This window comes from Dermacentor andersoni, chromosome 1, assembly GCF_023375885.2.
Source record: "Dermacentor andersoni chromosome 1, qqDerAnde1_hic_scaffold, whole genome shotgun sequence".
Taxonomy (NCBI): Eukaryota; Metazoa; Arthropoda; class Arachnida; order Ixodida; family Ixodidae; genus Dermacentor; species Dermacentor andersoni.
The window spans coordinates 126,541,433-126,663,328 of NC_092814.1; the positions used below are offsets into that span (position 1 = coordinate 126,541,433).

Sequence of the window (121,896 nt, forward strand, 5' to 3'; positions counted from 1 at the left end):
CGACCACCTGGGGTTCTTTAACGTGCACCTAAATCTAAGTACACGGGTGTTTTCGCATTTCGCCCCCATCGAAATGCGGCTGCCGTGGCCGGGATTCAATCCCGCGACCTTGTGCTCAGCAGCCTAACACCATAGCCACTGAGCAACCACGGCGGGTGGGGTAAACAACTACCTAAACCAATTTACAACAGCGGGTATCAGTTCGCGTGTTTTTATGCAGTTGTCACTTTATTGTGCGTTTTCACAGATGCCGCTGCTGGCTCTTTTTTTTTCTTTTTGCATTTACGTCTTAGCTTGTTTAACAGAAATTCGCAAGAGCGACACAAACCGCGACGATCCACTTCAGCAGCCGGGTTGCTTCCCACGGTTTTGAAGGGAAGCGGTACAATTTGATGCCGACATCCCCTTCGCGGTTGTGAAAAATCCTTAACGCAGCAGTACCTGCACTTGTTCTTTTTGTTCAAGCTTCTCACGGAGGAGCTGCCGAGAGGCCGCGGTGAATCCATTGCAAAAAAGTAAAAGGAGGAAAAGGAGCACAGTACGGACAATGGCGAAATGGCGGTGAGGGCCTACTCGCGAGTGCTCACCGCCGCAGCTAGGTGGCGCGACATGTACAACCAAACTTCATTGCAGGGTGCCTATGCATTGCGCCCGCAATTTTTTTTCACGCGATAATAACAGCACAAACCAGAGAACACATCTAGAAACGATCTCGGGCTGACCTCCGAGATGCACATACGACAGCGAAACCACGCCTATGTAGCGCGCCGACCGCGCAGAACGCGTTTCCACGGCCACTCATGAAAGCACACAGCTTGTGCGTTTTTAACGGGACAGGGTTAGGTGCCCTGTGTCGCAGAAAATCCGGCGCCGGACGTCGTTTCGCCAAAAAAGATTTTCGAACCACCCATACCCAGGTGACGCAAGGAAGCTACCGAACTAATTGAATTTCTCAAGCTAAAATACGTAGAAAAATCGTAAAGTGCGACTTACACACAACCTACAAACATGATAGCGTCGGATTGTAATTTGACTATCCGCCATGCGCAGCGCCTGCAGAGGCGCCACTGAAAGCCGCGTAGCGGTGGCCGTTGGAAGCGCAGGCGGGCCTCGTGCCGGAGACAAGCCGGAGACGCCTGCTTCCACTGCAGGCATGACTGTAGTGTGTGCGTGCGATTTGCCGCTTGTGCGCGTCCCAGATAGTTACTTCTGCGGTGTCAGTGTGAGCAAGGAAATCGCACTGTACGATAGTGGACATGTGTCCGACTTTACGGCTGTCTGGGACGACATTGTCTCCTTACGCGCCAAGTGTTTGCCGCAAATGGAGCTCATATCGCCGGTATGCCGTTTTCAGCACAACGCCTCAGCCGCTAATGACTTCATTTGTTGGCCCGTTAATCAACCTTCTTTATGCACACTTGCTTCGTTTATTTGTCATGTTTATATATATATATATATATATATATATATATATATATATATATATATATATATATATATATATATATATATATATATTAGGTTGAAGGAGCGACGCGTAGTGCCTGCGAATGGTTCGTACAGGTGCGGCCACGTGAAAAGCCAGCGACGCTAAAGCTTGCAAACCAGCACGATGAGCTAGAGAAAAATAGCACATATAGTACTCCGGAAATAATTAAGGGTTGATCCTTTTTATGCTTGCGTCTTAACACTGTCTGCACAGCGTGGATGTCAAATGTTCCATATCGTTAAACAAGCAGAGCGTTTCAATGGTTTCAGGGAGCATGCAAGTGACATAGCGGAAGACGCCATAGCTGAAAATTTACCTCCCTGGTAAGTTAAGACCATATTGCTTTTATATCTTACGTTATTTTTTAGCGTCACCACCATTTTTACTAGTATCACCCTCACACCCAAAAGTAGAATTAAACCGCATGTTGTATCGCCTGTTGTAGTGCCCCTAGTCTGAATAGCCAATGCAGCGCTCTTTAATTAGTTGAAAGAGTACGTTGACACAACATTAACACTTTGAAAGCGAGTACAAAGCATGGCTATAAATCACTCTTGTAAAGCACGTGCTACATTGAAATCATCTTCAAAATAGAGACAGCTTCAGTGAAGCAAGATGAACATATATTGGCCCATTTCATGCAAAAGAAGAAAAAGAAAAAAAAGCACTCGCTCCGACCACTAGCAAGAAAGAAAAAAAAAGAATAAGTTTCAGAATTGACCACAACGCATGGGGTAAAGTGAATATGCTTCAGTTGCAGACATCAGGACTTCGAAGTTCAGGCGTTTCTCATTACCACGAAGTGATATTAAGAGCATTCAAAACGAGGCTCAATGCCCTGTAAAAAGCCTGTAATGCTCACAGACGCCACGTTGTACAGTCAACATGCAGATAGCTGAGGCGAGCGCACACTGACCGTTATAAGCCACAGGTCGCATTTCAGTGCCATCAATAGGTAGAGCAACAGCCGATTCCGTGCAACGCATAGGTGATTGTGACGTTTTTTTGAAGGCGCCGTCGCCTGCTTTTTAACACGGAGCACTTTGTTCAAAGCGCCTAAACACAACGAGCGCTTCACAGCTTCGCTCCGCATTCTCTGGCTTAGCTTTTCGCATCTTTATATTATTTTTTATTTTCAAAAGGGGACATTGCGTCTCATGAGTAACAGCAACCTAATGTTTATCGTTACTGGGCTGTAGACGAGGCGACCAACTTTAAACGACCCGCCGTGGTTGCTTAGTGCCTAAGGTGTAGGGCTGCTAAGCACGAGGTCGCGGGATCAAATCCTGGCCACGGCGGGCGCATTTCGATGGGGGCGAAATGCGAAAACACAGGTGTCAGATTGAGGTGCCCGTTAAATAACCCCAAGTGGTCCAAATTTCCGGAGTAACCCCACTACGGCGTGCCTAATAATCAGATCGCGGTTTTGGCACGTGAAACACCATAATCTAATAATCTAAGTTAAACGTCGAAGTGCTCACTAAAGGCGCTGCTACATCAAGCAAAAAATAAAAACAGTGATAGCTGTAAAACTGCAGTAAACAAAGCGTGATTGCTTATCTCCAACGTCGAACAGCCGCGATCCACCGCCGCCTTCACTGATGCTCGCGAAGCATCACAGGAAACTAAGCGTGTGCCTGACGAGTTGCCGTACGTGTTAAATCGCCCACCTACGCAACAGTTGCTTCAAGACATCGCTGAAGGCTGTCCGAAGCGTTAAATTACGATCAAGAACGCAAACATTGCAGCACGCGCATAGGCGCTGATGGGAACAGTGCTCGCCCGAGCCCGCCTACGCTTCGCAGCTTTGGCGATAGGCGGTGTTGTCGGCGTTTTGCGCATGGCGTATACTAGAAAACAGAATTATGTTACGCTAAAACTCAAAGAAACCCCTTTTCCAGCGTTTCTACCATTCATTGGCCAGCCACGGCGTCTGCCATTTGCACGCGCCGGCGCGTATCTTGGAGGCCACGGAGCGGCGCGCCCGTTTCCTTGCATGCAATACTTCCAGATGGCGGTCGCCACTGCCGCATCGCGGGAAGACTACAAATGAAGCTGTGCAGGGTGATATGGGCTGGACTAGTTTTGAAGTGAGGGAAGCTCGCAGTAAAATTGAGTATGAAGAATGACTGAAGAATATGGAAGAAAGTAAATGGGCTGGCAGAGTGTTGAGGTATCTGTACAGTGGAGGAAAAGGACTAGGAAGCTTACCAGCAAGTATGTGGCCTGTAGGGGGGGGGGGGGGGCAACACAGCAACAAAGAACGTCAAGCGGAAAGTCAGAGAGGCCGAAATAATCTCATGGGTGGCGGCAATGGAAAAGAAACCTGCTATGAGTTACTACTTAAGAGGAAAAAACGAAATTAGGAAAGAAACAATTTATGATAACTCAAAGGGAAGCTTATTACTTTTCGAAGCGAGATCGGGATGCCTTAGAACGCGCACCTATAAAGCGAGATATAAGAAGGACGAAGAAGCATGTGCTTGCTCCGGTAAAGATAGGGAAACGATGGAGCATGTTTTATTAGAATGTGAAGACGTCTACCCAGCGGTCGGTTTAGGCACCACTGGCCTCCTTGAAGCCCTTGGGGATTAGTAAGAGGCGATTGGAGGATTGGTGGAATAAAAGTAGGGAAACGACAAAAAACGGAGACGTACACAAACACAGTTCGCAAGAGGGGAACAGAAAATTTGGTTGCGGGAGTTCATAGCGTTTCTTTTTTTCTTTTTTATTGTTTAACATAGGTAGGACATTAGGCAGTATAATAGCAAGGGCTTGGTGGCGCAACCCATCGCCCCGTTCCAAAGGGGACGCTCATAACATCCATCCATCCATCCATCCATCCATCCATCGCGGCCCATGCAGGAGGACGCGTTTCTACTATAGTGCTTGCAAATATCTGTCAAATTAATAATTACTTATGGGGTTTTACTTGCCAAAACCCCTTTCTGATTATGAGGCACGCCGTACACTCTTAGGCAAAGTTACACCCTTTGGGGTGTATCTCTGTCACACAACAGACTCTAAAAAGTTTACGCCCTTTGTGGTGTATATCTGCCACACAATGATAATCGTCATCTGCCTTGCTTGCGTTTCCTTTCTTGAAAACGCCGCGCCCGCTACTTTCCTGTCGGGAATGCTATGTCATGCTGATAACGCGCATGCCGTTCGTTACTTGGAAGTACCGGGCTCGCAGCGTTAAAGAAAGGAAATGCGGACAAGACACATGACGTTTATTGTTCTGTGGCAAAATACAACTCAAAGGGTGTAAACGTTTCTTAGAGTGCAATAATCGTAATTAACCTTGCTTGCGTTTCCTTTCTTGAAAACGCCACGCCCGCTACTTTCCTGTCGGGAATGCTATGTCATGCTGATAACGCGCATGCCGTTCGTTACTGGGAAGTACCGGGCTCGCCGCGTTAAGGAGGTATGGTAAGATTAAAAAAAATTAATTAAATTATGGGGTTTTACGTGCCAAAACCACTTTCTGATTATGAGGCACGCCGTAGTGGAGGACTCCGGAAATTTTGACCACCTCGGGTTCTTTAACGTGCACCTAAATCTAAGCACACGGGTGTTTTCGCATTTCGCCCCCATCGAAATGCGGCCGCCGTGGCCGGGATTCAATCCCGCGACCTCGTGCTCAGCAGCCCAACACCATAGCCACTGAGCAACCACGGCGGGTGGTATGGTGGGATAAATGGTAAATTTTAGTTTTAACGTAATATTTTAGAAACGGCTGCAGATATTTGCATCAAATTTCTCGCGCTTACAAAAGATGCCCTTGGATACAACCTGAGGCACCTTGTTTGTGTCTAGACGGTTTTCCTTTCCTGTAGCCCACTCCCAAAATTTTAGGTGTGTTTAATTATTTGATGTACCTTTTCTCTGCAATCACGCAGAGGAATGTGTTGATATTGCACAGTGTTATTCTAAATGCCCATAGGTTACATCTGAACTAAAGAGATATCATATGCACTTTGGAGTTCGCACCCAAAAAAAAATATATATATATATATATCTCCTTGCACAAAACCACAAGGGGGGTTTGTTGCAGTGTAAATTTTTCCAGAGTTATCATTCACATCATCACAGATTTTTTTTAGTTCAGAATATTTATGACTGGTTGTAGTACATGTGTACAAAGTTTCACTGGAATGGGATGAATACTTTCCGAGAAAAGCTACATTGAATTTCACAAATTCATAAAAAATGCAATTTGAGAAAAATGAAGTTTTATGTTCCTATACTGCTTGTGGATGTTCAACATGCCCCAGGAGAATATATTTCACTGCTGACTTTCTTGCAGGTGTCTCCAAAACCCTTTTTAGTGATCCTTTCTATCCGTCGTCCTTCCTTGCTCTCGACAGAGTCATACAATTCTGCCCTGTCAACACGCTCTTTGTCCATCCTGTCGAGGGCAATATTACAAAACAGACCTGGAACAATTCCAAGGGCCTCCAGAACAGTTTTTCGTGCAGAATTACCGTAATTTTTGTAGGCTATAGCATTGTTAGTTGCTGTTTTCAATGTGTAAGCACTGACATTTTCTTAGGGCAGCGGCACCAGATGAGTTGGTTGAGCGACTCATTGGTGTTGTGTGTTCGTCCATGAATATATTTGCTCAGAAAAACCTTTGAAAGTTCTCTTTCTGCTCCATTTGCTGGACCATCGTGCCATCTACTGGGCAAGCAATACGTTTGAAAATCGAAAGGGAGGCGACCACAACCACGTAAGCAAAAGCAAGAGTTTGACGTAATATAGTTATTTTCTACAAATGACTATTACGTCAAACACTTGCTTCGAGTTGTTAACAAGTTCGACTTCGCCCGGCCATCTGCTAGCCACCTGGTTAGCTCAGATGGTAGAGCGGCTGCCTCAGAAAAGCGGTGGTCCCGTGTTCGAGCCCCGGACCAGAACGAATTTTTCATCAGCTGCGATGCTTTCCTTACGAGGAACCCGTATGGGATTCCTTTGCGACAATTGCTGCGATTTTGTGGATGTCTCCTTTTAATATATGATTTTTCAGTACAAATCCTTTACTTACCACACACACACAAGCAAAAAAACACGCCATAACGAAGAAAACCGCGAGCGACAACGATAAGCAAACTGGCCTCCGCCCGCCATTTTTAAACGCCAGTGCGCACGGCACACTTCGGCGCGACATTTGAACCGCTTTCAGCGGGCGCTCGAGGTCGCGCTTCCGCAGCTTTATTCCTCATAGTGCAGTCGATTTTTCTGTGCGAAAATTGCAATTTCGATGTTTTTTTTTTTTTTTTTTTTTGGGGGGGGGGGGGAGGGGGTTTACCCTACCATACCCCCTTAAAGAAAGGAAATGCGGACAAGACAGATGACGATTATTGTTGTGTGGCAGAAGGGTGTATATTTTTAAGAGTGTAGTGGAGGAGACCGTAAATTTTGACCACCTGGGGTTCTTTAACGTGCCCCTAAATCTAAGTACACGGGTGTTTTCGCATTTCGCCTCCAGCGAAATGTGGCCGCCGTGGTCGCGATTCGATCCCGCGACCTCGTGCTCAGCAGCCCAACACCATAGCCACTGAGCAACCACGGCGGGTTATCCGTCAAACCGGATGTGTCGTAGCCGGTTTAACCGGGGGGAACTGAATCCGGTCTCGAAATACGGTTATCCGGATTTTACTAAACGAATATTGAGGATATCCGGTTTAAATAACCGGTTAGCTGGGTATTCGAATATTCCAATCTACTAGGTTTTCCGCTCAAATTAATCCAAGCGCCACATATTTAAATCCTAACGCCAGTGAATTTAATAAAGGGTAAAGATGCATTCGCGGAGGTGTTCCAGGATGTTCAAAATAATCACGAAATGTTACAATTTCGCTCCGACCAAACATAACTGAAGAGCTTTCTTGAAGAGCGTTGTCATGCGACTACAAAAATGCCTTTCCTGCGCGATATATGATCTAAATATTATACTGCTATGAAGATTACTGCCGTGAACAGGTCACGTAAAACGTAGCTATTTGATGGCTTTAGCTTACATGCATTGAAACAAAGGAGCATCCGGCAACAAACCGTTGATTTCTAAAGCTGATAAAAACAGGCTGAAAAGAGCGCCACGTGACCTCTCATCATCTTGTTTTCTACAAGGCCCGTTGACATGTATATCAAATGAACGAGCTTCGAACAATCTCTGCGATTATAACCACGAAGCGCATCTGCGATCACGTGGAAAAGGATGTCACGGGATCTCACGTAACATTCGCCAGCATATTCCTGATTTCCAACCATATTGACATGGATATCAAACGATCGGGCTTCGAAGGAGCTGTGACAGTACCCACAGGAGAGTATAGGCTTGGGCTGGTTGATAATACATAGTTATACTGGAAGCATAGCGCGGGAAGGACAATAGCGCTTTTCCTGTGTAGTCTTTGTCTATCGTCCTTCACGGGCTATGCTTCCATAGTACCCACGAAGGGTACGCTAGACCACGTGGTAAAGAATGTCACGTGACCTTGCGTAACTTTCGGAAGTCCACATGTGGTTCTCAAACAGACAGATGGGTGTTAAACAAACGGGAATCGCAAGAGCTATGCGATGGTACACATGTAGCGAACGTCAAAATACGTGGGAGACGCTGTCACCTGACCTCACGTATCCTTCGCTGGCCCAGGCATGATTCCCAATCATACTGACGTGGATATCAAACGACCGGGCTTCGAACAAGGTCTGCGATGGTACGCACTGCTCGTTCTTCATACCTCGTGAAAGAGTTACGTGACATCACGTAACTTTAGCCCGACCATGGGTAAATAGCAACCATGCCGACATGAATGTCAAACGAACGGGAAACTCAAAAAGTTATGCGATGGTGCACACGTAATTAAAGTCAAACCACGTGGGAAACGCTGTCACGTGGCCTCACCTATTTTTCGCTAGCCCATGCGTGATTCCCAACCATACTGACATGGATATCAAACAATCGGGCTTCAAACAAGGTCTGCGATGGTATCGACGTTGCGCACGTCAAACAACGATGAAAACGGTGTCACGTGACTTCGTGTAGCTTTCGCCAGGCTCATGGGTTATTCCCAACCATACTGACATGTATATCAAACGAATAGGAATCGCAAAAGCTGTGCGATGATACCCACGTAGCAAACGTCAAATCCTGTGGGAAAGGGCATCCCGTGACCTCACGTATCTTTCTCTAGCCCATGCGGGTTTACTAACCATGCTTAAATGGATATCACACCAACGGGCTTCGAGTTCTGTAATGGTACGTACGTAGGGCCCGTCAGACTACGTGGTAAAGGGTCTTACGTGACATTACGTAACTTTCGCCAGGCTCATGGGTTATTCCCAGCCCTACTGACATGAATATCAAACAAACAGTCTTCAAAGACGCTCTGTGACGACAACTACGCAAGACACAACAGGTGGTAAAGGTTGTCACGTGACCTTACGTATCTTTCTCTAGGCTCATGGGTCCAACATTCTCCAACCATACTGACATGGATATCAAACCAACGGGCTTTAAAGAAGCTCTGTGATGGTATGCACGTCGCGTACTTCAGACCACGTGAAAAACAGTCACGTAACATAGCGCAACTTTCGCAAGCCCATGGGTAATTTCCAACCATTCCGACATGGATATCAAACGAACTGGAATCGAGAAAGCTATGCGGTGGTACCCACGTAGCGAACCTCAGACCAGGTGGCGAAGGGTATCAAGTGACCTCACATAACTTTCGCAGGCCCATAGATGCTTCCCAACCATATTGACATGGATAGCATACGAACTGGCTTCCAAGAGGCTCTGCGATGGTACCCAGGAATAGCACGTCAGACTACGTGAGAAGGAGTGTTACGTGAGCTCACGGGACTTTACGTAAATCTGCGTTGAACATGATTGACTGATGAACCGATTGCCGTGAATATCATGGCGAGCGGAATTTACCTTGAAAGTGATGTGGTACCATAATTTACCTTGAATTAATGCTTGCCATAATTTCTTTTCTTTACTCGCACACGCACAAGACGACTGAAATACTTGCAAATTCTGGTTTGGTAGCATGCTGTTCACACATTAGCGATGCTATCGAATTGTTGTAATGGTCTCGTTCATCGGGATGATGTGCTACATTGTGCGTAATTACTGCACACTGAGTCAGGATCTTCAAGGGAGATGTTTGCAACCATCGCGGAAGCATTGCGTGCGAATAAAATTTATTAATTTTTTTCTTCCATTTCCATTCGGGAACGTCACCTTTACCCCAGAAATAGGTTTTCGTTGTTGGGAAACGAAGCTGTTAGGAAGCTCAGGCAGTCGTGGTAAGTGATAATAATTTGATATAGACACGTTAGGTAAACATGTTCGCTAAAGTTTGACGGTGCCTGCCAGGTTGATCGTTGCATAAACGGTACTCTCTATTTTTCTTGCGCGCACGTTGGTTAACTGGGCAAGTTGCCCCAAATGAGCCGCATGTGCTGTAGAGAAATCTCGAAAATTTTGTCACGAGAAAGCGCAGCGATGCAGATGAGAATATTCTGACTTGTATCCTTTTGATGTGCATAGTGTGCTATGATACGATTATAAATGGTACCGAACTAACGGGGAAACCACTTGCAGATGCGTTTAATAAATATTTTGTTAATCTTAAGGTACAAGATACCGTTCACAACAGTCTGGAAAACCTTCGATGGAATGGAAAAACAATTTTTCTCAACCCGACAAGCGAGGCTGAAGTATTTACAATAGCTAGCCTAGATAACAGTAATAGCAAAGATGTCGATGGTTTTAAAACTAAACCTCTTAAGTATATCGCTGATCTCCTTGCACCAGTTATAAAACATATTTTTAATCTTGGTCTTAGTCAAGGTGTCTTTCCGCATAACATGCAGCTTGCACGGGTAACTGTTGTTTTAAAAAGGAAAATAAAAATGGCATGAACAATTACAGGCCTATCTCTATTCTACCTATTCTATCTAAAGCATTCGAGAAAGTTATATTAAGCTGATTTCACAAACTTGAAGCGAAACACAAAATAATAACTAACTCTCAGTATGGCTTTCGGCGAGGGCCAGGTACAGAATTTGCCCTTCTAACACTAAAGGAACATATGTTAACGCATTTCGAGCAAGGTAATTTCGTACTTGGATTATTTCTGGACTTTTCCAAAGCGTTTGACCTCATTAGTCATGAAATATTGTTTCGAAAATTTGAGCGGTATTGTTATCGTGGCAAAGCCTTAACTTTAATAAAGTCTTACTTGGAACATCGGAAACGAATTGTTAAAATAGCTGACTATATCTCCGAACAACTGCGGGTTTCTAGCGGCGTACCTCAGGGCAGTATTTTAGGCCCATTTCTGTTCAATATGCATATAAATGATATTACAAACATTTCTCCTATAGCACAATTTATTATATACGCCGACGACACGAGCATTTTCCTAACAGGAAAAGATATTGAAGAATTATTTAACTCCGCAAAATCCACACTGCTTGCTTTAGAAGAATGGACTGAAAAAAACCCGCCTGACGATCAATGTGTCCAAGACGAAATGCATATTATTCAGGTCAAAAGGAAGAAATATAATTGTAAATAGAAATTTGACCTTACACTCTACTCCGATCGAGATTGTTTCTACATTTAAAACATTAGGAGTAATTTTGCATCAAACTTTATCATGGAATCATCATATTAACCATCTAGCAACAAAACTATCTCAAGTTATAGGCCTCACATACCGCAACCGTAGTATTCTGACGCGGAAGATTATGCTGGTCATCTATAACACCCTGTTTTGCTCAAGATTAAACTACTGTCAATTAGTGTGGGCGTCTACAACGACGAGAAATATACAAAAGCTCCATATATTTCAAAAAAGGTTTCTTCGTACAGTAGAAAATGTGCACAGTCGTTTTCACACACACGAAATATTTCCAAACTACAACGTTCTGTCTATTATGAAGATATACGATTACCGACTAAGTAAGCTTTATAAACAGGAAATAAAAAAATGGCGGCACATTCTTAAAACAGTTAGCGAACCTACATAGTGAAGTTCCTAGCCATGTCACCCATTACAACGAATACTGGAATGTAAAAACATACCGCACGACATATGGTCTTCAAACACTGAAAAATCAGTTACCGAGATTATTAAATAAACTGAATAGAGAAAATATACAGCTGGAAATATGTACATTTAAAGAACTCCGGAAATATTATATGTCCGAATGATCATATCTTTGACTGTCACTCAAAATCTGCAATTACGCTACTCTCTTTTCATCCTTATTCCGTTATCCTTGTTCTCAACATACTTATGTTTTAATTAAGTCCTTTCTCCTTATTCTAAGTGACCATGTTTTCATTACCCACTTTTATTGTATATGTGTCGATGTTATTTCCACCTGATGAGTGAATTGTATTTATGACTTGTATATTTTAATTGTATTTTGAATTGTAATTTTAATTTTAATTTGAATTGTACTGAATTGTGTTTTTCTTACCTTAGTAAGCGATACCTTCATATGAATGTTTTTTTTTTCATTTTTAATTGCTTCAAGGCATTTGTTCAGTCATTACTTTCTGCCTTATATCACGATCATTTTTATTTCTATTTCCGGAGAATGGAATTAATTTATCAGGGTGTATTGTGTACTGTGCTGTGTATTGTGTTTTTTCCCCAGTTCTTTCTGATGTAAGCAATGCCGCTATACCGCTGTCATGTGCATGGGGGCCTGCAGCTTTGTCAAGCTGTCATTTACGACAGCTTTTACTGCTGGCCTCCAGTGTCGTGTACCCTACATGTGACCCAAATAAAGGCATTATTAGATATGACACATTCTTGCTATTTGCACACCTCAGTGATCGCGAAGCGCAATATGTATAAAAAATGGCGAATTGAAATATTAGAAAAAGTTAGGAAAGAGATAGCACAACGCTACAAGAGTTCAAGCATTGCGGTGTTTGAAGTAGAGAAATAATACGAGGATAATTCGCGCCGACTTCATTCTGTTCACATATTCCGTTCCATCGAATGGCGAATTCCGGTGAAAACTGGCACTCAACTTGTTCGAGCTAAAGTAACATGGCGAATATTTAAAAAGAAAATAGAACTTACCGCTATTATTTATTACGCCTATAGTCATGCTTCTGCTCACCCATGGAAAGGCGCGTACCTCTTTTCACATAGTAAGGAATTGTGTGCAGTGATAACGCTCAAAGCAGCCCAACGTTCCCAGCAACGAGACCATAACAATAAATCGATAGCATCGTTAATGTGTTAAAAGCAACTACCGAAGCAAGAATTGCAAGTATTTCAGGCTTCCTTTGTGTGTGCGAGGAAAGAAAAAAAAAAGAATGGCAAGCTTTATCAAGTCATTTCTTCTATCAGTACCACATGGCTTTCATGGTAAATTCCTCTCGCCGTGAAATCTACGTCAATGGGTTATGCAGTCAGTCATGTTCAATGCAGAGTCACGTGACGCGCTTTTAACTTGTTTCCGTGGTGTTACGTGGCAGAAGTCGCACTGGCTGTTTGATTTCCGTGTAGTTAGTATGCGTGTTGTTATGGTTCACTCTGTGCGGCGATGAATGGAACGGATGCCAAGCGCCTGAGACGACGTGCCTAATCGCCACGCTCCTCAACATGACAAGACTTGTCCGTTGGGGGTATGCGACGGGATTATGCACCAGTGCAAATATCATTTTCCTTTGTCTTACTTTCTCCACCTCTAAGCCAGGGAGTGGTTTCGCTACGAATTCCTCTGTGTGGGTTGGCCAGTGGGTTGACCAGTGAGTTGACGCGACGTGACCTACGCTCCCCACCACATCAGGGAGTGATATTTCTCCCTATTCCTCGGTGTGGATTGCCAGTGAGTGGTTTTTCTCCGTATTTCTCTGCGTGGGCTGACCAGTGCGCTGACAAGGCCCTCTACCAGGTAGCAAGAAAGAATGAGGTTGCGCGGATGGTGTAGCGTATAAGAAGGTAAGCGAGACGCCACGAACACATCTTCTCTGCCCATGCGTGCAGGAGCACGCGCGCTGAACGTTCGCTCACCCTTAATGATGCATGAAACTTATGTTATTTGCTTTTACATCATATCGTCTTTCCTGCCGGACCCTCAACGATGCTTAATCTGGGGCGAACTCCAAGCAGATGCTGTTGAAGGCCGCCAAAACCCTGTCCCCGAGACGTCTTTATGCTTGTAATTAAATCACTGAATGACTGGAGAAAGTCCCGTGAGGGCACCTGACACACTTTATCACGTGGTCTGACGTGCTTTTCATGGGTACCATTGCAGAGTGTCTTCGAAGCCAGTTCGTATATTATCCATATCCAAGGTGGTGAAAATAAATGAAAAATATGACTGGGAAGCACCCGTGCGCCTGCGAAAGTTATGTGGGGTCACGTGATACTTTGCCACCTGGTCTGAGGTTCGCTACGTGGTTATACCACCGCACAACTATTTTCGATTCCCGATCGTTTGATATTGATGTCAGAATGGTTGCAAACTGACCATAGGCTTGCAAAGGTAACGTGATGTTACGCGACTCTTCTTCACATGGTCTGAAGTACGCGACATGCGTACCGTCGCATAGCTTCTTCGAAACGAGTTGGTTTGATATCCATGTCAGTATGTGTGGGAATCGCGCATGGGCTAGCGAAAAATGGGCGAGGTCACGTGACAGCGTTTCCCACGTGGTTTGACGTTAGCTACGACAGCCTACGAGTACACCATCGCATAACTTTTGAGTTCCCCGTTCGTTTGATATCCATGTTGGCATGTTGCTAATTACCCATGGTCTGGCCAAAGTTACGTGATGTCATGCGACTTTTACACATGGTCTGAAGTACGCGAAGTGCGTATCATCGCTGACCTTGTTCGAAGCCCGATCGTTTGACGTCGATGTCAGTATCGTTGCAAATCGCGCATGGGCTAGTGAAAGATATGCAATGCCACATAACAGCATCTCCCATGTGATTCGACGTTCGCTACGTGTGCACGATCAAGAAACGCCAATGTACGAAAGCCTCTAACCCTACAGCTAGAATAAACTGGCAGAACTTTCGAAGTTAATCAACAAGCGTAAGACAGCTGACATAAGGAACTACAATATGCATAAAATTGAACATGCTTTCAGGAACGGAGGAAGCCTAAAAGCGGTGAAGAAGAAACTAGGTAGGAATAGGCAAGAATCAGATGTATGCGTTAAGAGACAAAGCCGGCAATATCGTTACTAATATGGATGAGATAGTTCAAGTGGCTGAGGAGTTCTATAGAGATTTATACAGTACCAGTAATACCCACGACGATAATGTGAGAGAATAGTCTAGAGGAACTTGAAATCCCACAAGTAATGCCGGAAGAAGTAAAGAACGCCTTGGGAGCTATGCAAAGGGGGAAGGCAGCTGGGGAGGATCAGGTAACAGCAGATTTGTTGAAGGATGGTGGGAATATTGTCCTAGAAAGACTGGCCACCCTATATACACAATGCCTCATGACCTCGAACGTACCGGAATCTTGGAAGAACGCTAACATAATCCTAATCCTTAAGAAAGTGGACGCCAAAGACTTGAAAAACTATAGACCGATCAGCTTACTGTCCGTTGCCTACAAAGTGTTTACTAAGGTAATCGCAAATAGAATCAGGAACACCTTAGACTTCTGCCAACCAAAGGACCAGGCAGGATTCCGTAAAGGCTACTCAACAATAGACCATATTCACACTATCAATCAGGTGATAGAGAAATGTGCAGAATATAACTAACCCTTATATATAGCCTTCATTGATTACGAAAAAGCGTTTGATTCAGTCGAAACCTCAGCAGTCATGGAGGCATTACGGAATCAGGGTGTAGATGAGCCATATGTAAAAATACTGGAAGATATCTATAGCGGCTCCACAGTCACCGTAGTCCTCCATAAAGAAAGCAACAAAATCCCAATAAAGAAAGGCGTCAGACAGGGAGATACGATCTCTCCAATGCTATTCACAGCATGTTTACAGGAGGTATTCAGAGACCTGGAGTGGGAAGAAGTGGGGATAAAAGTTGATGGAGAATATCTTAGCAACTTGAGATTCACTGATGATATTGCGTTGCTTAGCAACTCAGGAGACCAATTGCAATGCATGCTCACTGACCTGGAGAGACAAAGCAGAAGGGTGGGTCTGAAAATTAATCTGCAGAAAACTAAAGTAATGTTTAACAGTCTCGGAAGAGAACAGCAGTTTACGATAGGTAGCGAGGCACTGGAAGTGGTAAGGGAATACATCTACTTAGGGCAGGTAGTGACCACGGATCCGGATCATGAGACTGAAATAACCAGAAGAATAAGAATGGGCTGGGGGGCGTTTGGCAGGCATTCTCAAATCATGAACAGCAGGTTGCCACTATCCCTCAAGAGAAAAGCGTATAACATCTGTGTCTTACCAGTACTCACGTATGGGGCAGAAACCTGGAGGCTTACGAAAAAGGGTTCTGCTGAAATTGAGGACGACGCAACGAGCTATGGAAAGAAGAATGATGGGTGTAACTTTAAGGGATAAGAGCAGATTGGGTGAGGGAACAAACGCGGGTAAATGACATCTTAGTTGAAATCAAGAAAAAGAAATGGGCATGGGCCGGACATGTAATGAGGAGGGGAGATAACCGATGGTCATTAAGGGTTACGGACTGGATTCCAAGGGAAGGGAAGCATAGCAGGGGCGGCAGAAAGTTAGGTGGGCGGATGAGATTAAGAAGTTTGCAGGGACAACATGGCCACAATTAGTACATGACCGGGGTAGTTGGAGAAGTATGGGAGAGGCCTTTGCCCTGCAGTGGGCGTAACCAGACTGATGATGATGATGATGATGACGTGTGCACGATAGCATAGCTTTTGCGATTCATGTTCATTTGACACCCATCTCCCTGTGTTTGTGAATCAAACGTGGGCTTCCGAAAGTTATACGCAAGGTCACATGACATCATTTACCACTTGGTGGTGTACCCGTCGTCGGTACTATCACAGAGCTCCTTCGAAGCCTAATCGTTTGATGTCCATGTCAATATGGTTGGGAATCGGGAATATGCTGGCGAATGTTACGCGAGATCCCGTGACACCCTCTTCCACGTGATCTCAGACGCACTACATGGTTATAATCGCAAAGATTGTTCGAAGCTCGTTCATTTGATATCCATGTGAACGGGCCTTGTATAAAACAAAATGATGAGAGGCCACGTGACACTCTTTTCGGCCTGTTTTTATCAGCTTTAGAAATCAACCGTTTGTTGCTGGATGCCCCTTTGTTTCAATGCATGTCAGCAAAGCCATCAAATAGCTACATTTTGCATGACCTGTTCATGGCAGTAATATAATGTCCATAACTATGTATTATTTCGATGTATCGCGCGGAAAAGGTATTTTTGTAGTCACATGACAATGCTCATCAAGAAAGCTCTTCTGTTATGTTTGGTCGGTGCAACATAATATTTCATCAATATTTTGAACATCCTAGAACACCTCCGCAAATGCATTATTGGATTAAATTCACTGGCGTTAGGATTAAAATATGTGGTGCATAGAATGAATTATTTGGCACTTCGACTAAAATAGCTGGCGCTTGAAATAACTGCAGGGGGAAAGCCTGTAGTACTATTTTAGAGAGCACAGCAATTCAGAAAGATAAATTTAAAAAACGAAAGGTAAGTAGGTTAACCAGACAGGATATCGGGTTTGCACGAGCGGTCACAAGAATAACTACAAATCTAATACAAGAGAGAAAGATGTATAATTTGGCCACAAGTACAGATGAACAAATACCAACTAGGGTATCCGAATATCTGGCTATCCGAATATCCGGATACTAATAACCGAATAACCCATCACTCCGGTTATCCGGTTTTAAAATTTGAATAACCGACAAATCGAACAACCGTATAACTGGTTTTTTCCGCAAAACCAGTTCGATGTTGCTACACTAGTTTCTACCAGAAAGCCCGCCTTCGTGCATAGCGTTCGCGACCGGCATTTCTTAGTAAACATTACGGTTACATACGCTCTAGTTGCCGGGAAGTGCGAGAAGCAGTCGGGGATCTTTGAATGCTATCGCATTCCACTCTTGAAGGCGAAGCTTAAGCATCCTCGACCTTTTCAGTCGGGGACGAACGACGAGAGACGCTCTGCGCGGGCCAAGGCACTGGCTCGCTGGAAGAGGACCCCGAGGCACAGCTGGAAGAGGACCCCGAGGTTCTCTACGCGGACGCCTCGCTTCCCAAGCACGGAACCAGAGCAACGGCGGTCGTCACCAGCATTGATAAACTGGTCACAGGCGCGTCGATACGGACAACGAATACAGCCGAAGCAGAAGAAGTGGCCGTGGCCCTCGCACTCGCACAACCGGGAGTGAGGACCGTGGTCACAGACTCACAGACCGCCTACGCAAGCTACCGCAAGGGGAGAGAGAGAGAGAGAGAGAAACTTTATTGATGCTATCAAGGGGTTTAGCGGTGAGCCGTCTTGCGCTTGCTGCCTGGCTCTTCAGCACGGATGTGCCCCTATTCCAGGGCTCCACTGAGCCTGGCCACTTCTCTCCCGCGGCACTAGCGATCCTCACCAAATTCAAATCACCGGGACGGGCCGTTGAGCTCGTGTGGGTCCCGGCTCACTCGCAAGTGGAAGGCAACGCACTCGCCGACCACTATGCCCGAGAACTGTCAATCCTGGCCGAGGACGAGCCAGAGCTACCGCACCCCGTGACAAGTTAAAGAAATCACACAAATGTACAGAAGCGGCAGATGTAGGCTTCCCCGTCCGCATCCGCAACTCAGCCGAACGCAGGAAACGATCGTGCGACGTACGCAAGCGGGGTCGCTAGCGCATCCCGTGCTCTTGCACAAGATGTTCCCAACAGAGCACGACACTTCATGCCCGTTTTGCAGACGATCAAAAGGCACTCTAGCACACATCCTTGCAGAGTGCACTAAGCTTAAGAACCCCCCCCCCCCCCTAGCGATGGGAGACCTTGTTGTCCAGCCCCGACCTACCGACACAGCTCGCGCTGGTGGCTAGGGGCCAGGAACTGCTGGACACATATGGGACCTGAGAAAAAGGTTCCACCCCATCTGGTGCCAGCGCGCACCAACCGTTACTAAGGGCTCAGTATAAAAGTTTATTCTCTCTCTCTCGACCCTTTCATAGAGTGGCTGCAACACTTCATCACCCATCAGTGTTGCCAGATAACTGTATGGTTCAACTGCAATATAGAAAAATTGTGCAGATCCTACGCACTGTGGGAATCGACGCAAGCGAAACTTTGTGCTGGTTGCTTTCATTTGAAGCTTCGTTTCTTCAATGTTTAGTCTAACATGCGAGCGCAGAGTTGATGTTAAACGTTACCACGCGTGCGCCACTGCCGTTTGTCTGCGTAGTACACAGAACACACAGCGAGACATGTTTGCTTGAGAGTCTTTGTGCGCCATATTTCATAAGCTCGGAGAGGGTTGATCATTGTCATTGCTTCACATAGCACATCGCGTCCTGGCAGAAGTATTAAACTTGAATTGGATTAAGGGGCTGCACGTGCCAAAACCACAATCGGACTACGAGGCACGCCAGAGTGGCAGACTCCGGATTAATTTTGAGACCGTGATGTTCTTTAACGTTTCCCAAAATCTAAGTGCATGCGAGTTTTCTATTTTGCCCCCGTCAAAATGCAGATGCCGCGGCCGGGATAAAATCCGCAACCTGAAGCCATGCCATAGCCCCAAAGCTAACTGCGGTGGGCACAGAAGTGTTGATTTGACGGTAGACGGCTTCCATATTGTCACCTGGGCCCTGCGGTGTGCTTTAATTAATGCGACTCTGTTTCTGCACGCCCTGCGTAATTTGCCTGCTTCACAAATTTGCATGGCGTTTATTTTTCAGAAATAGCAGCAACTTATTGTACTGTATCTTGAACTTTAGCTTATCCAGTTTCCCCGCAACCGCTGTTTCCTTGCCTTCTCATGTCACCTACCCCCCTCTTCTTGTACGGGAACTGCCTCTTCTCCTCCCTCCTCTACAGTTCTATCTACGCACCCTCTGGACTCCCACATTAGTAGAAAGGGAAGCGCTGCAGTTTCTACAATGCGTTTGAGAGGGGTCACCGATAATTACAGCTGTCAAGAGGCCAATGTGGTGACGCCGAGGAAGCTCCAGAGGGCATTCTGCACATTTGACACGGAAATGCGGCCATAATGAAACACTGAGTGCCATGGGGATACAATTGGTACAAGGTGCTCCGGAGTATGTGGAAAGGTGCAATGGTTCCAGGACTTGCATTTGGAAATGCGGTTGTTTACTTGAAATCAGCGGTGGGGTCCAAACAAGCTTTTCGTGTCGCCTTTCCTCTCCGACTCGCTCCTGTCATGTATAGATGCGCTCTGAACAACCCCCCTGACGCTGTGTGCCAGACAGTACCAGTAGCAGCAGTGGGAAAGTCGCAGGGAAGAAGCAAAGATGGTGAAGTAAAAAGATCAAATGTACCTTGCACTCAATTTTAGCCAGCTTCCTGTAGAAGGTGTATGGTTAACATGCAATTAACATCAATGTGGAGAATTTGGTGTCATGGCCCCTTTAAAAAAATACACGAGAGCGCACTTAAAAAGAAAGATCACTTTATTGTTTTCAGCAACCTCCATTGGAAGGCTCTGCCTGCTACAAAATCCACTGTATACCGAACAACCACAGGACAACAGCCAGCAGCAGATCATTTACAAACCCCTGGCTCTAATAACACATCAGGAAGAATAAGAAAGTTATGCACACCAGGACCTACACAGGAGCTGTGATGGTGGTGGTTCAAAGTTTTCATGAGAAATCCGTGTAACACGCGGTAAGAAATTGTAAGGAGAAGAAACTACAGGGAAGGTCTTGACGGACAAAACCGTGTGTACAGATGCGTCCAGTGACTGACCCACATGCCTTGATGCAATGGTGAATTGTGGCCACTGTAGCTGAACACCCAACGGATCATTATGTCATCTGTGGTTTCTGGCCACTCTGCGACACTCACAGAAAATCTGAAGGCATAATAATGAAGAAAATGCAAAGAATATTGAGCTGTTTCTGTCTCAGAGTTTCTCTCGCATTGAAATTCTGCACTGCAAGGCAACAGGAATTGCAGGTTTTACTGAGACTACACCTGGACCCTAGTATGTAGCTACAACAGTTCACGCCAATTGCAAAGTGTATGAGCTTGCACATACACTTGCTAACTTTCCTCCCTCATCAGTTCACTCGCAATGAGGGCAATAAATAGATGGGCTGACAACTTTGAAATGTAGGGACGGTCTTATCAAAGATTAGCATTTATCATTAGTTGTTTCATTATGTCAGGCAAGTGTGTTGTACTTTCAATGTCCCGTGTCATTAAAAAGAATAATAAAATCAGATGACAATAGTAATTGTTTTCTTTCTCATTCGTAGCTACGCTGAAGCCTTTAAGTGACTCGCACCAATAGGCATTTTGTTAATGCACGCATGCAGGCTCATCAGGCTTACAGGGTCAGCCAGCAAAGTGGGCACAATCAACAAAGCATGGCACTTATTCAATACAAGTCTGGCCAGTTTAGCCCTCTGCATGGCACAGGATGCATCATGTCCAAGCAAGGCCCACATGTTCGCACTGTTCAGACAGCAGTTATAAATAAGTAGTGCAGGTTTCTTGAGAGCACTGTTTGCATCCCCAGCCTACATGACGAGTCAGTGTGACAATGCCAAAATGTACAAAAAGAAGCTCTATTCGCACAGTCACATCACGTAAAATAAACTCTCTGCTACAGACAACACACAAACACATAATTAAAGCATCTTGTGCAAACAATGAAACATACTCTGGGGGAAAGAAATGTGTCTATGCATATCCACTTCTTGGCTTGCTCTGACCAAAGAACCTGTAAACTATTAAGTGAGGCGACTACTGGTACCTTATGCAGGACCCAATGCCAGACACAGCTCTGTTAAGCCTCACTCAGGCACACCTGGACAGTGCTCGACGCTAGCAGCCATAAGAGAAAAGCACCACAGCTAGTGCCTCGGCCACTATTATGTTGTACCCAACGAACACATTCATGCTATGCAACAGCATCAGGCAGATGCAATGAGCTGAAGAAGTTAAACTACTTTTTGTTGAGAGCAATGAGCAAAACAACCGTTTGCCTGTTATCAGCTGTCAGCTCCTCTACTTCTGTAAAGGGGCACATGCATGAAGTTGCCTAAGCCAAGAACGTCCATTTGCAGTCACTTCAATTGCTTGTCGGAATGCTACATGTGCAGCAGCAAAGACAATTTAAAATTTTCAATTACAAATGGCACAATAATAGAAGGAATGAAGAGCGATTGTCCCTAAACCAGTGTGCAGGTTGCCTAGGTAAGTCTAGATATGCAAGACAGGGAGAGGGGAATGGGAAGAAATAATAAATATGTGTAGGAACTCGAAGAACTAGCCAACACTAACACTTGCCATCTCTTATATGCCTCATAACAGAAACCACATTGCAGCAGTTCCCTATGTGGCTTCTGAAGTCAGAAATGTAGCACATACATAGCAGGCATATACAGCAGGTTATAGTCGAATTACCTATACCAGTACTCTAATAGATGCAGAATTACTTTCATACTTTTGCCTTGATGCGCAGCACCAAAACTACAATGTGACTAAAATAGTGACTGGCCTACAGATGACAATACTTCCTGGTGCTCAATTAAGCTTGAATGCACACTATGGTCAGTGAATTCGCTCGTGGAAAACAGATACACAATCATTCATTTGGAAAACGGAAGTAAATCAGATGGTTTTGCTGCAAAAAAATGACAGGTAAACTACAACGCAAGCTTTATCACCTTGGAAGGAAGCAGAAGAGGCATCAGAGGTAACACCAGCTTTGATCAAGGCAAGTACTGCCTAAGCAGCACTGCAGCTATCTGGGTTGCTCTCGCAGACAAATATCATCCTTACACTTTCACAAGGTGTGCACCAGTACAAGTCCTTTACCATACTATGCTCCATGTCTCGAAAGAAGCACTACCTCATGAAAATCACACAGGTTTATGCGACTAATGGTTTCAGTCTCAAAACAGCATCTTTTTAGCAGCAGTTCAATGATGCCTTCTGTACATGCCCGTCATCGCATGAATAGGTGATGTGTAGAAAGATGCACGTATGCAGTCTACCCTAGCAAGAGACCCCACAAAGTACTCAGTGTTACAAAGCAAGGCCTCAGGCATTTGCACCTGTGGTTAGCATAAAGGCATAACTGCAGCAAGCAGAGGAAGACTGCTCGTCACACACCTGCTAGTGTCCCATACAAGATAAAGCCACCATGTTGACGCTCTGGCTGCCTCGGAAGTCCTGGCAAGAGGAGCCAAAGGCGTGCAGAGATCGTTGTGTCGCTCACATGTCAAACTTCATCAAGAACCTCTAAATTGGAACCATTCACCACTTCTTATGTAACAGACACAAGCTGACCCAACAGAAGAATGCAAACCAATTCCTCAAACCTGTACCATTGAGAGAACAGAATTGAGTTACTTAGGCTAGTGCACATGGTCATAAAGAAGCTATATGCACGTACCTATGAAAAAAAACGCATTGTAAATAGGAAACAGTTTAACCTCCTAGCTGCTTTTGCCCGTGATGTACAACATTTGTTACCATTCTAGCTTTCAAGAACATGTTTTTCTGAATATACTTTTGGGAGCAACAATGTGAAAATGACAGTATGTTGCAATCTGACAGTAATGTGCAATATCATATTCAACGGTATGCTGCATGCAAGCGACTGAAATTTCTGCCAAAGCGTTCACTCACACAAAATGAAATTACTGTTCATGACAATACCTAAAGCAGACAAAGAATGGCCTCAGATACCAAATATGAATGTGACAAACAATGTGCCACTCCTTTTGTTCAATTCACTTACACAACCAAGTCTGCAAGGCTCAGGCTAAACACCAAACACAACTAGTATATGTGTATGGTGCTTAGAGGGATAAACTTAAGTTTTCAGAGCTTTAACTTGCCCTTTGCCCAACTTAAGTTCTTAAAATGAATTCATAAAGAGGTATGCATGTCTACAGGACTGTAACACTTGTCTAAATATAAGGGCTTACATAGTTTATATTTTAAGCTTTTGTGAATGCTCAAAGTCAAAATAATATTTCCTTTTCAGTACACAGCAGAATTATTTCACATAGCACTTTAATTTTCCCCCTTTCACATTGTGAGTAGTATTTAAAGAACCATTCCTTTATGTGGTTACATATGTACAAAAATAAACAATGGCAGAGTTCCAGATGACTGCTACTCATTTTAAATTTCATGCTGCAAAACCAAAGTGGACATGCTTGTACCTGTGAACTTGCTTCCCAATCGATAATTGCTCCAACATATTAAGCTTTCAAAGAGAAAAATGTGAACTCAAATGTCAAGGCAATACAAGTGAGCTGCTTCTAATTTGCCTACAGACAGTGTCCTGCTCCATCTGGATAAGCAAACCAATAGCAACAATTTACACCATATATATATATATATGAGAAGCAGCATGTTTATAACTATAAGGATACAAACAAACCATACTCTCAAATGCAGTCACTCTGCACAATTTTTTCTCAGACTATTCGAGCACACAGGACAATGACTAGCACAGGCACACTCTCACATGTGACGCCAAATTATTAAAGAATATTAAGGAACATCTCTATTTTTAAATGTTATCTATGCATCAAAGGAGCCCTAGTGGGCTTTAATATTTAAAAGGAAGTGCCCATTTGTGAATAAACATCTGTAGGCATGAAGACATGCTCACTTGTGCCATATATGGAGTGCGAAACCAAACACACTCATTAGCGAATACTGGTGATACATTGCTTTGCACCTGCTCACCAATATCTGTTCCGAGAGGTGGCTCTATGTTTTCCTTTTTACAAACACGATGTGTTTTATGCATGAAGACTTATTGGTGCACAGATGTGACAATTTAAATATCCTGGTCAACACTGAAAATGTTCTCAATCTGCCCATGCCTGCAGCTACCAGCTTCACAAGCCAAACAAAAGTTGATGAAACCTGTAATCACAAGGAACACAGTGGCCCAGTGCCATCACATAAACATAAGATTAAAGGCTGTTTTAGGAGCCTGTAAAAGCAATCCCTCATGATGTAAGGTATAGTACAGTGTCAAGCTGGTAACAAATATGTCCAAGTGCATGATCAGGCAAGACAGACAACCACAATAGGAATGCCTAAAGGACACCAATGCTTCAAGAGTAGTTAAAGATGACCAGGCAGTGCAATATTGTAAGAGTAGCCAGCTAGAAATGGCACATGAACTGAAGATATGTGTTTCATGCTTGGCAAACAACACACAAGCTGGACGGTTACACTTCAGCAACTGGACAGAAAAAGAGCGCAGCCTCCTTTACAGCACTTAGTTAAATCTGACAAAGGTGCATATCCGCTGCTGTTTGGTGCCCTCCATTCAACACAACAGGGATCAACCGGGGTGAAACAGGTACACATGCAGAGGGTTAATGGCTGGGTAGAACACGGGGAGCTATGACAAAGTGGTTTTCACATGACACACACAATGAAAGGGAATCACTACGAGCGACAGTAGGGTGATGGGTGGTTGGGAAGTATTCCTTTTCATAATCACGCATTAGCTTTAAATAACAAGCCATGAAATGCCTTCAATACAATTTACTCAAAATAAGGTAGCACTTTGTATTAACTAATTGCATTTTCAAAATTCAGCAAAAAGAAAACACTTCCAGGAATAAAAAAAAATTATCAGCAATAACGCTGTAATGCACTTATTACCATCACCGAGAAAGAAACCACACATGTGCAGCAAAATGTAATGCCTAGGGCCAGTTTTGCATGAATTGAAGTTAAAATGGCACAGCACACCAATTATTGGCTTGTCTTGTCCCAAAAAACAAGAATAGTAGTAAACTATTTATTACTACAAACCACATGTGAAGGCAAATGAAAGTGTTGGCAAACATATATGGCTTAAGTATACCACTTCACTATGTGGATACTATGGCGAAATTGAAAAAGTTAATGAAAGCCTCACCTAAGCTAGCACACATTGGAAAAGCAGCAACTATACAAAAATGACTAAGTGCTAAACAAAGTAATGAAAAAAGAATGAAGTGAATAGACAAAACAAGTTAAAGAGCCACAGATCGTAGTCACATACATCCACTGGGTACATTAAATTTAATTTTTACAAGCCCCCATAGCCCAGCTTCTAATATCTTTCTTCCACATAACCTACTTGAAGCAAGTTTCAAAACTGTGAAGATTGCCTCAAAAATTAAAGAACAAGCAGAGGAAAAGGTTTAGATTTATTCATGAGCCTATTCCTACTTTGATAATGCAGGCATGCATATTTGAATTAAATATGCTGGTGCATTGCCAATGTAAGTCATTGAACTTAATAGAAGCCCCCACGTACAATCCTGAATAGAGTAAGATTAAAGCAGGTGGTTTGTGAAGTCGGAAGGTGATGTTTTGGTATACTTATGTTGATTTCACGCTGTGGCCACAGCTTTCCTAAAGTAGTAATAACTTATTCGGTATCTATGCACAATGCTCAGAGTCCTGACTGCAAGCTACATGCCACTGGAATTTACAAAAGTTCCCTGCTCAAAAACTTTCTAAATTTCCAGCACTTGTTGAAATAAGTTTGTCTGCAACAATGAGAAAAAAGAAAAAATGAAACTACATCCACAAAGCTCTAATTAAGGTTTGCTTGTCTGTTTGCAATACTTTGCAAGTAACATACCAAAGCAACCAAGAACAGTGATCACTTTATGGATGTGAATATGGCTGATTTACAATAAACAAACAAAAAACTCTCTACACACATAAAAAGAAAAGCAGAGAACAACACTGCCTCGGACAAACACTGAACACAAGTCAAATGTGATACATGAATGTAACTGTCATTTGAAAACAATTTAGGAGGCTTGCCTTTTCACTTCTGTATAATGAAAAGCTGAAATAATAAAAAATGCAAGAGTCAGGCAATAAAAATCAGCAGGCTTTGCCACAATTAAAAAGTAAACAGACACTAGAGAAAACCAAACTTAGTATTATTACTTAAACACAAAGGTCCCCACAGTACATATCAAATGTTAAACTAAGTATGTCGTCCTCGTACGCGTTGTCCTCTTCAGCCCAGTAAAGCATTAATTTTCATCTGGAGAGCTGGTATATGCTTTACTGACTGCCATTCAGATAAGGTCTAAGGCAGCTTTCTTTGGTTAGCTATAAGAAACTCACTCCATCTCTATCACTTTTAATAAAGCAAAACAACTCCATATCCTTTTTCTAAATAATATATACCACACCTCTAATACAATAAGTGTGCACTTGTTTAATAAACACACATGCCTGGCAGTGCACGAAACCTGTCAGAGCTCTTTCTGGTGAAGGAAGAAAGCTTTAGCGCTTTGCTATTGCAAACACCTGCACGCACTCATGCAGTACCTCTCATGTAAACAAAGTGAAACAAGGGCACAGAATTTTGTGTTCCTTGGAGGAGGAACTCCAAGCAAAAAGTAATTCAGCATGCTTGATTCCATGCATTGACATGAGAAGACTATTGTGGTTTAGCTATGGTAAGGTCATCACCCCTGTCCTCTTCAATGACAGTGAAAAAAGAATGTCAACATTAGCTCCGATTTTAAAAACTGGGTCCACCAACATATCTTTAAATATGCACCGTTTTTTCCGCATCGTACTTATTAAAGTGTAGCAGCTGTGATGGGCTCCAACATTTGAAGATGTGTTAATTATGAAAGGTCAATTCCTACATGCCTACTTAATGGCTGCAACTAAATGTTAAGATGTTTCCAGCAAGAGTTTTGCAATCAGAAATGCACACATATAATATGTTCAGCTGCATAAGCGCTCAGCAAAGTGTGCTTTGGCATACCTGCTATTCATTGCAGTAATACAGATACCCACTGTTCTTTTAAATAGGAGTAGCCAGCAACATGTTCCAAATTACAATGGACATGTGGTACAATGCTTAAATTTTCATGCCCTAACTGCCTTCCACTTCCCACTTTCAGAAACTAAGGTACAATTACTCCCATGCCTGAAAACACTTAGACCTTCCTTTTTCAATGGATAAGAACCAAATGAATGCAAAATCCAATAACCTAAACTAATAGTGTTTTTTAGTGATACCAACAGCACGTTGTTTACGAAATTTTTTTTAAGGTGAACAAGCTGTTTACATGTTGGTTCAAGACATTAGGGAATCTTTTTATGACACAGCTTGAGAAAATTCAACACATTAAAATGCATTTCCCAGCTACAGAACATTCTAACGTAACTGGCACTTAGAAAAAACTTGGTTGTTAAAAATAGTTTAAATATTGTCAGGTCAGGGTGTGGGGAGCAATCTTATTTTTATTTTTGGTGCACTAAGGTTTTGCAGTCAAAGAACTATTAACCCATGTATTCTAAGGAAGGAATGTGCCCCGTGATTCTTAAATACGGATGAATAATAGTTGGAAATAGCTAAAGCTCTCTTCAACACAAGAGAAGCATGACATTGGTGGTAAAAGCAACAAGTCCAAAAAATTATTCATAGTAGTGAGAGATGCAAGATATCCCTGCCACAGTAACAGAAAATTTAGTGATATGAACTCTCCCATTGCACTTAGTAATGTGTGCTCTACACTGAAATGCAAGAAAATAAACCATGCAACACAACATACCAAGATATGTGAAAGATTTACAATGACCTAGATGTAAAAAAATATATATGACAATGACATTTGGGTTAACGGCTACTAAGCGGGTAGCCCTTAGAATTATTTATGCAAGCTAAGTGGCACATGTCACATTCTGACCATCAAAGAAAAATAACTCTTTTCAGGCAAATAAATAATATTCAACACACTCAGCACTGTGGTAAAGCATACTTAAATATGCCAACAACTAAGTTTTAAAGCAAGGAATGAAACATGCAGAGAGCACAGTAGCTACAGCAGCACAGAAGGCACCCCAAGCGCTCCACCCTGCTTCAATTTTTCTCGATGTCATTGCCACAAAGTCGCAGTGTCCTCTCCATCATATGTGCCAGATGAAAACCACAAGGTAACGTCACAGCAAAAATGGTGTTGAGCGATCACTCTGTGATGCAACTCGTTTCAGCACTGTGCCCTGCCGAATCTGATCCATTAGTGACTCTCGGCATGCAGTCAGGTCAACAGAACCACGAGCTGCTAGCCAGCTCTGAACTCGAGCAGCTCGCCCACCATTTTGTCTTGAACCAAACTCAACGTCTGGCTGCAGGGAGCCACGGCGTGTTGTGACAACCGATGTCTGGGGAAGTATTCCAGCAGTAGACTGAACTGCTTGCAAGTTATGCATTTGGGCAGGTGTCGCTGTATGCACATACTGTACTGGTGCTGGAACTGTTGTCTGCCCTGTAGAGAAGGTTGTCATTTGCTGCGTGTACTGCGACACCTGCTTTGCAGATGGAGCTTGTAGTTGAACTGGCTGCAGTGACACTCTTCGCTGTTCTGCGAGACGAGCATTCAGGTTGCTAAGAAACTGTCGTCGCTCTGCTGAGTTGTTTTTCTTCTCACCAGATGGCACTGGGCCCACAGACCTGCTCCGGCGGTTTTCTCCTGAGGAATCCGCTGTTCCACCAGCAACACTGTTTCGTGGGTCTCTCCTGAGCTCTCGCTTGAGAAGTGTCTGCTCCAAGTTGGCTCGAAAGAAATCCATCTCGGGAGGCACCTTTCCAGTTTTTATTGCAGCATCTGCACCAAGCCGAGTGCAGGTTGCAGACGATGATTCACAAAATGAACTTTTACGGACAGCTGTCTTCGTTTCACAAATGGCTGTTGCTTCAGATGTTGAGAATTTGGCATTAAGGCTTTGAATAAGAGCATCACGTTCACTGTGTCCAATTGTGTGAGCACGCAGAAGCTTTTTCTCATGTTGTGCTTGCTTTCTGAAAGTACATGCAGCTTCACTTTCTGTATCGAGTGATAGTTCATTTTCTAGTGATTCAAGGAATGGCGGTGGAGCCGGAAAAGGCTTTGAATCACTTTCTGGATCAAAATAGGACATATCTGGTGGATCTGGTAGTGGAAGGCCACAACCATCTTCGGTGTGACTTGATGGAAGTGAGAATCGAAGACCGGCCTGTTCTAGCGGACTTGGTTTCGAGAAACGGGCATTAAGTGCTTGTATCAACTTGGCCCTGCTTGTAGAGCCGTCGTCATCACCAACGAACTGGCCTCCACGATCCACAGTGGCTTGCTCTTGAAGGTGTTGTGAGCTTGGAGATGAAGGTGAACAACCACGAGCACTTGAAATTGAAGGGGTCCGTCGCACAGGGGGAGGTGGTGGTGGCTGTGAGCCTCGTCGAAAGCTTGACTTGGCAGGGAGTGTTGAAGACTTGGACAGCCCTGCAAATTTAACGATTAGCTCTTTTAAATACTTAGTCATAGGAGACATAAGACCTAAGTTTTAAACAATGCAAATTTCAGTTGCAACAAAGTTGTCCGTTTTTTTTTTACTGCAAGATTTATTATTGAAAAGAACTATATTACTACCAAGTTACACATATATTTTCAACATACCCGAATTCGTATTTGGATTACATTTTCTGGCCCTGCAAGAAATTAAAACTAGTATTTTACCATGGCCACTATATTAACTAAGTGGCCATTAATGCCGGTGAATCGCCGGGCCCAACAACAAGGGCTATATTTTTAAAGTCAGCGATTCACCGGGTTGGAGGCTGGACGTATACAATATGCTCGATAAAAGATGTCAACAGATGGCACTGCTTGCCCATGACAGTGGAGGTTAGATTGTTCTAATTTTTATTATTTAGTATTTAGCAGAAGTTTACACAGCGCACTTCAGTGGCAAAAGTATAATTGGTATGGAGAACCCCATTGGGTGCGCAACATATGGTAGCCAATGTAACAATGAAGGCATAAATAAACTAAAGATCAAATCTACATGTACTCAGACGCCATGCAAGCCTACAAGGAACACATAGTGCTAACTGCACAGTGGGCTCCTTATTTTAAATTTATCATCTGCTATTCTATTTGTAAATTTATTATGGCTACTCATACATAACTTGAGCTAGTAATAAAGGAAACTGCTTGCTTTTCACAACTGTTGCAATAATCAGTACTATTGCCAATATCAACAAAGCACAGGAGAGCTATGTCTAACCACTCCTTTATGTAACGTACGTGGGCCAGAATGCTATAAATCCAGATAATGAAAAAATTGTGCGGAAACCAGCAACAATGACTGTCATTGTGAGCACACAGCTGAACACATTTAGAAAGTTATTCACTTCATTAAAGGAATAGTGCACTTGAAAGTGCATAGTATTTGCTGTATTGAGGATACTTAGGTAGTGTTCGTAGTTTCATGGCACAATGCCGTAGAGAACTGAGCTTTAGCCAACACAGCTGTAATGGTAGTATAGGAGGCTATAAATATAAGCAAATTTGTTATGTGTGTGTTGTCTCCAGCATCACGAGTGCCAGCACAATAGACGGCTGCCATCCTCCTTTCCCATAGCAGCCGCAGAGGGAGAGGGCTGTCCTTCCCGAGTGCTCCACCACAGCCATCTAAACCTTCTAGTTTCCCAAAGCTCTTGCACAACAGCATGTGCATCTCAAACAGCTATAATAATCAGTGTCAGGCAACGAACATGCCTCGCAACTTGGTCGCGCAAGGACACACGCCATTTGCATTGGTGCCTTTGTATCAGCAGTGAAAGTCCAACCACCAATGACCACCAATTACAAAAATAGGCAAAAGAACCAAAGAAAGCTATTCACTTAATAGTTTTACCTAACATAAAGCCAACTTGGGCAAGAAAATGTGATTATATTTATTCTGCATTTAAGCTCCCAAGCAAGCAGGCAGAAGCTGACTTTCAAAGTATAGAGCCTCCTGGAGATTTTGATGGCCCATGGGTGACTAGAGGCAGAGAAACATGAATTAATTTCACAGACGCACTTCACATTTGACGCTAATGTGCAATCATGCAATGGGTGTGATCACAAGAGATTGGTATGCTGGCTTGACAGTTGCAGTCCAACCACGCCAAGTCATTGGCAAAGACACACGTGCGTCCCGAATGTGTCGTTTCAAGTTGCTCTTGCCAAGTAACTGTATTTACTCAAATATAGGCTAATATTTTTTGGAAGAAATGAAGTACGAAAGCAGGGGGTCAGCTTAGATTAGAGTATGTAGTTTGGCCGCAACCTTCACATGCGTAAAGCCAACTCGCAGTCACAGACTTGCAGTGGCATATGCGTGCACCATTTTGTTTTCTGGAAGTGATCATTCAGAGCAGTTTTCTCAATTTTTTGCAAGTGTCGCGCTGTAGCCTCGTGCCAGCCAATGAAATGGCACCCACCAAGCGGTGCCACTACACCGCTTGGGAAAGGTCATTTCACACATTGAGAAAATGTCCAACCTCAAAAATGTCCAACACATGCACGAGACCCAAACTACGTTTGGGTTTTGCTTCGCGCATGCTATATCACTGATTTAGCAGCAGCCCCAAACAGTGCTCCAAAAGCTTTGCGGCAACAAACATGGCGGCACCCATTTAAGCGACGGCTCTAACCTAGCAGCAAACTGGGCTCGATTTGTGGTAATGCGTGAAGTTCGCAAGCTAGGCAAAGTGTCTGCAATTGTTGCTGTCTCAACTAGCATGTGTTATAAAGACTGATCCATTTTTCCAAATTCATTTGTTGATTTCGTGGCTTGTAGGACTAACACGGCTTAACTTGGCTGGTGAAGGCACTTAAAATTGGTTACTCAAAACGAAGTGCAACTAATTGCTTGCTCCTAATAGAATAACATCTAAATCCTAATTAAACGCAGAAACACGAATGTCAAAATTGCTCTTCTTATCATAAAATGATATATCTTATTTTAATATTTATAATAGCTTTTCTTTGGTGCCGTAGTGATGCTGCAAGTACAAGACGCTATCCACAAATGCAAAGCCCTGTACTAAATCTCTTCACGCCTGCGAACACCCACAGAAGGATCTCCCTCTGTATGTATGTATAATCCCCATTTGTAATCTTATTATGCACAATAAAGAACTCTCGTAAAGCTCTTTGGGGATCCCAAAAGCTTCTAAAACTCTCTATTGTGGTGCTTTGCCAATGGATGGAAGCTGCCGCCATACATTACCTTCTAACGCAAGACACTACCAGCCGAAGAAAAGTTCCCCAGGAATGGAGGACTGGGTGAAGACGATTTGGGAACGCCATGCAGGAGCCGCATTATGCAAGGAATCACTCCTGTTGCTCGATTCTTACAATGGACACCTGACACATGCCATGAAGACCACGCCCTCTCGAGGTGGTAGACATCACCATAATTCCTGGCGGCATGACAAGCCAACTCCAACCGCTTGACGTCTCCATTAACAAGCCTTTCAAGTATAGGCTTCGCAAGCATTACACCGACTGGCTTACATTGGAAGAGCATCAGCTCACTCCAACCAGGCGCATAGAGCATGCTTTGCTCAGCCAGCTGGCAAACTGGATTGTGGTGGCATGGGATGAAATTCCAGCTGAAATTATCATCAAAGCGTTCCAAAAATGAAGCATTTCTAATGCACTGGATGGAAGTGGGGACGATGCCCTTTGGGAAGAAGTGAGCGAAAAAGAGGACAGTGATGTCGTGGATGACGACGATGAGTGAACTTTGGACATGCCTATGATATGCTCACCTGTGTAATAAAATGCATGCTTTTCTCTCAATCAAAAGGCCTTTTTTTTCATTCAGCTTGCATTCAAGGTTTTTTTTCTTTTCCTCGCAAATTTTGGCCATTGGCTGCAATCGAGGCTGGCCTAGATTCAAGTAAATACAGTAATTCAACTGATTTTTCAAACATGCAGAAGACCGCATGCAGACCTGAATTTGGCTAATATGGACATCCGTCTAGCTGGTGTGTCCTACGTCACTTAATTGCAAATGAGATCTAAATTTAGGAACATATTCATGGCGAGCTTTCCAAGATGGTTTGTCTGCCAAATTTTCATCACAGCTGTACTGCCTAGGCCAAACCAATTTTATTTCATTTTTTTGTGGCCTTGACGCAAGCAGAAAACTTTCTTTTTTCTATGGGGAGCAAGAAGACTGACTCTCCCAAGACTGACACTAGTGCTATACTGCCTATATTATATGTTGTAGAAGTAGAACAAGTTCAGCAGGAACACTGCAATGCTACCATTACCTACAACATCAACATAAATACCGCCGCATTTTGGGGGATGATATACAGAAAAAGAAGAGACGGAGAAATAGAACATTATGTCAGAACTTATTCTGGCACATAGACTTGTAACACAAGTGGCCACTGCAGTTCCTAGAATATTGTGACGTGGCAGAAGTCACATATAAAGATGTATTTACAATATTTACAAGAGAGACAATGATGCATAAACAAGATGGCTGTTGAGACCGATTCCACAGTCAAATTGACTTCTGACTGGCACCACTCTTGGTTGCGACGTAACATAACCCCCACCTATAAAGGCATCGTCTCGGCGCTAGCTATAAGGGAGATGAACTCGCGGCAAAGTAAGGCTTCAGCCGGGACACATGCACAACGTCCGTGGGGACACACGAGTCCAACGGAGCGATCTCGTAGTTGACATCGCCAAGCTGACGCAATATTGTGTAGGGCCCTGTGTAGCACAGCAGCAGCTTTTCAGACAAGCCAACGCGGTGACATGGCATCCATAGGAGGACAACGGATCCAGGAGGAAATCGAACGTCCTGATGTCGGCTGTCGTACCGGATCTTCTGCCTGAAACTCAGTGAGCCAGGTGCCGGCAATCTGGCGTGCCGCATGAGCCAAGACAAAGACGTCTTAAGTGTATTCAGTGGCCGTGTTCGTTGAGGAAGGAAACAGCGTGTCAAAGGGCAAAGAAGGGTGGCGGCCGAACAGAAGGTAAAAGGGTGAAAAGCCAGCGGTCTCGTGGCAGGACAAATTATAGGCGAAGGTCACGAAGAGTAACGTGCTGTCCCAATCACTGTGGTCGTCAGAAATGCACAGCGACAGCATTTCTGTCAACGTGCCACTGAACCACTCTGTCAGTCCATTTGTCTACGAATGGTAGGCGGTGGAAAGCTTGTGCTCGCCAGAAGAGGAGCAAAGTAGGTCTTCAACTACTCGGGACAAGAAGGTGTGGCCGCGATCAGTGAAGAGCTGCCGGGGTGTGCTGTGATGGAGCATGACGTCATGTAAAAGGAAATATGCCACTTCAGTCACACAGGTTGTGCGCAAAGCTCGCGTGATCGCATACCTGGTTGCGTAACCAGTGGTGACAACAACCCACTTATTGCCAGATTTCGACATCGGAAAAGGGCCGAGAAGATCAAGACCGACACGAAGAAATGGTTTTGAGGGCACAACGATGGGGTGAAGGCATCTAGTGGGTAGCACAGCAGGTTATTTGCGGCACTGACACAGTGCACAGGCTGCAATGTAGCGGCTCACAGAGCGTACAGGCCTGGCCAGTAGAAGTAGCCTTGTACGTGGTCGCAAGTATGCGAAACACCGAGGTGGCCTGCAGTAGAGGCATCATGCAACTTCTCAAGAACTGATGTCCGGAGATGACATGGTACAACGAGTAAAAATTTTGATCCTTCCGGGCGTAAGCTGCGACAGTAGAGAATGTCGTCGCGGAGCACAAACATGCGCAGCATGGGCTCCAAATATCCAGAATTGAGACGATCGATGAGAACTACGTAAGCAGTCATCACGCCATTGTTCAGTGCAGATGTCGTGCAGATCAGAAATGGCCAAGACGCAAGAGTCGTCATACGCATCATATTCAGGGCGGTCGACAGGATGATGGGAGAGACAGTTGGCATCCTTGAGCAAAAGGCCTGACTTGAATAAAACAGCAAATGAATATTCTTGGAGCAGTAGCACCCATCTACCCAATCGTCTAGTGGGGTCTTTAAGTCAGGAAAGCCAGCACAAGGCGTGATCGATAACCACGGAAAATGTGCGGCCGTACAAGTGGGAGCGGAATTTGACAACTGCCCCAACCAACGCCAGACACTCCCGTTCGATAATAGACAAATTTCTCTCGGCAAGTGACAGGAGGCGGCTGGCGTATGCAATTACGCGCTCTGCGTTACGCTGCCTTTGAATAAGTACAGGCTCAATTCCATGGCCACTGGCATCCGTGTGAAGTTCAGTGGCGGCAGATGGATCATAAGCCAGCAATGCGAGAGCAGTTTCGGCAAAATTCTTGATAAAACAATGGAAATAAGAGCATAGCCCAACAAAGCTTCTTATGTCTGTGGCGGAAAACAGAACAGGAAAGTTCTGGACAGCAAAAATCTTGTCAGGGTTGGGTTGAACGCCAGCGGCACTGACGAGATGAACAAAAACGATAATTTTATGACGTCCAAAATGTCAATGAGTTGCTGGGACACTGACGCCATCGACTAAAACATCCGTCAAGTTCTGTTTGGTCGGCAAAGTGATCAGCGGGTTTAGCGGTCGAGTCGTAAATGCAGCATCACCTCCGTGAGCTGCATCGCTTAGTTTTCCAGAGACGGGGGTCGGGGCTGCATCGGGGACAGTGAGCAACTAGCCTGCGGCGATAGCAACGATGGTCGACGAGCTGGTGGCCAACGGGACTGGTGGCGTCAGAATGATGACGAGGGACTGTTCCAAGGAGCATGAGCGTCATTGTTTGGCTGTTGCAGAGCCAATAGAGGCTGGTAACGATGTTCGCTCTGTTCAGGACGATAATAACTGGTGAACAGTGGTCACAGAGGGTAGGAGATAGTACGGTTGTTACAATGGCGAGCAACGTGACCAATATGTCGGCAGGCAAAACAGATTGGCCTATCATCTGCAGTTCGCCACTCGGCTGGATTTTACTAGCATGCAGGATACCGCGGACCAGTCGATGGACCTGGAGCATGAGACAGCTGTGAAGCAGCAATGGCACATAGAGAATGAACTCCAAGATTAGCGAGTTCTTTGTGGACTTATTGCGTGCATAAATGGTGCTGTAGGCAAGTTGTTCGGTTCACTGGAACGGGAAAAAAAGGCTGCAGGAGCCATGGCTTTGAGTTCTCACCACACTATCAGCGTCAGCTCATCTGATGATGATGGTCACTGCACTCCTCGCCTGTTGTCACAACAGAATGTCGCAGCTGTGTTCAGCAGACGTGCGAATCTCATTGCAATGTGGCAGCTCTTGGCCTGCTGAAAGCATTGACACTCTTTTATGGTGACCTGTACTGTTTCACAATTTTTACACATGAGTTAGTTGAAAGCATCGTCAGCGATCCCCTTCAGTACATGCCCAACCTTGTCTGACTCGGCCATATCACTGTCGGCCTTACGGCGCAGAGCCAGCATGTCCTGGATGTAAGAGACGTACGATTCTGTGGAAGTCTAGGCGCAGGTCGCTAGTTCTTTCTTAGCGGTGCTCTTCCACCCAGCAGGACGGCCGAATAAGTCCTCAGCGTCTGTTTGCATGTGTCCAAGTCGTTAAGCTCTTCCTCGTGGTTGTCATACCACAGCTTCGCCGTGCCTTGTAGGTAGAAGACCAAGTTAGCGAACATAATTGACGGATCCCATTTGTTGTGGGCAGTTATACGCTCATACGTGGCGATCCGATCTTCCACATCGAGGTGGTCGGTGCCGCAGAACGTTCCTGGATCCCGCAGCTGAGCCAGCAAAACCGTCGGGGTTGTAAGCGTGGATGTGGGCCACACCATGTTGGGTCCTGTTTCATCCGTTATGTCCAGTCCAAGGTGACGACCACTGCAGAGTTCCGTTGCTGTTTCTCGTGGGTACCCCGCACCTCTCACCAATTTGTTACGTTGAAGAAGTCACATATAAAGATGTATTTACAATATTTAAAAGAGAAACAAAGATGCATAAACAAGATGGCTGTCGAGACTGATTCCACTTTCAGACGTCAAATAGTCTTCTTCTAACTGGCGCCACTCTTGGCTGTGCCGTAACAATATCAATAGTGTGTGCTACCTAGAGGTTATTCTTACCTTCATATCGCATTGAGGCATTACTTGGTGAATATGTCTTGTAGGCTTCATGTGCCTGTAATGCAGATCCTCTCCTCACAGGCATCGTGTTATCGGGTTCCTAAAAGATTAAAGACAGACAGTTTATGTTTTAAAAAAAGACAGTTTATATTCTTTGTAATACACTAGTGCGGCAAAAGCTTGTATGAGGCATATGTGGCCTCATTGCAAGCATATCCCAAGTGCCATTTCGCAATCACGATGACCTTGAAAACGTGTATTAACAGGGAAAATTTCTAACTAAGGCAAAAATAAGACAATGCAAAGAAAACTTCATGCTGACTGGTGGTAGCAGGCAGTCTTTAGAACCTTTTATTGTTTACACACAGAGGTCTCACGAACATCTGGTTTCATCCTCCAAAAGAGCCCACTAATAGAATGAAGAGAGTAGCTGGTTGCAGTAGCCTGCAAGTATGTAGGACCTTATAGCTGGCACAAGCATTGATACGCAGTTAAAATGCAGATTGGTAAAGAAATTTAGTCCAAAATGCACAGGAAAAGCTACATATGGTTTTGGTGCATGAGGTGCATTTCTAATAACTGAACACATCAAGAGCATGTGCCCTTAGTCAACTAGTATGGGATAAATAGTTTTGTTTTCTTGGCAAACTTGGATAATGATAGTGTGCGACCGTAAGTTTTATGGGGTAATACACCGCTGCCACAGTGCAGAGAAAGGATGTGTTGAAATCACACAAGCTGGCTTCTGGCTCAGCCAGCAAAACATAAGCCTTACAGTGAAGTCTTCCTTGCAATCCAAGAAAACTATGTTGAATACAGTAAACCCTTTTCAAAAATATTAAATTAGCTTTCCCAGATAGTTCCATGCCTAAAATACAACAGCAAACCTCATCACTAAAACAAAGCAAGAACTAACCGGTTAGTTTCTAAACAAGGAATTTTGTAAACTCCAATGAACTGGCAGCATACACATTTGACAGTAAAACAGTATGCCGACCATCATGGTATCAATACAGGCTTGAGGCACAGCAGCAAAGCTACCTTGCTGTCTATGAAAAGGTTATATTGCACAACATGGAGAACAAGTAGAAAGCTAAGCTTTAGTTTAAATGAAGTCAAGTTGTGTTTACTGCGAGGTATACTGTAAGGTGACACACAAGGAAGAGTTACAAATCTTGATTCTCTTCAAAAGAGCCGAATGATGGGCTAGTTGGTATTGCATTATGCAAGGTATAGCATAAACAAGGCAGGCAAGACAACAGAGAACACGAACACACAGCGCTCCTTTAAAATTTTGCACACCCATCTTCCGTGAACAAATGAAGGCACGAACGCATCAACCAGCAGTACCACATCACGCGGGAGCAGTCTGTTTCAGACACAGGAGGATAGTGAACAGGAGCTGCAGATAGCAATGTCGGCAAGTGAAATGAGAATGATTGGATCAAAATAAACACAGTTCATAAAGTTAATGTTGATTCGAGCATTCTAACTTGGTGTCACCAGCAGTCAGTCACCATTGTGAAATTTGGTCTGTTGCATTCATTGGTGACTTCACAAGTGACTCAAGTAAACATTTGAGTGAATCTGTATGTAGTAATGCTAAGTTGACACATGACTTATTTTCAGTGAAGCATTCATTGAGCTTCATGCCAGACAACCGCTAATCGGTGGTAAAAAATTGTCAGTAGCTGCTACAGCTGCAGTGGCAACAAGTGAATAGGTTGAGGTTTACATGACATTAGCAGCTATGAAATTGCTGCCACACTACCAAGACATTATGTTCACATGGAAGCTTAACAAAGGAAGGAATTCACAAGTAGTAAATGAATTCATTAAATATATCTAGATCATTAAACAGGCCCGTATTTCAGATTGGTCATTTCACATACAAAGAACACATTGTAAGATAAAGAGTTGTGTGGAAATATAATGTGTGGTTCCTTTAAAGCCTTCTGCTGCCATTTCACCTCGTTGAAAACGACACAAATGGAGCATTCGTTTCCTCCTAGCAGTGGCCACTGCGCCACCTCTAGTTATCCTTATCCCATGATGAGCAAACACAGCAATATGCCTCATATGACAAACAATTCAGCGCACATGATAAAGTCTTCAAGACTTGTTGAACCTAAGTAGAAATGCAAACGGGCTCTTGGAACTGCTCTCACAGATCAGCCAATGCTTACTCTAATCACTAAAACACTGTAAAGTTGCACTAAAGACATAACGCTACTAAGACTGCACATAACCCATCATATACTTGTAGTGTATGGCCGTATGACAGTTGCTTAATGGCCTTTTCCTGTTATGCTAATTACACAAAGACACCAAAAAGGAAGCACTACACTTTCAACTCTGATGTTTGCACATGCAATGACTAGCTTCATGCCAGTGTAACGGTGATGCCGAAACAATCGCACCACTCGTACGTTCGCTAGGGACATGGCAGTGGCGCTCTTTGGTGTAGCAGTTTGTTTTCTTGCTCTCACTGGAATTTATTACTACACAGAAACAAGATGCCAGGCTTCTGCAAGCATTGAAGCAGTTATGAACACTTTCGACAATGGGCTTCAACATCGTCTACTTAAAAATGTATGCCCCTGTGATAAAAGCAATACACATAAAATTGCTTAATTATGTCATCTTCTTTAAATAAATTTTGAATGCACATATTGCAACAACATGTATACAAAATGAGACACATTCAAGGGACTGAAAACTGCCTAGAACGTATCATGAGATGTTGGAGGAAATGAAAAGAGCATAATTTCCAGCGATAGAATCGAGCATACGGTTTGCAATGTAGGAATTATAATCTTAAGTTGTCACAGAAGGTCACTAAAGACAGTAAGTGGCACAAACTGGAGGTGAAGCCTTGGTACTTGAGATATAGTAAAGGACATAACTGTAGGCAAGTCTGCTGTTATGAAGTGCCACATACTTATTGTTTAAAATCAAAGTGTTTAGTGCAAATCGGTTGTGCAGAATCCCGCAAAGTGGAGGAAGTGTCATGAAAGGGAAAATTGTCATCCACCCAAAAGTAGCATGAAGCTACAAAGGAAAGCCACATGGGTTTCACAGAAAGAAAGCTTTGGATTTGAACCATTCATCCTCGTCCGGGATTTGTAGCTTCATGCTATATTCAGGTGGATGACAATTTTCCCTTTCATCACAGTCTCTATATATTACATATGCATTTGCACTTTATTTATGGGTACTAACAAGTATAAAAAATCCAAACTAATGAGCGGCACTGCCATCACGGTAACAAGCAGAGCAGCAGAGCTGTGGCATCCCTCATTGTATGGTAGCACACACGAATGCTTTTGTATGAGCACAAGTTTGCGAGTGATTACGCCGAGTGCTATGGTCTGCCATGAGAAACAATAAGCCATTGATTAATTGTGCTGTAGATAGGTGCCAGCACTAGAATACATTTGCTCAATTCAGAAAAGGTGCAGGCAGTGCTGGTTGTGGTGTACCAAGCTGCACCCATTCGCTGCAAGGTTCAAGACAGCACTGCACCGTGGCAGCACCTTGCCTTTCACAACATGCAAACGAGGTAGGGATGCAGGGTGAGCCGCTGTACCTCAGATAATCGAAGGCCTAGGTTCAGGAGATGCAAAGAAACGTGGTTGAATCGAACTGACCTTTAAACTAGCGCTACTGGCCTACCCAACCACTTAGCTTGGCTTTGCTGAAAAAAAAGAAGCGTTCACTCGTACAGTAAAACCTCGTTAAACCGTACCCGCTTAAACAGTAGTTTCGGTTTAAAAGTAGTAAAGTCAATTCCCCGACTCAGCGGCCATTGAACATAATGTATTTAGTATCCGCATAAACCGTACCAGCTTATTGCGTACGCATCGGTTAAAACGTAGCCTTTCCACTTTTCGTCGCGCAAACACGGCGGTGCGTCGTCGCCACCGGGCGGTCCGGCAGAACAACAAGCCTCAGAGATCGGTACAACGGCCTCCAAGCGCCCTGTGCGTTTGCACGTGAAGCCGCATCAACATCAACATCATTTCGACGCCGTTCCAGAGAGCGTCATGGCGTCGCGCAAGCGAGGACTCGCGTCATGCCGAAGCTCGGATAAAAAAGACGCCGGGTGCTCAGCATAGAAGAAAAATTAGACATCGTCTGTGCTATCGAACGTGACATGAAGTCGGCGCTGGCCCGCGACATGGATCTGCTGTTGACTACAGTGTGTGGCATTTGGAATGCGAAGTTGCTCGGCAGCGCTGCTGCGACCGCAAAGAGATGTCGGCTACGAGGTTCGACTTTTCGCCATCGTTGCCTCTGTTGTTGCCGAAGTGTCGACTAGCGACAGTGATGAGGACGACACGGAAAGCGACAGCACGGGCGACTCAGGCCCGACAGTGGCAGAAGCTGCGCGTTACGTCAGCCTCGTGAATGCAATCGTCGCAACGAGAACAGGGGCGCGATAACGTAACTATTCCAAACCAAAAGTTTTCCGAACTCCGGCACCCGGCAATGAAAAAGGCGCCCCGGAACTTATGCAGCACTAGTGCGCGCGTACACGGAGAATACGTAACGCCAACGAGGAATCTGCCGTGCGAGTGTTTGCCGAGAGGAGGGGGGCTGGCTGAGAAGCTGGCACGCAGCTTGAGTAAGTTTGAGGCTGCTGTCGTCGTGCTAGGCCGCCGCGGCATCAAACGAAAATAACACTTATGTCGCGCGAAGTGAATAAATACTGCATGTTTTTTCCCCTTTCATCGCACTCTCTCCGAGTTCCGTTTTCTACAGGTAAGTGGGCGATCTCATGCTATTTCGGTTAAACAGTACTACCGTTTAGTACGTACTTTTTCCGAGCTCCGGCCAACTACGGTTTAACGAGGTTTCACTGTATATGACCAAAGCAGATGGACAGGAAACGACGAAAGCATGCAGCTATTACTGTAGAAAGAATTCAACACTCTAAAAAACACTGACCGCAGGAATATCAGCTTGATAAACAAAGTATTACTTTCTTACAGCTAGGGCCACACTTATCTGCTTCCGACCAATGCCAGCATATAATCAATATCGCGCTTGCCTATGAGTGCTTCTAGCATGTTTCCAGCTTGCAACTACGTCCTCAATGCCAATCCAAAAATTCAGATAAATATGTTTCACAGTGTTTTCCACATTACCGTCCTCAATGCCAATCCAAAAATTCAGATAAATATGTTTCACAGTGTTTTCCACATTACAACTGTATAATGCATACACTAATAAGCAGACAGATACACAGACAGACATCGGTGCAGGCCTCGACAAGAAAATAAAGCGTAAAAAGACACCACCTGATGATGTTTCGCCCAGAAGGTCTGCCCGAACCAAGCAGAAATGACTCCCACGCGCTACGGACAGCACGCGCAACAACAAATCTCGCCCTTTCCTACAATCCCGCAATCTCGCCACCAAACAAACAAATTACGGATTTCACCAAAAACTTACACTAGCTGCAATAAACAGAGGAAAATCCCAAAAGGTCTCAGAATTAAGGTGAGATATGCCCTTCGCTCCTTACCCTCCAGGTTATTATTGAAGTGGAATGCTGTCCTAGAAAATGCATCGCTCTCTTTAATTGATATTCTCGAAGAACACTGCAAGGAACAACTTACAATAATTACTAATCAACTCGACAGCATAAATTTATCTGAACCGAAAAAAAGAGAACTTGAACAATATGTCCAACCCAGGGAGGAAAAATTACTAGATAAATACCAGCACAAAGGTATTAGAGCTGCAGATCCACCCAACTAATGTAACCCCTACAGCACATAGTTCCACCAATAGTCCTACAGGCAAGTATCCAGAGCACTGCAGCAACGTAGTAGACATATCCCAGAGTCTAAGCCCCGAGGAAGTTGATCTCCTGAAACGTGGTCTAACGTTTTGTCCAACAAAGAACGCAGTAAAAGAATACGAGCTCCACAAAGATATAACAGTTTTCCAGACGCATGCACATCAAGGAGTTCTTTTTCTATAGGCCAGACGTATGAAAACAAGATAGAGACTCTCTTAAACCACCTAGTATGTGGACACTGGAAACTGAACAGTGCCCTGACTTGGATTTATACATACTGATCTCGAAGGAAATTCTAGAGTCAGTACGGCACTGCTGGAAACGCAAAAATTTTTCCCCCACTCAGCACCAAATCCTTAAAGAAATCGTGGAAAGGAATGATATTGTAATAAAGCCAGCAGACAAAGGCGGCACTATCGTAATCTGGCTTATAGAAAAGTACAAGAATGAGGCCTCCAAACAACTGAGCAAGCACACCCATTACAGAAAACTCGACTCTAACCCAACTTCAGACTACAGCAATACTGTGCAAAGTGCAATAGCGGAGCTCCTGCCCAGGGAACTAATCATGCAATCTGAATATCGCTTCATGATGCCCAAGAACAAAGAAAAAAGGCACCTTTATCTTCTTCCTAAAATACATAAGGTTCCCATAGAAGAAATATTTACAGCAGAAATACCAGGTCGGCCCATAGTGTCTAATAACAACACACCTACAGAGTCACTATCTAAATTCTTAAATCACCACCTGTCATACATCCCCACCCCCCTCCCATCTTTTGTTCAAGACATGCCGCACTTCCTTCGAATTATCGACGGCATCAACACCAACCAAATCCTTTCCGACCGCACTATTGTAGTCACTTGGGATGTTTCTGCCCTTTACACTAACATACCCATGAGTGAAGGAATTGAAATTGTGTCGAAATCTCTCACTGTCAATCCCCAAGTGCACGCTCCTGAAGTGTACCTGCCACTCCTTAGGTTAGTTCTCACGCTCAACTATTTCGAATTCGATTCTATTCACTACCTGCAAACTTTGGGCACTAGCATGGGAACACCATTCGCTCCCACGTATGCAAACATTTTCATGGGACAGCTTGAAGCAGACCTGTTAAAATCCTACCCTTTAAAACCCTACACTATCTTCGTTACATTGACGACATATTTATGATACGGGAACATGGCACAAGTGCGTTAACAGACTTAATTTAGCCCTTTCAATCGCTTTTACCAGAATATTAGATTTAATTGCTCACCACTCTCCTAGTCAGATGAACTTCCCTGACACGACAATCTACATAGAAAATGGAAAACTGAGAAGGATACTTTACCAGAAGCCTACGAATAGCCAGCAATATTTAGATAACAACAGTCATCACCCGCAACACTGCAAGCGAGGAATTTTTGTCAGACAAGTGAAACGAATAAAAAGAATCTGCAGTGAAGACCACGATTATATCCATCACCTAAATGACCTTAAAACAACGCTAGCAGAAAGAAACTATCCACAAGTTGCTCTCGATAGCACTCATGATGTCGCGTCAAGATTGGAGAGACAGTCGGAATTAGCAAAGAAACAGCTTACACCAGAATCTGGCAGACCACCAGCCTTTACAACAAAATATTCTAATGCACTCCCAAACATAAACAACATCCTACGAAAGTACCACCCAATATTATCAAGTAACGAGCATCTGAGAAAAGCGTTCCCGAATGTACCACGGGTTACCTATAGCCGCAACAGGAACTTTAAAGAAACGTTAGTGCCCGCAAAAGTCGGCCAACATCATTCCCCCGTAATAAAAGCATGTTGTCACCCCAGGTGCAAAATCTGCAGGCACCTTCAAAGTGAAATTAAAATGAAAAGCACCGCAAATAGCTATACACACAAAGTCAAATTCAGCTTTACTTGTACAAGTTCGGATGTGATTTATATGCCTGAATGTTCCTTCTGTAAGAAACAATATATCGGTCAAATGGGACACTCAATGAACGTCAGAATAAATGGACAAATGGTCCGTCAGATTAAATGGCCGCAAATTTGACCTTCATTTGACCGCAGCTGCGCCATAGCCTTGGCAACGCATCAAGTGACTCGCCACATCGAGCTCTGGTGCCGCTGCATGTGCTAGCCGCCGCCTGACCACGTGACTCACTGTGCGCCTGGCTAAGAGGAGCGCTGCGCTCGCCTAGTCAGTGCGAGCTTGGCCATGGATGAGAGCGAGGCTGGGCCGTCTTCTCTAAGCGTTGCGCAAGAGTGGGAGGCTTCAAGCCATCGTCGCCAAGCAGCATCTGACCACCCCGCAGATATCACCTGGTGAGCTGTTTCAACGGAGAGGGCCCAGAATGCAACAGGCGTCGCACTGTCGAGATCAATGTAGCGACCGCGTTCGCGCCCTGTCCGTTTGTGCTTCGACACTGCATGTTCGTGGCATCTCTTTGCATGTCTAGCACTTCGGCTTTCCCTGTGGCACAAAAGGCGTCGCGCCATCGAACGATGCGTGCCTACCCAAGCCTAATCACAGTCATGTCTAGCCACCGACCTAGGCACCGCCACCATACCAGGCTTAACGATGATTGTATACCTAAGTACAATAATTACAGCTAAACCAAAGGTTCACCAAGTGAGACCAAGACTTAACCAGACTAAACCAAGCTTTCGCTTTCCATATCCAGGGTTAGCTGAGCTGGGCTGCAGCCAGTTTTTTTCAAATTGGTTCGTTAATAGCAGAGATAGAAATATTTCAGTGCCGCGAACCCATGATTCCAGGAGGCGAGAGCCACTGATAAGAGAGACACTCTCTGCACTTGCCTTGTCTAGCTTCCGCAAGTGGAATTCCTTCCCTGCATTCTCCCATACCGAAGCTCAAGGATCGTGTGCTGCATATATCACGGGCCCTGCCTTTATTATTTTTTCCCTCCATTTTCTGCTCTGCTGCGCACGAGAACACCCAACTAGCGGTGTAAGCCAGTGCTACACGAATACCGAGGCAGACACAAGTGGTTCAAAGAGCATGATCGCCTGTTGGAACGCGGTAGAAAATGACATACTTTCGTTGTGTGCGCATGCGACTGCACGACATGGGAACAAGCAGACGAAACGGAAGTACATCTCTCTTGCTGCAGTGCGAAGTAAAACAAGAACATGCTGACATTCGGTTCGTGTTTTATTATTTCTCTAAACTTTAATTCATCTATTGAAGCAACAAATTACACAAACAGCTAATGTTGCCTTGAATAATTCTCGAAGTCACGTGTCACTACGGGCAACGATGTTATACTTAGCAGACATGATTGTCAACGCGCATAGTATGCACGGCGCTTGTCAGCTCAAAATGGCCAGACCTGGTGAGTGGCCCTTTAAGGGCTCAAATCGCCACAAGCACATCAAAAGCCGCCAACTAGATCAGTCATGATCATCTGGGCACCAGCTCATCACGGCATTCCTGGCAACGAGGTCACCAACCACGTGAATCGAGATTTGACCCACCGAGTCGACGCCGAGAAATCTGAACCCGAGCGCATGCACCCTCTAGTCTCGTACCAAGACATCCCACAACACTACAAGCTCACCCGCAGAATTTATGCACCCCCACACAAGTCACTACCTAGAGAGCAGGAGCGATTCCTCCAAGCTCTACCGGTCAATACATTCCCCCACCCAACCAGAAATCTCATAGCCCCTACACAATTCTCTCCACAATGCCGCTTCTGTGCAGAACCCGGATCCCTCAGGCACATAGTAGGGGGATGCAGAGCGGCACCATTAAATCCTCCGAACCCTTACCACACCAACGAGCTTTGGGAGAGGGCCTTGGCCAGCTCCGACCTCGAGAATCGGCAACAGCTGATTGCAAGGGCCCAGGACACGGCCCGAGCTCAAGGCATTGTGGAATGAGGACGCCTCTTCAAAGCTGCATTTACCTAATAAAAATGTTAACTCTCTCTCTCTCTCAGGCGGACTCTGCAGGGTTCTGCCTAACACACGGGCAGCGCACTCTACAGCCAACACTCTTTTGAAGATACAGTCTGCAGTACACCTTTCTCAATATTGATACAAGGCAAAAACATATTTAAACAATGTGCACAGGTTCGTGCGCCCCCTCAAGTGGTCAACGACGTATCGGAGGAAAAGACAACGAAATAATGGCACAGCCCCGCCTTACTTCTATTAAGTTTCATATTTATATGAACAATAGTTTTAAAATAATGCACTGCTGAATACACTATAGAACTCCAAAGCACAATTAACAAAACTTTGGTGCCTTCCCACCATCTGCCCAATTACCCCACACGGTCCTAATCTTTGCCCAGACATTGCCCTTGATACACCAAATATACATTAATTTTAATTCTGGGGTTTTTGCCGCAAAACCAGGATATGATTATGAGGAACACTGTAGTGGGGGACTCCAGCTTAACTTTGAACACCTGAGGTTCTTTAATGTGCACATGTTGCACCGTACATGGGAGTTCTTGCGTTTTGCCCTCATCGAAATTCGGCCACCACTGCTGCCAGGGTTTGATCCTGCGACCTCAGGATTAGCTTTTCAACACCAAAGCCACTATACTCCACCACAGCGGGTCAAACATATTTTCCAAATTTGACCACACTAGCTCCAGTGGTCCTCTTAATACGTTTCTTGATATTTCAAGCAGACGTTCGGAGCAGGCATTCAACACTACGTCTAGTCACAATTGCAACTTTGCTGCAAAGAACACTAACCTCAAAGCTTACAGTGTAGGATTGTCAGTCGACTCGAGTGTAAGTTGACACCCCGCATATCACAGGTCAGGAAAAAAAATGAAGAGCGTACCCATGGGCACATTCCACAATGAAAATTTATTAGTTGCTGGACTACTCGTTGTCACTAGTGCTGCTGTTGTCTCACTGCTGCGGTCCCGCAGCATGTCGTCCTCCAGTGCAATCCCACACTTGCCAACGACTGCACCATGACATCATGTGGGACAGCTGCCTAGCCTATGCCGAAAGCCTCCAACTGCATGAGCATGTCTGTATGCTCTTTCTAAGCTCCACTTTGACCTTGGCTGTGAGGTGGCCTCGAAAGGAGTCCAACACGAGGAGGTTGGAGATGTCATTATTGAGAGACGCCCAAAGCCTTAGAAGCCACACCAGGCAGTACCATTTGATCACCCTGTCACCCGTCGTGTAGCCCTTCTTGTTGACTCGCACAACGCCACCTTTGGGGAATGTTTCTAATGGCATTGCTTTCTGCTTGAAGACAATGTATGGGCATAGTTTCCTACCATCCACCAAGCATGACAGCATGACTAAACTAAAGCACTTCATTTCCCGTTGTTAGGAGCTTCACCTCATGGGCTTCTTTCATGCTCAGTGTCGTGTTGCTTGTCATTGCTGATCTGGCCAAGCAAGTACTGCCAGGAGCTGTGTCTATAGAAAATGAGGACTTCCTCCTCATGCATGGCATGCAGCTTCTGGCACACACTGGTATGCCTATGCAGAGAGAAACCAGCCATCTTCATAAACTTCCGACATCCAAGGCTTTGCAGTTTGTCGAAATGCAAAAACACCTGTGTACTTAGATTGAGGTGCATGTTAAAAAACCCCAGGTTGTCCAAATTTCCGGAGCCCCTCACTATGGCGTGCCTCATAATCAGATTGTTGTTTTGGCACGTAAAACCCTATAATTTAATTTGATTTTGCAGTTTGTCCTGGGTATCCACACTTCCAAAGAAAAGACTAGGGCTTGTTGTGTGACCATGCCACTTGTCACTGGCAGGGCCCGATTATGTATTTCAGTGACACACATTGCAAGCTTGGCCTACAGTTCTGGAAAGCTCCCCGATTCCGGCTCGTGGAAACCTATACACCTGGCGTCAAGGCTAATTGCCTCACTGCAGCCACCATTACCGCACCACCCGTTCCAAAACATCAAACTTGCGACCCACCGCACAATTGTTTGTTTCTTCAGCATACAGAACGGCAGCCCCCATAAACGTTGCTGTGAACGAGCACCAAATACTTATTGGACCCGGAACAGTCATGACAATTGATGAAGCACAACAGTAAAATCTGACAGGCAGTCAAGTCAAACAGGTGAAACAAAGAGCCGAAGAGAAACGAGTAAGGGGTGTCGGCTCTACCATCAACTATCGATACTCCTCGAAAGCGGCACCATTACGAGTGGTAGGAGTGTTATATGTTCAAATAGCGACCATTTAAAAAATTTCAAGGAAGTTGTGAAATGTCTTAACAAGCATTCAATCATATCAGTTGGTGTTACATACCCATGCTGTAATTGCCTGCAACGACTCCTGGACAGGAGGTGGTGGTAATGGAGGAGAATCTGTGCCAGCAAGTGTTGAAGACGGCAGTGCCAAGTCGTCTGCATTTGCGTATATCGGCTGAGGAGTCACTGCAAGAAGACAAAAAAAAATTCTCTGTGAATAGAAAATAAAATGTCATCTGTTACGAAGGCGGCCAGAAATGTCAGTGCTACACATCGACAGTTGCAGAACTATTAAACTAGACATAAAAGCAATGTCAATGTACATACTCAGGTCAAAAAGTAATCTATTTAGGTTGCTATACAGGATGTTTCACGTAACTTATGCCAAGGATTTAAAAGAAGTGGTTAGCCGCAGCTGAACGAAACTAATGGCATATGGTTTGCCGTCATGTGGTGCTCCTTAGATAATTTTTTACATTCCGCTTAATTAGTTAAGAACTACTATGAATTATGCAAAACTTTTAATATTCACTTTAGGGCCAAGTGCGTTTCATTGTGTTGTAGAGGGGGTTCAGAAACAAACGATCCAATTTTTTGTGGCAACGTACATGCTATGCGGCAATATTTTTCGACGATTAAAGGAAGCCCGCGAAGTTATCACACACATCGTTACGAACCATGGTCATCTGGAAAACCAATTTCTAGCTTATTTCTTAGAACTCAAAGCATTACTGCGAAATGCTCACCCACATGGCTCTCCCACAGGTGTGTGATTACTTTGTTTACAGGAGGGCGCTCACCAAACAGGTGATACTGCCATGCAAAACGTCTCTTTTTTTTTCAAGACGCATGGGAACTGATACAATCAATTCTAGCAATCAAACAATTGATTACTGCAAGTTTCTCACTCGCCTTGTTTTTCCCACAGCTGTGCAGAACTGAGCTTGCATGCAAGTGCTCACAAGGCATGTTTCATTTTTGCTATGGCTGTGCGTCCCTCAGGCCATATTCTCTAAATATCCTTTTCATTTACCATTTCTTTGGCCCTCTGTCATTGGTTTGGACGTGGCTCAAAGGCTGCCGCTCCACCATCTCTGGTGGAATTGGCCCCTCAGCATGACTCTTAAGAATAGCGTAGGTCATTTCTCGTCTTGTCCACCTTCCGCCACTCGTTCGCCCCAAGGACCATTTGGAGCATCTTGGTCAGTTGCGCAGTCCACGACCGATTTTTCGAACTCCCTAGGGGCCGCGAAAACGTCCGAAAAATCGGCCAGTTGGAAAAAAATAAATCCGTGTCATTTACTGCTCTTAGGGGCTCAAACCGCCACAGGCACGTTCGAAAATGCTCTGAAGGCCTGTCGGTACACATATTAGGCATATCGGTGCTCCTACTGGGACAGGAAATACCGGGTGCCTGCGTGTATAATTAAGGAAAACGTACTGTGTTCCGTGGCCCCTTCTCATGTTTGTTATGCTTCACTGCAATATGTTTCCGTAAGCTTTACCAAGCAACATTTCTGTAGAGAGGCAAAGCTGACTTTCAGGACCCAGCATTATGCAACGCACCGTGTTTTCCAAGTTTCTAAGCCAATCGCGAGGACCACAAATGTGGAGTCCGTGCCATTGCTGACAGCAGCTAATTCTTTCAATAAAAAACTCGGCACCCAACGGCAAGAAGCTTCATAGCAAACGTCGAAGCAGCTAGGCCTAGCGTTGCCGCAGTGGTGGCAACGGCTGCCAGCGGATCTGCGTGCGAGAATGCCGGTTCGAGGTGGCGAAGTAATCAAAACGGCAGTGTTGGTGCCTTTGATTACTGCCGCTTCGGACCTGCGGTCACGGCAAAACGTCCGGAAATTCGGACGGCGAAGAGTTCTTGCGTCGGAAATTTCACACGTTTCTATACGTTGACTCTATGGGGTACGTGGCGGGGCCGCGAAGCCGTCCAAATTATCGGGAATACGGAAAGTCGCTCGTCGACTGTACACTGGCAACTACTCCTGCCGGCGACAGGGCATCAAAGACGATTCCATTACGATTCCTATCTTTTACTCGATCCAGCATTACCGCGACTTTAGACCCTTTCAATAATATTGCCGCTAATTTTCCCTGATAGAGGCCAAAATTCCCTGAGTTTTCCCTGACTTTTTCCAGACTACTCAAAATCCCTGAGAATTCCCGGTTTTCCCGGTTTTCCCGGTTGGTAGACACCCTGTGCATCCGCAGAGGGGCCGTAAAGGTCCAAATTCCCCCCATCAGCTAAACCCCTAGGGTCCCCTTTTCCCCAGACACAGCTAAGCCATGCACAGTTAAGCACGGGAATTCATGCTTGGGTCTGTGGTGTCGCCACACACCAAACACCTGCTGACACAGACGGCCCTGCGGGGCCCACAAGATGAAACAAAACTGCCGCGCACTTTCACATGCGCAGATCTGCAAGCAGTTGCTGAAACGCCAGCATAAAGAAGTGGTGGAATGAAAACCAATAGATTATGAACGAGAAAAGAAAATTACTTGTATCCCCAAGGGATGGCAGTACTTGCTGGGCAACAAAGAGTTGAAAAATTGGTGCGTTTTCAAACATACAGACGGTGCCGTAAATGTATGGCATTGACCATCTGGGAATTGTTCGCAGGGTCGTATATTTATTGTATTGACCCCCAAAGGGTTAAACAGGCCTTGAAACATCTTTCTAACTAATCATGGGATGGCCTCACTAACACAGGATGTTGCCTCAAGAATCTCATGCCGCAAAAATTTTTCAGATGCTTCACTATAAGTGGAGTTATCACACCAATACCCACCTTTCTCTCTCCTTTTGCCTCCGTTAGCGCACTGGAAGCTACACAGAGGAGAAGTCACGAGAGCAAAGCCCCCTCCGAAAGTTGAGTGCTGTGGCGGTGAAAGGGCTCACTGTGACACCCTGTACAACATCATGCCACCCTGCACAGCAAGCTGCCACTATTTTGGAGGCCAAGCACAGCAGACGCAGCTATGCATAAGTGTTATTTGTAGACCGGCAGTGTGAAGATCAAATTATTTTTCTGTTTTTTTGAAACTGGAGACATTTGTTTCATTTACTTAACTCAAAATTAGCAATTATGGATTACATAGAATGCTCTTGTGAACACGAAATCGGCCAACAGCGTTGGTGGGTACAGCTGCTTGCGATGACGCTGCACGACAAAAATTGGAGGACGCTTAAGCTTCGCCTTCAAGAGTGGAACGCGATAGCGTTATCGTACCCCGTTCGCACCGCCTACTCAAATGCGCTACGCCAGCCAAACGTCGCGATCGGCACAGATAGCCGGGCCCCGACGCGCCATGAAGGCGGACGCGATCATGGGGCGAGTGGCGCGCCACGTGTCGGGGCAGCGCCGTACATTCTACGGCACGTTTCTAAGGCACCACCGCATTCAGTAGAGCCGATTTTGTCCCGTTTTTAAGGACCAAACTCGTGGCTGAGTGGTAGCATCTCCATCTCACACTCCGGAGACCCTGGTTCGATTCCCACCAGCCCATCTTGCAAGATGTTTTTTTATTTATGAAGTGCCTTCTGGGATTTATGGCTCACGGCCAACGCCACTGACGCCGACGACACCGGCTTTTCTGCGACACAAGCTCCTTAACGCTATCGCGTTAACATTGCGAAAGCGAGAGCAAGTAATTTATAGGTGCCAGCTGCAGGCAATAAGCACAGTCAGTCACAGTGTCCAAGATTTACGGAGCCACGTGACATAGCACATGCAAATCTCATGTGACACCATGAGATTTGCGTTATCTAATGAAGAGGAGGCATGGCTTCATTCTACTGAAGATGAAACCATGCCTCTTATATTGGTTGGTTTCTTATTCTTCACAGTGCACCAATCATTTGATAACTGAAACAGTTTTTTTTCTGAATCATGGTTAAACAATATTGCTGCAAAGGCTCCCTTGACTTCAATAAACCAAATAATCAATCAGTAGTTTCACAACCTTGATAGGAGCAAAGTACTGATTATCATCGACTAAAACAACTTCAAACAAGTGGGGAATTGTGGCACTCTTCAGTCAGCAAACAAAAGCATTCATAACTGCTAAAAAGGTGCTCTTGTGAAGGCCCCCCTATTACTATCTCACCTAAGGTATCGCTTTATTAACCTACCTTGATTTAGTAGTTGTGCATCTGATGACGTAGCCACAGCCCCAGCTGAAGCTGCTTGCCTCAATACAGCTGGCTTCTCAGGCAAAGATGGTGCTGTACTGGTGTTTGATGTGGTCCTGCATGGTGATAAAATCACGAGTCAGGTTCAAGGACAGTATGCCTTTTTTATAGAGTGAATGGCAGCCTAGACATGCCTAATTGGTACTGGTGGCCGAGGACCTCTGGTGGGTGTCTGGGGAGACTTTGGCCTTGCACCACCTACAAGTGCAGACTGTGCTGCCAACTCCAGGCCATCTGAGCTGTCCCCTGATGTTGATGTCAGTGTGTCAGCACTTCCACTGTGATTGGAGCCACTCAGTAAGTCTCCTTCAAGGGGTTGAAATGTCTCCGCTGTAATTAGAGGTCTTGCCTGGTGGCCCGATCGCTCATATGCTAAAGAAAAGAGAAGAAATGACATGGAATATACAGTGCGCAACAAACTAGCTACATAATCATAATTTATGATACTCTAGTATGGCACTAAAATGCAAATAAGAAAAGGCCATAGCAGCACAATATCTATATTACAGGCTCTAACACCTAAATGGGTAATACTGAGGCTATATGTTCCAGGTGTGTCGCTTACAGGAATACTTTACTTTTGCATGACGTAGTATACGACATGACACCTAGCTGGAGCAACGGGCATTCTGCCTGTCCATTGGCTAAGCCAATCAGTGTACGGTGGAAGCAATACTCCCGAATGTGATCAATTCAGAATACAGCACCTACCCATGTTTCACACATGCATAGGCACAGCAGCATCACAACAATTTTATCTGTCCTTGATAGATATGACACCAAGCACAATATAGCAAAGCGAAACCACACAAACTACATAGAGAGTGTTATAGAAATTGGCTTGCTGCTGACACATGCATACACGCACGCATACACACACACACATACACACACACACACACACACACACACACACACACACACAAAAGGTGGGACAAAGGTGAACATGTTTTCTGCGCTCTTGTGCTGACAAACAGCAGAATGCAAGTCACTATACAGTGAAATCTCAATATAGTACCGAATGTCACGGAACTGACAAAAAAAATTTATATTTAAATATTATATTCAAAACAAGTAAATTGGCATTAAAAATTGAATTCAACAAGAGGAATCCCCTACATTTAAAAGCAGTACATAGTACATCCACACGTTTGTTTATGCCAATGAAGAAGACTCAAAAGATAGGAGTGAACTCGCACAAGTGAAGTCATCTCTGCCTGGTGCACACATAGCTTGCACAGACTTCACTTCAGCTAACACTATGCGAGTGTGCCTAGCCGTATGTTTGCACACTGTACCGACAGTTTCCGACGGTGACATTACGTGATACCGTTCCGTGTATGTTTCATCTGCAGCAGAATGAAACGTGATGCTGTAGAGCAGCAGCGGTAACAACACATTGATTCTTGAGTGTGATTCTTGAGTCCCACAACCTTCACATGGGATCATTCCCCACCTGCAGCAAGTTGTTCTTCCATCCACTTTGATTTCCATTAATTTATTGTTTCTTTATTTCATTTATTAAGCACAAGTAATTTTCCCTATGTTCTTGTCCTTGGTGTCAGTGTTTGCTGGCTTCTTATGATATGAATAATAACAATCGGGCCCCTCGGTTATGTAATGCATTGTGCATTATATGAAATACTGCAGAAATAAAATTAGATTTTATGCGAAAATATTTTAATACAGCTTTGTTTACTGTGCCGCAAGCAAACGCCACTAGCCTAAAGACCGAAGTCAATCCAAAGCCTGTACTTCCCATCATTCCCATGTAGGTTGAGGCAATGCTCAGGAGAACCCCCATAGACACTAGCACCACATTTCCCTCTGGGGTATTTATTTAGAAACTCTATGGTTGCCAGCAACTATGCCAGCCATCAGTGAATTTCCATCACAGTCTTATGAGTAGATCGTTAGGCCTAACCAGCGTCCCTTCATCAGGATTGGCTATTTTTTTCAAAGCTGCCATTTCAACAGCATCATGCAGGTGGACCATGTCTGAAAAATCAAGCAGTACATCGCAAGGCATCCAAAATTTTGGTTGTCATTATACGAAGAATGTTCCGAAAGCAAGTCTTGTCATATTTTTTAAAGATGGTACACCAGGTGAAACAAACAATTGCCATAAGAATCCAAGCGTGTTGCTGGTTCCACGGCAGAAGGAATGTCAGGGGAGGAGAAATGACGCATGCAGAGAGCGCCAATGAAGAGAGAGTAGCAAAAGACCGGCGTGCGCCACGTTATTCGAGTACAAATCACAATGGCAGACAGATGTGTGCTGACAACATGGTCGCCAATGGAAGAATGTGCTGTAATCCGGTATGAATGGGCACCTGTTCCCTGCATTGAAAGCCGCACTCTCGGGATGTCACTTGAAAAATAATGATAAGGTGGAGCAGGCTGTGCAACAATTCCTTGCATCGCAAGGGACCGAGTTTTACCAGAGTGGTTGACCCTAGTTGTGCAACATGCCATTGTATGAGTGTGCAAAGTTTTACAGGATCAGGACGACAGTCGCAGCTTATACAGAAACAAACACAAGAACTACACCTGTTGCCACTCAGCCAGCAATAAACAATGAACTATGTGTGTCCAAAACCACCATACTGCTAGATTGATGAGCTTTGCTAATGAAAAACAAAGGCTAGCGCTAACAAACACACTCTTGAATTTTCAGGTGCAAATATGTTTCCATTATACCGAACATTTAAATATTATTGAAAGCATGGTTTTCAAGTAAGTAAAACCTCGTTAAACCATACCCGCTTAAACAGTAGTTTCGTCTTAAAAGTAGTAAAGTCAAATCCCTGACTAAGCAGCCATTGAACATAATGCGCTTTGTATCTGCATAAATCGTACCAGCTTATTTTCGTACGTATCGGTTAACAAGTAGAGTTTCCACTTTTCAACGCGCAACCATGGCAATGCATCGCTCCCATCAGGTGGCATGTCAGAACAACAAGCCTCAGAGATCGAACAACGGCTTCCAAGTGCCCTGTGCGTTTGCACATGAAGCCACATCAACATCATTTCGGTGTTGTGCCGAAGCTCGGATAAAAAACACCAGATGCTCAGCATAGAAGAAAAACTGAACATCTTTCGTGCTATCGAATGTGGCACGAAGAAGTCGGCGATGGCATGCGACAGGGATCTACTGTTGACTCCGGTGTGTCGCATTTCAAATGCGAATAAGTTGCTCGGCAGCGCTGCTGTGACTGCGAGAAGATATCGGCTACAAGGTTAGACTTTTCGTCATCATTGCTTCTGTTGCCGAAGTGCCGCCTAACGACAGTAATGAGGACGACACGGAAAGCGACAGCACGGACGATTTAGGATCGACAGTGGCAGAAGCTGCACGTTATGAGGGTCTCATGAATGCAATTGTCAAGATGAGAACAGCACCCCGCAATGAAAAAGGTGCCCAGCGACTTCTGCAGCGCTACCACGCCCGTGCACGGAGAATATGCAACGCAAACGAGGAATCTGCCATGCAAGTGTGTGTCGAGAAGAGAGGGCTGGCTGAAAAGCTGGCTCGCAGCTTCAGCAAGTTTGAGGCCGCTGTCACTGCTGCTAGGCCACCGCAGCATCAAACGAAAAGAACAGACTTTTGTCGCATGAAGCGAATAAATAGTGCATGTTCTTACCCTTTCATCGCACTCTCTCTGAGTTTCGTTTTTGACAGGTAAGTGGGCAATCTTGCGCTATTTCGGTTAAGCAGTACTACCGTTTAGTACGTACTTTTTCAGAGCTCCGGCCAACTACAGTTTAACGAGGTTTCACTGTACAAATGTTTAAATTTAATTTCACTTTGTGTTCAAAATTATGAACACTTGCAAACCCCTAATGAAATACTAAGTTTGCCACACTGCACTTTGAAGCAAACAAGCAACTAGCCCTCACCAGAAGAGATAGTGTGTGGTCTTTGGCACCGCAGCACTGAATTCATGGCCCGCTCAAATTGCAGGCTGTCCTGCAAATTAGGCCAGGTGGAAGTCACAGAGGGTGTAGTAGGAAATGGTGATGAAGGGCTACTTGAAGCACATCCTGGCAGTGATGATGCTCCAGTGTCTCCTCCTGACACCTGCACCTCCCCATGACAAAAACCAATGTGAAGACAAATTCATCATTCGACACTCTCCCTTCACAGCAAAGCGCATTAAGCAATGATGTCTGCAAAAGTCCAATCACTAGTGGCAGCAGCAATGGTGATAGTCCGATCTTAGGCTGTTAAACAAGTAAACTCTAATGTTGGAAATTTGCCGCAGAGTGCTTAACTGTTTCAACTACAGGCTAATAAAACTGTGGCGGTAATAAATATTCAGTCAACTTCCATAAATTTCAGCTTGACGAGATAAAAAAATGGATCGAAGTATCCAGGTGGGCTAAATTAAAAGAACAGACACAAGAAAACGTCCAAACACATCACTGCTTCATTTGAAAGTATTTTCCCGATTTTAATGCACCCTTGAATCAAATAGACACATAGTTTTTATGGGTTTATAGTACAAAATAAGGCATACCAGTTTTTGTAATAAAAAAAAATGTAGCATGCCTCCAATTCTGGCAATCCCAAATCCAATGAAACCTGTAGATTTTACCTTCACAGAATGGAAGTTTGCATACACTTAATGTCCATTGTCGTGAATCTCAAACAGCCTTTTATTGCAGTATGCATGTTGTGCTCTGTGTAGTTCAGTGTTTGATATTCCGCATTTCTTGAACAACTCTACAACCATTGTGAATGGTATGGTGGCCTACGTCTAGACTAACCGTTTCACCAGTTCGTCCCGAGACGCATGTAACCCTACAGAGTGCAGAAAACATGTGACACGACTCTGTTGCTGCCTTAGCATGTAAGAAAATTTATCTTTTGTATGAGCCTTTGTAATTAAAGGCTGAAAGCGGCACGTCATCATTGCCATCCTGTGCAAAAACTTCTCGGCCACCATCTTGTGATGAAATGGCAATTACACTAGCTCTAATGGCAGGCTATTGATAATACCGTGAATGCAATTTCGGTTTCTTATTCAACTGTAATGCACAGAAAACTTACAAACCACATGGAAAAAAAAGACGTGCATTAAAACAGGGTGAAAACAGTAATAATTGATTGTGAGCTGTTTTCACTTCAAAATTTGTAGCCGAAAGTAGGATGAAAATTTGCATTTTCAGAGGAAGATGACATGTCTTCAATGCGTTCACTGTCAGCTAAGCAACACCATTACAGGTACAGCTGCTATTGGGGTCACAATTATGGCCACCATTTGGATCAATAATGGGGTCAGGCACATGCGTGCATACCAGTCAAGTTCGAATTATATGGTGAAAGCAATTTTCAGGATTGAAATCCTGAAAGTTTGGGCCTTAGAAATGTATGGATGTCGTTGGGAACCTTCAGTCAGGATCGAATTACCGTATTTACCCGATTCTAATGTGCACCCAATTTTTATGGACCTAAATTAAGAAAATAAAAGTGCACCTGAAAGTAATGCCGGTGTCACACCGCCACTTTCGATCATGACTGAGCCCGATCTGGATCAAAATTGTCGACCACAATTGGCTTCCTCCCGTAGCTGAAGCAAAGGAGCCAATCGCGACTGAAAGTGTGTCTTGTGACACTTGTATAACACGCAGCCAATTCATCAAAGAAAAATATAACATGCCCCCCACATTAGCCATCATAAAAAATGAGATGTGCAGAATTTACCTTAACAGACAGGACTTCTTTTTTTATTGAGCTTTCATAATGAAAGCAGTGCATCGTCATCACCATCTGCAAGTCATTGGCCACAGATATCAAGCACACAGGGGCGGTATTCTGCAATGATCGCTTTAGATACTGCTGCAGTCGAACCTGGCTATATCGAACTCACAAAAAAAACACCTATCAGTTCGATATAGAGCATAATTCGATATAAGCCTGCTAAATAATTGGATGTCATAAAAGCACATACCATTTATAAAATCACTTTATTGATGAAACTAGCTTAGTTTCGCATGCAATAGTCCTGTATTTTCTTCTACTTGGGCAATTTTGCTGCCTGCGACACACGCACTTCTCCTTATTGTCTAAGGAGTCGGAGCAGCTGAGGCCACAACCTTCCGTATTCCCGCAGAAGCACCCGACTAGTGCGAGCGCACCAATCACTTCGGAGGATGTGGGCAAAGGACCGTCATTGCTTTCCTCATTGTGCCCACTTTCACTTGTGCTCGGTACGATGTCGGCAATGTAGTCTTAGTTTTCGGGCTCTCCCGTGGTCGTGACGCCATCATTTGCACTCACAAACTCGTCCACCGTTGATTCGTCAACAGCTCCCGGAAATTCTGACAGCTCACTCCAAACTTCGGCAACACCGGCAACGGCTTCGTGAAATTCATCAGAATTTCGTTATCACCGAGCACGCGGAAGCCAGCATGGATGAAGCAATTTCGGATAAACCACTCGTACACGGCCGTGCGTACGCATCGGGTGCCACGGGCATTGGGTCGCGAGTTTGGCCGCTTTAGCCTTAATCTCCCCCTTATTCTTCAAAATTACGCTGAGAGTGCTCCTCGGAATCTTGCACACTGCAGGGACATTCAACTTCTCACTGCGTTCGACCCGATTTATGATTTCGTGCTTCACAACGAAAGGCGAATTCTGCCGCTTCATCACTGCAACACTGCAGGAAAAGGCCCACAAGGCACACACACAATAAGAGCGATGTGGTTCTTGCGGGGGGAAAGGAGGAAACGCTGGCACTATCTTTTGCAACCCTTGCGGGAGCACGGCTCCGTGCCAGCCACAATGAACCAGACACGCAGCGAGACAACTTGCACTTTCGCCATCTTGCACGACAAGGGCACAAGAGCCTCCGATTGGCTGTCTGAGCAAGTGCTGCGGGCGGGACAGGATCATTTTTTGAAGGGCGGTCGACAGCTCGTTCGAGGCAGCGCAGTCACGGTAGGGAGAGCGGTTGGATGGAGCCGCGCCGTCGGTTTTCCCCGCCACTGCGAGGGAAAGCCAACTTCTGGGGGCATTTTTTCGCCACTTGACGTTCTATATATCGGGAGTCGCTGCTATTTTTGTTCGATGTAAGCGTAATTTTTGCTATCTATACTCACTGTAACTATACCGTGTCCAGAAATTGTTCGATATATAGAATAATTCGATGTAAACGGGTTCGATATAGTCGGGTTCAACTGTACCACTTTTGCAAGACTCTGCATCGGACTTGTCAAAGTGTGCAGCTAACAGCGTTCATGGCACTCTGCGCAGATAGCGAGCTTGGCACACCATCAGAAACGCTGGCGGCTGATTACTGTGACGCATTCTGTGCCCACTCACGCACAACCTCACTAAAGTTACTATATCTTCAATGACCTAGGACGCCACTCTAGATTGTAGTCGAGCACAAAATTAACTGACAGCAACCTTTGCAAAAACGTGCTCTGTCACCATTTTGTGATGGCGATGGCGCTGCATCTGACGGCTCAGGTGGTAGGCTGTTGCCAACGCCACCAATGCGGTTTTGGTTTCGTATCTGATTGTAATGTGTAGGCAATTTTCGAAGCCTTTCTTTTTTTTTAAAAAAAAAGGTGCACATCAAATTTGGGTAAATACGGCAACCAAGAAATGAATAAACTGGAGTCAAATTAACAGAAGTCTACTGTAGTACAACAAACCAGACTGAAAAACAGCAATGAACCGCGGTGCTGTATCCTTACCGAAATGCTCCTGTTAGTCTAGTAAAGGACAGTTGCAGTGCAACCAAGAGCACTGACAAAATCAGCTGAGCGTGTCTAAATTTGCATACCACAGAAAAACTAAACCTTGACAATTCATAATTATGAAACTGTCCCACTGCTGCATTATATATAAGGCAGTCCCCACTTATTTTTGGAGTTCAGCTGCCCAATCTGCTATTACAGTAAGCATACATGGAGACTTTGTAAGCTACACACCAGTGCACACACATCTGGCCCTAATGGGCAGTGCATCATGGCGCTCTTGGAAAGCCTTAACATAAAACAATAGACAATATATTAACAAGATGCACGTACACAATGGCACCATGCACAGGCAGTACTGCATGAGCATGCATCACTTCAGTCAGTTGCACAATTAAGTAGCCTATTTTAGAAATTGTAGGCCAATAGCCATGACTTGAGTTATTTAGTTCAGATTATAATCATAAAAATACAGCAGAACCTCGTTCATACGGGTAATATCCTGTTTCAGTTTCGAATGGTTATGACCACTGGCGCCACTCCACACCTAACGCTGTAAGTGTGCCCTGATGTATTTCCTTTCCCCTCACCGGAATAAATGCATTCTTTGTCTGGTCCCTGACTCAAGCAGTCCAGCTCTTCTTTTGCGGCGCTTTGCACCAAAACTGTCTTTCCTTTCATGTTTGTTAGGTAAATAGCACACAAGCTGTATCCTTCAAAAGGGGGGATTTCCCAACATTCTTGCAGTGTAAAGTGCCTTATACGCACAGTCTTCAATCCATGAAAGCCACAGAGCTGTCTTGAGTCAGGCTCAGAGCGAATGAGCCACCCATCAGTGTTACCCAAAGGGGCACACGGATGTTTGCATTTGCTTGTATTCAGTGAACTTTTATCATCTATGACGTGTATGTGCAAGTGTGCACCTCATCATTGTCCTCCCAAGACGGGTACTCTTCAGAACTGCAGTGCAATTGTGTTCATGAAAGTGTGTTCATTTTCAGTGCTTTCAGTTGTATGTTTCTTTCTTTTAAAAATTAGGATGCCAAAGATGTCTGCTCAAAAAAAAATAATAATAATAAATAAAGTGATAGGTACATGTACCTCAATTTTCTATTGTATAAAGATGTCATCACCAAACGCTTGTGTTACGGTGCTTACATGTGAATCTCTAGTCAACTCATTCCAAGTTAATAACACAGAGCATGTAGTGTGCCACATTTCCATTGCATTTATTTTTTCATTAGGCCAATGCCAACAAAAATGTATAAATGATACGTGGCCATAAGTCAAACCTTAGTCATTTTATGAATGCTTTCACTTCTGTATTCTTCTGTAAGTCATGACTCTTGCTTCTTACGCGCGGAGAGTGTGGCGCATTTTTCTTTCAAGGGAGAGGTTATGTAATATCCTGTTTTGATTTCGAATGGTTATGACTGCTGGCGCCACTCCGCGCCTAACGCTGTAAGTGTGCCCTGATGCATTTCTTTTCCCCTCACCGGGATAAAGGCATTCTTTGTCTGGTCCCCGACTTGAGCAGTCCGGCTCTTTTTTTGCGGCACTTCGCACTAGGCCGTTAGGCCTCATGCCATAGGTCCCGCACCCAGCCGCCCCGTCGGAGCTACTACAATATGTTTTTTAAAAAAAACGCGAGAAAAACTTACTAACTGGGAAAACATACTGACACGTGTACTTATCTTTATCGGGCGACCACGTTTCGCCGCTTAACAACTGTAATCGCACAGCGACGGACGTGCCTGCATGTATCCGATGTTTCTGGAAAGTTATCGATGCTTCTACCCAGCTGTCTGTTGTCGCCGAACCTTGTGTTATCTGATCTCATCGCGTAACGCGAATGGTGTAGAACTTTGTAGAAGGCACGCGGGTCCAAATGATTAGTCTGGAACATTCGACGACTGCTCTATAAAAGCCGACGCGCTTGACCCGCTGATCAGATTTTCGACGATCGCCGACTGTGTTCGCCGCTCTCGTTGTGCTTTAAGTGTAGCCTGTTTTGTGGGCACAGGTTCGCCCAATAAAAGCTAGTTTTGCCTTTCACAGTATTGCTACTGTGTTCTTTGCCGTCACGACCACGTGACATCTGGTGGAGGTGCTTTTGGTCCATGTACCGGACGCCCCCGACAAGCCGTGATCCAAGCCCGGACCGTAAAGAGAGCACCAACGTAGTCACGGACCATCGAGTAAGCCGTCGTCTACAACAGCTGCCCCCAGAACACGGACTTCTACGTGAGAAGACCAAGAAGATCGTGGCCAAGACAACCCCAATGGCTGCCCCAGCGACCCCCGTTGTCCTGCAACAACCTCGGGATCCACCGACCTTCCATGGAGCAGCAACTGAAGACCCGGAATCCTGGCTGGAGACGTACGAGCGAATCGCGACTTTCAACAACTGGGACTCCGACGACAAGTTGCGGCATGTATACTTCGCCCTAGAAGACGCCGCCAGAACGTGGTTCGAGAACAGGGAGTCGACATTGACAACATGGGACCTGTTCCGTACCGGCTTCCTGCGCACCTTTACAAGCGTCGTGCGCAAGGAAAGGGCCGAAGCTATGCTGGACGCCCGAGTGCAGCTACCTAACGAGAACGTCGCCATATTCACGGAAGAAATGAACCGCCTGTTCCGCCACGCCGACCCGGATATGCCCGAAGAGAAGAAAGTCCGCCTTCTCATGCGTGGCGTGAAGGAAGAACTTTTCGGCGCAATGATACGAAGTCCACCGAAGACCGTAGAAGAGTTTCTTCACGAGGCCACCAGCATCGAGAAGACACTCGAAATCCGGAACCGGCAATTCAACCGCTGCACGAACTCTACCAACTACACAGGAATTCAGTCACTGGCCACCGACGACCTGCGCGAGACTATCCGAGCGGTCGTGCGGGAGGAACTACAAAAGCTGTTCCCGTCACCGCAGCCTCAAGTGGCTTCGATTGCCGACGCCGTACATGAGGAGCTCCAACAACAACTCGGAGTAGCCCCTGAATCGCCGCAGCCTCAGCCGCAAGCGATGACAAACGCCGCTGTAGCCCGCCGTCACGTTCCCCCTCCGCGCCCACGGCAGGGCCCAGTGACGACACAGTTCCGTCGTCCACCACCAACCCCGCCGCCAGCACGCCAACCCGTCACCCCACGCGGCATTCCAAGGAAGACTGACGTTTGGCGCGCCCCTGACCATCGCCCGCTTTGCAATCACTGCGGAGAAGCCGGGCACATCTACCGCCGATGCCCATACCGGGAGATGGGACTCCGAGGGTTCGCCGTGAACGCGCCGCGACCACAGATTGGCGAACGACCTCGCGATATCGCCGGCTACCTCGCCGCCACTCAGTGGAGCCCTCGACGACCGTCCCGTTTGCCGTCACCAGGCCGTTACCTGTCGCCGCAGCGCCGACCATACACTGGCCCAGCCCGGGGCCGGTCTGCGAGCCCATATCCGGAAAACTAAAAGCAGCAACCGATGGAGGTGCGGTTGCTGTTCGTCGAACTGACGAAGATCCTCCGACGCCGACGGAGACGCCGAAGAGACCATCCCCACGACATAATAATGACACGCCGCCGTCCCGACAAAGTCAGAAAGCCAAGACTACACCGACAAAAGACTACGTGACGACGCGACGTTCCAGCTTCAGTTTAACGCGACGCAGCCGTGATCCGACGCCAAGACCTAACTGCAACGCCAGACAAAGAACCACCGACCTCGACGTGCTTCTCGACGGCCACGCAGTTACCGCCTTAGTGGACACAGGGGCCGATTACTCCGTAATGAGTGGACACATCGCCGCCCAGTTGAAGAAGGTTAAGACCGCATGGGAAGGCCCTCAAATTCGGACCGCTGGAGGACACCTCATCACGCCGACTGAAATATGCACGGCAAGAATAACCATTCATAACCGGACTTACCCTGCCACCTTCGTTATCCTCCAACAGTGTTCACGAGACGTCATTCTCGGTATGGACTTCCTGAACCAACACGGCGCAATCATCGACCTGCAGTCGAAGTCTATAACGCTGTCGGAAGATAAAGCGACACCGCCGGAGAGCCCTCGTAGTCGCCACGCCTTGAGTGTGCTCGAAGATCAAGTGAGCATCCCGCCTCGCTCCAGAATTGTTATTTCGGTCGGCACAGAAACACCCGCTGACGTAGAAGGCGTCATCGAAGGCGACCAACGTCTATTGCTAGACCGTGAAATTTGCGTCGCAAGAGGGATCGCTCGACTGCATGGAGGGAAAACTGAAGTGTTGCTGACAAACTTCAGCCAGGAGTTCAAGCACATCAACAAGGGCACGACGATTGGGTACATTGAGGAAATTCTGGAAACCAGTAATGCGTTTGTCCTCTCGGATTCCGCCGCATCTGCCCCGACGACCATGGTTCCCGAACCAAACTACGACATTAATCCAAGTCTCCCCATGGGCAAGCAGCAACAGCTCAGAAGTCTGCTCCGACAATACAAAGCCTGCTTTTCGACATCATCAGGGATTCGACAAACACCAGTCGCCAAGCATCGCATAATCACCGAGGAGTGCACTCGACCACTCCGCCAGAGCCCTTACCGAGTTTCGCCGCGAGAACGTGAAGCTATAAGAGAACAAGTTGACGAAATGCTGCGCGACGACATCATCCAGCCGTCGAAAAGCCCGTGGGCGTCCCCTGTTGTCCTGGTGAAGAAAAAGGACGGAACCCTACGTTTCTGCGTCGATTATCGTCGTCTGAACAAGATCACGAAGAAGGACGTATACCCCCTCCCACGGATAGACGACGCATTGGATCGGCTCTGCAACGCTAAATACTTCTCGTCGATGGACCTCAAGTCTGGCTATTGGCAAATAGAAGTCGACGAAAGAGATCGCGAAAAGACCGCCTTCATCACCCCGGACGGCCTCTACGAGTTCAAGGTTATGCCATTTGGACTGTGCTCGGCGCCCGCAACGTTCCAACGGGTGATGGACACGGTTTTAGCAGGATTGAAGTGGCAGACCTGTCTCGTTTACTTGGATGACGTCGTTGTCTTCGCCGGCAATTTCGACGATCACCTTAGGCGGCTTGCAACAGTACTAGAGGCCATCATGTCATCAGGACTTACTCTGAAGCCGGAAAAGTGCCACTTCGCTTACCAGGAGCTTCTATTTTTAGGCCACGTCATCAGCAAATCTGGAGTCCGCCCCGACCCGCAGAAGACAGCTGCCATCGCAAAGTTCCCGCAGCCCATCGACAAGAAGGCAGTGCGTAGATTCCTTGGCATGTGTGCCTACTACAGGCGCTTTGTCAAGGACTTTTCACGCATCGCGGAGCCGTTAACCCATCTAAATAAATGTGATGTCGAGTTCAAGTGGGAAACGCCGCAGGCCGACGCATTTCAAGAACTCAAACGACGCATGCAGTCGCCGCCCGTACTTGCGCACTTCGACGAGCACGCCGATACCGAAATTCACACTGACGCCAGTAGCCTAGGCCTCGGTGCCGTCCTAGTCCAGAGAAAAGATGGACATGAACACGTGATAGCTTACGCTAGCCGGTCGTTGTCAAAAGCGGAAGGCAATTACAGTGCAGTCCACTTATAACGATACCACATATAACGATATATCGGTTATAACGATGGGTCGACATGAGAGTGTCATTTTATGCATTAGGTCTATGGGGAAAAAAACCATTTATAACGATAGGTTATTCACCGCATATCGGATATAACGATCAAAATTTTGCAGTCTGGACGGCGTTTTCCGTGCCAAATAATCGTAACGTTTGCGTTGCTTAGTTCCCTGAAACGAACGATGTCGAGACGAGGCGATTTTACCTCCGTAAGTTCGTATCTGCCGCCATTACCGCGCAGCGCGTCTCGCCCCGCCCGCGCACGAGTAGGCGCAGCCAACGTTGGCGCAGCGCGCCACAAGATGGCGCTAGCTGCTTCATGCGCATCGGCCACAGTCGCTCCGATAGAGAGAGAAAGAAAAAAAGAAGCGACAAGCAAAGCGGCGCGGTAGCGCCCGTCCCGCGTCTCTCTCGCGATAGCAGGCTGACGCCACCGAAGCAGCGTGCAATAAACGGTTCAGCCCAGTTCGAAGATGGCGCCGACAAGGCGCAAAGCTGTGTCGCTTGACACGAAGATTGATATTTTGCAGGACTCTCGATGCGGCTTCAAGGTGAGCGCCCTCGTGAAGAAGTATGAGCTCGTTCAGTTAACGATATCAACCATCTTGAAAACCGGGAGCACCGCGATTGTGAAGGCAGGAGCTATCAGCGGCCATTCCGATCAGCGGAAAAGGGGTTAGAGACCCTTTGTACGCAGATGTTGAAGAGGCGCTTTACCAGTGGTTCATCACCAATTGCTTCAAGAAGGCGGGCTTTGTGCGTAAGGACGAACTTCACCAACCCGCTGAGACCAACCCGGTGGAATTCGCTGACATAACCGAGCTCTGGGAGCTCGTTCCTACTGGTGACACAGGTGGTGTGTCGAAGGAGGTGTTTTTGACTGCAGACAGTGCTGCCTCGTTCTGCGATGAGGTCACCGACGAGGCGAGCGCCGAAGATGTGCTGTCTCGACTGACGCAAAGTTGTGCGACGGTGGCGACGGCATCAGCGACAGTGACAACGAGATCGACAGTGGCTCCTTGACCCCGACCACGATGTCCACGCAAAGTGCACTGTCGTCGATCGACTCCTTAATTGATTTTATGCATGCTAAAGGATTGCCGCCAGTGTTCGCGCAGCAGCTGGAATCCATGCACACCGCGGTTGTGAAGCTGAAGCTGCCACAAAAGCAAGTGCAGATTTCGGACTATTTCGGCGCGCCTAATCCTTGACACGGTCATTGGCGCTAGAAATAAAGTTTGTTTTTCACGGCCTACTGTATACATCATCTATTCTTTAGAGCAAGTAGCGAATTCGACTTCAGAGCTGCAAAGGTAAAGAGCGCAAACGCGTTTAAATTTTTTTTTTTTTTGGTAACTGCAGTCCAGATACAGCGATCATCGGTTATAACGATCATATTTTTCGTCTTTCTCGATATCGTTATAAGTGGACTGCACTGTATTCTACAACCGAAAAGGAATGCCTCGCCATCGTTTGGGCTACAGCGAAATTTCGCCCTTACCTATATGGCAGGCCATTCAAAGTGGTCAGCGACCATCACGCGTTGTGTTGGCTAGCTAACTTAAAGGACCCTTCAGGACGGCTGGCACGGTGGAGCCTCAGACTACAAGAATATGACATCACTGTAACATACAAGTCCGGACGAAAACACTCAGATGCCGATTGCCTATCACGCGCCCCCATTGACCCGCCGCCGCAAGATGACGAGGATGACGACGCCTTCCTTGGCATAATAAGCGCGGAAGATTTCGCCGAACAACAACGAGGGGACCCGGAGCTAAAAGCCCTAGTCGAGTATTTGGAAGGGCACACCGACGTTGTCCCTAGGGCATTTAAGCGTGGATTATCTTCGTTCACGCTTCAAAACAACCTACTCGTGAAGAAGAACTTCTCACCAGTCTGCGCCAACTACCTTCTTGTTGTTCCGTCGGCGCTGCGTCCAGAAGTACTGCACGCCCTACATGACGATCCGACCGCTGGGCACCTCGGTTTCTCCCGAACGCTATCGAGGATACAAGAAAAGTATTACTGGCCGCACCTAACCGCCGATGTCGCCCGTTACGTCAAGACATGCCGAGACTGTCAGCGACGCAAGACACCACCGACAAGGCCAGCGGGATTACTACAGCCGATCAAGCCTCCTCACCGACCTTTTCAGCAGATTGGGATGGACTTGTTGGGACCGTTTCCGACATCAACTTCCGGAAATAAGTGGATCGTCGTAGCGACGGACTATCTCACCCGCTTCGCTGAAACTAAAGCTCTACCGAAAGGCAGCGCAGCCGAAGTGGCGAAATTTTTCATCGAGAACATCCTGCTGCGACATGGTGCTCCAGAAGTCCTCATCACCGACAGAGGAACGGCTTTTACAGCAGAGCTCACGCAAGCCATTCTGCAATACAGCCAGACAAGTCACAGGAGGACAACTGCCTACCATCCGCAGACGAATGGTCTCACGGAGCGCCTGAACAAGACCCTCGCCGACATGCTAGCAATGTACGTCGACGTCGAACACAAGACGTGGGACGCGGTCGTGCCGTACGTAACCTTTGCGTACAACACGGCGGTGCAAGAGACAACACAGATCACGCCGTTCAAGCTGGTCTACGGCAGGAACCCGACGACGACGCTCGACGCCATGTTGCCGCACGTAACTGACGAAGAGAATGTTGACGTCGCTAGCTATCTCCAGCGCGCCGAAGAAGCCCGACAGCTCGCCCGCCTGCGAATCAAGAGCCAGCAGAGGACCGACAGCCGACACTACAACCTCCGACGACGCTTCGTCGAGTACCAGCCTGGCGACCGTGTTTGGGTCTGGACCCCGATACGCCGACGAGGACTCAGTGAGAAACTACTCCGACGCTATTTCGGACCCTACAAGGTCATCCGACGTATTGGCGCTCTGGACTATGAGGTCGTGCCAGACGGCATTTCGCATTCACAGCGGCGCCGCGCACGATCTGAAGTGGTCCACGTGGTGCGCCTTAAACCCTTTTACGGACGCTGACGAACTTCGTCATTTTTGTTCTTTTCTTTGCTATGAGTGCTTTTGTTTATTAACTTCGTTTGTTTGCAGCATCGGGTCGATGCTTTTTGAGAGGGGGGTATTGACACGTGTACTTATCTTTATCGGGCGACCACGTTTCGCCGCTTAACAACTGTAATCGCACAGCGACGGACGCGCCTGCATGTATCCGACGTTTCTGGAAAGTTATCGATGCTTCTACCCAGCTGTCTGTTGTCGCCGAACCTTGTGTTATCTGATCTCATCGCGTAACGCGAATGGTGTAGAACTTTGTAGAAGGCACGCGGGTCCAAATGATTAGTCTGGAACATTCGACGACTGCTCTGTAAAAGCCGACGCGCTTGACCCGCTGATCAGATTTTCGACGATCGCCGACTGTGTTCGCCGCTCTCGTTGTGCTTTAAGTGTAGCCTGTTTTGTGGGCACAGGTTCGCCCAATAAAAGCTAGTTTTGCCTTTCACAGTATTGCTACTGTGTTCTTTGCCGTCACGACCACGTGACAATACGATCCAAATAACTAAAAAATTTGAGACTCGGATCTGGGGGATCGTTGCAGGAGTCGCTGACACGCCTGAAGCTCGTAGTGCTCCGGGGACCGGAGACGCATTTTGTTGTTTTCCTATTACCTGGTGTTTTAAGAGGGCGAAGGTAAAACGAAACGAAATCGAGCTGTCGGCTACACTGGATGCACCGAAGGGAAACGTGAGAAGCAAAATGTGATGCCCACATCGTCGACGATGTGTTTGGATTATCGCCCACTAAAAGCGTGCAGTACACTACCAATGGCACTACGCACCACACACAGTAAAACAGATAGGTGAAGATGCTTATTGCAATACGTTTGGCGGTGATACCTGTGAATGCGGCGTGCAACGACCCGGGCAGAGATTTGCTGGTACGGGAATAAGAAACTGCGCGCGGCGTTGTAGTCACGTGGGACGTTCTCGATCATGCGTGCGCCTTTTCTTGTTCACATGGGACCTAGCGGCCCGAAAACGTATAGAATCGCAGTCTGCAGCAGGGAACAGTGGGGCGTTTCTTCGGTTATCACCTCTTAAAAGCATGCGCTACGCTTCCGATGGCACCACGCACTGCGAAACAGATAGGCAAAGATACTTATCGCAATAGTATTGGCGGTGACAGCTGTGAATGCCCCGTGCGACAACCCCGGACCCCAGAGAAGATTTGCCGGTACCAAAATGAGAAACTGTGTGCGCGCCAGCATTTTCATGTGAGACGGGCAGGCGAGTATTGCGGTGAAGATGCCGTGGCGGTTAGCTGTGTAGTGTTCTCAATCGCGCGCGTTTCGCGCATTTTCTTGTGTACACGGGATCTAGCGTCCGGAAAACATACCACACAATCAGTATGGCGACGTACTGAACGTTGGTGCCGCAAAATCGTGTTTTCCGAGAATGAATGAACCAGTAAAAAATGAGCGCAACTCTATTGGGTCATTGCTAGTGTTCTCGACTGCGAATGTTGGTGCCGGAAAAACGTACATAACGGGAACGTATCAGCGAGGTTCTACTGTATATTTTTTTTATTTTCCAAGCCATCAAATATATCACATTTAGATTTGTGCTCGAACTTATCAATATGCATGAAAGATGGTGATATATCATGCAATTTTATTAATGTAATGGTTTAAAATGAGAAAAACATTTTTATGCACACCTGGGCAGCTATATTGGTCCCTCGAGGGGATGGAGGCCTCAAAAACAGGGTATCCTGTGAAGTGAAGCCAGAATCTTGAGATGACACACTTGACAACCGTAGTGGTCCTCCCACAGGTGGCTGCTGCAGCAAAGTCGAAAGAGGAATGGAGAACATGGAACAAGAACAAAACTTCAAAACAAATCATGATTCTTAAATGGGTCTTTCCACTGATTCAAAAAGTTGTCCCACTTAGCGCTAATACTACAATATCTTGACAAACTAATATATGACAGCCTCGTATACTATTTTCGCGGGCTTAACCTGGCAGTCACAAATTACAGTCGACACTCATTACAACAAACTACAATAATTCAACAAGGAAGGTTTATTATATCTGAAGCCTGTTCTGCCCAAAATAATGGCTGCAATATGTTCTAAAACAGCATAACTTTGCATTACCACAGTTTGATTATTGTACCCGCAGGCGATTGCAAAAAATTTATAAAAAATAGGAATTAAAGTAAATCAATTATTAGATGAACATATCAATCTATCACTAGATGAACAGTAATCATACAACTATGCTATAGCAGTGCGGTTACATCCTTTCCGACAATTTCTGAACCTTAGCTGGCGACAAATCGAAGTTTCCCTGCACAAGAGCATAAACTCTACCCTACATAATGACAAGATTTTCCCCTCAGTGAAAAAAATAGGTTGAACCGATATTTCTGCCATTGCAGCCAGCTACCGTATTTACTCGCATAATGATCGCACTTTTCTGTAAAAAAAAATTGACGCAAATTCAGGGGTGGAATTATTACGCGGGTTAAATTTCCCGCGAAGAGAAAAATTTTTTGTTTCATCCCGCGTTTGCTGCGGGATGACATCATCATCAGCAGCAGCAGCCTGGTTATGCCCATTGCAGAGCAAAGGCCTCTCCCATACTTCTCCAACTACCCCGGTTATGTACTAATTGTGGCCATGTCGTCCCTGCAAACTTCTTAATCTCATCCGCCCACCTAACTTTTTGCCGCCCCCTGCTACGCTTCCCTTCCCTTGGAATCAAGTCCGTAACCCTTAATGACCATCGGTTATCTTCCCTCCTCATTACATGTCCTGCCCATGCCCCATTTCTTTTTCTTGATTTCAACTAAGATGTCATTAACTCGCGTTTGTTCCCTCACCCAATCGGCTCTTTTCTTATCCCTTAACGTTACACCCATCATTCTTCGTTCCATAACTTGTTGCATCGTCCTTTTCGTAAGCCTCCAGGTTTCTGCCCCGTAGGTGAGTACTAGTAAGACACAGCTGTTATACACTTTTCTCTTGAGGGATAATGGCAACCTGCTCTTCATGATCTGAGGATGCCTGCCAAATGCACCCCAGCCCATTCTTATTCTTCCGATTATTTCAGTCTCATGATCCGGATCTGCCGTCACTACCTGCCCTAAGCAGATGTATTCCCTTACCACTTCCAGTGCCTCGCTACCTATCGTAAACTGCTGTTCTCTTCCGAGACTGTTAAACATTACTTCAGTTTTCTGGAGAGTAATTTTTAGACCCGCCCTTCTGCTTTGCCTCTCCAGGTCAGTGAGCATGCATTGCAATTGGTCCCCTGAGTTACTAAGCAAGGCAATATCATCAGCGAATCTCAAGTTACTGAGGTATTCTCCATTAACTCTTATCCCCAATTCTTCCTAATCTAGGTCTCTGAATACCTCCTGTAAACACGCTGTGAATAGCATTGGAGAGATCGTATGTCCCTGCCTGGCGCCTTTCTTTATTGGGATTTTGTTGCTTTCTTTATGGAGGACTACGGTGGCTGTGGAACCGCTATAGATATCTTTCAGTATTTTTACATACGGCTCGTCTATACCCTGATTCCGTAATGCCTCCATGACTGCTAAGGGTCCGACTGAATCAAACGCTTTCTCGTAATCAATGAAAGCTATATATAAGGGTTGGTTATACTCTGCGCATTTCTCTATCACCTGATTGATAGTGCGAATATGGTCTATTGTTGAGTAGCCTTCACGGAATCCTGCTTGGTCCTTTGGTTGACAGAAGTCTAATGTGTTCCCGATTCTATTTGCGATTACCTTAGTAAATACTTTGTAGGCAACGGACAGTAAGCTGATCGGTATATAATTTTTCAAGTCTTTGGAGTCGCCTTTTTTATGGATTAGGATTATGTTAGCGTTCTTCCAAGATTCCGGAACATTCGAGGTCATGAGGCATTGCGTATACAGGGTGGCCAGTTTTTCTAGAACAATCTGCCCACCATTCTTCAACAAATCTGCTGTTATCTGATCCTCCCCAACTGCCTTCCCCCTTCGCATAGCTCCCAAGGCTTTCTTTACTTCTTCCGATGTTACTTAGTGGATTTCAAATTCCTCTAGACTATTCTCTCTTTCAATATCCTCGTGGATGCCACTGGTACTGTATAAATCTCTATAGAACTCCTCAGCCACTTGAACTATTTACTTCCATATTAGTAATGATATTGCCGGCTTTGTCTCTTAACGCATACATTTGATTCTTGCCAATTCCTAGTTTCTTCTTCACTCCTTTTAGGCTTCCTCCGTTCCTGAGAGCATGTTCAACAACATGCTCTCTCATTCAACAACATGCGGGATGACAACAGGTCAACAAATAGGCGGCTGCCGCTGTATGTAGTGCGGGACACCAAAACAAAAATGGCGGCCAGCGAAGCAAGCGAACGTACCAAACGTGAGTTTTTTTTGTTTTTGCGAGTACATTACGTGCATTGAAACAGTTTCTTTCGTATCAGTAATGAATAATCTCGTAAATATCGGCAAGTTTGCGGCAATAACGTAGCCATGTCCACTTTGAAGAGACAGAAACAGATGGGCGCGCTTAGCTGCCAGTGACATAGAAACACATGGCAGGCATGCTGCGGAAACTGCGGAATTTGTCTTCACTACTATCCTAATACGGCACGTTTTTGCTAAGGGTGGGCAAATATCTTAGCTGTGTTACAAGCGTCGGCGTATGAATAGGGTACACTTCTAACGTATCAGTGTAAACGTGGCTGCTACCGTTGCCGCTCGCGATTTGTTGCGTGCCCACGAGTGTAGACAAGAAGAATCGAAAGGCGCCTTTGTTGTTGTTGTTGTTGACCACAACTATTATAAAGCCTACACATAATAAGGGCAAGTTTTGTTGTAGTTTTTTTTTTTTTTTTTGTCATGGAATTACGGAAAGTGATGAAAGGAATGAAATGGGGCATCAGCCTAAGAATGTTTGTTGCATGCAGACCGCTTGGTTTGTCTTGAGTCGTTCACGTAGCATTCGACAGATGGTACGCACGATAATTATTAGCTAGACTTGGCACACAACATATCGCTGTGGAAAGTTCGGGGTGCGATCATTACACGGAAAATAAAAAAAAACGTATTTTGACGACAAAATTCGGGGTGCAATCATTATGCGAGTAAATGCGGTACCTGCCATGTGAACTGCTTGGATCAAGTGCGTTGCTGCCACCGATGATACAAACATCAGTTACAACTTGTTTTTCACAGAAAGCATTGGTCGGTAGCACAAACTGGTGCCTTAAATTTAACTTTTCACAAGCAACGATGACAGTCCAACCTGTAGCACGAACAAGAGCTGCTATAGGACACAGGTTCAACTCCAAGCATGCGTCCTGCCGCAGCTGCACAGCATGCGAGACCTCTTGACGGCATCACGTGCTTCGAAGCCTTGACGCTGCAAACAGTAGCCTATTGTCTTTCTCGCATGAGTTGATGCAAATTAGAAATAAAACGATCTCAAAATTATGCATTTTGCAATCGTCGGAAGTTACTTTTGAAGTTCCGAAAGCTACGGCTTCAAAGTAGGTTAGGCCTAGCGACACCCTCAGCACTTGCTCAACACTGAGCCAACCGTTAAAGGTGACGGTAAGCCCCTTGCGTGATTGTCCCGAAAACTCTATTAGCTGGTCAGGCATTGTGCAGCACTCTGGCAAGCTTCCCACAGCTGTGGAAAGCTTGCTGGTAGCATTACCATTCCTTAAGAAAACATGCATTTTCACATATTCCGCAAGTGACTGGATATAGTTGCATGGAGTGCACTGCCACATGCACGCATCACTACAGCAAAGTAGTATGTTGTACATGCACCATCAAGACATATTTGCACAAAATTTTGTCCATTGTAGCTGACCGTCCGTTACTGATGGGTCTGTCAAGAGCGGAATTGGTAGCATCTATATTAATATAGGCACACAACACCGAGGGAGAAGAATGGTCTGTAATATCCAGAAGTACTGTATGTTGCACGCAGACACAGTTATGCGGCTGTTCAATGATTTAACCTTGCCCAGACTGCCTACAAACGAGCGACTGAGCAAATAGGTAAAAAAAAAATTATAGCGTTCAGTGACTGCAACGTAACTTTTACTGTGCACAACAAAAGAAACTGGCTTTTCTGTCCACTCCTGCGTCCCTTTCATAACCAATAAAATAGCTTAAAATGCAGCTATGATAATTCAGTTGCAGCCTTACAAAGAATTCCAGAAGAATTCACTCGCAAGCTAGTTGCTACATTTATTTAGAGTACTAAGTTTGTGCAGCGCAAATAAACAGGACATGAAGGAACACAAAACAATGTAGACAGGTGCTGTGAGTCAGTCTTGCAGGACTTCAAGCAAGACAGAGGTCAGCAATTGGAAAAGGACAAACGAAAACCTCAGGTTATTCCTTACATCCATAGAGTTTCACACAATCTTAAAAAGATGGCTAACAGGTATGATGTCAGCGTGATTTTTTATGCCCTATGTAAGTTAGCACAAATTTGCCCTTTACCAGCCAAGAAAAAGGGTGATTCCAGTACAAAGAAGCACGTTAACCAGCACACCAATTGTATGACGCACATAGTGTGCAAAATTCCGCTATGATGTGGTCAAATAAATATAGGCCAGATAGGATGCTGCTTTAATGTGAGAGCATGTGAAAATGACTTCAAAGTGAAGAACAAATCTGTAGGATACTTCGCAGACCACTGCAACTGATGTGAGTGTACACTGCACTTAGATAAGACCCTGCTCCTAAAACATGCAAAAAAAAGGGGGGGGGGATAATAGAAGCAGCTCAGATTATTAAAGCTAGTGATATCTGCGTGAGTGCCCCTAGAGTAAACATCACAGATAAAGAAATGCAGTTCTGAAGGGTTTCTGAAAACATGATTCTGAAGACATGTTTCTGAAAACATGTCTGTAGTATTTAGAGGGGTCCTGAACCAACCTTCGGACTAGGCCAGAGAACATAGTCTGGATAGCATATGCTGTTGTGAACATCTCAGCCAAGTGTTGCAGTTGTGTATGACGCATGGAGCTCACAGGCTGAGTGTGAAGTCGCCTTTCTCTCAAGCACTCTCTTTTCAACAGAAGCCTGCTCCTTACTCTGTCCTGGGCACTTTATTTTGTAATAAAGCGAATTCCCATATGCAGCTGCTATTGGCCAATAGCCAATGTCAATCAAGAAGACTGCTTCGATTAGTGCGCCTTTTCCTACTGTTACTGTGTATACTTATTGACGAAGTTCAATAAACAGGCTAAAGTAAGCGAAAATGTGCTTTCAAATTTCTATAACTACGTACTTCCAAAAGAAGCCCACTATCGCCTCCTAACACTCAGCTGCGGCCACCCGCATAGGAATTAAACTTCGGCCACCCTGCTTATCCCTGTTGGAGCCATTGAGTCTCGTTAATTTCAACTAGTTTTGAACACTCAACTAGCCACAAACCAAGCAAAACTTAAGTCCAGGTGCTTGCCAGCATGCACTCACTCCTGGCCGCTCCTAGTTAGGACACTTTGGCAGACTTATTGATAGCACTTCAAAATGCGCAAGTTGGTTGTGGCTACTATCTGTTGGTCAAGCTGGTTAAGGACAAAGCCGGTCTGCACCATGTAGCACAGCCAGACTAGCATATCAGCGCAAGCACACACTCAAGCACTGTCATGCACAAAGCAAACGCTGCGCATACGCACTTCAGTTGCACATAGGTAGCTGCAATCTTCTATGTGGCATAGATACCGCGACTGCTGCGCAGTGCCGCGACGAATCCACTGGCTAAGCGCACTCCGGCTCGCTGAGTACAACTGCGTTTGGCTTACTTTTGGCACATCGTAGGTAGGCGCCAAAATCGGAAGTAGCGTTGTCGTTAACATCCAAAACCAAATTTTAACTGCACACCATGGTTACATTTAGAAGGCGGAGCGTTGTGAGCATGCCCCACTCCACTGTAGCCTTCGCAGTGCAAGGCACTGAAGAAGGAGTGGAAGCACCGCAGAGGCCATGTTTGATTGTAAATAACTCTGCTTCCGCTCAACGTGTTGAAGTACTTTTTGTGGCAAAATATTTAACTTAGCAAGTAAGCACTGTCAACATGTAAGTTAAATTATGCATTCAGGAAATAAAATAGAACTTGCAATTGTCTTCCAGTGTTATTTTGCCCTCAATCACAACTGTACATGTTTCTAGCACTTTTCACATTCATGCTAAAAGCAATGGCACTTGATTTTGTTTATAGACAGTTCTGCTCGCACGATAACAGCAGTGAGAGTGTGGCCCCAAGAAACTTGAAGTCCCGGACCTTGTCAGTCTACTGCGCCGGAATACAAAGCGCATTTTTAAGTTGTTTCGCTGTGCAGAAAGTCTATCTTTAAGTTTTGAGATAAAAGACATGCGCATTACACGTCAAGACTAATACTTACGCAACTTACTGCAACCTTGACTTGTAGAATTGTTACGTACAGAGGAAATGTTTTGAAAATCTTCAGGCTTAGATTTTAACGCACTCCTGCTACTCGATATGGCCACCAATGCCTTTCTTGCTCATATTTAGCGCACTACATCAGTGAGCAAATCCAGAAGCCGTTCAGGGCCCATGTCTGTAAACAGGCAAAGGCTCTATAGCTAAAAATCACCCAGAGTAGACCTGGGCTTATATTTCGCGACATTCCATTTCATTTTAATTCTTCACTTTTTATCACACAACATTCCAAGAGGCCAATCCCAAATGACAACAATGGCACACTGTAGTCCAAGCCACGTCCTAGCCAATGACAAGCGGCAAAAAGAATGAAAAAAAATTCGCCAATGATTACGATACCCCCAAATGCAAAATTTGAGCGCAGTTCTATGTGTGTTTTCATTTCGCGGTAGTCTGGCTGGCCTGGAATCAGTCTCATGCAGCATGTTGCAAATGGAGTGAAGTGTGGCATTACTGCCTCACTAATCTGGAAGATTGAGAGAGCCAGTACAAAGGGCCAGCGCACGCATGACGCATGGGCGTGATTCACAGAAGCCACCGCCGACAAACCTACCAGACGACGCATGCTTCTCTGGCGCCATCTCGTAGCCATCGTCGCTGCACTGCACCTTTCTCCTCACACTTTCACCACACCCTCCTCCGCTTTCTGCCTCATGGTTCCACTGCACCCTCTCCCCCTTATGCCTCTTTTCCATCACTGCTTTTTTCATCCCCAGCTGCGCGCCACGTTCACCCTCATCTTTCACTGTGCTCGTTCACTGAGTTAAGCCGGGAACGCTGATGCCCGCCGCAGGAGCGGGCGGCCAAGAGCTGGGCTCTAAAATGAAATTGAACATTACAAAGCATGGCCCCTGAGCAAGATACGACCCAATGGTGTGCATGTGGCCCATTGCCTATCCCCAATGACCCCAGTGCATTGCCCTTGTTACCTGGAAATACTGTGGAAGGAGCGACACCATGCACCATGTACAAAGAGAAAAATGTGGACTGCATGTTCGCACCTTCTACAGTCTATGCCCATTACAATGGATCCGCATGCAACAAATCGGATCTACATACAAAAATAACAAATAGCAAATACAAATGACACTTTTAATAGACCCAACTTTAACGGACTATCAGCTACGAATAAATTTTCCACAAATATTATCAAGATAATGTACAGTTGGACACCACAATGTACAGTTGGACACCACAATAACAATATCAGTGGGGCGTGCGAAAACTTTCGCTTTTTTGAGAATTTCGTTGGTGCAAAATGAGGCTGCATAGATTCCCTAGGGGATGCGTCGCAAATAAAAACTTAAGTGCCAAAATTTCGTTAGCCTAATTTGCCAAGCCTTGCTCAAGGCTACAGAACTGTGTTGCTGACAGCACAAAGTGCGCCCCATGCGTCAACCACTGATGGTGGCACTGCCATATAGCGATGTTATTGGTTGGTTGCTTTTGGAGATACGATCGCTTTCGCAAGATAGTATCACAAAAATCGACACCAGACACGGAGCAACAGCATTCCTCCAAAGCATGCTGCCACCCGTAGATGCCGACACGTCCTGTGCCGAGCACAAAAGTGATCGTATCCCTGAAAGCGACTGACCAAGAATGCAGTCTCTCCCTGCAAATCTATGACAGGAGACGCTGAATCCGCACGTGATGCCCATTGACTGGTACAGAAACCAGTAAGGGACACATTCTCGGGCGATCGCTCAATCACGGCTGGATGTGTGGCAACCCACGCAGTGGCTACCATCTCAAGTGCCATAAAAATGTCCACGTTGGCAGAGTGCCGTTTCTTTGGCAAGTTGGAAGTGCATACTGGTAAGGGTTTTGCTTTCTAAACACGGACAACAGAAAAGCACTCGGATAAGCAAACCTTTGTTTATCCGTGTGCCTTCCTGTTGTCCGTGTTTAGAAAGCGCAACTCTTACCAGTGCAAATTTGTTTTTGCTGCCCTATTCTCACTGAACTGCAGATCATGCACTGGATTTCTTTGTTCTTGCTGCCCTTTTCTCACCAAGCCACAGATTATTCACTGCGCTAGGTATGCAAAAGTCAGATGTCGGTAGAGACATGCGGCCGTGTCATTTGAAATGGGCAATCAACAAACGAGATGGTGGCCATGGCGTGTTTCCGGCACACGCGATCGCTTCCGGCATTTGGTTGTTTTTGTAAACAAAACTGCAGTGCCTAAAAGCAAGCATAATACGATGGTATTTTATTCACTTTAAGCCCAAAGCAAAGGCATTTGAGCACTTTTTGGAGTCTTAGCATTGCGCAAGTAGATAATATGCGGGGTAACGTTTTGGCAAATTTTATTGATGTAGAATTGCAGTTCACCGACATTTCACTGCAGAGACATATGAAATGCATGGAATCCTAGGAGCCAGGGATACCAAAATATTTCATTGATGTGGGTTTCGACCATACAGTCAACGACCAATAATTCAGACTCCATGGGAAATTTAAATAAGTCCAAACGATCGAATGTAAAAAAAAAAAAAATGTATCCAAAAAAAGATGATTTTATTTACATTTTAAGGCCCCTGTGCAATGAAGAAGTGGTCGATTCATTGCTGCCTACACATGTGCTTATTTGCAACCAAGTCCACCTGTATTTCTGCCAGTTTTGTGTTGTCTCCATACGCCGATGCAATGACTGCTAAAGCTCGAGTCAGATCCGCGTGTGAAGGCTTCAGAGCACACGGCATATCATCATCTTCCGAGTTAGAGTTGCAGTTTTATGGTGGGAGAACTTGCTCAATTGTTTCATCATCATTCAGTTCAGTACACGACAACACCGTGCTGTCGACGTATGCAAAGTTTTCAAATGTAACGGCAGCAGGAATCGGCACACCGCAGCCTAGCAGATCATCAATGATGTCCGCATTTGAGCTCATTATGGTAGGTGGCAGTTCAGACTCTTCAGATGCGGAGCCAGGCTCATTCGGATTGCAATGGCACAGTTGGTGCCATTTGACACGGAATGTCGATAAACTTCACAAGAGAGACTTCTTGGAGCCAGCAGATCACTGTCTGAAGCACATACTAATGACACAAACAAGTACGGAATGGTGGAACGCTGTACGGTAGGTAAAGTCAATAAACAAGAGCAGGCCATGCATGGTGGTGCCAGAATGGATGTGATGATCGCGATGTTGATGCAACCTCACAATTCATGCAACGCCTCCAAAATAAGCATTTGCAGTTAAATCTCTGAGGTGCAGTGCTGCGACCAAGGCAAGGCAATCTCTGAGGCCATACTTGATGTCTCGTCAAGGTTGCCAGAGGAGATAATGGAGGCAGAGTGAGCATACGCTACCACCACAGACAGAGTCCGGATAAATCAATGTAGAGCTGGCGACTGCCCAAAATATCAGTCGTCTTCACACAATAAGTCTATGGGGCCATTGGCAGTGCCGCAAAGATGTCTGAAATACCGAGCATGTCTGGATTATTGGTGTCCGATTTATCGGCCGGTGACTGTACTTTGCTGTGGTGATAAATGTGTGCAGCAGTGCACTGCATGCAACTTTTTCAGGCCACTCGCGAAAAGTGCAAAAATATCCTTTCTCTTAGAGAATGAACACACTAACGGCAAGCTTCCCACAATGACATGCCGCACGACAGCCTGCTGGCTAATGGAGAGATTTTAGGACGACCATACAAGTGCCTCACCACCATCCACAACTGTCGACTCGGTGCCAAAGATGTCACTTGGCCTAACCTGCATCACTTCGAAGCCGTAGTGTAAAGTGTACGATAGTGTACGTAGTGTCAATAAAGAAGATAGGAGGCACGTATTCGCAGCGCTCAGGCTGTGAAGTGCGGCAGTCAAGCTGTCTCTCATGTAATGCAGCGCGATGGCCGGATGTGAGTTCAGAGTTGAATTTGCCTCGTATTGCAGCTCTCGCTTATGCTACAGGTTTGACAGTGGTCATCACTTGTCACTAAACATAAAATTAAGATACAAATTTATTTTGTCAACCATTGTTTTATGCGGGGGAAAAGAACGTAGTCGTTTATGCTATTGTCGGTGCGGTGACAATGTGCTCCGGTTGCCAGGCCAGCACGGAGATGGGTGGTTGCAGTAGCAGAAATCTCACTGTCGTGCAGGGAAAGCATGGGGAAATTGCATTTGTTAGCAGCCAGCATACAGATGATAGCAGACAGCATCACGCCATTAGTATATTTGTGCAATTACTGTTTAAATCATTTATTTGTTTAACTTCCTATTTTTCTGCAATCATCACCAGGTTTCTATAAACTAAGGCAGCAGTATATTCGAAGTTCCATCTTTTCAGGAGAGGATGTGGACCTATTTTGGATAAAACAGACTTGAAATATAACGAACCTTTCTCATTGGATAATTATGGTTTGTTGTAACGGGCGTCAACTATACAATAGTACTCTCACAAAAGGAACTGAAGTACCTACGTAGTCCGATAGGAGGCAGCTATAGCAGTAACAAGTGTACAAGAGCTGCAATACGACAAACATTTATGGCAGCACATGTTGCTTCTCAAGTACATAATGTTAACAGTGCACATAATAGTATTTAAGCACAGTTATCACACCAGCAAAAACCAGAAGCAGGGAGTGCCTACCTGGGAGGCTGTCCTACACCGCAGCTGATGCGAGGGAGAATGAGATTTGGTGCTACCACTGGAGGAGCTGTTGAAGCTGCTGATGCTGCACATGCTGGATTTGCGTGAACCCAAGGAACTGCTTGTGCTGCCACCAGTATGAACAGGAGAGCCTGGAGGTGTCTGGAACCGGTCATTACCATTATAAACAGGTAATACTGTTTATAGAATATGGCACTGGGCAACCACTTTGACCACCTATAACTTGTCAGTGCTGTTCAAGTTGTTCACCAGTCAAAGTGCTCTGCAATACATATGTCTACTGTGTGTAATTACTGTATCTTTGAGCAAAGAACACCCCCAACTGTGTGCAACACACAACAGAACTCTGCTGTCAAGAAAAAATTATGTACAGCAGAACATCGTTAATCTGAACTCCATGGAGATTGGAACATTTTTAGACAAAACGTAGTTTGAACAAAAGATTCATGGCAGACATCACACTCACAGTACTGTCAAAACTGAGAAACAGGAACAAAAGCACGTGGCAGGTAGCAAAGTGAAACCAACTATGAAATAACTCCCCGCCGTATCCGCACATTGTTCTCTCTTCTTTTCTCGCCAACAACAACCCAAAAACTTGCCTGGAAGGTCCAGGTGCCCTGTGACCCTTTCAGGTCAGTAATGACCTGTTCACTGGCCGAGGGAAGGCATTCAGGATTTCGAGTAAGCTTGGCCAAGGAGTCCACAATTTCCTGTAAGTGGGATGTTTCCTGCAGCATCAACAGCTCTTCTTCCTGTTGGAAAATAAGATTGCACATGAAGAAAGCAAAACTCAGAAGTGTAAAGGTGCATGACTAATCTAACTGTTGACACATGTCATCAATATATAAGAGATAGCTTGAAACTGCCCAAACCATGGAACCAGGTGTTTCTTTTTTTTTTTTTCTTTGTATGGACTAGTCAACCGTGCCGGAGACTGTGCAGATGCACCCGCAGGACGCGACCGCCTTACAAGATACAACGGCCTTGTGAAGTCATTTTACCTCGCAAGAAGAACCTTCCCCACCCCTCCCCACAAGTTAAACAGAGCACAGGCAACCACCCTTCGCCTGTTACAGATGAATACATACCCCTACCTCACACGCTATCACACCATATACTTCGGCATCTACCCGAGCCAGATGTGCAAGGTCTGTAAAACTGAATCAGCAACACTCCCCCACATGCTATGGGAGTGCAAACATCAATACCCAGACCTTAATCTCATGACCCTCTCGTCGAGATGGCACGCCGCCCTGCACAGCTCCCATCTCGACGACCAACTCTGGGCGACCCAGCAGGCCAACGAAGCGGCGAAGAGGCAAGACCTCGATGTCCCATCATGGGAGGCCTAGGCCCAGCCGACTAAACTGCTGGTTCTCATTAAAGTTCACTCTCTCTCTCTCTCTCTCTCTCTCTCTATCGCGTGCTCTCAGTAAAGGAGAATTACTAGCTTTCTTGTAGTAAATACAAAACAGTGAATTTGGGGTTTGGACAAGTCAAACAAATCTCAGAACTTGGATTGGCCCATTCTGTCCTCAATACATTTTAAAAGACAAATTCAAAGTATGGCTTTTAGGTGGTCTAAACTTCTTGCTCTCAAGTGCAAAGCAGCACCAATAACCAATATTATTATTTTGCCTTTGGCCAAATAGTAAATCAGAATTTCAAAAAAAAAAGATTCACACAAACGATTTTGTCTTGAAGCCCTCCATGTCAACAAAGTGGTGAACTTTAAGCCACTTTACACATATAAAGAGCACTGAATGAGAAACCTGTTTAAAATAATATTCAATAACATTTAGGCGCCTGTAGTGAATATTATTTGGGGGCTTCAATAGAAAGAAAGCTAAGGGTGTTTTTGTTTAAATATACTATGGAGGCTCATAAATGACCACAATATCCTGCATATAGCACCAATGTGAATGTACCAACAAAATGTGCCTTTTACGAAAAACTAATTAGAAAGATCCAAGAAAGCCAAAAAAAATATGCTACATTAGAAACAAAAGTAGGAAAAGATACGTAAATAGCAGACATGATGGCACACTGTTGTCATTAGTTGTAGAAAAGCCTAGAGTCATTGTGAAAACAGCATTTCTTGCATGACTGAGTCTTTTCAGTTATAGGTATTTTGTGGCATGTTATCAAGGTGATAATTTCACTTGTCTCTGAATCAATGTCAAACGTTGGTAAAACACAACAGCTAGACAATAAATGTATGTACGGCTCTACGACTCTACCAAGCACTGATAATAATGGAATAGCTCTATGTATACAGTAGACTAGCGTTATTTCAACTCTGGTTGATTCGATCCCAATCAACCGGCCAGCTCCCATGCTATACAGTGTTGGATACGGACACTTTTCCTGGCATCACTCAAGTTCCCCAACCACATCCAATCGCCGTCGCATTCCAATTATGGTGCGCATCTACCACGTTACCGGACCCATCAGACAGGTTGGCGACCCCCACCTCATGCGCCGCATGTCGAGCTATTGTCTCCCCCTCTGCTTGACTCTTCCCGAAAGTGCAACGGGAGGCTGGCACGGTTCCAGGTAGTTGATCTTCGTCCCGAGCAAAGCTGTTTTGCGGCTCTGTAAGGGCATTCGAGAACAACCCGTCTCCTCCAGCTGAGCACTTCCAGGCGAGGAGGCGACGCCGGAGGCAAGTCAACCCTTGGACAATGGAGCCCTTGGAACGATCCAATTGGCCAAATGTGACTGCACTTGCATGGGGGCCTACCATTGGAGGAAAATGATGACACCTGAGCTGGCTCGACGATTGGCCGAAAATGACGCGACCCCAATAGACCGAAGGGGTTAAAAGCGAGAGACAGGGCGAAGATTTTTTCTGTTGTTCTTGCCACGGGCCGCAGCGTCCGATTTGCTGCCGGCCGTTGGTGACGTTATGACTGCTCATTACTTTGTGTTATTACTGTAGATAAGGTAAATAAACCTTCAGTTCTCAATATCCTCCTCAATGTCAGCCAACTCCCACACCCAACAGCAAGATCTAATAACGGGCTCAAGCTCATTATTTTGATCCTAAAATTGGCCTTCACCAGATAATTCGAACTTGAGCAGTAAGCCCGCATGAGCCCACATGGTAACTCCAAAAGTATGTGACCCATTTAGTGGCAGCACCTGGTCGCAGTGAAGCTTAAGAGCTGGTGAATCCGTTGAAAACATGTCATCTCCCGTCGCAAACGCCTATTTTCACTCTGCTCTAGGAAGGTTTTCAAGCAATTTTCAAGCACAATGTATGATTACAGTATTTATCCACTTCTAACATTTTTTTTGGTTGTTGTTGTTAAAGGAAAGTGGATAGAAAATTGCTTGCGCAGTTCAACTGGTTATAATACCGTAACTATCTTCGAAGCATTTGTGCTTTACCGCATAACACGGATGTATTGCTGCGAAGCTGACGTTAAGAACCTAACCACCATTGTGCAATACATATTAGACCCTAGCCCCTTTTTCTTGCTAAAAAATCGGGTGCACGTTATAGTTCCATTCTGTTTAGGAGCTTTAATGTCATTTCTATGCTAGTTTCCTAATTAGGACACACAGAACATAGGCATGCTTGATTTGAGGCTGGGTTAGAATCGGGCAAATACGTAGTCAAATGAATCAGTGGTGTGTTTGGTGTTTCGGGGTATTTTCTGCATCTTGTTGACCTGCCAGATAATTTGATCGATTTTGTTGGTCCTGTTAGGATTGGATTAACGGAAGCCAACTGTAGTGTAATTACTCTACTGTTGCTAACCCTCCCCCTAGATGTTAAAGGCACCCCGACTAAACACAGGTGCAAGGCACAGAAAGCAGGTTACCAAGACAGGTGTGAGGCAGGCCACCAGAAGGCAGTACCGGGCCCTCTCCTCAACCAGGGCACGGCGCACTGCTTGCTTCTCAGCCTCCTCTAACAGCAAGCACCGGTCACTCATCTCTTGCAGAGCACACTCCAGGCTACGCTGCATCTCCCACTTTCCACTGCCTGCAGCACAGTATTCCATGAACACTTGCAGCCATGCCTAATCACCAACATGCAAAGCAGTACATGGACAGTTTCAACACACTGTCTAGTCTAGACAACAGAGTAAGAAGACAGGTGCCTGAACTTTTTGACACGGATGGATAAGGCACTAAAGGGCGACACATAATGATCGGAACGTCATCAGCACACCTGGTGCCGCCACCTGCAGTAGTTTGCTTGCGCCATCAATTCATCTTGCGCCGCCGCCCACAGCAGCTCACGTCACTGCAGTGCTATCATTTATACTGGTCGAATCAAGTTTCATAAGATTCACATTGACACTGGGCTGCGTGGAGATGTGCAAGTGGCGCAATGCTTACGCATATTTAGACAACTCCTAGAGGACAACTCCCACCTGCGTGACATTTTTTTTTTTTTTTTTGCTTTACATTAGATGGCTGCCAACCCCATCATGAGAGTGTGGTACCAGAATTCTTTCAATGTGAAACCAAATAATTAATTATATCTCTTTCTATGTCACCAGTTCAAAATGTTCACAAAATGCAGTGAGTCTTTTTGGTGCAGGACATGTTTAAAGGGTTCCTCTAACGTCACAAAAATAGGGACCTAGTGGTCACATGGTGCAAGTCACACAATGAATGTGTCATTGAAAGGTGGACACATGCCACATCAGCCATTCTTTACACTTTCACTCTGTGCTTCTTCACATTCAACACAGGATAAGTTTAGTCATGTGCCATTGCTTTTTAGAATTCACAGCACCATTTTCCCCTTCTCTCCCCAATTATCCTATCGCCTAAAGCTTTCAACAAGATGGTCACAATGTGTCTGACCACTGCACGAAACTATTACTCTATTAGTCACAAGGTTGGTTCTCTTGGGCTAGTGTTTCAAAATGGTCTATTGAATCATGGAAGCACAATGAATGTAATTGTCAAGTCATGAAGCTCTTTATTCTTCAGACACTGTAAATGGAACAAATGTGTGAACTATTCTATGATCTAGCACATACCTTTCTTAACCTTCTTCTGTAATCGCAAGGTGTCAGTTGACATCTTCTTGATCTCCTGACGTGCCCTCTTGAATTCTGTGAAGTTAATGTCAATGATGCATTTTGCTTAGAAAACAACAAAGCTCATAACCTTTCTGTGCTTAAATTGCTATTTCATGCTAGAAACAAAGAATTTATAATAAATAAGCAAAGCATATTTGCTACAATACTACAATAATAAATAAAACCTTATGGAGATTCTACATGCCAAAAGCAGAGCTAGGTTATGAGGCACGCCATAGCACTGAGCACCTGTGGTTGGTAATGGCATAGCAAGCAAGGCTTCTTCAGAGCCCAAAGCTACATACAAGCTTGAATGCTTTTCCACACAAGGTTGCATTTCTATGCAGGCAAAGGAGAAATGCCTAACTTGGTCAGCAAACAAATGGCCATATATGGCTACACAAGCATTAAGAAACAACACAGGTTTTAAGGGTGAATATATGTGCATGCTGATTAATCAAGAATCGATAAACACCTTTGGAATGGTCCTTGTCTAGTTGTAGGGTGCTTTTTTTCCAGTCCTCTAGCTTGTCTTGTAACGGAATAACTAGCTGCTCCATGATTGACCTGGGAACAGCACACACACCATGTGTAAGTGGAAGAAAAAAAGGGTGCAGAAAGAGTCAAGCACAGCTGCTAATCTACATCTAGGCATTATTCTAAAATGCAAAAACCGCAGAAACGATGTCACCAGCTTGAGAATTTTTGACCATCCGGAAAGGGCACTATTTCAACAAAACAAAGTTTGATCATCTTTCTGACCCAAAACAAAATCACACAAATGAAATTATATGAAACTTGTGCATGCACCTGGTTAGGACTTTATAAAAATACATTTTTGACTTTGTAATAACTTCCAGAATGCGTTCTATCCACTAATACTTCACATTCTCAAGGTTTATAAAGATACCTGTGTCATTGCTGATCACTGAATGCACGCACTTTCGGAAACAAATCAAGGCTAACAAAGCTGCTCACTACGCACTGCCAGTGACAAACTCAGGTTTCACATTGGTCTCAACTGACATTTAATTCTGAAGACGAGCAAGAAGATGCTTTCATAATGCACAAATTACTCTGGCAATTAGAGCCTTACGTGTGAACTAACAATATTACCACGTGTACATTGTTTCGTTTTTTGATGGCAACCATTTTTACTGGACATCCACTATTACTGATTTGTCATTTGGTGGAAGACACTCTCACGGTATCCAAAAAATTCTTGAATGTTGTCGCAGATTCTGTTGTGAAACAGTCCTGTCTAATAAGATTGCACTGCATGAAGAAATCATCCACCCACCAAAGAACCTGTGGGCTAAAGTTTCCTGTAACCTTAGTGAAGGATGTAACTGTGCATTTTTACATTGATTATAATTGCCTGAACAAAGTCGTGAAGAAGGACTCATGTCCCACCTCATGGACAGATGACACGTGGAACCAACTCTGCAATGCGAAGTACTTTTTGTAGATGAATCACAAGACAGACAACTGACAAATTGAAATCATGAGAGGGATCGAGAGAAAAAAAAAATTATGGGGTTTTACGTGCCAAAACCACTTTCTGATTATAAGGCACGCCGTAGTGGAGGACTCCGGCAATTTCGACCACCTGGGGTTCTTTAACGTGCACCTAAATCTAAGTACACAGGCGTTTTCGCATTTCGCCCCCATCGAAATGCGGCCGCCGTGGCCGGGATTCGATCCCGCAACCTCGTGCTCAGCAGCCCAACACCATAGCCACTGAGCAACCACAGCGGGTAGGGATCGAGAGAAGACCACCTTTATTACACCGGACAGCCTGTATGAGTTCAAAGTCAATGCCATTCAGGCTTTCCTCAGCAGCTGCAACATTTCGGTGTGTGATGGACCTGGCATTGGCAGGCTTGAACTAACAGACTTGTTACGTATGCTTAGATGACATCATCTTTGCAGCAAATTTCCCCATTCATCTCAAACGACTTGGAACAGAAGTCAAGGCAATCAAGTCATCCGGACTCACCCTGAACCTAGAAAACTACCATTTCAGATACACAGAGCTCCTGTTCCTGGGCCACTGTATCAGAAAGTCTGGAGTCTGTCCTGACCACCAGAAAACAGCTGCCATCGCAAAGTTCCCACAGCCCGTCGACAAGAAGGCAGTATACAGATTCCTTCGCCTGCGTCTACTATAGATGCTTTGTAAAGGACATCTTATATCACTGCTCCTCTGACTTCTCGCAAAATCAGACATCAAGTTCAAGCAAGAAACACCACAGGCCAAAGCATTTTAAGAGCTGAAACTATGCAAGCAGTTGCCACCAATACTTGCACAGTTCAATGAAAATGCTGATACCGAAATCCATACAGACGCAAGTAGCACAGACCTCGGCATCATGCTAGTCCAAAGGAAAGACAGAAATGAAAGTGTCATAGCTTACGATAGTCGGTCACTATGAAAACCATAAGCAAATTATTATTCTATATACGATGGAAAAAGAGCACTTTGCCATCATTCACGCTGTAACAAAATTTTGGCCTTACTTATACGACAGGCCCTTCAAAGTTGTAAGTGACCACTGCACCTTGAGTTGCCTCACACGTTGGAGCCTCAGACTGCAAGAAGTCAATACCACCATGACCTACAAGTCCGGACAGAAACACTAATGCAGACTGCCTGTCCAATGCCCCAAAGACCTGCCGCTGCAAGACGAACAGAACGACGTCACCTTCCTGGGAACAATAAGTGCAGACAACCTCGTCGAACAGCCGCAAGCAGACCAAGAACTAAGAAACCTCACCAAGTACTTTGACAGCAACACTAGCTTCATTCCTAGGGTGTTCAAGTCTGGATTATTATCATTTTTCTGACACAAGGGCATCCTCATAAAGAACTTCTTATTTGTCCATACCAACTAAACTCCTTTTTAATTCAGCTTTGAGTCCAGAGGTTCTGCATGCCTTACCTACATCATGATCCAACAACTGGGCACCTCAGATTCTTCCGTACACTTGTGTGGATACAGGAGAAATACTATTGGCTGCACCTGGCTGCCGACGTCATCCATTATGTCAAGACATGCCAAGGCTGACAATGACACAAGACTCCGCCGACAAAGCCTGCATGCCCCTAAGGCCTATTGAACCTTCTTCACACTTAAAATCTTTTCTAATATGCTTGAACTCATACAAAAACCGCACAGCTTGATTTGTTTCTAACAATTATAACTTTATTCCTAGTGTTACTTTAAGGATGGGCTGGGATGAGAATAAAAACCTGTTATTAGAGATGCTTTCCAAAATTTATTGTGGCATGGTTAAAGTAGACCAGCAAACATACCTCTTGCCCCCTCATTTTACATCTCAATGATGTGACCATCAATGGAAAGTAAGAGAACTTAATTGTAGAACGAATGACTTTCATGGCTCATTTTTTTCGTACACCATCAGTCAATGGAATCAACTGTCACAACAAATCACTCAATGCCAAATTGAAGTGTTGTTTCGAGCTCTGACGTTGGATGTACAATGGCGTGTGTGGTCGTTTTTGTTGCTGGTGTATAATACCATGCATGGTTATATTTTGCTGGTGTATGTGGCAAGCACAGTAGAAGTTTGTTGTTTGCTCCACGCTGGCCTCATATGAACACTATGTATTCTTCCCCCCCTGCAATAATACCGTCGGGCATTGCAGGTACTTCAAATAAATAAACGAATAAATAAATAAATAAAACCATCACCAGCATAAATGTGCTCAAAAACAACCAGACCTTTACAATAATCTAAGGAAGTTGAAAAACAAATTTTTTAGTGCTGTAAAATGCTTTCACTTATGCAGGAACAAATGCTGCTTTTTTAAACAAGGGGTAACAACACTCGCACATCCTTGGACGAGACAGGGTCAAATACTTCCAGGACACTGTACACAGCCATAGACCTGGTACTCTTCCTTATATCAAGGTAAATTACTTTTACAATGTAAACAATTTGATGCAACTGTCTTATGTGCTATTTTATAGCGTATTTGTGTGAACATGCTTTGTACAGAATTATGCATTCCTGCTTCTCAAAGGCCTTGGAGATTGCAACAGAAACTTGCACTTCATCAACTTGGGTGACTACTGACTCAGAGGATACTGGAGCCACCCATGTTGCAACAGCCAAATGGCAGTTGAGCAAGAAGACAAATATTCTCAAAGGCCTTCAGAACTAACATTTAACACAAATACAGCACCTTCTTTCTACTATACATAACCCATGTGGGCTTAGCTTTTCATCTGACAAATAAAATAACAGCTTAGGTACCAGGTCTATATTTTTTTTATATTAACAGAAACTGAAAACTTGTAGCATATAGCCCAAATCTACTCATTGGGCTGGATTACTCGGAGAAACAGACATTACTTACAATGTAAATTAAAATGCACAAATGAAAATTAACGAAATTTCGCTAATAAATTTTTAACTAATTACTTTAGCACACATATTCCAATACATGACTGAAGCCAGTGATTTCACAAGGCACATCCACTCGGAACAAACTTTGAAACTAGCACCAGTTTTGAGATGAGTGCTGTCAAAATTGCAGTAAAATGAACTGTTGTTCCACTTAATTTATTTATCAAAACACCTTTTTAGGCACTGAAGCTCAACAGTACTGGAACACAAATGCATTTTGTCACAAACTTTGGAAATGCATACCTCTAGACTAATGTCACCCTCAAAATTCGTTCCAAGTGGATATGACTTTCAATATCACCGGGTGCAATTCGTAAATTGCAATACTTGTCAAAAAGAAGTAAATTTAAAGGTTAATTTCTGGAACTTAATTAATTAGTCAAATATTTATTTTTATTTCTCATGCAAATAATGTAAGCCTCTGAGAGTTATCTAGCTGAAAAAGTAGAATTTTGCTAAATGACGCAGGTGATACTTAAAAATTCTGTTAACGATAAAAAAAAAACACCTCGTATACGGAACAACAAAACATAGGATTTGCAGAGCCCAGCTATCTCATGATTGATGATAGGTTTTAATCCCCTAAGGCAACAAAGTGACCATGAGCTGGTACACATGCATTTTTGGATTCTGCCCCCACTGGAATGCAGCCACCAGGGCCAAGAATAGAACTTGTGATCGCATGCTCAGCAAGCAGATGAATGTCATAGCTACTGGGCCACCCCAGTAAAACACTTCCTACAAACTGTGCACAAACTCTTAGATAAGCATCAGCACCCAAGATGCACTTCAGACCAAAGGAATTGATTACTGCAAGTTGCATGGTTTTTCTGCAAACCACAAGTGGGGCAGTGGTTATTTTTCTAACTATGGCAGCAGATGAATACAACATGTTCAAACCTGTGTGGTCAGCCTGCAAGACAGCATGGCGAACAAAAGCTTTAAGGCAAACATAGCATGGGTAATTTTTTACTCATCTTCACATTATAAATTTTTAAGTTATTTTTAATAGTCGCTGTGCAATTGCAAATTTGAATTACATTAATTAGAACATTCCCTTTTAACCCCTTCTGTGCCTTGGATGAGCTGGGGTCATTCACACATTTCTGGTGAAAACGGCCAATGACAAGCTCAGCTCATCAGCGGTACTTTGCATTTTCTAGCAATGCCATGGACGAGCGTAGTTTTGTCTCAATGCTAAGTCATGCTATTGGCAGATGGCAGCACAGAATCTATGGGACAACATGAGCAGAAGCACATTTATTATTGCCGATGAGGTAAAGAATGTTGACAACTGGGGTCTCTAAAAATAGTTCGAACAATTTTTGCCAAAATATGGGATGATACTAGTGTGGCATAGAAATGGTTAAGATGAATTGCCCCTACAATTTTGTGAAGCAGCGTCAAAGAGAAATGTGCATGGACTGCTGCTGTGATATGTAACCAGAGCTGCAAGATTACATGTAAAAAACACTGGCAGCAAGGAGGCGGCAGACCTAGGGGGTCCCGATGAAGCTCCCAATGTCATTTTAGCTCTTTGCTTGCACTAATAAAACATGTTAAATGTGAATGGGCACAAATAAATGGCATATTTTGCCAAAACTCTCTTCTGGATTTTACTCCCAAAATTGCTTTGAAAAAAGAATATACTTTTAGTAATACAATATGCTAGCTACTGACTCCGCACTAGACAGCAGTGTTATTAGTTTTACTAATAAAAAGATGTTCTCCGCAGAACATTCAGTAACATAAGTCCTCACTGATGAAGCAGCCATAAACCACTCAAATCTGTAATGAATTCTGGGGCTTTACGTGCCAAAACCACGATTTGATTATGAGGCACACCGTAGTGCGGGACTCTGGATTAATTCTGACCACCAGGGGATCTTTAACATGCTCCCAATGCGTGGGACACGGATGTTTTTGCATTTCGCCCCTATCGAAATGCAGCCCCTGAGGCCAGGATTCGATCCCGCGACCTCGTGCTTAGCAGCGCAACACCATAGCCGCTAAGCCATCGCAGTGGGTCACTCAAATCTGAAAGAAATAAGGTTTATGTTAAATATGCAGATAAACTTACGTGGTGAATGAACGCAACTTTGCTTCAACACTGCGGTGACGAAGGCAAAGGCGAGTCAGTGCCTTGCCAACTTCTTTCGTGGCCCCTGCGCAGTTTTACGTATAAAAGGAACTAGCTTGAGAACCTTGCATTGCGAGCTTTGTGGTGCATGAAAATCTAAAAACTCTCCAAAAATGGTGAAACCCATTGAACAAAAATGTTGAATGTTGAAAAACAACATTGAATGTCGGCGCTTGCGGTGTCATTTTCTCGTCTCATGTCTCGTCTACGTTTTGCGCGGTTAACACCAGGATATTGACCCATGTTACAGATAATAATGTGCTGATAAATGAGCAGCATGGTTTTCGAAAAGGTTTTTCTTGTACCATGCAACTTGTAGAGTTCTTTCACGGGCTGGCTTTAAATGTTGATGCGGGTGGGCAAACAGACTGTGTGTTTCTAGATTTTCGAAAGGCCTTCGGCATCGTTTCGCACTCCCTTCACCTTGCCAAACTGCAGATTCTAAATTTGGATCAGAATGTGCTAACTTGGATAACCAATTACTTGTTCGACAGGCATCAACGCGTGCTTCTAAATGGGAGGTGTTCATATTATGTTGATGTTTCATCAGGCTTGCCAGAAGGCTCCGTCCTTGGTCCGCTCTTATTCCTTATTTTCGTTAATGATATTTCTGTGGGTATTTTGTCGCGCATACATTTGTATGCCGACAATTGTGTTTTATATCAGCAGGTTAGGAACGCAGGTGACGGTGTTTCTTTACAGGACCATTTGGATCGTATTACAAGGTGGTGCCAGAAGTGGCAGATGACGTTGAATCGAAAAAAGTGTGTTCACGTGCATGTTTCGAAAAAAGAAAAGAAACAAACAAATAGAAACTGCATACACCATGAATACGTATGTGATTAATACGGAACCAACACACAAATATCTTGGCATTGTCTTATCGCATTATTGTTCAAGGAATGCCAATATTGATTATGTTGCTGGTAAAGCTGCAAGGGCTCTTTACCCAGCAGAACCTAAGATGGTCCCCCCAGAATTTAAAGAACACAGCCTACCTCACATGTATTAGACCTATTTTGGAGTACACATGCCCTGTATGGGACCTGATGCAGGCCAAGTCTATAGATAAGCTCGAAAAAAGTCGGGATAGAGCTGCACAGATTGTTTTAGGGCGGTACAAGTGCACAGACAGCTGTACCACTACGAAAACGGAATTGGGTTGGGAATCGCTTTCTTTGCGCAGAAAAAAAACTGAGTTTGAAGTTTCTCTTTTGTGTTTTTCATGGTAACACTGGAATCGCTCGTAACAACTACTTTGATGAACCCAATTACATATCCAGTCAAAATGACCACTGACACAAAGTGAAAGAGTACCGTGCAAGGACAAGTTTGCAAGGACATTGTTATACAATTCCTTTTTTTTATGATGACTATTAGAGACTGGAACCGGCTGCAAGAGACGCAAGTATGCTGTATAGATGAAGTGTTTTATTCAAGTCTGTAACCTCCTGCTGTAACACCTTTTTGGTAAAGCGAGGCACTCACTGAATAAAGAAATTATACCCATATTTAGGAATTTCAGACCCAGCATGTTCTTTAGGCTAATGATGCAGAGATAAACAAAGCATGAAAAATAATCCTAAGAGGGTAAATTTTGCCTTATTGGCTATGTCAATTTAATGCCACAATGAACATTAAATCACTGAATGCTTTATTGCAAAACATTACTGTTTCCTCGGCTTGTACAATAAAACTCTTTTTGTTTCACTCTGATCCATTATCTGTCACGTTATATAAATAATTCTGGTGAAAAAACAGATGATGCAGCTCTACAGCCAATGACAACAGGCAAATATAACCGATGCGTCATTATAGAGTTCAAATGCTACTCTAATACGAAAAAAAAAAATCAGAAGTTAGAAATTACAATATTGATTTTGTATTTTTAAAAAAGTACTGAAACAAAATTTTTGTCTTGTTTTATTTACGTATATATTTTTTTATCAAATAGCTGCTAACTCCACAGTGATAGCACCGCATTTTGTCACTATGTCTCTAAAATCACAAAATAACTCGACACACTCCAGCTGCTGGAGAGAAAAGTGATGTTACTGTTTCCCTTAAGCTTTATAGCTTGTCACTAGCAAACAAAAACCACAATTACAGGTGTAGAAATGTTTCTATATTTCCAGGCAACCAATTTGATATCCTATTTCATTTGGTCCTCAAAGTAAAGTACCACAATTCAAATTTTTGCCATTTATGAAATTATTCAGAAATATGTGTTACTCTGGCAGTGACCAAGAAAGTCAGTGGTGATTTAGCGGTAAATGCAAGATAGATGTGTTAGCATTGTGTCACACCTCTTCGAGGTCCCAGATATATGATTTGAACTGCATTCACCATATAGCAAAATGTTGTTCAGGAGCTCACTCAACCCACGTCCTACTTCACCGAGCAGATAAGTGCAACTGATGGTGGTTCGGAGCAGACTAGCATCAGTTGCACTATGTGTGTGTGTCTGTATGTGCACACATACACACGCACACACACAGATTGCCCCATCGCAGATTGCTTTCCAGATAAGGCCCGTGCATGCCATACACAGCAGCCGCTGGAATACAGTCCCTCCCCTACCCCCACTACCTTACGTGTGATGGAAGACGGCGTCTCCGCTTTCTTTCCTCCCTCGCGCACAAGATTCAGCCACCATCGTCAGCTCACCCTCGCATGCTTTCCCTCGCACATACAATAACATCGCGCATGAAATGTTATTGCCCTTGGACTTTATACGGAATATCACAGCGATGGCAGAAATGTGCCTGAAGTGTCCATATAATTGTTTCACAATAAAAAGAGACATCAACCCATAGCCAAATTACGACAGGGACTTTGAGGCTCAGGAATTGTGGACAGAAAGCACAGAGCTTGGAGAGAATCTGGTCCTAAAGGTATTACCTTAATCTTTGTTTTTTGTAATATCCAGCATAACCATGAAGAGAATGCATCGACTGAAATTTTGATGAGGCAAGGGACACAAGCTGTGTTAAACATGGCACTGCTTTCCACAAGGTTCCTCGAGGGCAGTCATGGCTGTAAAGTTGGTAGTTTCATGGCTCAGTGCACCCACTGCTTTTATCATTGAGCACTTATCCAAAAGTGAGTACATAAGTGCACACATGCACCACAGCATAGCAAAGGGAGCATACCACAGCGATGTACTCTCCCCACTCAGCAAAACCTTTTATCAGCAATTTTAAAACAAGCCAAGACAATGTAGCATAAACCTCTTTGAAAAAAAATGTATGGCTTATGCTACTGCTCTAGTGGGCTCCAAAATGTCTGCTTGTTATGCATTTCTGCTTTAGGCATGACAAGCAGAAAGCATAAGAAGTTAGAAATCAGTCTGCAGTGTTACAAGCACCTCTTTGAAAGGTAAGCCCCTTGCACTACATAATGTAGAAAACTGCAAGTCATAAGAAAATTTAGTGGTAATATCAATAATACAAAATACTCACCTTTGGTATTTGTAGCCATGTCAGCCACTTTTTGGAATGAATCTAAGAAGGCAGCCGAAACTGATGCTGTGATCCTTGAAGAGAAAAGCAAACAGCATTCTTTAACTTTTCATTCGGAGCATTGGTGGCCAAGTATAATACTCTTACAATAAGGTTTGAATCAAGTATGCAAAATACACAATGCCTTTTAAGAGAGTACCGATACAAAAAAATCTTGTATAGTATTTTTTTTTGCTTGATTAGGTAGCTTTCTAGACTATAATACAATGCCACAATTTCTCAAGAATGCAACAGATCATTAATTACACTCTTTTCATGCAACCAGCTCAAAACGAATGCTAAGTGTAGTACAGCTTCAAACATGAAGCAGGAAGCTGCTTTGTTACATCAGGAAACTTGAAGGCAGTGGTCAGTTGGTGTCACAAACTGCGTACGCATGCACTGGTCAGTGAGGTGCAGTGGTCGAAAAAGATCAGACAATGATCATGCCACCAAAAACTTGCCACATGCTGCAAATCAGCCCTTATATTCTTCATTCTGTACTTGGCCTTATCCTCTATTACTTCTTTGAGGACGCCAGGGTGTCTCTGTCACCTTCTCTCCCCTCTCTTCCTTCAAATGATCAGTGTACTCCACTTTCAGCAGCATGGTCATGGGGCAAGTGCATCAGTGGCGTGTGGTACAATATGACCACTACCTCCAGTTTCTCTGATGTAACCAGCCTTCTACTTCACATCTGAAGCCACAGTGAGCTTGGGACACATCATGAACTGGTCACATTAAAGGGGGTACAATTATCTGTTGTACTAGAGAAAGTGAGACTTTATCCCTTTCATTCATATATTACGATGCACTGTAATTAAATGCATCAAATTCACATAATTTTATTCCATGGTGATGTCTCTCTTGAAAGAAAGAAAAGATGGTAGGAATATCCCTGCTGCATTTTCTAGCAAGTCATCATAACCGCAGAGTAATTAGGAGTGATTAGATTTTGACAGTGTACAGTCAGTAATGTTGCACATCATTCATAAAGAAGTTTAAATCATCATGTCAAACCACATGCACATGTTAAATATTGGCTGCAAGCATAATGAGGATCGAAAAACTACCACTACACAATTGCTGATGGAACAAGGCACAGATAACATTCCACACACATGGTAGTGCCTTTAGTAAAGAGGTAATGTGTAGCTATACTCTACAGTCGGAATTGAACTGGAGTACTAACAGTGGGTTAACAGAGAGATCGATTGACCCACAGCTCTTTTTGTGGTTTCTTCCTTGCCACTACTGGACTGAATTGGAAAAAAGAATTTGCACTGTAACTGAAGGGGTTACACCATTACAACTAAAAGCCATAACCACCCACCAAAGAACAAAAATTAAAATTTTGTGCCATTACCCCTTTAAGTTATAGCATCCACACTAGGTGCGTAAATGAAGGCTGTTGGAAACGCACATGCATCAAGGCTTACAAACTTTACGCTTGCATTACACAACGTAGCACCCTCTAAAAAAAACACATAAAATAAGTGTGAATACAGCATATTCAAATACATTAATGGGTGGTACCACATTTACACCCCTCATGTAACGTCCCGTTTGTTGGGACCTTTGAGGTTATTATGAATAAATGAATGAAGACAGCTCGAGAATGGGATACCTCCGACTACCATTCATCATTACTGGTTAAAAAGAAACTGCACTAGAAAAATATGCTGAATTTATTATCGACATTTTGGTACAGAATGACCGAAAAAAGGTTAGCATTTAAGAGCAGTGATCTACAAGAAAGAATACGCACATACAAGCATGTTGCACAAATAAACAATGTTCAAGTTCTATCATGTGGACTAGCGTAAAGTTAGCTTATAATCCATGACTATTTAGTGAAACATTAAACAAATGATTTGTGTTTATCATGAAGAAAACTTAGTAAAACGCAATGTTTTATGTAGTCAAGGCTATAAAATACATGTGGTCAGAACTCGGCAATGTGAAGACACATCCAAGCTGGCTTGTTTCACATGCACTAACCTTGAACTAGTGTAATGGTAAATAACTCATTTTTCTTGCAGTGAGTGTGTAGAAGTGCTACCACATAGCCACACATCATGCACTATTGCTATATTGCTATCTGTCAGGCAGAAAGACAGGCCCCGCCTTTTTTTTTTTTTTGCCTCAGTATACAATACCAGGTGTTTGTGGAAAGACTTTAAGCAATTTGTAAAAATTTCCTGTGACAGCACAATTCTAGTTCTTGAGCTGGTCTACTCGAACAGACTGACATTACTCATGTGAGAAACCGAAATGCATAATCTACTAATTAACAACTCACTAATTAACTTTTAACTAATTACTTTACATCACATATTGCAATTTACAAATCGTATCTTGTGAGACAGCAAGGCATATCCACTTCAAAAGAATTCTGTCGATGATATTTTCAAGATATGCACCATCATAATTGCTGTAAAAATGCACTGCCATTAAATTTATTTTAACAAAATGCTGTTTTATGCATTGAACCACAAAAATAACTGGACCATCAATGTATTTCTTTGCGAAGTTTGGGAATTAATATCTTGAAACTGCTGACATCCTGAGAATTTGTTCCAATTGTATCTACCTTGCGAATTCCCGGGTTACTATTTGTAATTTGCAATATGTGCTGTAAAGAATTGTAAAGAATGTAAAGAATGTCCCGTATGGGCATCCAGCTACTTTAAGCAAAAAATTCAAAAAATAACCAGTCACATTCACGAGGGAAAATAAAAACAAGTTAAAGTTCTCTACTTATCCTGCAATCAAAAGGTTCATACACCCAGAGCATAGTTCACTTACTTGAGCTGAGAATGCAGCTTGCTTGCCTTTGCTAAGAAATCTTCCCATATTGGAGTTCCACCCTGCAAAACAAATATATAGCAAAAAGTCCAAACTAAAAGATCACAAAACAAGTAGTGCAGTTTACAACCAACAAACATGTTTTCTATCTGTTTTGGCACTAGATCGTCTGAGGTGCAAGTCAAGATAACCACAATAAGAATGCCTCTCTGCATAAGTATACAGAAAGTATAGTAAGCAAATATAATGATAATAAAAATGTCTTTCTGTATAAATATCAGATTTACTCATAATAATTGCAATGCGAACTTCAGGCACTTTGAGTTTATGCACTCTTACGCCGCGGGGCTGCTGGCAGTGCCTACCAACTTGAGCCGCTGGGTATACGTTGTTCACGGTGCCCGCGTGGTCGTGACATCATTCTAGCTACGTCACCCGACTCTCGTGTACTACCTGCGCTGAGTCAGGTGGCGGGGCGCGTTAGAAGATCTAGGCATGTAGGCCGTGGACAACGACTCGGACTCGTGGCTGCCTCCGTCCGAAAAGCGATTCAAATGCAAGTTTCACACCCCGTGCATGTCAACCGGCTCACGAGGCTCACAAAGATGTTCTTGGAAGACCAGTTTCGCCGAGAAGTGCATGAACTCGGACACTGTGTTTCTCAGAGGCTTACTAAATTGAGCAGCTCGAGGATGGCGTACTACTGGGCACAGAAAAAGGGGAACGTGTTCGCAATGACTGAGCTAATACGCAACTGTCCATATTGTTTCTGACCCTCATCATGACCGCGTTCCACAACGAGCGCTTGCTCGCAGTTACCGAGAGAGTCACAGAGCCGATCGAGGCGTGCCGCCGCAGGGTCGAATCTATAGCCTGCAAAATGCTGCGCATAACTTAGATGCGCATGACACGTGAAATCTGCACTTTTTTTTTTTTACTACGATGAGCACAGCTATTCGCTTTCTTCCCTACGCAATGCAGAACAAGCAAGCCCACAGGAGGCCAGTGCATGGAATTAGTCTTGGTCATCAAGAATCCTTTTGGCAATGCGGTCGCCGCACCAACGATTCCAGCCTGAAATCCACCTTGTGCTGAACAGCAGCAGCAGAACGCCACAGCCACTAAACTACCACGCCGGTAACGTGGGACGGTAGAAGGGGCGTTCGGAAGAGTCAAGTTCGCAACCCGCGTGCTGCGCCAAAGCGCACATCACGTGGCGCAGCGGTATCGCGTGTACGCTTTGGCTTCCGAGGATGGCGGATACCCTCCTCTGGTTGCAGACAGGCTGGCGCCGATGCTTTCTCGGTGTCTGCAATCCGACAATTGAAATCGTTGCGTGCACATGGCGCGAACGATTTCGTCGGATAGCTTTGTCTGTTTGGTGTCAGGGTATTGGCAGCGAGGACATACGCTGGCGCCATCCACCGGAAGCGAACTGTTGACGTCGTATGTGGGCATGGCCTACAAGATTTACGTGCGTTGAAAGTTTTCCTCCGGTCGCGCCATTCGCACAGAGAGAGCGTAATTTCAGTGCCTGGCTACTTCTCCGCACCGCGGCACTCGCACCCGAGGGCTTTTCATGCATTGAGGAGGCTTTCGCGCGCTCCTGTACGGTTGCTGCGGCTTGTATGTGGCGAAAAATTCTGCAATATACGAGTCCTTACTGATGAGGAAATTATGGCTGAATGTGCACGAGGGCCAAATCGGGTGCTGGCAGCTATTCTCAAGTGTGTGTGTGTGTGTGTGTGTGTGTGTGTGTGTGCGTGCGTGCGTGCGTGCGCGCGCGGGGGGGGGGGGGGGGGGGGTTGCGCACACGTTTATTCCCACTACTTTCACGTAGGTACGTAGAAGTGGTATAACTGAAAAATTCATGAGACGGATAGAAAGTATGAACAGTCACCAACTAGTTGCTTTCATAGACCTTTTTAACTACGCATCTAGTGTTGGCTTTGTTAGCGAACAAACGCACCTAACTCGCCGTGTGTTTGCAGGCCATTGCCTGCTGCGTGCCGCAGTTTCAAGGCTGGACAGGTCGACAAATTGTGCGCAAAGCGTGAAACGATGAATTATGCAATTATTTACTCGTTTATTAGTACAATATAGTTCCCGGTCAAGCAGTCATAATCATGAATATGAATAGTATGATTGAAATGATAATTACACCAAAGACAAAAATCCGCGTGTCTCATCCGCGTGTTTGCTTAGCATGTTTATTTTATTCAATTTATGAACATACATGAATAACCTTACAGGCCTTCAGCAAAGCATTAGATAAGGGGGTAACCACGGTTACATAAAAGTAAAACAAGCGTTATGCAAAAACGCAAAGTCGCAGTTTCGCCCGAAAGCCGAAGCATCGATTGCGATAGCAAATTAGTAGACAGCTACACAAAGTAAGGATAGTAGCTTTATCGGGGTATAAACTTGGAAACATTAGCTTATAAATGAATTAACAATCATGGTGTCAGCGTGCACAAGCAAACATCAACACATCACTCACTATTAGCGCGGACACCCGTTGTCAAAACGTTGGTGCGAGCAAGCGCGGCAGTAGTAACGAGCGAAGTGACCTTCGGGCGGTCTATCGCTTCAACGCAAGGGCGGCGATAACACAGCGCGCACAGAGGTATGAGCGTCTGCAGATCCCTTTCAAGATACGGCGCGCAAAGTACGCACTTGTGGCGGAGTCGAAGGCGCCCCCTTCCCTCCCGCGCTGCCTACCCGCTTTCCTCCATACATGGCGCGCGAGATTGAGCCGCGATCGTCAGTTCTCCCGGTGCACCGGTTGGAAAATGCGCCGTTGCTGCCGGAGCACAACGCCACCGCCCGTCCCCCCACGGCCTCTGGCGCGATGGAAGACGGCGCGTTTGATCTTCGCTTTCTTCCTTCGCGCACGCTAGATTGAGCCATGGGCGGAAAGTTTTCATTTTTCCAAGGGGGGGGGGGGGGGGGGGGGGACCCGCTTTCCGAACTATATATATATATATAGCTCTTGCCCTTGAAGAAACTTCGAGTGCCCTCGAGGAATTGTTCACTGAAATGACGGCCTTATATGAGACTTTACAAGACCTCATAGTAGGAGACAGTTGAATTTTACATCCTGAGTTCTCTCCCACCACCAAGAAGCTGGTGTCTCTCAGCGGCGTAATCTTCCTTTGTGTAATTGTCGTATACTTCGCTATCACTAATACTGCTTCGCCTTTCCTGCAGCCTCTGTCTTTTTTTCTTCTTTTTCTGCGAGTCCAAGTATAAGCACTTCTGCGCATGACTGCTGTTTCTTATTTCGAGTGAATCCGGCTTGGACTCATTTCGGTTACTGAGTGAACTATACAGTGTGCCCGAACTATCATTCACCAAGACTTAAAAAAAGAGCAGTTGTGTTACTCGAAGAAAATCTAGTACATATTTACAGTACAGTGGAGTAGCCGCCAGTAATTCTTTCGTTCCTGAAATTTAATTCGACAATTGCAATTAATTATCTAATTCGAGGAGTACTGTCCTAATTATCAAAGTGTCAATGAGGCATTTGTAGGGACCTCCAAATTACATCTAACTGCTGTGTGTTCAGCGACGTACTAATTGTGCGCATTTTTTTTCCGATTGGCAAACAAACCTTACGAAATATTAAATATGCCACGTGACTGCGTTACCAACCGCAGCATAAAGCAGCGCCCTCAAATAAGCTGATTGAACGCAACCGCATTGCTTGTCGCAAATCGGAAGCGGCAGCGCATCACCTTGATAATGGTACGGAAGGAGCACCAACAGCAGCTTTCGCGGCTTTGCAGCTATTCCTCTCGACGTCACACCTATTATCCGACTCTCGAGGCCAACTGATCACATTGATAACAAAAGCCCCTTCATAACGCGGCCGAAGCACCGCTCTGACCACGCAAGAAACGCGAAAAGCAATGTAATAGGCATATCATGTTTCAAAATCCTGGCTTTGCTCGCACCGCATCGACAGAGTGCGCAGAAAGTTGCTTCGGACCAAAGCCAAATTAAAGTGACGGTTTTATTTTTCATTAGATTGTAGACGTGCTACAAAAACAGGTTCGTGACAAAAAAATAAAAGCGAAATAAATAGACCGGGAAGCGACCCATGTGTTGAGAAAAGGCAAAACCGATGTGTTCAATAAAGTAAATAACCACTTCTAAATGAGCCGAATTGGCAATCAGGGCGCCTGCACAAAAAACAAACAAATACATCAAATTTCAGAGCGCTTTTTATCTATGAATTCGTAAGCGCCGCTGAACACCAGCTGTTGCCTAGAGGACGTGTTCGAATAGGTCTCATTCTGCAACTACGCAGTACCGACTCCGCTGTATCACATCTTCAGCGGCTTTCTCGATGACCGACGCTCGAATTCTACGGCAGAAATCCGTTATCATTGACTTGAGCTAATCTGATATCCGTCTCGATCATGTAAACACGACCTTTCACATAATCCCAAAGAAAGAAATCGAGTGGAGAGAGGTCAGGTGACCTAACCGGCCAATTTACATGCCGGTGCCTTCCAATCCATTGTGCATGAAAAGTCGCATCCAGCCAGTTTCGTGCTCGGCTGCTGCTGTGTGCTGATGCTCCATCTTGCTGATACCACAGAAGTGGAAGACGTGACAGCGGGACTTCGCTGAGAAACACATCCACCACTCCTTAAAAGATTTTGTCCATGTAACACTGTCCAGTCAGTGTGTGATCGAAGATGGGGCTCATTATAGCACCGGCGCAAATTCCGTATCTCGTGCACATTGAACGACCACTGGTACTGGTGCCAATTGCGCTTTACCCAGTGTGCATTGTAGTCACTCCAATAGTGTGCATTATGCAAATTTACCCGGCCGTTTCTGTGAAAATTGTCGTAACCTGTGCACATGATGTTACTTCAAAAGTCCGGGACTCATCGGCTTTTGCGAGGACCCAATTCGAGAAATCTAGACGATTCTACAGGTCCCTATCTTCCAAGCATTGGTGCTGGCTAAGGTGGTACGGATGAAAGGCCGTCGTCTAGAATCCTCCAAACTTTACTTGGAAATTGGTACCTGGGCGGCCACGTCCCGCACGTTCGCAAGAGGGTTTGGGGGCACGTTAGCATGAAGGTTTGAGGCCATAAATGCTAGAACATCCTTGCTTAGGCTAGGATTCATAGATGGAGTCCTACGCCGCTGTTTCTTGAAGCTGCCGGCTTGTCTCAGGTTTTCATCATTTCTGATGACAGTCGACGCGTTTGGTCTACCGCCACTTTCATGACTGATATATATTTGCGGCCTTCCTCTTGTCATTTGCAGCTGCCAAGACAAGGAGCATTTTTACCTTCTGCTCATTAGAGAAAGACATGGCGACTAGGACGAAACAAAACGCACCTTTAAGCATTTGCTCTGATGTTGTCAATTCACTTTTGTGGTTATAAGTTTTGAGGCAAAACAAAAAAAAAGAACCGTCCGCGCACTTTATCTACGCGAAGACAACAGCTATCATAGCTCATTTCCAACTAGCACCAAACGCGACGTGTTACCTCGGCCGAGGTGCGGCAGATAAGGCACTAGCTCGAGCACGATTTGTTACAGCGAAGCTGTAATCCGTCTCGTCCGTCCGCCTGACGCCTCTACGCCGAAAACTCCTCCGGCGCAACCCCATGCGAATGTACGAAAAAAAAAAAAAACGAAAGAAGCGCGCGATTGGTTGCGCCAGTACTGACGTCGTTGCTCTCCTTCGCAGCCGAACGGGCGCGCTCTCCGGCTCCGAAATGGGTAGGCCACGCGTCACACGTACTCCCGAAGAGCAGGCTGCTTTCGATCAGCAACGCCGCGAGCAGAACCGGGAACGGGCTCGTCTACGCCGTCCCGATACTGCAGCCTGGGCACAAGAACAGGCTCGTGCAGCCGAGCGCAAGTAATCTGCGTACCGAGGATCCGGCAGTCTACCAAGCCGTCGTTTATTGAACCGTCGGGATTACCCAGTGATAAACACCGGGGCCGCACGTTTCAGCTTCGCTGGTTAACCATCTTAATGGAGTGCTTGGGCGGTGATGTTTTTCTTTATTTCCTTCATTTCGTTCTGGCTAACTCAAAAGGAACCTGTTCGAGGGCGCTGCTACATATGATGCCGGTGGGAGCGCAGTCACGTGGTATTCGCCATATTTCGCCGGGTTTATCTGTCGGAAAAAATGAGTAGGGAATTAGTACGTCGCTGAAAATACCGCAGTTAGATGTCCCTTGGCAGTGCCTACAAATGCCTCATTGATACTTTGATAATTATGATAGTACGTCTCGAGTTAGATCATTACAATTACCTAATTAAATTCCAGAAACAAAAAATTACTGGCAGCTACTCCATTGTACTGGAAACAATATGCACTAGGTTTCCTTCGAATAACGCACTGCTTTTTTTATCTTTGTGCATGATAGTTAATTGGGACACCCTGTATATATTTATGACCTCTGCATGCAAGTGACGATGTTTCCATTTTTAATAAATGTTGTAAATCATTATAAGGTTTTTTTTTCCTAATGAGTCGTTAGCTTTGCTTACTGGAAGAGAAGCGATACTGAGACATATCATTCACATGCATTTCACACGCCGTTGATAAAAGACTGCCGAACGGGTCACTAAGGTTTTTTTCGGGGTCAAGAAAGATCGCAAAGCATTTTGCAGCGAGGTGAACATACAGCAACATATTCATTCTCGAGGCATAAGCTATCTATACCTTTAGAAATAATTGTTAATTGGCCAACTCGTTCTCTTCGAAAATATAATGAACCTTGTCCTGTGTATATATTTAAATATACTGTATATAAGCATGGTGTTTACAGTGGAAATTTAAAACAATGTTGAAGTGAGAAAATACGGATGAGACAGCCGCCGCTGGTACTTCTAATGTGCTTCTTCTCTTATTGTCAGGATTTGCAGAAATAAAGCAACGTACGAATTAAAATCCGTGGACGTCCGCACCAATGATGCAGTAAGCTATTAGCCACAATGAAATTTTAAGTGAAAAGGTCGAGGCAATTCAAAAGAAACCTCAAATGATGTGGGTGACAAAACTGGTAATGACACGTTAGGCAGGCTTCGGCATCGCCGTGATGGGCTCAGTCCCCCCCCCCCCCCGGAAATATCCGGAGGGGGCTCGGGCCACGGCCAAGCGCGCGCCGCTTTTTTTTTTTTTTTTTCTTTCTTTTCTTTTGACTGGGGGAGCGCGCCGAATGGGACGGCCAGAGCAAATGCTGCGGGCCCGTGCAATCTCGAAGACCATGATGAGGGATAACACGGTGCGCTCCGCACTGCTTGGCTGCCGCGCAGGCGCCTTCCTTGACATTTCTCTTACTGCTTCCAAAGTGAGAGAAGTTGTTTGCTGACAAATTAATTGTTCTGGACAAAGAAAGCACCGAACGCGTTACAGAGGCTGTCTTTTCCACAACTACAATAAACGGCCACTTACTCCGTCGCAAATGGCTGTCGAACCGACTACTTGCTCGAAAAAAACAATTGTTGAGAGGATAAGATGTGAAAAAATCACCGCTCAAGCACTCCGTACAGATGGTTAACCAGCGAAGCTGAAACGTGCGGCCCCGGTGTTTCTCACTGGGTTAATCCCGATGGTTCGTTAAACGAAGGCTCGGTAGGCTGCCGGATCCTCGGTACGCAGTTGCTGCTTGCGCTCGGCTGCACGAGCCTGTTCTTGTGCCCAGGATGCTGTATCGGCACGGCGTAGACGAGCTCGTTCCCGGTTCTGCTCGCGGCGTTGCTGATCGAAAGCTGCCTGCTCCTCAGAAGTGCGTATGACGCGCGGCTAACCCATTTCGGAGCCGGAGAGAAACTGCTGCGCGCGCTCGGCTGCGACGGAGAACAACGTCGTCACTACTGGCGCAGTGTTGGCTAATCGCGCATCCCTTCTCTCTCTTTCGCGCATACGCATGGGGCTGCCAGGAGGAGTTTTCGGCATACAGGCGGCCGACCGACAGACGGACGAATCAGCTAGCCATGTACAGCTTCGCTATAATAAACTCATGTTGAATGCGGTCCGTACAACCTGAGCCAATGAGCCTACGATTGCACGGCCTCGCAGCGAGCAATCGACTGCGCGCGTTTATATACGGCAGTGCGATATGTTTCTATTTCGCTGCTGTCGGTACTGGCTGTGCGTTTATTTGCTTCTTTCTTTTTGTTATTGTGAATTATTTTTTAGTGGCACGAGCATCGAGTGTCACTCTTGGTTCTTGCGCAGTACTTCGGGTTCACCTTCTGGGACGACCGCGGACGTAATTCAGAATAAATCAGAAAAAAAGAATTGAAACAGTACAGTACAAAATTCGCGGGTTTCATTATAGATATATCAAAGCATAAGTTTAGTTACAAGTTCAGTTACTGATGTGTCTGGAATAATTAGAATTAGAAATAACTGATTATCGCCCACCAAAGCACAGAATCGCAGACTTTAAGACCCGCCACGTGAGCACGACTTTGGCGAAATTCCTGGAAACACAGGAGAAAGCGGATGTAATGACGTCACACACAGGGTGGCATGATATTTACCCGGCTAATTAATGGAAAACAGTTACCTGGCACAGACAGAACATCTGTGTAGCAGAGCGGATGTGACGTCACTCTCTCCTCTCTCCCGGTGCGGACCTGCTCACTCGCTCGCTCTCAACAGCTGCGCGCGCGCGCTCGTTGCATGCTCTGACGTCAACACCGGAGACGGCGCGGGCGCTGCGCTTCGTGCGCCGCTCGCTAGGGGGCTACGTCCCGCCGGGTGGCGCGGGCGCTGCGCTTCCTCGTCGCCTTCCCTTGGCCCTCGCCAACATATCGTGCCAGGGGAAAGACGTTCGCTCGCTTAACCTAAAGGACAGCAACGCCGCTGTGCGAGTGCCACTAAGAGACGCCTAAGTCAAAGATTAGGGCCGTCTATTTTTCTTTATTCTTTTTTTGAAGATTCATTGCGGAAGATAGTGCAATACATGAAGAGCTATTCATTACTCTCACCACGAATTGTAATTTCCCAGTATCTGATTAAAATCATCCACTGCAACACTTTAAAAACTATTTACGTGTTGAAGTTGCAAAATTTCAACCGAGTACTGTTGCAGTGTATCTGCGTACCAGAAGCCCAGAGACTATATCATTTTCGAGATATTCCCAAAATGTGCTAAAATATGCATTAGCATTGCAGTAACATTCAGGACTCTTAGAGGGAGGTTAAGAAATGCTGCTGCGTTTAACATAGGCGCTTTGGCTTCCGCGAGGTGAAATCACGAGCAGCCCTGTGGGACTGTTGTGAACTAAGCACACCACTCAATGAGCACTTGTAAAAAACTGCAAAAGCACAGCTAACACAAAGTGCAGCACAGGCCTGCCTTGACGCTCAGTTTCGAGATTTATTTAAAATAAATATTACGCAATGCCCATCACAGCTAGGCATGCTCGATAATCTGTGTCCCATAACAGAACATAGAGAGAGCTAAACACTTTCTTTTTAATTCATCGACGAATAACACTCCCTAATACATCATTTCGCGCTATATTGGCTGGCGGAGACAATCTGTCCGCGTGGCACGTTCCAAACGGAGCAAAGTGTGGCGCGTCTGCTTCGCTTATCGGGAGATCGCGAGAGGCAGCGTGTGGTTGCGATTCCCAGCAACCGCCGCTCATGCAGCGCTTTGTTTCCACACAGGCGAGCGCTGATCTGGCGCCACATCGTAGCCCGTATTTCGCGGCACTACGCTTATGACGCGTTCGTTCTACCAACGACGAGAGAAGTCGTGCCACCAGTGTCAGCGACGACAATACCCAAGGGAGCGTCACATTCTTGCCTCAACAGCAGACGCCGCGGACGCACGAGCGTAGCCCGCCCCCATCAAAATGCGGCCGCCGTGATCGGGATTCGAACCCGCGACATCGTGTTTAGCAGCTTAACACCACAGACACTTAAGCAACCACGGCGGGTCGATTCATTCAAGAGAAAATATGTTCAGCAGGTCAGTGCGCATCAGTAAAAGCAAAAATGGATCCGTGCGAGAGAAAACATTTAAAATGAAAGGTTCGTGGATGTGTATGGTCAACCAGCCTGAACCAGTGAACATTCGCTCTGCCCTGGGCTTCTTTCATATTCTTTTCTGTCTGCCTCACAGGCGCTTGACCCGTCGTGTGTATGAGCCTTGTATTTTGACGCCATAATTTTGCGATGCGTCAAGGTTCAAAATGCCGACGACGCAACGAATACTCAATACTCGCACGTACAGGCAACTTTGAGAGGTCTGCTGCGTCGCAGCAACGACGAGAGCATTGGATTCCGGCGCAAGCGCTATATTCCCCAGCGCGCGCCACCCCCGTGAGCAGCACCAGATGAGGCCGCCCGCGCAGACTGCCCTTACCATAACAAACGCTGCGTTCAGTGCCCGGCGGAGATGCTTTCCCAACATGGGCTGCCGCCGCTACGTGCGGGGCTCCCCGCAAACAAAGCGGCTGCACGGACCGCGGAAACATGCAGAAAGCGGCCTCCGAGAGATTGGCTTGAAGCAGCAGACGGCCCGACGGTCCCCATACTGCAGCCACCAGCCTGACAAGTCGCGGCCACCAGGCGACAAATGTCCTACTGGCCCTTCAGATGCTCTGCACGCACAACTGGTCTCGCGAAGCAGGAGCGACGAAATAAACGCGCCACCGCGGTACACGCACTCCGCTGAATGACAGTACATGCAGCAATTTTCCACGACTCCGCGAATAATACCGCGCTCTTCTGGAGACTATAATACCCGGTTCCCTCAACACGGAGAGACTCTAAAGCAGGAAGCCTCATACACGAAGGGTGGGAACGGACCCTTTCATCGTACATTACGAACTATATCATCCCGCAACAGTAACGCGTTTTCTTTCAGCAATGCGCCTTTTTGAAGAGAGGCCTTGTTCAAATTCTTTTATGCTGCCTCATCGGACCGTGTCCGCTAGCCTCGTGGATGAAACACACCACTCAATGGAAGCTGTCAACACAGCCGGTATGGGACAGGTGGGCAGCACGCGCCTATCAGCCCGTGAGGCGAGCGCACTTCACACAAAAGGCACCGGTGTCTCTCTCGGCTGACACGAAGACGAATCTTGGACTGTTCCGCCGAGACACTCCAATATGTTCCATGCCAGAAATAATGCTACCTATAGCCGAGACCTCCCTAGAAAAAAAAAAAAAAAACATCTGCCAATGAAGCGAAATAACTTTATGACGGCGCTTAAGGAATCAAAGTGACATTTAAGCACAAATCAGCAGCTGCGGATGTATGGTCAATTAATTCGTTTTGAGCACATATAGTCAACGAAACGCATAAGGAAAGCTTTGAGGAAATTATGTGGGACATCAATGAATTTGTTTGGTAATTAGGGGACAGATATCGCGAAAGTGGCGCATATATCCCCGGGTTTCTGTAATGTATGTACTGGCCGGCCTCAATTACACCAGCACTCACATTTTGACGGACACGAACGACGCTTTCCTGAAAAACATACATCTTAATGTCTTATCCTCAATTCTTTTTGTCTTTTTCAGCTAAGCTGAAACTCGGGCTACAGGACACACATAAATCGGCTTACTTTCACGTTTCCTTTCTTCTTTAATGTTATTCGTTTACACAGAATTCAGAATTTGGTATTCCAAACCAGCCTTCATCTACAACTTTGAAAGAGACAGGAAGTATGTAACGCAGACCACATCCTATACAGTGCTTTGAAAGGGAAAGAAAAGTTTCTGGTTCCTTTGACGTATATCCTAAGTATGTGCAGGGCATTAGCATTGACTGCACGCCAGTGTGATCTTCTGCAGCCAATTCGCTGTACCTCCACCTACCTGACGCAGCTCAGCGACACAGCGTGCTCGGCCCGCTCACCAACTTTTGCATTATCGGTACACGAATACCGAAAGCGATAATCGTGTCTTCATTTGGATGCTGTCGAGGCTTTGCAGCACTGAACGTATGAGAGAGAGAGAGAGAGAGAGACTAAGGACCTCGCGTCGCCGCGCAAGGTGCCGAATATCAAATCAAAACTGCATGTGTTGGACCCGTTGCTATTTCAATGCTGCAAGAGCTGAGACATGAGGAAGTGAAGGTGCTTAGTTTAACATGCGAAATACAGCTGTTTCATGGTCCCATATAATCTTCGTTGAGGAATACTGAATACTACTTTCATTTTATTATGCTCTCAATATCTGCTGTCAGAGGCGTAACTTGGAACATACACGGCTATTAAACAGGACAAACCTACTCGTCCATGTGCTTCCTTACTTCCACCGACACAATTCATTAGCAGCGGGAATTAACGGAAGATGGCACATTCGTCGCAATCGTGTACTTAATAACGACATATTTAGGTAAAATAGTTCCATTCATGCTTGAGTAGATGGGGCAAGGGCGGAGATTCAAACGCTGTGAAAGCCGCCAGGGAGAAATATCCAAAAGGGAAGAGAATTAAGCACGAGAAGTCTAGCGGGTGAAGGGTGACAGAACAAATATGGCAGGTAATAACGGAAATTTAAGAAACGCAAGTTGGCCTTTAGGTCAAGCTGACAGCTGTCAGCACCCGGATACAAATGGGCAGCCTCTAAATATACCTATATGTGCAAGGGCGCCCTGGCGTCTCGATGTATACTCCCTCAACCAGCGGAGTACTATACGAGGACCACTGCAGATGTGTTCTCACGAACGCCTCCTCGACATATGAGGGGGCGTCGTTAATGAAAAAATTCCGTCGTGCGCGCTCGGAAATTCTACGATACATACGCGCTTCCAATTTTTATTACGACTACACCGCTCAGAAAAGCATCTGTCGCCGGTGCTGACAACCCAAGTAACTTCTCTTTTTCTTTTTTTTTTTTTGTGTGGCCCGCAAATTAATGAGCAGAAGTGCTTATGGCCGGGCAAGCGATTATGCATTTACGCCAGTAACTCTATAGGAGAGAGACGAAACGTACCGGTTCAGAATAAAGCCACAGAACAAAGACTATCGGCTCCGGTAGCTAACAGTAAAGACCTATCTCATTCCGCCGGATGCCTGCGCCACGCGATGCCGCGCACGCGCTACCCAACACCGCAGCCGTCTCCAAGTAAATATACACATAGGAGAAGACTCAGCACGGCAGCACGCGGTGAGCCGCGACGAACGATCAAGCTTCTTCGCCGTGGTGAACGAAGCAGGTATGCGACAAGGTGATGACAAGCACAGCGCACCAGCTGCATCGTTACCGTATTCAGGCAGTCATCATTATTTCGTTTTAGCGTTGCTCCCAGGACACAATTCCCACACTGCTTATTTAAAAAATAATAAAATAAAGAAAGAAAAATAACCTGGCGATGAGCTTAACTACATCATTGCAGGAATGAATTCCCCAACGGATATCATAAGAAGCGATATCCTTATTCGCATGCACGACGTACACTTCGCTTGGTGACCGCCGGTACGCGGCGTGCCTTCAGCTATCTTGCTGCAGTGCGTGGAACGGTACGCCAGGCACCGTCGACCCCGTTAAGTGCACGTATTGTATGGTGTATGTCACGTTCTTCAATATGGCTTTTTCTTTTTTTAATGACAGTGGTGCAAAAAGAAAATGGCTGGTTCTTCAACAAGTTGCAACGGATTATTAGCGGCGGCGGACATGATAATGACATGAAATAACCAACGCTAACGCATTAACCTTTGTTTAATTACGTTATGACACGTGTCGTAACACAAAGCATCGCAGCAGGCCAATGCTCAAGACTTGTTCACTCTTGTAGAAACTCCGATATTAGCCTGTTCCGAGATAGACTCCAAAACTTGCGCAGATATGTATTGGTGACCAACTTGGCAGGACTAAACTAACAGCAATTTATCTTTACTACCTAGCGAAAGATTCTGGACACGAACATCTAAAAACTGGTACCAAGCAGCCTCAGGATTCCTACAACGTTGTGAATATTGGATAATAATTAGTTGGCTAGCAATTATAGCCCATTTATTCATGTCAAACGCCCCATAATGCGCTGCCGAAAAAAAGAAAAAGCTATTGTAGCCATTACACCGCCTTCAAGAATAGTGGTTCTTCCTTGATGCAGGTAGTATAACGTAAAAATATTGTGACATGCAGTGCAAGTATAATCCCACCACTAGTAACAATCGTCTGCAGACCCCACACGGCTATGTGAAGGCGTTGCTAATTAGCCGATCGCAGGTGGCAACGAGCAGAAATTGACATTAAAGAGATACTAAAGAGGAACCCGATTATTTTAGAATAATAAAATATTCTTGAAAAATACTACATATAGGGAGAACGAAGGTCCACGTTTCATTTTTTTTTTTAATTTCGCGCCAAAATCTCAGTACCAGTACGTCGGTGTGACGCCACTGAATTCAATGCGCTCTCTCGCATTTCGGCCGTTTTGGCTCGTTAAAAGTTCTTGAAACTTGCTAAGTTGAGTATTTAGCGCTTTTAAAACACAATGTAGTCCAGCTTTACTGATGAAACGCTAATTCTGCCAGGGCAGACGCAGACGCCGTCAAAATCTGTGACGTCACGGCGAGCTTTAGTGCGGCAACTTCAAGGCAGCGTCGCCTCCTGTCTTTAGTTTCCGCGTCTTTCCTGGCTTACCAAGCTGCTACTCACGACAAAAGTGTTTTTTTCTTCTTTTTATTATAGAACTGACTAATACACCTCACCTTAATTTTCTCTTTGGTGTCCCACTAAAGATAAGCCGTATTCATCATATTCATCACTAGTAGAGTGATGAACATGAAGCATTAATATCGGTACTTTGCGGAGTGGAAATCAATCTGCCTCGGGCAGCATGAAACAACGAATATTGGGCTTGGCCATTTTAAAAAACGGAACGCAGGAAGAAAGACACGAAGGCTGCCTGTTTCCTTTTTTCTGGCGAAGGGCTGATGAAACGTTTGTAACGCTGGAGAGTACGCAACAAGCATTGCAATACGATGTTGCTATGGCAACTGAGGGGTGATTGCTCAGCAATCACCCGTTGACTGTCGTTAGCAACACGGTTCTCAACCATTTGGCGCATACCGCTGTCCCGGCAAAAGTCGACGCCAGCTGTAGATTACGAAAGCCTTCTTTTTCCACTCATGGTGACCTCGCGCCTGCAAATGATGCCAAGAACGGGAAGTAAAACCAGCCACAGATGAACCCCACAAAGGCGGATGCGCAGTGCACCCCCTTCCCCCGTCCGGCCATTACTTCCATCACCTCCAGGCGCAGCACGCAACTGCGCGCTCTTGTGAATGCGCCTTGCGCATACAGACAAATCCCGTACAGTCATATACTGGGTCTCATCTTTTGCAACGAACCAGGAAAAAATTTGCGTCAAATTGACATCGAGAAACAAACGTTAAATAACCAGCACAAGAACTGCGGATGCAGTGCGGGTAGTAATTGCCTCCGTCCGCCAATAAGTATACAGCCGCAAAGCAAGCAATGGAAATAGCGTCGCGAAAACGATGAATATGCACCTTGGCAGTGCAGTCATTATAAATGCAGGGTATACCCCCGTCGAATCTTAAACACCAAAGTAGGTGTACAAGTTTTGTCGCGAACTACCACCGATTGCTCTTGCGGCCTGGAGAAAATCCGGCCACGTGCCAGATCTTCAGAAAGATTTTTCTTTCTTTCGTAGGAGATTACTTTTAAGCAGGCCATACACACATGCCGTACGCGCGGTTCTGTATTCCTTGCGTAACTGAAGTTGGACCCGTTTAGCTGCTCTCGCTAATGCGTCGGTATCACAGTGCGAATTGCTGTGTCGCAATTCGCTACAGCTTCATTCGCTAATATTGTTCTACGCTGCCTATAACCAACGCGCACCACAGAAAGTACGAATTCTAATAGATGAGTCAATTCGGAAACCATTGGCAACTACTACGACATTAGAACTACCACACCAGGAATCATGAAAAACAGCAAATGGTAAATCTACAGCCCACAAGGACACGAAGACAGACGTGGACGCTATCGCTGTCCCTGTGCGCTGCAGACATATGGCGAATTCAGCAAATCGCACCGGCGCGCCCTGCAGCGACGATGATTGGATGAAACGGCGCATTGGGGCGCCCCGGTGCAATTTGGCAAATTCACCATTACAATACATCATCAACTAGCCCAGTATACCTTGGTAGCAAATTATCCACTAAAATTTCACACAACAGTTCTTACGCATAAAAGGAAAGGCAATGACTTCGAATATTTTGATGCAAGTAACAATAAATGTAGGTCACGATCTCTGAACGCTGAATTAGCCTCAGAAATTAATAGGCAACAACTCAACTTGAATGATCATGATGAGTATGCCACACGAGCACAGGCAACGCTTGGGTGTTTCAATGGCCACAGGTTGTCTCTTTCTGACCGCTAACTGTTTTCCAAGGTCAAAACGACGCGTAAAATCTCTGAGTGAGCTGTATTCACTGGGTGCATCTGCAGTGCCGTTTGTCATTTAGGGTCACTAAACGCTTCGCGTGGAACTGCTGCATTATTTTTTTTTTTTTTTCGTCCGCCAGTTCGATCCACGGGAAAAATCTGCGTCGGTTTTTGCCTCATTGCTGGCGGCCACAGATGAGCAGAACAGTGTCTTGCGAGAAGGTCATGACGCAGCGAGACAACGGACGCACACTGATCGCTGGCCGGAAGAAGCAGCAACCGCGGGGTCTGCTCTCCATTGGAAGAGTCCTGCCGGCAGCACAATGACTGGCGCGCCGTTTCTCGCAGCAGCCCATTCCGGTTCCCAATGTGCTCCCGAAATGGTCCGCCGCGACCCATTTTGACCGCATACCCGCTCGCTGTGCAGATACAGGGGTGCACTCGTCATGGTAGAGGGCCAGACTCAAGACGGGTTATTAAAACAAAGTCCCGTCTAAACAGTTCATACTCATGACAAGTGCAGCCACTGCTAACCGCTGCGAGGGCGTTATATTTTGAAACGCGTGGTCGCGTTCGGTGCACCGACCGCGAAGTTGCCGGACGCGTCGCGGTTCTGAGTGCTTATCGGCGTAGCCGTTTGCTCGCTCTTCGTGCCTTCTCAAACGGAAGTAATGTTATTGCCTCAATGCAAAAACAGATACATATCAGGTTTTTGGCCTCAAGAGATTACCACGTGCGACTTTGCTCTTTCGCAAAGCACATCCCGTCATTGTGCGAAGCGAAAAAAAAAAAATTGTAGGGCTTCCCGTTTCAGAACCACGACCGGATTGTGAGACACGCCGTAGCTGGGGGCTCCAGATTTTTCAACCACTTGCGTTTCTTTAACTTTTGCATTTCGCCCCCAATCGAAATGCGGCCGGGAATCGAACCCGCGACTCCGTGCTTAGAACTAAGCCATCGCGGCCAGTGCCGACTAGGGAGAACAGCCGTCCTTCGAATAGCCCGTACACATCAGCCTACTAGAACGACGCCGCTGCGCCAGCAAGTCTTGCCTACGGTAGCAGGAGTCTATGCAACGCGTGCTTGCGCATGAGAGGCACCGGCAACTTGGAAATGTTGTGCAAAGGCCAACCGCAGCAAGCAATACAAGCATTTAGCAAAAAAAAAAACTTATAAAAGCAGGCAATTACGTCATGTGCACGTTACTAACTCACTTGTCCAGCTTAAATTTTGTACAGGCGCCAAAGCGTCGTGTTCTTCTTTGCCTAAGTTCTTGTCCGTTAAGCGCTGTTGCTTTTTATAATTTGATGCCCAATCCACTCTGAAGCGTTGGGAAGAACTTGCTTATTCAGGGTACACAGCTGTGATGACGTTTTGTACACATTTTTCACTAGCAATCCCTTGAAAGGTGAAATTTTGTTTGAGGGAACAAAAATAAATGTTGGTACAGAGTTGACAACCAAATGCTGCTCATGACAGCCTTTCTTTTTTCTTCGTTGCTTGTAGTTTTCATGAAAATGTAGAGCACCCTTCTGAACCCAGTGGCAAAGATGAATTTCACTGCCCCAATGCCACACAGGTCATATAGACCTCCCTTTTTAGAATAAATGTTCAATAATAACTCATTCTAATTCGTCATACATGCACGTAAACTACCTGCTGTGGTGGCTCAGCGGCTACGACGTTCTGCTGGTGCCAAGTACAAGGTCGCGAGTTCGAATACCGGCTACATTCCAATCAGATAAACGGGAGCACGGCATTCAGAAGGGAAAAAAGCGCAAAACACGCGGCTAGAGTGTCAGGGAGACAGTGCTGTTTTACGTTCGATCAGTCCAACAGCTGACTCTTGCGTGGGCTCTCAAACGTGTTTTCACAACAGATGTACACGAGTTGGTTCTAAAATGCTAACATATCTGTAAACCTTTCGGCCACACGGTCAAGACATCGGCGAGTATACGTACTGCGCATTATCACGCCGGGTACAGACGTAGAACCACAATTTCGACATTGTTTACGATTGCCATATTCACAGTTCACAGTTTTGATCGACTGCTTTTCACACATGGATGACAGTGTACAGTTACCACCGTAGTCCGCATTTGGCCGGACAGCGGCATCTTCGGCACCTGCTAAGACTGATGGCCTAATCTCATTCAGATCGCGACAAATTACGTAAACGAAAACAGACCTCAGGCAGCCTTGTCAGACCTACGCCCACATGCGCCTGCTTATACGGCTTAACTGAAAACATGAAACTGCGGTCCACAGCACACATCCTGAGAAGGCACACATGAGCGCGATCTACGCCACACATTCTCACTGCACGCTCTAACTTTTCTACTATAAGCAGAGCTACTTGAGATCACAGAACTCAACGTAGCACACGCATTAACTTCTGTGATCCCGAAGCTTAAGAGGTCCACAAAAAAGTTCTTTCTTGGTACTTCACACGTTTTAAACCGGGTGCAGTTATCAAAGAAGTCACCGAAGGAGCACAAGCAACGAACAGAGCTCGCACAAGCACACATTTTTCAATTCATGAAGATCGTAATGACACAGACGATGATGAACGCCAACTTCGTATTATTTCACTTCGCTTGCACACGTATGAAAAGACGCTGCTTGTGACCAACATCACCCAGTTCTCTCGTCGCCAGCTATTATACATCAAAACAGAACTAAAATTTCCAATGTCGGTGAGACTACGCGCACATACAACACAAGGCATCGAAAACATGGTATTGCTGTAGCATGTAACATATGAACGGATCATTAAACTAGCCACTGTAAACAAACTGCATTTCTGATGTACCAATCACAACGTACAGCGAAAGTAACATGACACACACATGTAGGCTCGTCGTTATTATATTGGCACAATGGACAAACTAAAGTAGCGCAATAGCAACGGAACCAATCCAGTCATTCAGAAAAAAAAAAAAAAATTTGCAAGCTCCTTGTTCCAAAACGGCACATACTAGGTAGATAGCAAGCTTCCGATCAAAAACGTTGACTCTACGCGACCAACGCTGATAAAACATTTGCGATGGTTTGTTCCGAGTGTCCTGTTTACAATGCAATAAAATGTAATGCATGCATAGCACCAAATCGATTTCCGATGTGTGGTGCAAACTGCACCGGCAGTGTACCGGCCCGTACATATATCCAAAACATTTTGGACGCACGGCGGTGACCGCCTCCGAAGCAACGACGTTTTCTGCAATAAATTACTGCACAGAAATTCGTCGTTTACAGATATACAAGGGCACTACGTGCAATTGTTAAGCGCAAAGTATCAATCTCATCCTACATGAAGTATCAACACCAATTATTATACATTGCAGCTATTTAGCAGTGCTGCAGCGTCGACTGAATGCGCTGGTATGCACCGTTTTTATGTTTGGGCATATTCGCTCACCTTCAGGTCATTGACGATATATTGAAATAGGCTGCCAAGCGCGCTGCAGTCTTTATCGACATGCGTTTCGACTTCCATCGTTGACGAACAGCCCACTGCAGCACGAACACTGGGTGTAGGAAAATGCTACTGCAATCCTCCGTGCACGAAGCGTCGTTTGGCCAATGGCGGCGTTGGTTCCACGACTTGCTGGATGGACGCTCGGTGTCCACTGTCCGTCACGAAGCTTCGACGACCGAACATCGTGGTCGCTGAAAGAAATGTTACTTGCCGTTGAAGCACTGCACTTAGAACTTCGCGAAGTGGGCTCAGCAAAACATTGGACGCAACCAAAGCTAAACTCCGGGGAACCGCACAGGGATCGCCGCTGTCCGGCTAGAGCACGATTCTGCTCAATGGCGGTGACGTTAGCCACGTGACCAAAAATCTGTCTTCCTATTGGTCGAGACGAACTATGAGATGTACCAATAAAAAGATGGAAAAACAACATTATGTGAGCGCAAAACGCAATGGAGAGAACAAAAAAGTAAAAAAATAATAATAACGAGAGGGTTGGGGATTCACCATTGCTAGCCTATAGCGCATGCGCCATTCCCTCTGTCAGCGTCTAGGTGCTTTCCGGCAAGCGTGCTGGGGATGAACAAGATGAATCTATCCACCAGGGACTTCGTTACTGCATCAACACCCCCTGAGATACTAGCACTGCCCGCAGTTACCTCATAAAATCGTCATTCTCTCCTGCGTATTTGTTTATTACCACTTGATGATGATGACTTCCAAGATTTTAGATAGCTGAACACGACCTGACGTCGTCGTGAGTGTGCACTCAATATCAGAGCCGTGATCAGAGCGATGTGTCAGCTATGTACGTGGATCACATGTTTTTTGGCCAGCATATTTCGAAGCGC

At 45.2% G+C, this 121,896-nt stretch overlaps 1 protein-coding gene across 2 annotated transcripts; it reads right to left on the bottom strand.

Annotated features, from left to right (window-relative positions):
• Positions 1-20,113: 20,113 nt before the first annotated feature.
• LOC126545850 (uncharacterized) lies at positions 20,114-121,408 on the bottom strand. 2 transcript variants are annotated; one of them, XM_050193853.3, is made up of 16 exons: positions 120,989-121,408; positions 101,189-101,250; positions 98,342-98,415; positions 94,821-94,905; positions 88,782-88,873; positions 88,265-88,339; positions 87,089-87,252; positions 83,858-84,010; positions 83,235-83,396; positions 71,848-71,967; positions 57,730-57,910; positions 53,964-54,201; positions 53,770-53,885; positions 49,684-49,811; positions 37,602-37,701; positions 20,114-29,962 (listed from the first exon to the last, which is right to left on the bottom strand). In XM_050193853.3, exons 1-16 carry the CDS (start codon positions 121,064-121,066, stop codon positions 28,644-28,646), a joined length of 3,147 nt encoding a protein of 1,048 aa, XP_050049810.2. In that variant the 5' UTR covers positions 121,067-121,408; the 3' UTR covers positions 20,114-28,643. The 2 variants fall into 2 exon arrangements, with proteins under 2 accessions (XP_050049810.2, XP_050049808.2); XM_050193851.3 differs by having other exon boundaries at positions 71,848-71,970.
• Between the last annotated feature and the right edge of the window lie 488 nt (positions 121,409-121,896).

Excerpts from the sequence above, each read along its gene's own strand:
- LOC126545850 (XM_050193851.3), bottom strand. The coding sequence starts at position 121,066 with ATGGAAGTCGAAACGCATGTCGATAAAGACTGCAGCGCGCTTGGCAGC. Across the intron at positions 88,874-94,820 it reads AAGTTGCGTTCATTCACCAC|GTCAATCATGGAGCAGCTAG; the intron begins GTAAGTTTATCT and ends TGCTGTTCCCAG. Across the intron at positions 29,963-37,601 it reads TGCCTCAATGCGATATGAAG|GGCTGTCCAAGTCTTCAACA; the intron begins GTAAGAATAACC and ends TTAAATTTGCAG.